The sequence below is a fragment of the Rhamphochromis longiceps genome, linkage group LG20 (assembly GCF_057381845.1).
Source record: "Rhamphochromis longiceps isolate RC_006_pf linkage group LG20, R_longiceps_female_GT1.1, whole genome shotgun sequence".
NCBI lineage: Eukaryota > Metazoa > Chordata > Actinopteri > Cichliformes > Cichlidae > Rhamphochromis > Rhamphochromis longiceps.
Window position 1 is genome coordinate 31,409,275 of NC_140576.1, and position 144,179 is coordinate 31,553,453.

General features: G+C 40.2%; 5 protein-coding genes across 6 annotated transcripts; 3 read left to right on the top strand and 2 right to left on the bottom strand.

Annotated features, from left to right (window-relative positions):
• The first annotated feature begins 8,467 nt into the window (after positions 1–8,467).
• itga5 (integrin, alpha 5 (fibronectin receptor, alpha polypeptide)) lies at positions 8,468–44,915 on the top strand. The gene is made up of 30 exons (XM_085393990.1): positions 8,468–8,928; positions 21,523–21,653; positions 25,458–25,558; positions 26,105–26,228; positions 26,390–26,451; positions 26,549–26,594; positions 26,709–26,834; positions 26,921–26,965; positions 27,204–27,247; positions 27,462–27,518; positions 28,127–28,179; positions 28,267–28,472; positions 29,334–29,525; positions 29,618–29,663; positions 29,933–30,046; positions 31,379–31,434; positions 31,831–31,988; positions 32,179–32,316; positions 34,633–34,700; positions 36,111–36,261; positions 36,367–36,459; positions 37,021–37,100; positions 37,251–37,331; positions 37,434–37,539; positions 37,839–37,997; positions 38,592–38,699; positions 41,324–41,437; positions 42,044–42,145; positions 42,274–42,396; positions 42,524–44,915. Exons 1-30 carry the CDS (start codon positions 8,720–8,722, stop codon positions 42,605–42,607), a joined length of 3,177 nt encoding a protein of 1,058 aa, XP_085250116.1. The 5' UTR covers positions 8,468–8,719; the 3' UTR covers positions 42,608–44,915.
• Positions 44,916–45,034: 119 nt separating this feature from the next.
• Positions 45,035–71,700, bottom strand: rapgef3 (Rap guanine nucleotide exchange factor (GEF) 3). Of its 2 annotated transcripts, XM_085393992.1 has the most exons (28): positions 71,605–71,700; positions 69,370–69,455; positions 64,997–65,041; positions 60,838–60,944; positions 60,637–60,758; positions 56,546–56,723; positions 56,310–56,394; positions 55,925–55,985; positions 55,504–55,580; positions 55,253–55,399; positions 54,979–55,085; positions 53,793–53,881; positions 53,615–53,682; positions 53,244–53,405; positions 53,047–53,126; positions 52,915–52,945; positions 51,536–51,611; positions 50,424–50,561; positions 50,109–50,206; positions 49,240–49,365; positions 48,294–48,475; positions 47,002–47,092; positions 46,843–46,893; positions 46,643–46,730; positions 46,494–46,558; positions 46,335–46,389; positions 46,094–46,165; positions 45,035–45,951 (listed from the first exon to the last, which is right to left on the bottom strand). In XM_085393992.1, the coding sequence occupies exons 2-28, from the start codon at positions 69,430–69,432 to the stop codon at positions 45,833–45,835; spliced, it is 2,583 nt and encodes an 860-aa protein (XP_085250118.1). In that variant the 5' UTR covers positions 69,433–69,455; positions 71,605–71,700; the 3' UTR covers positions 45,035–45,832. The 2 variants fall into 2 exon arrangements, with proteins under 2 accessions (XP_085250118.1, XP_085250117.1); XM_085393991.1 differs by lacking the exons at positions 69,370–69,455; positions 71,605–71,700 and adding an exon at positions 68,195–68,618.
• A 1,525-nt stretch (positions 71,701–73,225) lies between these two features.
• On the top strand, positions 73,226–76,709 carry slc48a1a (solute carrier family 48 member 1a). Its single transcript, XM_085394599.1, has 3 exons — positions 73,226–73,946; positions 74,496–74,663; positions 74,823–76,709. The coding sequence occupies exons 1-3, from the start codon at positions 73,817–73,819 to the stop codon at positions 74,957–74,959; spliced, it is 435 nt and encodes a 144-aa protein (XP_085250725.1). The 5' UTR covers positions 73,226–73,816; the 3' UTR covers positions 74,960–76,709.
• Positions 76,710–79,068: 2,359 nt separating this feature from the next.
• Positions 79,069–84,817, top strand: LOC146645665 (solute carrier family 26 member 9-like). Its single transcript, XM_085392592.1, has 20 exons — positions 79,069–79,193; positions 79,401–79,540; positions 79,666–79,776; positions 79,923–80,098; positions 80,201–80,365; positions 80,452–80,604; positions 80,734–80,816; positions 80,911–81,058; positions 81,144–81,257; positions 81,378–81,455; positions 81,562–81,657; positions 81,749–81,855; positions 81,943–82,012; positions 82,097–82,189; positions 82,280–82,417; positions 82,566–82,817; positions 83,339–83,393; positions 83,756–83,892; positions 84,638–84,697; positions 84,806–84,817. Exons 1-20 carry the CDS (start codon positions 79,069–79,071, stop codon positions 84,815–84,817), a joined length of 2,313 nt encoding a protein of 770 aa, XP_085248718.1.
• A 10,094-nt stretch (positions 84,818–94,911) lies between these two features.
• On the bottom strand, positions 94,912–97,639 carry tmdd1 (transmembrane and death domain 1). Its single transcript, XM_085393863.1, has 5 exons — positions 97,570–97,639; positions 97,007–97,198; positions 96,582–96,701; positions 95,699–95,842; positions 94,912–95,218 (listed from the first exon to the last, which is right to left on the bottom strand). Exons 1-5 carry the CDS (start codon positions 97,637–97,639, stop codon positions 94,983–94,985), a joined length of 762 nt encoding a protein of 253 aa, XP_085249989.1. The 3' UTR covers positions 94,912–94,982.
• Between the last annotated feature and the right edge of the window lie 46,540 nt (positions 97,640–144,179).

The following is a 144,179-nucleotide window of genomic DNA, read 5'->3' on the forward strand; positions in this document are numbered from 1 at the left end:
CCTTGCTCTGACTTGTACATTAGCAAGCTGACAGCATACCCTCTTCATGTTGGTTCAGACCAGCTGATACTAATAATGCACTGATCATAAACCTCAGAGGGCTTCTATATAAGGCTGCACAAGCATTCATGACACCTCGGTGGTCTGCACAGCATTGACATCAACATTGACTTATAAGGAGGAGCCGCACAGATTAAGGGGAGTCAAGGGATACTACATTTTTAATGGGCATTTGTTAGTCACCATACCGAGTAGTGTCTTCTTAAGGTTTCCAAAGGGTGACACGACTGAAATATGGTACATTCTTTTGAGGCCGCCACATAGTTTACGACCTACTGTGTTGTTCATCAGCCCCAGTAAGCAAAGTCTGCACAGGAAATAACACACAATACATCAGGAAGTTGACAGAGATGACAGATAGGGTAGAATTAATGGCATTTTACCCTGGCAAGTGGCAAAACTGTAATGTTGGCCATATTGGAGTAAAAGCTAATCTATTCTAAAGTATCTCAAAGCAGAAATTCATGTTATCCACATGACGGATGTGAATCATCCCCTAGGTTTTCCTCCTGTGTCACCGTGAAATAAGTATTTCTTACTAGTTTGGTGATTACTTAAGTTTCAGAAGAACCTTTAGCAACAATAATAACGGTAATTATTTTTTGTAAGACTTATTCAACTTATTCAATCTTGTGGCTGCAAAACAAGCCTGAATCATCACCCCTTCACCACCATGCTTGACAGTTGGAATGAGGTGTTTGTGGGCGTTTGTTTTGTCAAATGCGGTGCTGCTTTATGGCCACAGTCTGCACTTTGCTCTTGTCCATCCAAAAGGATTGTTCCAGAATTCTTAGAATTCTTGTTGCTTGTTCAGATGCAGCTTTGCGAGTCTTAGGTGTGCTGCCATGTTCGTTTTAGGGAGAAAAGGCTTTCTCCTGGTAACCTCTTCAAAAAAACCCATGCTTGTTCAATCCTATTCTAATTGTACTGTAATGAACTTGAACATTTATCATGCAAACTGAAGCCTGTTTAGTCTGAGTGGAGCTCCTTTTTGCAATTTCACAGGAGTTGCAGTCTGGCGTCGGGGTGAATTTGTTGGGAAGACTGTGGCTTTTTGTTAACACAAACCTGAATGCTCCAGACCAGCAAACTGCCAAAACTTCAGCTTTTATAGAGGTGGTTATTATAGAGGTGCGTTTTTCACAGGATTGCGTAGAAACCTGTGAAAACTTTCTTATCACTCATGATTTAAGACCCGTTTTTCCTTGTCCAATAATTTGATTTATGACCACATATCAACAAAAAACATAAACTTATCATATATGCTTCCATTTTAGTATTTTAAAACATATTTAGTAGGGTATTTTATTCGTGAAGAAATCAAGTGAACATTGCACTTGGGTATATACACAGTAGCCTTTGAAAAAAAATCATTAATCAGCCTTATATCTGCTGAGCCAAAATTTTAAACAAGCACTGCTGTGTCTATGTGAAGCCTCACAGAGCTGCTGAGCTGTAAATTAGTTGCTATGAATCAAAAAGACAACAGTTAAAATGCTATAAGCACAGAGGAGGTTGTTTTAATGATTCTGCACTGCATGGTTCTGTGTAAAGAGAGTGATAAATGTGAGCTTACACTTCAGGAAGGAAGCACCAACCTGAAAGCATTAACCAGAAACATTCAGGAAACTATGAACATATTTTGCCCCTTATATTGGTGTAGATGATGATAGTAAATGTAAAGATCACCCTTGGTGTATTCTTCATCTGTCAAATTAAAAGCAAAACGATGTGAACTTCATTATTTTCATGAGTTGTATTTAGAATTTTTCCATCAGTGAAATAAAATACATGTCTTCATTAAGTTGAAGAAGTGCTGAATGTCACTGCATTAGAGTGTCATGCATAAGAGTTCTGATGTCTCTATTAATGAAGTATCTGAAAGCACGATTATGCACGCGCTTAAACTGGCAGTGGGTGCTCTTAATTTTCCTGATATTGCAACAGTAACATGAGGCTATAAAAAATGAGCATATTTTTTCTTTGTCTGTGAGTAAAAGAAGAAACCGTAGCTCTATATATATATATATATATGTATATATATGTATGTATATATACATATATGTGCAAGATGCTAGCAGGCAAGGCATACATGGAACGCCATAACCAAGTGGCCGGCATAGTGTACAGGAACATCTGTGCCGAGTATAACCTGGAAGTCCCGAGGTCAAAATGGGAGATGCCCCCAAGGGTGGTGGAGAATGACCGAGCTAAGATCCTGTGGGACTTCCAGATACAGACGGACAAAATGGTGGTGGCTAACCAACCGGACATAGTGGTGGTAGATAAACAGAAGAAGACGGCCGTAGTGATCGATGTAGCGGTTCCGAATGACAGCAATATCAGGAAGAAGGAACACGAGAAGCTGGAGAAATACCAAGGGCTCAGAGAAGAGCTCGAGAGGATGTGGAGGGTGAAGGTAACGGTGGTCCCCGTGGTAATCGGAGCACTAGGTGCGGTGACTCCCAAGCTAGGCGAGTGGCTCCAGCAGATCCCGGGAACAACATCGGAGATCTCTGTCCAGAAGAGCGCAGTCCTGGGAACAGCTAAGATACTGCGCAGGACCCTCAAGCTCCCAGGCCTCTGGTAGAGGACCCGAGCTTGAAGGATAAACCGCCCGCAGGGGCGTGCTGGGTGTTTTTTTTTTTTTTTTATATGTATATATATGTATGTATATGAGTGTCAGCACCACAGTCCAGGATGAGACAACGAACATCCAAGAATACATTGGGAAGATGGCCCCAACTGACCGAGTGCTCAGTGAATACCTCAGGCAGCAGAAACCCAAGAAAGAGGAGGGAGACGAGGAACCATCATGGAAGGACAGAGCCCTGCACGGTATGTACCACCGGCAGATAGAGGAGGTGGCTGATATCCAGAAATCCTACCAGTGGCTGGACAAAGCTGGACTGAAAGACAGCACAGAGGCACTAATCATGGCAGCACAAGAACAAGCTCTGAGCACAAGATCCATAGAGGCTGGGGTCTATCACACCAGGCAAGACCCCAGGTGCAGGCTGTGTAAAGATGCCCCAGAGACAATCCAGCACATAACAGCAGGGTGCAAGATGCTAGCAGGCAAGGCATACATGGAACGCCATAACCAAGTGGCCGGCATAGTGTACAGGAACATCTGTGCCGAGTATAACCTGGAAGTCCCGAGGTCAAAATGGGAGATGCCCCCAAGGGTGGTGGAGAATGACCGAGCTAAGATCCTGTGGGACTTCCAGATACAGACGGACAAAATGGTGGTGGCTAACCAACCGGACATAGTGGTGGTAGACAAACAGAAGAAGACGGCCGTAGTGATCGATGTAGCGGTTCCGAATGACAGCAATATCAGGAAGAAGGAACACGAGAAGCTGGAGAAATACCAAGGGCTCAGAGAAGAGCTCGAGAGGATGTGGAGGGTGAAGGTAACGGTGGTCCCCGTGGTAATCGGAGCACTAGGTGCGGTGACTCCCAAGATAGGCGAGTGGCTCCAGCAGATCCCGGGAACAACATCGGAGATCTCTGTCCAGAAGAGCGCAGTCCTGGGAACAGCTAAGATACTGCGCAGGACCCTCAAGCTCCCAGGCCTCTGGTAGAGGACCCGAGCTTGAAGGATAAACCGCCCGCAGGGGCGTGCTGGGTGTTTTTATATATATATATATATATATATATATATATATATATATATATATATATATATATATATATATATATATATATATATATATATAGAGAGAGAGAGAGATAGAGGGAGATAGAGAGAGAGATAGATAGATTTTTACTCTAGTGCAGTTTGTTTTTGTTCCCGCAAAGCCGGGTGCGTCTGTTTCCATATGAGCTCTATCAAACATATTTAGCCGAGGGAGTGGGTGTGGGAAGCAAATCGGAGGGAATGTGTGAATGGTTATGTGTGTGTGTGTGTGTGTGTGTGTGTTAAACAATACCCTGAGGCTCTCTCAGTGCTCACACTGATTCAGTGCCCTCTCCTGCTGTACCCCCAGATCCACACATTTTAACAGTCGCATTCCTTCGCACAGGGGCCTGGCGGCAGCCCTGTAGTGCGCCTGCCCCAATAGCAAAACACAGAAGGGGGTCAGGGGGCATATCATTACTCTGTGAGACAAATAGACCATCCAAACAAAACATGACACCCTGAACGTGAATGCAAAATTGTCCAAAGGGCAGTGCACACATTTTTTTTTGTTCAATATTGTGTTTTAATTCAAATTCTGCAGTTTTGAGACCTCAACAGTCAGTGTCTTCTTCTTTTTAATGTAATAACATATAAATGTTGCTTCCTGAGTCCAGCTTGAAGTATTTAAGCACTATTAAGCTTCACTGCTGATACCAGTATTAAAGTGCGTTTTCACTCTCTTGCCAGTCTTGTTCAATGCTCCATAGCCAGGTGCTGGCATTTTGTCTCACTTTATCAGCCTGGACACTCTGAATCAGTGACCTTTCTCTAAAGGATGTCAAGTATTTTATGCAGCCTCTTAAAAAGTTGTGTATTTAGGCAAACATGTCAATTGAGGGACCACAGAGACTAAACACTCCATGAAGCGCAGTGAGCTGTAAATGCAGGCAGGTTAGAGAGGCTTTGTGTGTGTGTGTTATGGATCGTAGAACAAGGCTGGTGGAGTTGATAGTGGGGTCGTTTCCCCGCTTTAGTACCCTGCTTCCTTAAACTGATTTGCAGATGCACATAAAAACCAAAATTGCTCATTTTCAGCCATTTTATGACTCTTTTAAAAAAGGCAACAAAACAACGGACACTGTTTGAGTTATCTTACTACCCACACAAGTTGTCTCAATTTGTTTGTATTGACAGTAAAAGCTCATAAGAGGAAACCATAATGCACCAGGGTGGGTAAACTTTCCCTTGTAAGGAGCCTCCGGAAAGATTTCAACATCTGAAACAATCATATGATTCAGCCACTGTGTTGCTAAGAGCTTGTGTTGAAAACAATAGACGGGCTTCTCAGCAACACGGGCCGGCTCAGGACTTCCACCCCATCATGACAAATCTGTCATCCAGTATGAAGTGTCTCATACTAGTGGGAGATATCAGCAACACTCACCACCCTTCTATTATAAACATGGGGAATGTTACAGAGTGCAGATGGGAAAGCAAAGCTGATAGGAACTGACTGCGCATATATTCAAGGTGTGTTTGCGAGTGAAGTGTAACAGAGTGAACAGTATGAACCCAGTGAAACAGGAAAACCAGGCAGGCTTTTACACTAGAGGAATTTCCTGCCTGTAAGATGTGTGTCATTGTGTTTCTCCTGCTTAGGAGAAACAGACAGACAGCTTTTAGGCTTACCATTTACATTAGCTGAAGAATCTAATTTCAGTGTCCTATTCCTCTCAAAGTCTTTGTTAGGTTTTACACAATAATATAGCCCTCTATTCAAAAACCACATTCTCCATCATTGGCATCATTTTTCTTGATTAGAAAAACTTTTTATTCTGAGCAAAATTCCACTAAATGTTAAAAACACAAGAAACAAACAGAAGTTAAACTTCTTAATCATTGTCACTCGTGACCTGTCTGGGTCTGAACTACTGAGTTATCTGTTGTGGCCTTTATTTACTGTCTGTTTCCCGGTGGTAAAATGGTGTTTACTCTGTGACTTAAAAGCAAAACAGTTACCGTCAGGGTGTCTCTCCAGCCCCGTGGAGCCTATCAGTATCATCTCACAGTTGGTGACACAAAGAGAAATGAGATCAGGAGGTGGGATGGAGGTCGGTGTCTTCTGGAACAAAGATTAATAGCTGGTAATGACTGTTTGCTGAATTAGAGCTGGAGATTACCTTTATTTTGAAACTTCGAGTATTTTACAAAACTGTCTTCTTTGCCACAGTACACCTACAGTACAACCTAATTTCGGTTGGGGATTTGAGTGTTTGTGGTATTAGAAACTAATGTAGTGTTAAGCTGGTAGACACAAACTGCTTAGGAGGTCTGGGAAGCCTGATTCCTTCTCACTTCACACTCCAACATTTTTCATCTTTAAATGTAAAGTTTAGTCTTTGCATCCCAAAGCACTCTTCACAGAGCTCCCTCTATTTAACAAAGCTTAAATGATTTTATTCACTGTGAATATATTTTTTACAGTTGAAGTGCACTGCTCTATTGCAGATCCACTTTAAAAGGGAGAACAAAAGAAATAACTGTTATTTATTAGTAACAGTCTTATATCTAAGCTGGGGCCACCACACCCTTAGCTTAAGACAGTGGTTTTCAAACTGGGGGATGAGCCCACCTGGAGGGTCACATAGTCTTTGCAGGGGGTCATTGAATACCAAGGAGTGAAAATAACCAGAACAAATGTGATTTATTTAAGGAGAATAAAAAGTGAGAGTTTTCTGATGCTATTAGACTAACCTTTCATCAGAAATTTCTTTGGATTTATTTTAACTTAATCATTAATTGAAAACGATGTCTGTTCTTTCTTTGCCTTTGGGGGGAGACCTCGACCTTGTTGCACTGTGTAAACCAACCGAGAAACAGAACTTACCCATGTGAAAGCATGATTTCACACCTTCACATCTTGATATAGCTGTCCTAACATGTGATAGATGCTTGTTTGTTGTAAAGCATATCCTCAGTTATTACAGAGAAAGAGTCAAGAGACACTATACGTGTGTATGCATGGGTTCGCATACACGTACGTACTGCATAGAGGCTATACCACAGTGCCAATATGTCAGTTCTATATTTAAAATAGTTGACCAGCTGTGTTGAGTCCTGTGAAGTGTGCTATAAGTGTTTTGCAGCACTTCAAATCTGTTGCCATAGAGGCTGAGTGATGATGTCAAAGTCCAGGCATTGGAATAAAACCACACCCCCTTTTCAACCGAAAAGACAAGATGGAAAATACTGTTCAGTTAGCCAGACCCAATTACACATCACCGAAAGCAAAAGAGACTCTGGTTTTAGGCACAGAACATACTTAATAACGGAGCACGCTTTGTGCACTGGCTTGTTCCTGCTTGATGGCGTACATGCAGGTATGCATGAAAAGAAGTAGAGGAGGAATTACTTCAAAGGAAAATGTAACCAATACTCTGATGCTTTAACAGGTCACACAGATAAATGTGTGTGCACAGATAGCACGAAACCTATGGCTGTCAGTAAGTAGACAAAAAAGAAGCCCGTGATGACTAAGAGCTGATTATCATTTGCTGATACTATTATACCCTGTGTCTAACCTCATGCATGAGGTCATAGGACTCTGATTGCACCACCATGACTACCTCCAACTGCTTCAGATTTCAGAACATCCAGAAGCATCATTATAAAACAGCAGTGCACCTTTGGAAGATGCACTATCTTGTTATTTGAGAGCCATCGTGTGTTGGGGTTTCTGAATAACAGACCATGACCTCAGCTGAAAACTTTCAACAACAAATGTTTTTTATGGGTACAGCTCGTTTGTCTATTAACCACACCTTGTGCTTTGGCTCAAAATGAACCAGCACTCTCATCTTAGGGACTTAAAAACAGAGTAAGAGAATGAGACCTCTCTGGGATTAAGGCTTTGAACCATCGAGCACCCCCGACAGCTGTGAACTGCCCCCCCCGACCCTCTGGATTACTCCCATCAGTTTCTGCTCTGTGTGTCAGAGCACTTAGAAGAGTTATAAATATGAGCAGCACTTGACAGAGAGTTCATGTTGCTACTGCCACACAGCCAAATTTGGCCCCTGTGTTCAATTCCTGAGGCCTCAGATGAATCAGCTAAACCAACAGTCACTAATTCCAGTCGGCCTGGATTGGTTTATTAAAGGTCTCATTGCAGTGAGTAGATGCTTTTCACAGCCTAACCACTTTCCTTGCTCCTCTCTCGTGTGACTCAGACAGAAATACATAATCTTCCTACACCCCCCCTTAAGCTCCCCAGAAGACATCATATGCCCAAATCAGATCCACACTGTAATTAGATAGAAATACATATGGATCACACATTGAGATCCAAGAGTGGCTGATGGACGTATAATTAGTACAGATTTATGCAAATAGGTCATAAGGGAAGGGGAAAAGGCACATGGGAGTCTTGCATTTGGAAAGCGAAGCAGTTATATTTATAGTTTTAAAAAAAGCGTGAAGTGACGTTTCATTGACCTTTCAATCACCTAGCAGCCTACCTTCTCTGCCAACAAATTTGGTCTCAAAGGGTCACGATAAGTGTGAGATAAAATCAGAAAGAGGCTTTAAGGTCCATTGTTAACAGTCTTAGTGTGAGTGATAAAAGTATTTCTATCACATTAGTAAACATATGGGTTAGTGGATTAGAAGATCCCTCTTCGAAGTTTTTTTTTTTCTTCTCCCCTCTCTCTCTTCGTTTTTTTAGGGAATCACAAACTCCTCCTCTTCTAAACTCTGTTACGGGTCTGGGAACTCCCTGCTGTATGTATCCTGATTAGGTGAGCAGAGAAGGCGTGGGTCTGAAGAGGGGCAGAGAGAGAGAAGCCGCAAGAAGAGCGGGGACGCCGAGAGGAGCTGACGGAGCATTAATGAGATATTGGCCGCTTAGAGTTACAGGGATGCAACTGTAGTTTTACTCCCCACTGTTTACAGGCTTCATCTACGGACTAGAAAACAAAACATTTGGCCAATTTCGCCATTCAAAACTAACTTTAGTGGATTAATTTATTGTCAAAAATGGGCTTGGTGAGATTTCTCACAAAGACGCCGGGGATAGTAGCCTTTCTCGCACGCTCATTCCTTTGTATTATCGGGCTATTACTGACTTTTTCTAAGCCTGCCTGCAAGGCTTTCAACTTGGATGTGGAGAATCCAGCTGTTTACAGCGGACCCAATGGGAGCTACTTCGGATATGCAGTTGACTTTTATTTGTCTGATTCTGGCAGGTAAGTGTGCTTAATATAGAAAACAGAAAATGTAACTGCAGAGCGTTATGTAGTAAAAAAATAAAAAAATAAAAAAAATAACATAGTTTCCGTATAAGGTCTGAAACATTTGAGGTTTATCTGGGCAATTCAAGTTTCCCAGTTGTACGCAAATATTGCGCACAGATTGCAGTGTTCATTGAAGTATTTCGGAACTTCTGGCCAAACTTCAGCCATCTACAGCTCACCCGTTAAAGTCAGAAGTTTCCAATAGGAAACACATTTCATTTGTGGGATGTTGTTTTGGCTCGGAAAATCGGGGTTTTGTGTGTATACTGTGCTTCCTGGACGCATGCCTTGCGCACAGAGCGCACACGGTCAGTCTGCCTACAACTTACTGCAATTGAATTTATCCAGAAAATTTGATTTTTTGTTGTAAGTGTTTTCTGAAATAAAGCCCACATAACTCCAATATAAAAGACTGAAAGCTTCAGTCTTTTATATTGAGATGAAGATCAAAGATCGGAACATTCGGAAATCTTCCTCAAAGCTTAATCTCATTGTCCCACCAAATTACAAAATTAAGATGACCTTTTAATCCGCCCTTGCCTCGAAACCCCAGAACATGCTACCTCACTGCAACCTTTAGCGATCAAATCTCGGTATTAAATGCTGTGGCTGATTTTGATGCTTCCTGGTTCATCTGGGATGTGATCCCAGTGACTCTTAGCATGCAGTGACCGTCTCAGTATTCTTCCCGAGGGGTTTTTGGCATCAGTCACTTTTGGAAGTAAAACTTTGGCAGGCATGGCTGTGACCAGGACTTATACTCCAGTATTCTGTGGGGAATATAAATAAGGGGTGGGGTGGGGGATGCTCTGTCCCAGGATCATATAGTCTTTCTACCAGCTGGAATGCAGGAAAAGATAAGACATAGATTACATTAGTTCCTGACAGTTCTGCATTTGTGTTTGTTTTTTGTGTTGCTGACCATTCACTATATTTTGGTGAGTCCACTCAAACCTGTAATTGCAGTAATCATTAACAAAAGGTTATACAGCTGGAGTCAGGACTTCACTCCAATGTAATCACACTCTCTGGCTGACGATGTGTCTGCTGAACAGTTTCTCAGACCACTGTTCAAGCAGCCAGCATGCAGCGATTTGAGAACGGGCTTTGTGCCGAGTGGGCTGCGAGCATCAGCTTTAGTTCCCCTGTTTCTCCTCCCCACTTCCCTGGACGGCAGACTCTCAGACATGAACAGATTTCCTCCTCTTCTATGGCCCTGACTGTCTCTTTAAACTCCTTCTGCTATTGGTTTTTATTTCCCTGCCTGGGAAGCAGGGGTTTTAGGAGAGCTGTATGATTTAGAATGTGAAGCTTGCATGCACAGAACCCTCTCCCCCTCTCCGGCTTTCCCCTCCTTATTTCCTCCTATGCTGATGTCATTCTGCAGGCTTTTTAATTCACCCATCGCCTAAACCTTCCCCCACTGTCTAGCCTTTCTCCCCATCATAACTCCTAGTCTCATTAAGTATCAGACACTGTAGACGTCATCTTACCGATGACTTAATCTGAACTTTTTTACAGTTGAGTCGCTCTGCTCTTGGAAGCGGACGTGAGACAATGGTTTATATGTCCAGGACAAGGATATTGCTTAAATGTAGTTTCCTAAAACACACTGCCCTGTAATTTTCCTCCTGGTGATCTGTGTTCAAAAGGCAGACATCAAATAAAACGAAAGTCTGAGAGAGCACATTTAAAACCATTACTCATCGCTTTATCTGCAAACCACATTCATCTGCCACATTTCATCCACACTTTCTTAGAAGTGTACACATCAAACATTATCAGCAGTGACATGAAATGAGTTCCTATTATCTCTTGTTTTGCCATCACATCATCATCGTCCACAATTTTTGGAGCCATAAGATGTGGGGGAGTATCTGGAACCACTGTGAGGTCAGTTGAGGGTTGCACAAAGAGATTCTTCTTGTCAGGATGAACTGCTGTGAGCCTGGCTCCAACCTTTAGGTAAAATTATTGCTGCTTTTCATCCATGCAGATTGCAGATGTGGATTCAGAGACTGAGACTTTCTCCTATCAATAAAGCTGCTGTCAAGTCAACAAAGAAGTGGGCTGCTTTCACCCAGTTTGATGATCCTTGACAGCTAGTTTATATATGTGGGTCTGCCATGCCCTTTGGCATGACATAATAAAGTTAAATTTAGACATTTGTGGATGGCCCCCCATGGAAGGACGCCTGAGGATAGAACTATGTGTGACAGCTCTTGTCAGAACAGGGCAGGAAGAGCAAGAGGATATATGGTTCCCTGTTGTGTGAGCATGTTTCTCCATGTTAAGTGAAGATGGACATTTCACAGGCTTGCTGTTTTCTGTGTACATCAGTCCCCTTGTGTACCCTCCTCTACATGGACTTTGGAGGGCCTACTCTTTCCTCAACCACTTAATCACAACCACTAACTGACTGCTCTTTCACTTTCTCTGGTGTCTGGCATGGATAAGGGAGTGGATCATACCGAGATAGAAAAGGTTAAAGATCAGGAGCTGTAAACAATAACATACCTTGCCTGGAGTGTATGAGCAGAAGAGACAGGTTGACGTGTTTCAGTGATGTGTTTGGTGATATGGATTAGCTTAGCCCTGTGCCTGTCCTGGTTTGGCCGTGACAAACACATGGCAAGGTCAGCCAGTCCATGTTGGTAACTCTCCTACAGTTTAATCTCTCAAACAGTGTTAGAGTTAAACTAATATTGACACTGGACTGGCTGCTAATGCAGCAGTGTTTTTTCTGTGCCTATGCAGGGGTCGCTCTCCATATATGATCAGTCTTATTTCTGTTATTGTTTTCATTGGTGTCCTGTTCTATAGACCTGGTTCTAAATCAAACCAGTAAGTGTTTGAGCTGCAGCACAGCACAGCTTGTATATTTGGGTTGCCAAGCTTTTCTTCATCCAGGTTCTCGTTGTTACGTGCAGACAAAGGGGCCCTTTGTCTAATGGCAGAATTTGTTTACCATTTTCCACTGGAGGAGCTTTCACTGTGACTCATTTCTTTTTTTTAATTTATTAGCCTTAAAAAGCAGCTTTAATCTTCTGTTGTCAAATGTTGTTTTCACCTACTGGCCAGTAGGTGGGAAATATTCATGCAGGTTTTTGTGAAGTCAGGCGGGAATAGTTAGCGAGGTTACACTGTAGTCTCTTTCTAAGTTTTGCTGTTTTTCTTTTAGTTAAAGATACTTTTTTATACTGAGTCTCTGTGTGTTGCAGTGGAAACAGATGTCAACGTGGATGGTGATGATGGCTTTAAAGGGCCACTGGACCCCACTGTAATGTCTATTCTATTAGCAATGTCCCGAGGATGTCAGGTTTACTTTGGTTTTGGAATGGTCAGGGCTGGCCGGACTGATACTTCAGATTTAATGTCTCACTGCCAGCAAGCCTGGTTTGTTTTACCTTGAATCATGAAATGACTCACTTCTATAGTAATCTGATATGGGCTGTCCTTTATATGGCAATAAGCACATGACGCCATTGTCCTCTTGTGAAATTCAAATTGGAATCAGTTTTATTATTTAGGAATATTTAGGTAACATTTAGCCTTTCTTGCCTATGAATGTGAGCTTCTGTATATGCATGTGTGGGTGCAGCAGGGGTCAGAGGGGTGGAGAGGCAAAGTGCTCCAACAGCTGCAATCCCCCATGTTTAATACAACAGCTTCTCTATTCTGAGGTGAGAGCATTAGACCCCCTGATGTGGCCATTGTGGAGAGGTGTGAACCAGCAGCAGTAAAATCCCTGCAGAGGACTGTGAAAGAGGAAGAGACTGTGATCGTGGTTGGGGATGGGCAACAGTTTGGTATGAGCAAATGCAAAGATGAAAATCTGAGTCATTTTGGATGTTTTTCTTAGTAGCTGGGTGTTTTAAATGTCTTGCTTGCCACTTGTGAAACAACTTGACACATCGACGGTTTTAACAAAACAGCTGATGCTTTCCCCACATTCACTCTAGTGAGTTCAAACTGATTGCTGCTTGTTGAAAAGTTGGAAGGAAAGGCAATGATCGCTGAATGAACTTGTTGTCAAGTTGCTGATCCGCGTAACAGCTCCTGGTTGAGAGCTGTGAAGAGAGTCAGCTGCTGAATAGCATAAAGTATTGAAGCCTTAGCTGTTATTTCTGGTTGTGACATCTGCTTGGATGCGCACACATTTTGCCTGTGTGACAATAAACAACATTATTTGGCTACCTTAGCTAGCAGTGCCTCAATTTCCAGGCCACCTGTTGCCCGGCTATATTATCCTTCTGAGGATACAGAGGAAATGGTTTTGCTGTGATATGGGATCAGATCCTTGAGAGACTGGGCTGTTTATCTTATCATCACTGGTGGGTGCTTTTTCAGATCTTAATGACTTCTTTTCAAGTCAGTGCTGGGATCTGGAAATGTCTGTAAATTGTTAAAAAAAAGGACATAACTTGCTCTAGGCTTTTAGAGCTACATATAGATCTTTTCCCCGTCCTGCAACTTACAGTAGCATCTGACTGTTAAGAAAAAGGTGGCCTCTGCTCAGCGTAGTAGACTCACTGTAGTCAGCACGCGCCAACCAAACACTGCTACTCTCATCATATTCAGGCTCTTGGACAGCAGCACTGACAACATGTGTGTATGTGGTGTGTGTGTGACTAGACGAGCGTCCATATGGCAGCTGTAAGGACTCAAACAGCTTCTGTCTGGCCTTGACTTTGAGAGTACTATCCTATTTGTATGGGTCCATGTGATCTGCAATAAATCATCAGACACTACTGCCTCTCATTTCTGTCATTCAGCTGATCTCACTTCTCAAGTGTCAGTCACGCTACAGTTGGAAATCATTCAGCTTTTCTTATACGTGTTCCACATTTGAACTTGATTTCGAAATTTTGTCTCTGCTCCCACTGATCCAGGTTTCATTCAAACTGTTCATGAGAGGGACGTTTAAATCTCTTTTTTTCACTGAAGGAATGAGAGCAGCGAAGGTCATGAGCTGTCTCTGGCTTAGATCAGATCACTGCATACGAGATCCTTTTTCTGATATGGAACCACTCCAGTGTTTAACCATATCCTAATAGGTTAGTGCAAACTCTGGGGCACATGTGTTTTACTTAGGTGTTGCTAAGGTTCAAGGGACGCTGGTTCTTTTCTCCGGCCCTCTTTGTGCACAAGAACCGTAGCATTTGTTGAGCCGTGTTTATGACTGCAGATGGTGACTGCAGCCGGCACTGGAGGCTTAAAATGTGATTGTAATTTTTCCCTTTTCGAGCTTAAATCCTTTTTTTTTTTTTTTTTAATAGTGTTCAAGTGACATCAGCCTTGCAGCTGGGTGGAAGACAATTAAATGTGGAATGGGGGGAAAAAATGCTGTGCTGAACAGGAGGGGGGTAACAGAGGAATTTGACTGCTGACAACTTCCCTCTGTAACCTCATCATAAAGCGTATTAGTTACGGCTACGCACTGTTGTGTCACATCAGCAAGTTCCAGCACTCTGTATCACCCTTAATTTCTCAACCCCACATAAAATAGTGGTTGCAGTCTGGCAATTATGGCGTGGTGAAATGTTTTTTTGTCGAATGTCCCCTGATTTCTGACCTTCTAATGAGACAAACCCAGTACTTGGTTACAGTGAAGCTGTTGTTTACACATTCCTTACTTGCAGCCTAAATCGTTTAAACTAGTTTAATTAATGCTTAATTGTCAGCTGGGTGGTGCGCATCATTAGTGGCTGCTGTAAGGCAGTTGGTGGGACATGAAGAAGCCGCTAATGCTTTTCATCTGCCCTGACTTTCCCATTAAAACATTGCTCAAATCTCTTTGTGTGCTGTGAAATTGGCTTGCCATTTGTTCATAGCAGCATGACCAAATGAGCAGACCGATCGGTTTGAGATGATCACATTTGACCTTTTTATTGCCTGTCAGATGGATACTGTACTGCTGTTTTCACGGCACTACAGGAATTATTTGCCTAGTCTCCACTTTAGCCATTGAAGCATTAATACAGCCCATCTCAGGAGTATCTCTGTCCTGAACAGCTGAGAAATCTTGTGCCTGCCTCTAATTACGTGTCTTTTCTATGGGCAGAAATCTGTGCCATCAGAAACTGAATTTGAATAAGTTAAATTTGAATTTGAATTGCTCAGATTGAATCTGAATTGTAACTTGAATAAATGCTTTTGAAAACTGAATTTGAATTAGTCTAATTTGAAATTGAATTTATGGTTTGAAAATGATCATCACTAAATTGAAATTGAATTTTATATTTTGAAAATGAATTGATTTGCTTTGAAACGGCATTTTATCCTTTAAAAATTCAGCTCTCGAATACTTTCAGTTTCACTTCTCACCATTCAGTTTCAGTTCTACAATTCAATTTCAGTTCCAAAATTCAGTTTTTTGGAACTTACATCCGGTTCCGGTTCAAGCGCAGATTAATAGAACTACGTTTTACTAGCGGACCGAAAGTGTTACTGACGGGAATCTACAGCGTCTTGAGCTGAATTAAGACTTCAGAAGTCATTCGTCATGTCGAATGACCAGCGGATAAACTCTCAGGTTGGTAATAAATGTATTACATGTATAAGAACAAGCGTCATGTTAACAAAAGATAGCCGTACGGTAACTGTTATGCTTATTGTAGCTGCTAGCTAAAAACGCTAATTTAGCGTAGTTTGCCCTGAATTCAGCTTTGACAACAAATATGATCGACTGTTTCTAGTAGAATTCCAAAGTTGTCATCTTGGACCCTCTCAGAGTACCCCCTCTGTATGCTTGCAGAGACCCCTACAGTAGGGAAACATGCAAAACGGTGTCCAAACCTTTGCATTTTAGCTTTATTTATGTCTTACACAGCATCCCAACTCTTTAGCTAACTTAATAACTTTAGCTAAAGTGAATAGTTAGTCTAATTCATTAGTGCAGCATTACTGGATCACCTCTGTTTGAAGTGATATAATGTGATATACAACTATCACTGAAACAGCAAACTTTGTAAATAAGCAAACAACACTTCTCATTCTCTAAACGTTTGGCCACAGCTGTAGATTACACTATCAGTGCTTGTTCACTCTTAACAATAATTACATTTCTAAATTTACTTTGTGCATTTACAGGTAAACAATATCTAATATTTTATCTAAATGACTTCTTTGTCTTTGAAAAGGGTGAAGAGCCTGAGGCCGGTGACAGTCCAGTTCTACTCTAAGTACATCCTTACAGTGGCTCACAGGACAAGGCCACATTCCTGTCCTGCCAGAAGAGAAGAGAAGCTTCAGAGTCTTCATGCAGTTCAACCACACCTGTCATATTCCATATGACAGGGGTCTCAAACTCCAGTCCTCGAGGGCCAGTGTCATGCAACTTTTCCATGCCCTCGAGGACTGGAGTTTGAGACCCCTGCCGTATGGTGTTTATGCTGTTTTCTACCCCACCGTTACAGCATGTCTGACTGCCTGTTCAGCATATGCAAAAATATGAGTTTAAGCATGTGATGACTAAGGCCTTCCATTATGGTGTTTGTCATCACATGTCACAGACATCTGGATGATCATTTGGAATAAACAAAAAACTAAAAACTTGTTACTTCATCTTATCTTTATTATTGTTCTTATTTTACATTGTTAGGCATTAGGTTTATTTGTAGTAGTCCTTTCCAACTTCTTTCCCTCTTCCATGTTACTGTGGCAGCTTGTCAGCATCTATTTGGGGTTGGGAGTGGAACAGAAAGTAAGGAAATCCAAAGTGCCATTAAAACCAGGAGAGGTTCTTATATTTCAGAAGAAGGGATTAATTCAAAAGACCTCAATGCCATATTTTATTTAGGAACCCTAGAGAGCACTTTGCAAAATAACACATTCTTATAATTTCACCCTCAGATGAGCCAAGCTACGACTGTCAGGGAAGGTGATGTAGGTACAGAGCATATGAGAGTGGTTAAGTTTGTCTCTTGTCTAGATGAAGGCACAAGAGGGATGGATGGCAAGGCGAAGAGATTCAGTATCTTCAGTCTTCAGTGGACACTCCATTTCTGGCACAAAACACCTGTAAAAGATGGTCGATTTAGGAGGTGACCCGACAACTTCAGCCTGTCAAACATAGTAATGGAGCAGTATGTTTAAAAAAAAAAAAAAAAAAAAAAATCTAATTAAGTAGAATTATTATGGTAGTTAAACACAGTGATAGTTGTATATCATATTATATCACTTCAAACAGAGGTGATCCAGTAATGCTGCACTAATGAATTAGACTAACTATTCACTTTAGCTAAAGTTATTAAGTTAGCTAAAGAGTTGGGATGCTGTGTAAGACATAAATAAAGCTAAAATACAAAGGTTTGGACACCGTTTTGCATGTTTCCCTACTGTAGGGGTCTCTGCAAGCATACAGAGGGGGTACTCTGAGAGGGTCCAAGATGACAACTTTGGAATTCTACTAGAAACAGTCGATCATATTTGTTGTCAAAGCTGAATTCAGGGCAAACTATGCTAAATTAGCGTTTTTAGCTAGCAGCTACAATAAGCATAAAAGTTACCGTACGGCTATCATTTGTTAACATGACGCTTGTTCTTATACATGTAATACATTTATCACCAACCTGAGAGTTTATCCGCTGGTCATTCGACATGACGAATGACTTCTGAAGTCTTAATTCAGCTCAAGACGCTGTAGATTCCCGTCAGTAACACTTTCGGTCCGCTAGTAAAACGTAGTTCTATTAATCTGCGCTTGAACCGGAACCGGATGTAAGTTCCAAAAAACTGAATTTTGGAACTGAAATTGAATTGTAGAACTGAAACTGAATGGTGAGAAGTGAAACTGAAATTATCCGAGAGCTGAATTTTTAAAGGATAAAATGCCGTTTCAAAGCAAATCAATTCATTTTCAAAATATAAAATTCAATTTCAATTTAGTGATGATCATTTTCAAACCATAAATTCAATTTCAAATTAGACTAATTCAAATTCAATTTTCAAAAGCATTTATTCAAGTTACAATTCAGATTCAATCTGAGCAATTCAAATTCAAATTTAACTTATTCAAATTCAGTTTCTGATGGCACAGATTTCTGCCCATACTTTTCATGCCCCTACTTTTACCAAGGAATTTGATGAGTCGCACTCAGCAGACTGACGTTTGAGCCTCATTAAATGCTAATTATGCAAAAGCTCTTTCTTTTGAGCATGCAGCTATAAGATAAGGGTGGGGAAATGCCAACGAGAAGTTGACAGATCATCCAAAGATAAAGACCCATTAAATACTAATTCTTCCTGCTTTACAGTGCAGAACTTAGTGTGTGCGCGTCTTTGCACATCTGCATGTATCAGTGTAAAGTAGTCAAAAAAACTGCCTTCAACTGCCAGCTTGCTGATTAAAGCATGATGTGCTTGTTTGGTTATTTCCTGATTTTTTTTTTCCTCCTCTCTTTGAAAAGCTGCCATGGCCAACTGTGGCTGGACTCTGTTCAGATCTGATTCAACAAAAGATGCTGGAGCTTTGTTTCCTCTGCCTTGTTATTGTGTACATGTTCCTCCAGCTGTGTCATTTATTGCATGCATGTGCTTGCAGATTAATTCTTAAATTATTTTGCCAAAAAATCATTTGCTCATCCTGGTTGTCCGAGAGCATTTGGCTGAAACAAAGGAAACTGTGCTCAATGAACTTTTCTCGCATAGGTTTGGAGGACTTGTAAGAGGCACACATGAAGTGTGTGGTCTGCTGGTGAGAAACTTCTGCTACTTCTAAACTCAGATCTGAATTTAAAGATAGCAAAAGCAAGCTCTCCATCTGTCTTATTGTGAGAATTCATAACTAGGAAATCCTGCTGTGATTTACAATACCGAACATGCAGGTCTTTGCTGCTTTACTGGGATATCCCTGAGTCTGCATATACAATCAAAAATAAAAGGGTGGGGGGACACAGGTTCTTCCTCTCCAAATTGAATTGGTTTGCTTCTTTGTTCCTCTTCCAACGGGAGTTTCTGCTCTGGATTTGGAACTGGCATTGCACATTCTTATGAGGTACAGGCTACAGTAACAGTGTGACCGTGACCTTCTCTATGTTCTCCCACATATGTGTTTTCATAACCATAGATGCTGAGAGGATTTCAAAGCTTTGTGCTGACCATCAGTAGACCCTGCCCCACCGCTGTTAGAGGTTTTTTCTCTGTGGTTTTCTGCATCTTAGCATCTACAGTCATGTTCCAGGAGGATTAATTACAGTGGATTACACCATCCTTGGAATATTCCACCGTTTAACTGCTGTTTGACTCATACTGATTCTCCTGTCTTTTTCTGGACCCTACTGAGTAGTTACCCTTCGGGCCATGATACTAAGTTTAGCCCCAATGTAAACCTTCATGCACTATTGGTAGATCTAGGGCAGGAAAGGGTGTATTCTTCCTGTTTTTAAGCTCCCTGGACACTGTCTGGTCTCATTGGTCCCATACCTCCTCTACCCACATCAATCCCAAATTGCAGCACGTGAGGCTGGGGAAGAATGTCTCGGACTCCCGGACCATCAGCACCGGCTCCCCTCAGGGCTGTGTTCTTTCTCCTCTACTCTTCTCCCTGTACACCAACTGCTGCACCTCCACCCACCAGTCTGTCAAGCTAATCAAGTTCGCAGATGACACCACCGTCATTGGGCTCATCTCTGACGGGGATGAGTCTGCCTACAGGAGGGAGGTTGAACGTCTGGTGTCTTGGTGCAGCCACAACAACCTGGTGCTGAATGCCCAGAAGACAGTGGAGATTATTGTGGACTTCAGGAAGCACACAGCCCCACTCCCCCCCATCATCCTGACTGACACCCCCATCACCTCTGTGGACTCATTCCGCTTCCTGGGTACCACCATCACCCAGGACCTGAAGTGGGAGCCCACCATCACCTCCGTCATCAAGAAAGCCCAGCAGAGGATGTACTTCCTGAGGCAGCTGAAGAAATTCAACCTGCCAACACGGACGATGATGCAGTTCTACACTGCAATCATCGAGTCCATCCTCACCTCCTCCATCACCGTGTGGTACGCTGGAGCCACTATCAGGGACAAACAGAGACTGCAGCGTGTTGTGCGCTCTGCTGAGAAGGTGATTGGCTGCAGACTCCCATCTCTGCAGGACCTGTACACCTCCAGGACACTGCGGCGTGCAGCCCGGATCTCAGCTGACCCTTCTCACCCTGGACACAGTCTGTTTGACCTGCTCCCCTCAGGCAGGAGGCTCCGGTCCATTCGCACCAGAACCTCTCGCCACAAGAACAGTTTCTTCCCCTCTGCTGTTGGACACATGAACAATAACCACATGACTGTCCCCGCCACTAACACATGACCCTACGCTGTGTCACTGCATCATTTCATGTCTGGCACTGATCACCACCTGCACTCATGTATATATCTTTCTACGTAGCACTCATAATTCTTATTCTCATGTATATATCTCATGTATATCTCATGCACATATCTTTCTTTCTACATAGCACTTTAATTCTTATTGTCTGCACTGAAGCACCGCAGCAATTTCCTAATGTTGTAAACCTCAACATCTGGCAATAAACCCATTCTGATTCTGATTCTGATTCTGATTCTGAAATACGTCTGTGATGCTTGTCAGGTCAAGTGGCTCAGGAATGAGGTAATGGCTAAACCCTTAGGCACATTATCTAGCCCCCCCCCCCCCCCCCCCCCCCCCCAAATCTTGCCTAAGGCTTGATTGTCTCAATTTACATAGCACCCCCTTACTGCTTTTATTCTTTTATTTCTGTTTGGAACTCACCTATAACCTCACTATTCTTTCCGTGTCTACTGGTTGTGCCTCTTCACGGGTGACTTGCCTTTCTGTAGTTGTACAGTGTAGCTCCAAGGACACTGATGTTTAGTATCACAGCTGTAGAAACAAGAGAGTGACTCTACTTAGCCTGTCTGCTTTTTTGTTTTCCTTGTGAATCTGGCCCACAGGGGAGCGTGTGTGACCATGCAATTGTTTCCCCTTGTATGTGTCTTACTGTAAACAAAGGGAGTGAATGTGCCTGTCAACATTGCTGCAGCTTGCAGTGGTTGTAGGGGATTATGTAAAACAGTGCTGCAACCTGTTAGGATGTTTAAAAAAACGTGCGCCGGATCATGCTTAAAGCTGTTCAGGTGGGAGGTCTGGAATGCAGTTTTTAATTGAAGTCAGGCTGGAGATGTTTTCACACATGAACTCCCAAAAATGTTGGAAAAAATTAGGTTGGGACAGTGTCCGAAAGTTTTCCTTTCTCACATGTAGCTCACAGCAGGAGATGGCTGGCATTTAGCTGTGTTGGAAATATTCTCTTTACTTTAGGTTTGACACCTTAACCTAAAGCAAAGTACCCATGCTGTTCTCATATCGGTGCAACTTCAAATAACAGAAACATTGTATCTGTGTGGTACATTTGCACTCTCACATGCACCTCTGATTGATTAAAAAAGGGTGTAGCATATGTGTGAAATGACTTTTGAGCTACAAACTGTGGTTTGATTAAAAAAATGTACGTTTAAAAATGCTTGGTTATCTGTTAGTCACCCACCCTGTCTGTCTTTTCTTTGCAGTGCAAGTGTGCTGGTTGGAGCCCCCAAGGCTAGAACAAAGCAGTTCAACGTTACAGAGGGAGGGTCTGTATTCTACTGTCCATGGAGCTCCAGCCAAACCGACTGCCACGCCATCAAATTTGACCTTGAAGGTAAGTCTTATGACTGATATTTACACTCTGGGCTTCATTAGCGCCAAAGAAGTTTTATGCTCTTTTCTAGCTTTGCAATTCAAAAGAAATCCTTCTCCACGGGGCCTTGATGCTGCAAATCAGTTCATCCACTCTCTGAAACAAACAATTTTCTTCTGCCTTCTCCCTCCCTTTATGTCAAATTTCTTCTGTTCAACCATGAGGTTTGATCAGAAGATGTGCTGTGTTTTCAGGCTTAAAGCTGGAGCTGTTTCTCACTGACATAATGCAGAGTTAGAAATGAAAGAAAAAAAGGAGCTTTTTACTTCATAGAAGGTTATTTGCACAATCCTGCCTGTTATCTGTGCAATGCAACTACACTCTCTTTTTCCTTTAACCTGTTTGTTGGGACATATTGTTTGCTCTTAAACTATTCAGTATTGTTGTTTCTCTGCCCATTTTTTGGAGGCAATCAGAGCATTTTCTTTCTGTAAAAGGAATCATTGTTTTACTCCATTGAGTGGTTGTTGGCTACATTAGTTCCTGGACTTTGGGTGTTCCTTTTTTCCTGTTTGTCTTCTCTTCAGGGATAAAAAGATAATGAGGTGTCAAAGAGTTCTTGAAGGGTACTACTTCCTTCCTCCAGATCATGTTCGTGTTGCCTGGCCTCGGGAGGTATACGGAGATAAGCAACCAATAAACAAATAGGTCGGACAAAGAAATATCCTGTTTGTATGACAGGTGAGGTAGACACTACTAGTCTTAACAAAGAGGCTCCAGTTGAGTCAAAATCAAGTAAAGTGGTTTAGAAGAACACGAGGAAGCGTGTGAGGTTGTCTTAAGAGTGGATTCATGTTTCAGTATGTTGACAGAGTGCCCACAAGCCCTGTTTTGCACAATGGATCCACGGCGAAGTGAAGAATGAGCAGGTCAAATTATAAATGATGTAGCAAAGACATACTCCTATACAAACACACAAACAGTATGACTCATACATGTAGGAGGATCCCATCACTTCTGGCTTCTTTCCTGGGAAATCCAACTTAAATTTATTCTCCCTAATTGACAAAGTGGAGAAATATTCCACTGCATGTTTCACAAGCCCCTTTCCCCCCTATTGGACGCCACTGCTTGGTACCCTTTGCTCCACTATTTTAGCACTGCTTTTCTTGCAACATAAAATGTGTCGTGCAGCCATGGATGCTGGCTAAAGGCCACGCGGAGTGATATCATGCACATTCAATGAGCCCTCACGGTCAAGGTTAGTCTCCTGGGCTGCCAGAGTCCTTCATATTTTGAAAATGCTTTGAAAGAGCAGATTAGAGTGCCAGTGCCAGCTCTCACATCTGGATCAGAGTAAAACTGCAGTGCTGTGGAGGAACGCTTAGTCCATGAACATCTGCATGCAAATATGGCTATGACAAGCAGCTGTTACATGAATGACATTTACTGCTGCAATTCATTTACTGCAGCTTTGCCTGTATTTTCTTTGCCAATCATGATAGTAAAGACTAGTGCAATAAAAAAAGACATTTAGTGATTTTTTTTTCTTTTCCCCCAATTTATTCAGTATGAATAATAAAGAAAATGGCTCTAGAGTGTCTTGTATATTCTTGAAACAAAGTGGTGTCAGAGGTCGCCTGTTTCTTGGTGTTTTTGAGCTCTGACCCAGAGGCCACAGAACCTCTTAATTAGCCTAACTAATTGGGTCAAAGTGGCCAGAGACTCCCTCCTATCCACATCCTCTGCCACTGAGATAAGAGCCTGTCTATTTGAGAGGACACATACAGGATGGGAGGCAGGGAACGAGAGAAAAGAGGAAAGGCCAAGAAACCAGAGACCAGCTCTCTTCTGTCCCCCTCTCGTCTCCTGCTGTCAGTACTCCCACAGGGGCAGCTGATGTGATGAGTGAATTTGGCCATTTGTCTTCTACCTCACTGACACACAGCAAAACACTTACACACTTAAAACGAGAGGGTCTGACCACACTAATGGCTCTCCACTCACCCACAGTTCAAAGTAGACAGTGAGTCTGTATGCACTCCAGACCTTCACTGCCCCTCTGCTCCCTGGAGAGACTGGCACCACATCACATCAGCACACCGTGCTATCAAGCCTCCCAGGGGGACTTTGGTCGGATCACATCTTGTTGTGGGTCCTTCTCTGGATTTCCCTTTATCTCCCCTGTGAATCTCCTCTATTTTCATCTTAAAGGAATTCCACATGATTACAGCTGGCTGCCTTCCGTCGCCTCACAGACAACAAAAAGAGCTTTTCATCATTCATTATAGTGACACAGAGCCATGGCTACCACATAAAGACTTTGCTAACCTTGTTTGGGTCCTTACTATGAGGTGCTTCCTTTCTGTCACCCTGCAAGATAACCTGAGCATAGTTAGACAGTATGAATTACAAGACCACCTTTTTGAATGCTACTCTTGGTTATCTTGGGAAGTTAACGCAAACCAACACAGATGTTGGTCAGTCTTAAACTTCACCTGGCCGATTAGCATTTGCCTTGACCAAACAAACCCTTCTGTTATGAAAATGTTAAAAAAAACAAACATACCATGCAGCTAAGGCAGATTAGTTAAAGCAACAAGGAGCTGTTTGAAGTACTGGTTGGGGTTTTGCCCATGCAGCAAAAGCACTTCTTATCACTCTTTTGAACACTTGAATCATAGCAGCCTGCTGCTCGCCCATGATGAATACTGTTAGCACGAAAGCCCCAGAGATGGAGATTAAACAGAAATATATTTGGGTTATTATAAAACTATATTCTCTCTGCTTACTGCTTGGGTGATGGGAGGCATCACTCCCTGGAAACAGATGGGAGAAGGGGCTGTGCAGTTGAGGAGCCTTGTGGTGAGATAGTGAAAGAAAAATGAATAGGAAAATAGTGATAATGTTGAAACTGACAACAGAGAAGGGGAGAGTGAAGTGGGTGCCTAAATAGAGATGAGTGAGAAGCTGCTGTGAAGAAGTGAGGCCAGAGTGTGTTTTCCTTGGACCCCAGCCCCTTTGCTGTTTCCACAAAGACATGGTGCAGGCCTTCATCCTCAGCTCCAGGCTGCCTAGTTGGCTTGAAAGAAAGACTAGAGGAAGACAGGCATGGACAGAGTGAATATAATACACAATTCCTTCCTCACATCCACATGGGTCTTGATCTTTTCCGGTATCTCCCAGTTCTGTCTGACAGACACTAGCTCTGTTCTTTAGAAAGACACCTGTGGTTGCAGAAGTCTGAGTGAATGGGGATTATGAGTGAAGGACTCGTGGAATGGCTGATCTTATACGCACTTCCCCTTACAGATGTCAGCTCCTACACTCATATGAGCGGTATGTGTCTTCCTTGCATAATCAATTAGTTCAGATTTCGTTCTTTATTGCAGCACAGATGTAGCATCTGTTTTCCAATAAAGTTGTGTTTAAACTGGACTCCCCAGACCATCTGTCGCATCACCTGCTGCTGTCAGAGCACTAAAGTGGGAGATCAGTGATACTGTCCAGGTGGTCAAACAGGGCAAAGGGTCAGCAGGGTTAAGCCACACCAGTCCAGTCCAAACCTGGCAAAAGCTAACACAACTACTATCTGTAGAACAGTGGCCTAGTAGGAAATAACATTCTTTTCAAGTCTAACCATCTCTGTATGAAGAAAGTGTAACATAATGCATGTTGTCTGCCAGTTTTTACAGATGTTTCCAAGAATCTGGAAGGGAGGGGCAGGCAGCGTTATGATGCTTGAGGTCCAGCTGAAGGAATGCATGTGTTATCATGCTGCTATAACTCAAATTCTTTTCTCTCTCTCTTCCTTTATTTCCCCAGGGGATCGCAATGTCTTGCTCAATGACACAAATTACCAAGCTGATTTCAAATCCCACCAATGGTTTGGTGCCACTGTCCGGTCTCATGGTGACACAATTCTGGTAAGGTAGCCTTCAAAGAGATGCATTTAAAATGATAGAATCTTCCTTAAGGGATGAAAACCTCAGCTGTTGCTTTCTGCTGTTAAGATCAGGAATTTCAGACTAGCCTGATATACGACTGTGAGAAACTTTTTACTTGAGTGATGACTCACTCTCTTGGCTGGGTGATTGCACATATCCTGTGTTAGTTAGAAGTTAGGAGAAGTGGCTAGATTATTGCCCATTAAGTTGTTGTCATTCAGGTCCACTTTTCACCCCTAGTCTCAACTCACTGTACTCACAGCCACACACATACACCATGTGACATCAAAGTTTAGCTGCCTGTTGTTTGGTCTGATTGTACGGCTTGTGACCTGGGTTGAGTTACATGGTTACCCCCACACAAGACACTCCACTGACCTCAGCTTGAGACCCATTCTGAGTTCAACGGGGGGGGGGGGTTCACAACTGGAAAAACATCTCCCACCTAATGGCTCACCCTGTTCATCAACACACTGTTAATCCTCCACTTTTCTTACTTGTCATTCCCACTCCTGTGAACTGCAGGCTTGTGCCCCACTTTACTCATGGAGAACTAAGGAGGATATTCCCCATTCTGATGCTACAGGAAGCTGCTACCTCTCTGTCGAAAACTTCACCAACTTTGTGGAGTATGCTCCTTGTCGTACAGGTAATCATCACCTCTCTTCAAATCTTATCGGCATGGATGCTTTAATATATCAGGATAACACCAATGGTTGTTTCCTGGATGGTTTCTGGATATCATTTGTTGATGCTTCACTTATTCTGACAGTAAGTCCTTCATGATACACCGCTCCTTTTGTCCTTCAGAAATCAGTGGTCCATCAGGACAAGGTTACTGCCAGGGAGGATTCAGTGCCGAATTTACAAAGGTAAATGTGCATTTTCTGTCAGTGAACCAACACGGGTTTCTTGAATAGTTGTATTTTTTCCCACTGAGGTAATTCACAGGTGTTATTTTTCTTTTAGGATGGCAAAGTGGTGCTGGGAGGACCAGGCAGTTATTTCTGGCAAGGTATGTAGGACCTGCATCAATCAAAAGTCAAAAACAAAAAACACAAACGCACACACAGAAATCTCAGTATGTCCTTCCAAGTTTCTTTCTTATCATTATCTTATCGTATTTTAGGTCAAGTGATCTCTGCAGCTAAGGAGGACATTATCAGAGCATACTATCCAGGCTATTTTATTCAGGCGGTGAGTGGCCAGATCCAGACCAAACAGGCCCATTCTTTGAAAGATGACAGCTATCAAGGTAAGCTAATTAAAACTTTATAAATTTTGCTAAATCACATGTCGTCATGTACCTGCCACGAAAGCTAATTTTTCTGTTTCCTACAGGCTACTCTGTTGCAGCTGGGGAATTTAGTGGTGATGGGGTAGAAGGTAAGTCAACAAATCAGGTAGCAGACACTGCCAGCATTAGGTGAGGTTGACAAATAGTGAAACACTTAAAGACATTTACAGAGCAACATGAATGTTATAGTTGTAGTAAGATAAACATAAATCATTTACAATATTTTACATAATTATTGAGCTGGAAATGTCTTTAGTAAATTCTGTTATCCTCTGACTGGGCTTTAACCGTATTTTTCCCACTTTAAATCTTTGCTTTGTCTCACAGATTTTGTTGCTGGGGTTCCAAAAGGACACATGCTTTATGGTTCGGTAAGATCGCTTAATCATCACTCTCATTTTGGCTTTCATTTAAGCGCTTTTAGAATGGGAAGCCTGGGATTTATACTTGGGAATGATACAAGAAAGAAAACAACTTTAGCGATATTGTCACAGTGGGGATTATTTTTGCAGTGAATTCCTTTCCATGGATCGTGCTTATATTAGACCCTATAAAAGTTCCCCATATGTGCTTGCTGTGTTGCAGGTGTCTATTCTGAACGGTACAGATCTGACAAACATGACTGAGTACACTGGAGAGCAGGTGAGTCCAAAAACTCCCACCTGAGCCAACTACAGAAAGTTCTGTAATGCTCCACTTCCTCTGTGTTTTTATTGCTCAGCTCCCCATGAGAGCTCTTAATTTGCTGATTCATAGTAAGCATAAATAATTTCCTCTACTGCAAACCACAATAGAGACAAAAATCTAGCAAACACAATACTGCAAATCTCAGTTCTTGGGGGGGAAAGTGCAGTCGCAATTTGTGCAAATGGTTCTAGGAATAGAAAAGCAATCAACTTATTTCAACACTGGTGATTGACTCAGCTGAACAAATATAATCACAAGCGAATTTGCATACACTACGGCGAGACTGCTTTTGCAGTGCTTTGTAGACTGAAAATCGTGACAGAAACTGAACGAGAAATGGAACCGACAGGCCTTCACTGGACCCAACCTGTAAAACCCATCAAGCCTTTGTGATTTCTTGAGTCTTTATGATTTTTTTTTGTTCTAGTAACAGAGAAAACACGCCTGAAGTTTAGTTTAACAGTGTGAGGGTTTGGGATTTTGGACTGCTTAAATTGTAATCATGTCTTCTGTTGATGTGATGTTTAAAGTCATGGAAACACCTTTTCTTTTTTTTTTAATAGATGGGCTCATATTTTGGGTATGCAGTGGCCACAACTGACATTAACAGTGATGGGTGAGTAGTAGCTGTCTGTCTTTCTTTATTTTATTTTTCAGTGCATCTTTTTTTTTCTTTTTTGTGATGTTCCTGTTTTGTCTGCAGGATGGTTGACCTGCTGGTGGGAGCTCCCATGCTCATGGTCCGAAGCTCTCATGGACGCCTGGAAGAGATGGGCCAAGTCTACGTTTATCTCCAGCGTAGCCCCTTGAAACTAGAGTCCCGCCTACCTCTAACAGGCACTCAGGTGTTTGGGAGATTTGGCAGCACCATTGCACCCTTGGGAGATCTGAACTTGGATGGTTTCAATGGTAAGAATAGGGAATTATAATATGGTAGGACAGAAATTGGTAATGTGGGGAAATGATATATAAGGCGACAATTTAAAAGAAAGAAATTTAGTAACAATCTATTATGATGCTACTTTTTTCTCATTACACTTTGAGAATGCTTGTATGCTTTGTTATAATATCGAAGATTACGCTATAACACAATGACGCTCTGTAGAAATGTGCTTGCTTGAACCACTTATGGTCTCTAAAGAATGAAGCCGAATAGCTTTGGTGACTTCAACAATATTTATAGCCTACAATACATTTCACTTTATGAATGAACCAAACTAGAAGACTAATAATGCTAAACCTAAAGACTGTTATGGATGGTAACTAAGTGTTTAGCTTAAAAGATAAAACAGTTATTGGTTATGAACTTTAAGTGTTGCTGCTTATGTCACAATGTAAGGCATATAGTCAATAAATGATATAGTATATACAATGATGAGTATGTTAAGTGATCTTGGTATAAGAGGATGAACATGAGAGCTTATCAGCTAGGATTCAGTTTTAGCTTTAATCACAGAAATGGACCGGAAGTTTCATTCCTACATAACTGGGGATTATGTAGATCACACAGAGCATCATCACATAGGTTGACTTCTAAATACCCCTGTGTCCTTATGTCAAAGAAAAAAAGTTTTGCTTCTTTGTGCAATTTCAAAACATTAGCAACACTTTGTAGAGCAAGGAAACCTACATACTGTAGGCTATTTAAGTAAATCATGCATATTAATTTTGTAGTGAAAAACAGCTGAAACTGTAAATAAAGTGCTCTGGGATTTTAGTTTCTTTCTCTAAATCTCAACGGTAATATAAGTTAATTTCCCCCCCTGCAAGATGTGGCTATCAGCTGTCCATTTGGAGGAGAAGATCAGCAGGGACTGGTTTATATTTACAATGGATACTCAGAAGGACTCAGACAAAAGCCATCTCAGGTGATTAGGGGGCAGTGGGCTGCAGGGACTATTCCTGCTAGCTTTGGATTTGCTCTCAGAGGTGCTAAGGACCTGGACATGAACGGATACCCAGGTAAGTGAGGATGAAATTTGTAATGAGCATCATTAACGGTTTATTTATTTATTTTTTGTGTGTGTTTAATTTATCTTTCTTAATTTCCTCAGATCTCATTGTTGGAGCTTTTGGTATTAATAAGGCTATTCTATATAGGTATGTTTTATTTTTATGTATGTTTTTGCTTGATCGAAAAGTCAAATTCCAAAATTAAGTCTGGGGGAAAAAGCATGGCTGTGTTCGTCTGCCTGGTGTGCCAAGATAAATGTTTGGTCACTCTACAGATATAGTGTAAGAACAAAACAAAAGGAAAGACATAGAAATAGAGTTTCCAAAATCTGAAGCTAATCTATGAAGCACTTAAAGTGGAAACTGTAATATCTGATGACTGTGTCTTCAATCAGCATTCTTGTTGTTGCCTACAGATCCCGGCCGATAGTCAACACCAGTGCCTCGCTGACAGTTTCCCCCACCATGATTAATCCTGAGGAGAAGAACTGCATTCTCACCACTGGAAACTCCAGCATTCCCGTTTCCTGGTGAGTATTCAGACGGTCCAGAATTACAGAACACTCTGTTTCCTGCAGCTCTTCACTTTTGGTATTTATTTGACCCAACTGCAGAGACATGGGCTTCCCCATTTCCCCCATGCATAAACATTTCTATCATAATAGGAAGTTTTGATAAAGAATATCCTTTACACAGTGATGGTATTCTGAGGACTGCTCTTATCTGACCTATTTTCAGAGTGTCTTCATATAACACACTTTATTTTGTGGAGTGGAGAGAGAAAAAAAGTTGAATAGAAGCATTGTTTGCAGTTTTCAGCCTGATCTAACTGTGCAAAGTATCCAGCTCCAAAAAAAAAGAAAAACCCTAGAGGAAGGAGACCACGGTAGCTTGCTGCTCGACACGGTTGACACTGTGCTCCTGTTTCAGCTTCCCCCCCCTTCTCTACATGCTGATCCATAAAGGAAACTGTTGTATACACATATGTCTTGATTGTGCTACGTTGCCTGGTGATGGGGAGATTTTGGTGATCGGGGGGAGGAGAGCAGAGGAAATAATGGGAGGGGAGGGGCTGGAAGGTTTTTGCAGTTGCTTTGAATGAGATATTGTTTGGTGGTGGAACACAGCTGGGAAACATCAGGACACGTAGACTCCCGTGAGCGTGCGCACACAGTTGTGCCGAAAAGGGCAGACACAGGAGCATTCATATGAAGTTACTGCTACTCTTCAAAAGGAGGCTTTGCACTTTCTCTGTCTTTTGCTCTCATTTTTCACCTCTCTTCCTGTTACTTTGCTTTTTTTCGGTAAAGCCCATCCATCTTTCTTTTCTCTTTTGCATTATTTTTTTTTCTGTGACTCTTTCAAGGGGTTACTAGTGATAGGGGTTGGGGGTTTTGGGGTTGCAGACTTGGACAGCGGCGGCATGTTGTGTGGCTGATGTCATGGGAGAGAGCTACAGGCTTATATAGACAGCCACTCACTGGTCAGCACTGAAACCTGAGTCGTTGCTCAATTTCACCCTTCTTAACTCTGCTATTTCTTTGTGTGTGGGGAGGGCTGCGGGTGGAAAGCGGAGACACACTGATTTATCAGCCTGGCCGGCAAAAGTAGTTTTATGCCAGCCTATCTCCAAACATGTGTGGTTTTTGTCATAATATTCACTGAAAGCTCAGTGTGCTCCACGCCTTGTAATGTGAACCATGTAATGAGCTGACACACACAAAAAAAGTCACCCATGAGAAAAGGCGAGAGAACAAGGGAGGGCATCTGAGGTGTCTTATGTGTACAGTATTTACACAGAGTCTCTGCCATTAATGGATATGCTTCTCTCATCATGTCCTTGTCCTTTCTTCCCAAAACAGTGTCAACCTGAGTTTCTGCATATCTGCTGATGGGAAACACCTTCCAAAGAACTTAGGTGAGCCAATTTTCCACATCTGCATTTTATTACAAACTGTCAAATAGCCACCAGTGGTAATGTTTTAAATCCATAACAGTCTGTAGGTTAAAGTGTTTTGGCAGCTAATGCAGATTTTCAGACTTTGTTATGACAAAAAGGGAGTGCAGCATGCCAAATGTCCTTTGTGATCCACCTTGAGTGATCTAACCTCTTCTGTCCTCAACATTTTTCCTCGTTACCTCTTAGTTATCATCTCTTATTAGTCCCCCTCAGTACACAACAGCTCTATGTGCCATTGACTATGTTGTGTGTATTTCAGAGTATTTACGGAGGTCCTTTTCAGACCTGTCACTTTGTGACTCTAGAACATTCATCACACCATGAATGGTCATTTGTGTGTGTTATGCGTTCCAGATTTCCAGGTGGAGGTGCAGCTTGATAGTCATAAGCACAAGCAGAAAGGTGCAGTGAAGAGGGCTCTGTTCTTGGATTCCCAGCAGCCTTTGCTCCCGATGACTGTGAGGCTGAACCACGGACAGCGAGTGTGCCAGCATAAAAGAATCTACCTAAGAGTAAGTCCTCTCTTTCTCTAACAAAAAATGACATTTAAGCCTGTGCAATGCTTAGAATCATTATTGAAAAACTGCATATAAGTGAAGTGTAACTAATAGCTGTAGTCATTTTATAGTTGTGTTTCTGTGTCACTTTTGAACAGCCAAATTGCACGGTGGTATGACACAAAATGTGTTTTTCTCACTGTAGGATGAGAAGGAGTTCAGAGATAAACTCTCCTCTATTTATGTGGCCTTGAACTTCAGCTTGGACCCAAAAGCTGCAGCTGACTCCCACGGCCTGCGGCCCATCCTCAACTATCAGACCACACACGTAATTGAGCAAAAGGTAATTTGACGTGAACTACACTTCTATCAGCTAGGTTAATTAACCCGGGTATCTACAGAGCTGTTTAAATTATTATATAGTAAGTTCACTAATAATCTGCATGTGCGACTGAGATTCCTTCAACTCATTCTCTCTGATCTCTCGATTGCACTTTCCGCCATCATTCAGTAATCACTGGCCAACTCCTTACTGACTCTTCCGTTCATGATGAAAGTGTGAATCTTTTCTTTGTCGGCTGGGAAGAGATCCAGGGTGTCTGGAAAGTTGTTTTCAAAATGAAAATGTGAGACACATGTACAGTGGCGTGTTTCCTTGTCCCAGCAGGAGTAGCTCTTGGCCTGCTTAGCTACTGAGGTGAGTGTTTTCAGAGCTGCAGGCACAGAAGGATGGTCAATATTTCAGGGAGGGGCACGGACAGAATGTTGGCCCCTCTGGTTGAAGTGTCTCAGCATTTCTACATGAAGGCATCTTTTCAGCTGTGGCACAGCACGCACCATATGTTTAATTCAGCAACAGCCACCAGATTGGAGCATTAGGGGAATAGCAATCAGTCTAGTTTGATCTCCATCTCTTTCTTTTTCGTTCTCTACCCTTGTGTGTTTCTCTTTTTTCCTTTTGGACCTTGTCACTGCTGTTTTTCTTTCCTAAATATCAAAGCTTTTGGGCCTCCAACAGATGTGGTCTACTGCTGTACCAAGACCTTGAGACAAGCCTGAGAGAAAGAATTAGCCATAAACCTGAATCCGTTCTTTGAATGTATAAAAGCAGAGTAGGAGTGGTGTCAGACTGCCAACAAATTTAATTAATTTTGCTTTACTCTGTATGAATATAACGGTATACAAACAGAGTATGGTGACTATTATACCACAGCCTTGGCCTAGAATAGATACATGATGCCCTCTTGATTTCCACACATGCTTTGAGAATGTGTGGAAGGCGATATAACAGTTCATAGACTCTGCCAAGTTCGTACTCTCTCAAAGCTGGAGTGCGAATGAAAGGCAGCTTTTGCGCCGAGCGCAGTCTCACTCTCTCACCCTAACATTTTCCACATGTATCTGTGAAGATTTGTGGCATTATGATGGATCTATTAATTGCTATCGCATCGCTCGTCTTGCACATAGCATGCATTTGTATGCATGCCAGTAAAGATTCAAGTTGCAGCCACCTTTGGAGAACTTGGAACCGGCTGAAATTGTGAATCAATGCCCTCCTTGTTCTTAAAACAAAGTCGTCTGACCAATTGAATATGATTCTGATGAATGTGCTCCAGTCATATTGCCAAGGTTGTGTTTTGTTTTTGCCAAATGATACTTGGACTCATTATGTCACATGCTGATGTCAGTGTTGATGTTGTTTAAGTACAGTAATGGTGGTACGAATGTTGTTTTCCTGCCCCAAACAGACATATGAGCTGGGGTGCACATGTGGCCAAGTTAGCATGGTGGTTACCATGGTGTGCATAATTAGAGCTCCTAGATGGTGTAATGACAAGGGGGGTTCTTGGCTCTCTTTAATCTTCTTCTCTATTTCTATTTATTGTCTTTATCATCATGAACATCATCACACTGTCATAGTCGCGGCGAGATGCAATTTAGCAATCCACAGGGCTTTCCCTGCCACACGTTCAGCGGTCATCCACTTATCCGGCAGTGTTTCTGCTCCTTTCTTGTCTTTCCCTCCACTGTAATCTCTGAACCATCCCTCCTGCTGTCAGGTCACCAGAGATATCTTATGTCTCAGCAAGTTCCTTTAGGCTGTAGGCCTCCACAGTGGTGTAGTGTGTGGTGAAGGCGCGGTTTACCACATAGCGCTGTGATGTGGGACACTGGTTAAAGTTGGGAGCTGGCTGCTTTGTGCTCAGTTCCATAGGAGTATCTTCTTTTGTACAGGCTCTGATCTGCACCCTGTTTATAATCTCCCCCAGTTTTACATTGCAAACAGAAAGCACGTGCGTGCCGGGACAGCTGGCTCATCAGGCTGTCTGTTGCTGTCATGACCTCACTGAGGCAGTTATTGTCTCTGTGTTTTTAGCTGTCTGATGTGTAGTGATGATGTCTTGTAAATAAGAGGGGTTGCAGTCCAGGTGTGTGTGCATCTTGGGTGGTGGTCCAGAGACAGGTGGTGGAATATATTAGTCATACTGCATGTTGCATCTTGCTACACTCATCTTGTTCTCTTCCTTAAACAGAGCTTGTGATTTATCTTGTGTACCTTATTCTCTTCACGTGTAGAATAAGTGTCACAACCTACTGTGTGATGTTGGCCTGCACCCCTATATTCAGACTTTTATCATCTTCAATTTGTATCTTCTAGGCACAGATTCTGTTGGACTGTGGAGAGGACAACATCTGTGTTCCTGACTTGAAGCTGGCAGTTAGCGGGTGAGTCTTTTTCCTTAGCTGTTGCTAAAAATCCCAGAGCATATAGGTTTTAGAAAATAGAATAAAGTTCAATGGATATTACACAGTGAACCCTGAACAGGATTACAAACACTGAAATTTTCACCTCCGCTATGCAAAAAGAGACCCTAAAGCATAAAAACAGCTGTTATTGTTGTTCTCTACTTTCTGTTTAGTTTAACAAACCACAGTGTGAGTGTTAATAGCTACAATTTTGAAGTACAGTAGGGGCACCATTCGTTAAAAACAAAACAAAGCAGGAAATAGCTCAGCTCCACAGGTGCTGTGACAAACGCTAAAGGGGGAAAGACAGAAAAGATGAAAGGAATCTGTTTGCAAGAGGCCCAACCCTGTCTTCATCGCCATCCCCGCTACACTTTGATTCGAGAAATCTGTTAGCAGTTTTCTCAAAAATAACTGCCTCCCTGATACTCCCTGCTCTGCTCTGTCATTTTGATTTCACATTCCTATATTTATCTACCATCTGACCCCATTTTTCCCAATGTATAACTTATCTATTACATATGGAACAACCTGCTGGGATTCTGCTGCGCCCCATCCGATAGAAACCCAGACGCAGAAAGTGTGATTAGTGCAATTAAAATTATACTTTGTTGATTTTCGTCTGCTCTGCAGTAAATTATGGCAGCCTAATAGTTGTTGGAGGGGGTGATCAGATGGTCATGATTTAGTGGAATTTCAGAGAAAAATGTATCCAACATTTGTACGATGTTTTTTTTTCTATTCCGCTGCCAAATCACATACCCTGTTAGACCAAGGGTCCCTCAGGGAAGTCTTAGGGTTTTGTGGTGTTTTCTAATTTTGAGGCTTTGTTTGCTTTAAAAAGTGCCATGTCAGTTAAAATCAGGCCCCAGCTGAATCTTTGGCCAACAGAGCATCGGCTTTATAACTCGTCTCCCTTTTGCTGTCTCTTGCTTTTATGAGAATAGACTTTAATTAAAAGTGCCCTTGTAGCCCTTCTTGTGGAATTTCTCTTTGTGCCTAGCTTTGGAGGAAGGTGTAGGGAGTGAGAAAAAGCAATAATTGGGAGATGCTTTATAATTCTGCGCCTTTTGTATGTCTTTAATATCACATGGGGAAAAAAATTATGTAAAGTGGGCTATTTTGAGATTAATCTAATTGTTGCATTTTTGCAGCCAGGTTCTAAATAAAATAGATCTTATAAGCACAGAGCATGCAGTTATATTAGTTTTATTAGAGCAATTTGCAATTTATTGCCTGTTCCACTGCCAGCAAATGGGAACAAAGAATGCCCTTGTTTACTTGGAAAACAACTTAATCCATGTTTATTTATGGAGGTATTTATCTAGTGACCCAACTAATCATTTGGGGGTTTCTTTGTTTTGTATTTCTTTTTCCTTGGGTCCTCAGTGACAGGAAGGAAGTCTACCTTGGTGATGACAACTCACTGACCTTGACATTCAATGCCAGGAATGAGGGTGAGGGAGGGGCGTATGAAGCAGACCTGTATGTGGTGCTGCCCCCTGAAGCTGACTACATTGGCATTGCCCGCAATAATGAGGTGAATAGAAACAATCAAACTGACACCCTGATTTTGGGACTATTGGGACTTTAATCTTGATGATTTTCTTTCGATGTGGTTTGACCAGTCTGTCCTCTTTTCCAGACCTTGACCCAGTTGACTTGCAGCTATGAGACGGAGAACCAGACCCGATACCTCAGCTGTGATTTGGGGAACCCAATGAAGTCGGGCACCAATGTAGGAGCAATGTTGTCTTTTGGCTGTCTTTCTCTTTTAGCTCAGTGCTTAAGAAGTTTAAGTGTTGTGACACAAACAAGGTTGTTTGTTTGCTTGTTTTGTTTACATAGGACATATAAATAGTATCTGAAATTTAATGTATCAGTTATTAGTTCATAGAAACTAAAAAAGGAAGTGATGCGATCTTCATTTTGGGTGTGGACAGCACAGGAAAAGTCAACGTGTGTCAGGAAATGGTGTGGCAGGAAGTACAGGCTACATTTGTTCTATTGGTTCCCTTTTTTATTGATTGAGTCACAAGTCAGCATGTTTTTAATAGGTTTGCAGTGCAAGACAGTTGGCTACATGTTAACTCAAAGCGACAAAAAGACTTCTTTATTGTAAATGGATCTGACTGAATGACCCCTTAATAATGTGCAGCACAGGAACAAGAAGTCACATTTTTGTGCTGCAACATGCTCAAGCAGTCAGTCAGTAATTTTAGGTCCTTTCCTTTTCTCTGTTACTTGTAATGAGAAAAAATTCAGAGGATGTTAATATGTCTGAACTTCCTTTCCTTAGCTCTGGGCAGGCCTACGTTTCACAGTGCCGCGGCTGAAGGACACACACAAAACGATTCAGTTCGAGGCGCAAATCCGCAGGTACAATTTCATGTGATCACCAACACAGGAAAAAATAGCAAAAGTGTACACAATATCAACTACTTCTGATTTAATAGTACTGATTTTCACAACTCTCAAATGACATCAGCTAATCAGATCTTCTTTTTTTTCCATTCTCTGTTTCCACAGCAAAAATGAGAATAATTCCCATAGTGAGGTTGTAGCCTCCAAGCTGGAGGTGATTGTTAAGGCTGATGTCATTCTACAGGGGTGAGCTGAGTGTTAGAATTCCCCCATTCGTGCTTTTGTGACTTCATTAAATCCCTAGTGCCTCCCTACACATACTCTCATACCCCTCCTTCCCATTTTAAGTGTGTCTCGACCAGATAAGGTCTTCTTTCCGCCGGCCAACTGGAAACTGACCAAAAATTACAACGTGGAGGTGGACGTTGGGCCTGCCGTGGAACACATCTATGAGGTAATCGATGTTAGCTGTGCATGCTCAGTGGGGTTGAGCAGATTGGTTTGGAAAGCAGATATTATAGTTTAAAAAAAAAAGAAGGAGGAGGAAGACAGAGGAGGAAAACCAGATCACACGGTGGGATTTGCGCCAGTGCAGATCCATGGATTTGTGGATTAAAAAAAGTACACCAGATATTAATATTTCAACATGGGAAAGAAACTGCTTGGAGAAACAAATGAAAAACTTAAGGGGACTCTTACAGTTTTTTTAATGTTTGATATAGTAAAATGTTTCTTTTTCACTCCTTTTTCCAGCTTGTGAACAATGGCCCTAGTAGGATCAGCCACACCCTACTTGAGCTGCGCTGCCCTTTCCGTGTCCAAGGTCAAACTCTCCTTTACCCTCTGGAGTTCTCCACTGAAGGCCCCATTAACTGCACAGCTGACAAAAACATGAACCACCGAAACCTTAAAGTGAGTGACATTCAGATGAACACCTCTCAGGGTCAAATGAGGCAAAGTCAGAGAGTGAAGATCTCCCATCATTTCCCTGTGTGATTCCCAACGGTTGGCCCACACCCACCTTCTCCACCCTGAATCTCGACTCCACCCAGGACACTTTCCCCACCACTGCTTTGAAGTTCAAACTCTTCCCTATGCTCAGCACAGCTTGATGAACCACCTCACCCAGCAACACACTCATTCATCTACAACACCCCCTCATACTAAGTTGTAACTTGGGGATTTTGTGGGCAAAACATTTTAGTGTGGTTGTTTGTGTTTACATGTGACGTTTGACAGATGTTGAGCAGAGCTGTGAGTGGTCATCTGTCTTAGCTGTGATCTAATGTTTTTCCCACCCCCTAGTGAATTGCTAAGTATGGTGTATTTCCATGGGAATCCATAAGGAGTAGAGCTCACATGCTTCTGATTAATGACAAAAAGCCTCAGGGTCATGCTAACATTAGGTCTTATATTGACAGAAAGGGTGGTGCACTTTTTTTGCCTAGTGAGGTCAGTATCTGTGTTGTTCTAATGGGTGGCTGGTGTGTTTCTGTTTTCCTTTAGCTCCAGCGCTCATCCACGGAGTCACCTATTCTGGCGCTAAAGGGCCATGAGCATCGCCTCGAGAGGAGGGACGTCCACAAGAATCAGCTTGCTCATTTGACTAACCTGGTAAGGCACTTAGCGGGAAATTGTCACATTCTGTAAGAGCAACATGTTTTATGCATGAATGAACCCTGTCGGACAAAAGGGTGGAGTCTAGCAGTCGGGGACTGATTGTGATAGTGTCTTTAAAGCAAAGGAATGACAAGCTTTAGTTTGTAGTTTGGAATAAGTATGATGATGGAAGTAAATTCATTTTTGCACCACATATAAACTTATATTTGAAACTATAGATTTGATGCTTTTCTGTGCGACCCTGTTTTGGTGACACTGGCCCTGCTCCTACATGAAGCTCTGGGGACGGGAAATTAGGTTATGATGTCGTCAAAAGGGAGGGGTCAGAGGTTACAGGCTTGTCCCATTGTGGTGATTAACATTAAAGAGCCTTTAGTAGTGGTGGGGAAAAAGGCATGGGAGGCTTTTTGACTGTGATGCACTGCTTAGTTCACAGACTTGTCTCTAATTTTTGGCTCTGGGTGTTATAAGCCTGCTCAGCCCCCACACACTGGTCCTATTGATCCACCCAGCTGTAGGTAGCTGCTCTATCTCCCTCTGTCTGTGGATACCTGCCTCTACCAAAGAAGTCTTTGTCTCTGTGCCCGTCTCTCCTAACTGTGGTCGTTTATCAAGCATGTCCAATGACACTCTAGTATGAAGCAGCCCTTTCTCCTGTTTCTCTTGTGTCTGCACTTTTTCCTTATGCCTGAGAGAATAGACATCTCCATTCAGCACGAGTCTTGATCAGAATGCATTACTGTTTTGTGGTCAGAGAAGGTGAGATGGTGAGAATTGTAGATGACCTGTTTAGTTTTTGAAGGACTGGGATTAACTGCACCAAAACTCAAAAGACTTCCAAATTACTTTGATTTAAAATGGCCTCACTTTCATTGTGTTGTGGGACATGCAACATTCAGTGGCACTGAATGGGGAGCTCTTTGAAGATAATAGTGGTATATCTTATTGTTCTAGCACATGTAATACATTTGAAACCACTTTACAGACTTTTCTGCTTGCTAAAAGCAGGACTTCTTGGTTCAAAGATACCAGACGACTGGGGTGTTTCTGTGCATGTCCTCTTTGTGCTTGTGTGGGCTCTCTCTGGGCACTCCAGCTTCCTCCCACAGTCCAAAGACCTGCATGTTAGGTTAATTGGTGACTCTAAATTGTCCGTAGATGTGAATGCCTGTTTCTCTGTGTTAGCCTTTCAAAGGACTGCAAGCCTGTCCAGGGTGTACCCCGGCTCTCGTCTTATGACAGCTGGGATAGGCTCCAGCCACCTCGCTACCCTGAATTGGACAAGCTGCTAAGAAAATGGAAGGATGGAAAAATTTGTAGGCTAATAATGGCCGAGTGCTTTACACGTATGTTTAAAGCCTTTAAAACCTCATGGGTTTACCAAGTTGGGATACCTGGCAGATGTTTATCTTTATCAGGGGCTGAACCAAAGTCCTCTTTATTAACAATCTATTAACATACTGACTGTAGACGCGTATTAGTCTTAATTCTGTCCTTATTAATGTTGAATGACTGCCATATTTATGAACCAGCAACGGTAACTGTCAGCTTCAAGATTAACTAATTATAAATCTAACATCAAGCATGTCATATATGAAAAAGGGCTTCCACGTATTTGATAGTTCTGTTATGTTTTACCTTACCAAATGCTCTCATTATCTTACTTGAAATATGGCTGCAGTTAACAGTAGTTTTACCTGATCAACACTCTGATTCAAAACCACCTAATTTATTATTAGCACCATTGAAGCGTAATTGTAAAACTTTACAGACCGCTTCCGTACAGTAGCTGTGTTTTCAAGCTCAACTGTCATTTTATTAAGGATCCATGCCTCCATGATCCAGCTCTTGACCACATAATCCTGCCAGTGAGGATATATGTGGGAACTGGGTCTGAGGCATCTTTGGCATTCGACCATGTGCATGTCATTTTCACAAACCTTTGAGGCCCTGCTGCCCTTGGGCATCAAGCATGACTACCGAATGGAAACAGACTGATATGCTCTCTGTCTGTCTGAATAATTATTAAGACTGTCTAAGACTGAGCCTAAAGGAACTAGGCGGGTACCCTCTTCTCCTACTTTTGCCTTTCTCTGTGTAATAAGTAAACTAATGGGTTCCCGCAGGAAACCCGCCGAAACCTCTCAGTCTAGGGGTGGTCTGGCTACAGTACCTTTAAAACAGAGTGTGCACATGTTTTAAAATGTTAAATGTATCAAGCTGCACTATGGGGATCTAATTAAGATTGTGTACTCTACAGTCTTGAGAAAAATGGGCTGGTTTTAGTGGTTGGGCAATAATGTGGCGAGTGGTGCATGCTGCATTTTTACAGTCTCATGACATTCCTTCAATCTAATTCGAAGCAGGCGTGCAATAGGGATCATAACATTGGGTTCTTTGTTATATTTGTATATTTGTTCCACCGGCTTTTATTTATCTGTTCTGCTAGTTTTTAGATTTGCTTTAATAACTTCCACTTGAATTTAGGCTTTGTCATATTATTTAAGTTTAGTGGGAATAAATTTTTTTTTCAGATGGTATTCTCGCACAAAATGGCTTGACATGTATTTAACATCGCTAACCGCATCATAATGATGGCATTCTCTCTGTTTGCACAGAACTGCTCTACTGTGGACTGCTGGAAAGTTGAATGCAATGTGGGTCTTCTGCAGAAGGGGACTACAGCTATCCTTAAAATGCGATCCCGTGTCTGGGCTGAGACCTTCACTGAGGTTTGTGGGGGAAGAACCTTGCCATACAAACTCCCCACACACATACTGTACATTTTACATATCTTCCAAACATAAGACAAAATACAGTAATAAATTGATCTTCCCCTACCAGTGGCTGTATATTTTCTCATGTCAGGCTCTGGGAGGAAGTAAGAAGCCATTTTTATTAAAGCGTTATTAAAACAACACTGAGACTCGACCTCAAATGTGCTGCTAGGAAAGGCAAATAGTTGGAGTTGTCAGTAAGACATGTTTGGTTGTGATCAATTTGTACTCAGCAGCAGCTCTGAATCAGTTAACAGTATTACCAGTTACGCATATTTGCCTAAACAAATGAGACAACAGTTGCTTTCTGAGGATGCAGTTTGCTCCACACTGGTGTTCATACTGCAGCTTCTACCAGTGTTTGTCATGTCTAAAATACACAGATTATTTCCCATCTATGTGGTATGTACTGAAAATTTAATATTTGGTTATCACAGCTTCTCATAGGGTAGGAATGCTAAAGGGTGTTTCGCAGGGAGATGCACATGGTCAATGTCGCCACCTAGTGTATAACTAGTATATTATATGCATTTTGAATGTAATTTCTTTTTTCTTCTTCAGAGAGCTTATAAGCAATATGTGCTGGAGTGCCTGGCAGAATACCATGTGAAGAAGATGCCATATGCAATCCAGCCTAAACTTTTTCCCAGTGGAAACAAAAAGGTATTTAATGTGTTTATTAAGTTATTCAATTTATTAGAACTTGTTCATTTCACACAAATCTATATTTTTAGTACATATTTTTGTATTGTTGTAGTTTGGAAGAAGACATCTTGTCTTGTCATCCTCAGGTGGTGACTCCAGTGGTTTGGAACAAGCCGGATATTGAGAACTCAGTTCCACTGTGGATCATCATCTTGGCTATTCTGGCTGGTTTACTGCTTCTGGCTCTTCTCATATACATCTTATACAGAGTGAGTACTGCTGTGATATAAAAAGAATCATAGCATGCTTTTGATCTGAAAGATCAATTAATGGGCTGGTTTTCTGTTCTCATTTATGTTTCCTGCATTTCTGAAATGTTTTTTTTTCTTCTTGCAGTTGGGCTTCTTCAAACGATCTGACCCTTACGGCACTGCCATGGAGAAAGCGGAACTCAAACCGCAGGCTGCCTCTGAGGCCTAAAAGACCACCAAAGCTACCAAAACCACAGTACCTGGCCATATGATTGCAACGGAGAATTGTGGTGGAATATGTAGAGTGGATTTTAAAAAAAGAAAGAAAGACAGAAGCAGTTGAAGAGTTACAAGAAAGAAAGACTACTGGAACTCCACTGTGCTGCACTAGAGGAAGACAAAACTCCAAAGATCTCAAAGCCAAATGAATGTTTTCTTTTTCTATTTTTAATTTATGTCTTTTTTGCTGGCAGGGTTGGACTGTTATCAAATGGAACTTGTGTCAATGCATAAGGCTAACATTGGACTGTACAACAAAAAACGACTGCAGAAGAAATGCAGGCTACCGTCAACCTGCAGATGCAGGAAGATGGGTTTAATTTTATGGATTCTTGGTATGGATCATTTTGTTATTTCCCTGTAACTGCCTTATATTGGTGCTAATGATCTGATATGATTGCTGCCTCTAACAGGATATGGCCACATGTTGCTTGTGGCATCTAGGAGCTGTGAATTATGCTGCCTGCTGAGGCCTGAAAGTATTCTGATATCTCCTAAACACATTTAATTGACAAAAAATAAGAAAACTGTTTATCTGCCTTTAGTAAAGGCTACATTACATCGACAAATATTTAACAACAAAACCTGTTTTAAAGCTCAGATTTCATAGCTAATTGTAATTCAATTCCTTTGCTAAAATTTAAGTAATTTTAAATCCCAACTATTCAGAGGTGCTGATTCTTGCCCAGTGCATGCTGGGATATGCTCCACCACTCCACCACTCCGGAAATTTAAAAAAATGCATAGATGGACATTTCTCACCCGACCATGGAACTGATCTCTCTCTGCCTCAGGTTGGTGGACAGTGCCGGGTTAAGTTGTTTTTGCACTCAAAGGAAATCTACTGATATTATTCCAAAGACACCAAAGACTGACTGACCTTCCTTTGAGTTCTGAATTTGACTCCTACTGATCACTTTGTTTAAATCCTGTATGTTTGAGTCGAGAGTTACCAGTGCTGGCAATGTCATTGTTGTGTAGTCGACTGGGATGGGACTGGAACCACCACAGACCTGTGAAACCTCATGTAAGGCCTGAAGCAGTGTGGTGCTTCTGTCAAAACGCAGTGTTCTCAAGATTTAGTTTTAATGTCATTACTCCTGCTTTGTTTGGATTGGGTTCATTCAAGATGGAAGCCTAAATGAAGCAAATTGTGCTTACGGTGGAGGAAATAAGCATATAATGATATATATATTTTTTAAACTGAAGACATGACAATCAGCAATCCTGTAGCCTCGACAGTAGGCTGAAGGCAGAATGATTCTTTTTCAGCATAAAATGTGTGTTGCTGTGAGATACTGTATTTTTCTATTCTTTTTTTTTTCTCTTTTTTTGTGTAAATGCTGCCCATGCTTAAAATGAGAAGTAGCTGAAGCCATCCCACACCCAGAGGCTGCAGGGACGCAACATTAAAATGCCTCGTGTTGGTTTCTTTTGACATATGCATAAGTTTAATGTGTCCTTAATGTAAATACTTAGTGCTTGTCAGTTACCGTTCCAGTTGTGTGTGTTTACATGTATACATGCGAGATTTCATGAATACATGCATTTGTGTGGATGGTATATTTATGAATGTTTGTTTTTGCCTTATTACCTTTCCCACTGCCTAGTCCTTTTTATGCCAATCACATCAGTAGCTTGAGATAATTGAGCTTAACCAGTTCTGCGTTACTTTTAAAATTGATAGCATAAATACCTCTAACAAAGGGATGACAGCTAGGCACTGGGAACTACATGTTGTTTGGAAGTGCAATATTTATATTCACTTGTTTTAATATTACAGTGCTTTCTTTTGATTTATGTTTTGTTTGTGATTGATTTGTGATAAATCAGACCTTTACGTGTGAAGGTGATGAACATGTAGCCAAATCCTTTGTTGGTGGTTCACTTGCTTTTTCTCACTAAGCATTATTTCAGGTGTGAAAGTTTTTGTTTTTCAAGGATTTTTCCCACTTCATATGTACTCACCACTGCAGGACCTTTCTGATCTCACTTTTTGTAGCATAGATTTTCATAAAAATACAAGCACATTTCTGGTATGTTGAATTAGTTTGGTGATTTATGTGCTCTGGTGTTGCACCTGTCCAAACAGCATCATACTGACCGTCTGCAATGCATTTGTTTGCTTCATTAAATTCTCTTCATAAATCCCCTTGTAGTTGATAGATACAATTTTCCAGATAGTCCACAAAATTTGCGTTTGGAAAATTATTTTTATCCTAAAATGTAGTCAGTAGACATTGTTTTTTTTTTTTTTTTTAAACGAAACACAGAAAATCATTATTTATAATGATGGGATAATTTTACTTCTTCCTCCTCAGTTACATCAGGAGAAAGCACTGGTTTCTTCATTTTGTTATTTACATGTCTTAGCCAGGACTTTCAAAAAGGTGTTGTAAATATTAATAAGATGGAGAATTGTGAATATCCTCACCCCATATTGGGGAGACCCTTTAATGTCAGGTGGAATGGGGGCTCTTTGAAGGTCAATTTTTACCTGTTACGGTTTGTACTTTAAATAAAATGATTCCTTTTTAAACATGTTTGTACTGTCATTAAATACACATTAGTGGGAAAATAATTTATTTAGAAAATAATATACGAAATTATGCATGTCAGTTAGTGCCAAACATGATCTGATACAATATATTTAATGTGAAAACACTTGTGCACTGACCTAAAGTGGTTAATTGTGGCACAGGTCTGTGTTCTTATGGCAGTTTTGTGGAAAAAACAATGTGATTCTTCCACAGACAGCAGTATAAAAAAACTTCACAAAATGAATTTTGACACCAAAGACAAGAATACTTCACTGTACATCATGTTGTAACATTTCCTTTTGAAGGGATCACTTGAAATGTTTAGACACCAGTGTGACATAAGGCTTTCTGAATAACCACAAGTCCTGTCAACACAGAGTCAGGGCCACTGGAGCTCATTTCTGTGCACAGAGCCCATTTTGACTGTCAATGTTTTGCTGTGCAGAAAGCTTCTCCAGTAATGTCCAAACTCCTTAAGTAACAATGAATTTCCATGGGATGCTACATCTCCAAAGGTCCAGTTCCCACCTCTAATTGAGATGAGTTTGGAGGTTTTATTCCGTTATACAGAGTTAATTTTTCGGCTGTGATTTTGCTTCAGTTTCACAGTCCTTGCACATTTTCAGTCATATTTCCTAGCAATCGATTGTTCTCGATAGCTGCGTAAGCTTGCGCTGGTTGTCAATCACCTTCAGGTTTTGGATATAGTGCCGGATGTTTGTGGAAGTCCGCAGAGGAAAGGCGTGATCTGAATCTAGAAAAGATTAAAATCATGCCTGAATCTGCATATGTTTAAGTTTTTGTACTTTTGTAGAAACAAGGTTAAACTGAACCTTCTATAGATCTTATGAAGAAAATATTAAAAACTGTCGAATGGCATTAGAGATGTGGCTTACATGTAGACAAGCGAGTAGCAGCGCCTTCCAGAAACATACGATCTGCCAGGCCTCTCTGTGGAGATGAAGGCACTGCAGAGGGAAAATAAAACATTATCTTACCCGATTTATGCACAAAACTGCATTGTATGTGTTTACTCCAACATGCTTGTGAATTACTTCCAACTTTTCCTGAATGCATACAGTCTCAAAGGTATGAAGTCAGTGGGCCCGATCATTTTGCTGCCAAACTATCACTTACCATAAGGTTGGCTTCTGCATCCTCGAACGATTTTCACTGTTTTGGCAAGCATTCGCTACGACAAGGTGAGAAAGGAAACTCTTCAAGTCAGTCTATACTGAGGATATGATTTGTAAGGAAACAATTACATAACAACATTTGAAAATAACTTTTCCATACCATTTTCTCAAAATTGACCAGTTTGTCTACGTAGTTTGCGTTTCCCTCATGGATAAACGTCATATCTAGATATAGGAAGGGACAGAAGTAATTAGTATCTTAATAATAAGGACTTGCCAGTGGATTTGCGATTTACTGGTGTCTGTTACCTTTCAGCAGCAGAGGCATGAAGGGAATGTAAGGAGGACTGAGTTTAGCTATAGCCAGTCTGTATGCCCTGTGGTTGCGTGAAGGGTCCTAAAAGAATAAGCGAGCATAGCACAATCAGACCATTAGAAACCTTAAAGAAAATCTATTGTTTAGGACATTTATAAAACTTATTCAAAGCTGAGTACATAGTATAATTTACCATGAGTCTCTCAAGAGAACAGTAAATCCTTTTTGTCTTGCTGGGTATTCTCTGTAACAGACCAGCAAAAGATTGCAAAGTCAATTTTAAAGTATTTGTTTAATAAGTGTGGCAGAACATTTATTATTATCATGCCTGCTGCCTCAAGGGGGCTCTCACCTCCCAGGTCTTGTAAAGCCTCTGAATTGCACTGTTGCTTAAGCCAAACATCACAGCAAAGAATGAATTTAGATTCTTCTGCTCCTTTAATCTGTGATGGAGAGGACACATGACTGTAAATAAAGTGCAGTCCTTGAAGTGGATGGATAAAGTTTAAGATGGGGGGACAAAAGTAAGTACAAAGGTCCTGCCCGGATACTCACAGTGAAAATACCTGTATGATTACAATATATGATATTAAGCAGGATATTAATGTTTACTGTATCAATTTCTTTTTTTGGTATAAGACCATGCTAATTCTTCTAAATGTATACTATATACAAAAAAAGTATTGGGCCGCACCTCAGTGGATAAAAAATGAGTTGGCCTGGATCTTTTAGTTTCAAAGAATGAAAACCTTAATGCTTCTGCTTTTCAATGGTTCGAATGTTGTGGTAACAGTTTGGTGAAAACCTGTTTCTGTTCCTGCACGACTGTGCTCCACTGCACAAAGCAATGTGCACATATTTCACACATTTCTCTGTGAACCATAAATAATAATAATAATGGATTGGATTTATATAGCGCTTTTCAAGGCACCCAAAGCGCTTTACAATGCCACTATTCATTCACTCTCACATTCATACACTGGTGGAGGCAAGCTACAGTTGTAGCCACAGCTGCCCTGGGGCAGACTGACAGAAGCGAGGCTGCCATATCGCGCCATCGGCCCCTCTGGCCAACACCAGTAGGCAAGTAGGGTAAAGTGTCTTGCCCAGGGACACAACGACCAGGACAGAGAGCCCGGGGATCGAACCGGCGACCTTCCGGTTACAGATGCGATTCCCAACCCCCTGAGCCACGGTCGCCCGTGGCCAAACGTTTGCACCAAACCATCTGAGGTTTCAATCAACAAGTCTAAACTATGAGTTGCTTACTGGTAAAGTAGATGCACCTATGGTATGACTCTGAAAGTCGTAGATGACTTCCTTGTTGTGTCATTACATTAAAATGTGACATTGACCTTGAAGCTGACGTCACTGAGATTTAAACTGAGATTTGATTTATAGTAGATGCACCTATGGCATGAATCTCAAAATCCTACATTGCGTCATTCTTGAGTTATCGCAACCATAAACTTGACTGTCCACACCGCCCACCCGGTAAGGTGATGACAACACCCCATCGGCCTTTTAGGGCCGGGAAAAAGGCAAGACATGCGTGAGGTCAGTAGGTTTCACTGTTGAGATGCTTATTTGTTCAGTGGCCAACCTGCTTTGGCTAAATGTATGGTTTATGCAATTAATTCTTACACTGAAGCGATCTTGATAAACTTCTTGAGCAGCATAGCACGTTTCACGAGGTCTTCACATAGGCACAGCTCAGTCAGTACCCAGTGCTGCACCTCATTAAAGCGACGCACAAACCGCTCTAGGTTAGCCGTGATGGCTCCAGGGAATTTGTGGCGCCCAAAAATGTAGTAGACCAGCTCCACCTGGAGAGACACAGACAATGAGTCACAACCACTGGCATAATTTAAACACACCGTGAAACAAGCAGACAGGAAGTCTTTTGCAGGTATCTTTTGTTTCTTTAGAAATGTGAGGCATGCAGGAAATGACCCAAATAATCTGATGGCAGAGATGATACTGGTAGATAAAAGGCGGTAAAGTTTGAGAGTCATGCAAAGTTCTTTGTTGCACGAATGCTACTTTGAGCTTTGGTTATGTATGTCAGTGAGCAAATAAACAGCTATGGGCGTAGTGGCCATGAGATACAAAACACAACTACAAAGGGAAATCCACAACATTTAGAAAATGCAACAAAAACAACAATTCAGAGAAAAACAAAAACAAATGCAGAACACTTCAGAACATGCATAAAGAATGTACAACAGGCAAATACACTGTTGAGAAACAAAAAGGCTTCAAAACCAAAAAGGAAATGCTGTTATAGGTTCCCTCGCCACCAAAACAGTCTTCTCCTTCCTGCATGGTTCTTTCTTCTTTCTCACTCCCGTCAGGCTGTGTTTGCTCAAAGGGGATTACCAGATCATTGTGTATCACTCTCTAATGTTGTAGGGCTTTTATCTTACAATATAAAGTACACAGAAATAGCAATTTTTGTAAAATATGCTATATAAATCAAATTCAATACAATTAAAGTTAATTACTAGTTAATACTCTAGTGTTCTGAAGCAGTTTTGAAGCAGTTGATTGGTAAAATCAAACGAAACATCAATCATAGCCGCCAAGTTACCTCGTGCATGGCAGTGAACAACTCCCAGTCATAATTGGTGAGCTCACTGGCAATGTCTTTAGAAGACATCTGTTCAAGGACGTCAGCGCTTCCTTGCTCTGGACCCTGCTGCTCCTTTAGAGGTGTCTGACAGAGAGAGAGACGGCGCAGTGGCAGAGAGAATGAAAATCATCAGGAACAATGTTGTTCAGGTGAACATTTAATGACTCGCCTTATAGTTGGGGATGCTGCTTTCAACAAAACCATAATATGAAAAACCATAATAAACAACAAACATATTTAGAATATATCCCGTGAGTTAAATCCCCTCCTCATTTTCTATGAAATAGAATAGGATGATATTAATCGTTACTAGTTCATGACCATGCTACAGTACTTTATGGTGAAACTTGGCTGTGAGATGAAAATGACATGAGGCTTTTATTAGGTGTTGCAGGTACATAAATGCAAAATATAGGTTGTTTTAGGTTTGGCTGCTAGGTAGTTGCTATGAAACATAATAATATTGTGTATGATTCAGCTTTTGTGGCTATAAATGAGATGTTACTGTTACAAAATTAAATGATAGGATGTTTTCATAGGTGCTGTACATGCGTAAATGCAGAAAACAGATCCTTTTAGCCTGTTGATAGTTGGTTGCTAGGCAACATCATAATGTCTGCCATAGATAACAACCGGCAGCAATATCTGATGTAGATAAAGGACATAGGATGTACCTGTCTTCCAAGTCTGGTTGCTCAACCCCTGATTGTGTAGGAGGAGTTGGTGGACAGACAGACAACGAGTTCATGTATTTTAATAAGTGTGTTTTAATAAACTAAATAGACCAAAAAATGGTAAAGAAGTTATGGAAGAAAACAAATCCTCACCAGTTGTTCCACTTCGCTGATTGTGCAGATGAACAGTCTCTCGTTGAGTCCCAGGGCGGTGTAGACTGCAGTAGCATCCAGCTTTAGCTGAGCTCTTTCTGTGCGCAGTCATAGGAAACAGAGTAATTTTCACCGTAATTAAAAAAAAAGGAGAGCATTTGAAATTCTGTGAACACGACATAGGTTTGATGACAAACAGAATTACTCATCTGTTAGTACATTAGTCTAGCAATCTACAAAAAACTGATTATTTTAATGAAAAATAAGTGTTGGTTCTAGAAAACAAAACAAAAACATATGACTAATGCCTCCCACCTCCTGTGGAGTTCATTTTGATGAGGACATGATCTTCTCCAGCTTTTCCTAATGCTGACATTATCTCCTGTACAGATGTATTCACCGGCAGCATCGGAGTGAGAGGTTTGTTGTCTGGCCTGTAGATCTCATACAACACTAAATCAGAAGAGGACAGAAAATAAAATGTCACATCATGCTAATTTGGTGATTCATTTAAAGACTAATGGTGCCTGTTAAGTTACTGGATACTGAGATTGTTGTCCTTTATTGACATATTGCGTGACACACACGTCACAAGCACTGATTCTAAACCCTTTTCCCAACATCTGTCATCATGGCCATTCACGTGTTCATTTAAACTAACTCTAACCTGGATATGGACTTCAGCTTAGCATTTAAAACATTTTTGACTAGTTTTACTATTCCATCAATCAATCAATTTTCCTGTAGACTCCTGGTGGAGCATAGGGCTGCAACAACACCACGCCAACGGACTGTTCTGGGGCGTTCTCTTCAGCTGGGTTCACGTCATTCAGGCGGCCAGTCCAGTGCTTGCCTTGTGAAGTTGTCGGACGGTTTTCGGAGTGTGTGACCTATCCAGCCCCATTTTCTCTACTTGATGCCTTGACCGACCAGATTCTGGCTGCTTCTCTTCCACAGGTCTGTGTTCGAGATCTTCTCAGGCCATCTGATGTTAAGGATGTGTCGCAAGCACTTGCTGATGAAAATCTGTATCTGTATCTCGGACCCATACAGGAGGACTGCTTTCACATTGGTGCTGAAGATGCGGATCTTGCCACGCTTTCTATTCCATACTGCTATTTAATGCATATAGTGACCAAGTTGAACTTTATATTCAGTATTTTTAGTGAACATTAAACATGAACATCTAGCAAAACTGTTTATACTGTTTAGCTATATTTCAGACACAAATTTGGCCAGGTTTGATTTTGAAGTTGTTGGTAAAGATAGATGTAAAAGTTTATGTATGATGTTTGTATGATTTGCCATCAATTTCAGGTCGTTTCCTTTTTTCATTTATTTAAATATCCCCCACTAGACTTCTATCCTTATTATGGGGATTTGGTTTTCTTGATTATTATCAGCTGTAGTGTTTGAGCTTTACTCACCTTTATCATGTGCTCTGATTGGTTGAACCCTCCCAACTGACTCCTCAAAGTTTGAAAACCAATCAAACTGGTGGTTCTGCCAATAATATAAAAGGCGACTCAGTGACACTTCAGCGACATTAAACTCTCTAATGGCAGTAGAAAGACATTTCTTACACTCTGTCACACTTTTTGGCAAACATCCCAAAGGGTTTAAGCTCCAGTAGGACTTGTAGTATAAAGAAAAACTTTCATTTTGGCCTTTAGCCTCTGTCAGGGTTATCAAAAATATACTGCAGATACAACTTTAAATAGAACACATTTTAAGTAGAGAGTTTAAGTAGAAAAGACAAGCTGTGATATATGTCTGGTATACATATCCATCAATCCACTCAAATGTGTATTTTTGGGGAGGAAATTTTATTTTTAGTAGAAAATTATTCAGCATACATATTCACCAATAGATATAAGGCCAACTGGGCCTTATACCTTATGAGCCCCCCCTCAAAATAAATTAAATATGTCATGGCTGTGTCCAGGCAGGGATAGAGGACCCAAATGTAGACTCGAAAAGGGCAGATGTGAGCTTTAACAGCTTTATTGCTGGACACAAACTGAACTAAACCGAGAGATACAAACATAAGCTAAACCGGTAAGGGAGACAGAACACACAGCTAGAGTGAGGGTACCATGCGACGACGAGCAGTAGAAGACACGGACACTAAATACACACACTTGGTAACAAGGAAGTGGTGCACAGGAGGGCGACACACCTGAATCTAATTGCTCAAGGGAAGCAAGACAGAATACACTAACCTGAGACACGGACCCTCAAAGTAAAACAGGAAACACACAGACAGACCCTCCAGACACAGACTCAGACACACGATACTGACTAGACAGGAAAGGTGGGACCGCGGCAGGTAAACAGAGGGTGCACTGAGTACAGGGACATGAGGAGCACAGGAACCAAAACCTAAAGAACTTGAAATGCAAAACAGAAATCAAACCCTGATATATATGAACCAAGATGAAACCAAAGACTAATAAAAAATAACAATACAAAATCCAAAACACTGGGTCACTGACCCAGGACTGTGACAAAATATGGTAAAGGATAAAAAACTGGTTTAAAACCATAGAAAACATACTATTTAAAAAGTGCTCAAATATGATCCAGTTAAGGAATACCTTAAGGAGTTGCTACTGTAAGAGAATTTTCTTGGACATGATATCTCTGAAAAAGGGCCAATTTTCTTTACTTAATGGGTTGTTCCTCATACTACAAGAGTTGCTGGAGCTTCAGCCTCTTAAGACATCTGCTCTTCTCCATGCACCTTTGAAGTAGGCGAAGTTGTGCCAGAAACCTGTACTTTGTGTCCACACACTCAATAACTTACCCTGCTCAGTGACTGATAGCCATTCTCCAACCTGAAAAAGTATAGAAGAATTAAAGTGTTAAATAGTATGCGAAGAATATCTATGACTTGTGAATTGTTAAGAAATATGAAACATGATCTGATAGTGCGTACACTTTTGTCCTCCTCCTTTCTCTGAAGTCCTTCAGCACGTTGAACAGTTGTGAATTCGGTGCCATATCTTTCTTTAATCTCTGTTTCAACCCAACAACATTAAAATAAAATGATTGATGAAAAAAACATACTGACACAAAAATCACACAGTGATATGTTTAAAATTTTAATTTATGACTTTGGGGCTGAGATCTCACCTCCAGAAAGTCCAAGGCAATAGGGTCTTCTTTCAGGTGAAGGCCAAACAGTGCCACCCACTGGCCAACCAACTTTACTACTTTCTGCTTAATGTTGAGAACATAGGCAGTCTTCTCCTGCTCTGAGCCCTCAGCAAGCTGTGCCTGGTAAGTGCAATGTTGGTTAAGGGTATAACACATAAGACCTTAATTACAAAATAAAAACAACATTAACTATAACAATTTATTCTGGTAATAAAATGCACTGAGAATTCCATTATATTACAAAAATACACTATAATACAGCTTTGTTTGACTACAGTAATTCTCATAAACAACACTAGCTTCACTGTTGTCAGTATAAATGACACTGTAGGATATTGGTGCTGTAGTGCAGGACAGAGCTGGCTGGAGGGCATGAAGACTTTGTGGGTGAGCAGGAAGTCACTCACACAAGAAGCTGCAGGGACACAATCATCACCATAATACAGTGATTACAAAGTAACTGACTTGGTCTGAACATTTTTTTCAACAACAGAAAACAGGTATCTGTAATCTTAACAGTGTCACCTATAGCATCATTTCCATTACACTCCAACTTTATTGTTTCCAGTAGGTGTTCCAAGATTTTCTCAGGTGTTCCTGACATAACTGTGTACCTGCAAAAAGCAAGACAGAAAAAAAAACAAAGAATAACTTTCAAAACCTTGTGTTTGCCTTACATTGATCCACATAAATAAAGCAATAAATTAATTAAAAAGTATTTGTTGTGTAAATGTTGACTTGTTATCTCCTCAAAAAGAAGAAGCACAAAAAGTCTCTTGACGTAATCATTGCATAGTTTGTCTAGCAGACTGTGTTTACAACACTTTGAAAGTTCTTAGCTGTATATCACAGCCGCGTAGACAATAGCGCTCTGTCTGTTTCAGATCATAGCTTTACTGTGTTTGCTTAAAACACTTCACCTTCCAGCACATCTCTAATTTCCACACCCCTCTTTCGCTCATGATGCTTTTACATGACGCTACCTCATGTTATTAACTTTTGTGTACTCTCTCACATACTTTGTTATGTTCTTGTCTATTTATGCTCTCCTCTTTTCCTCTTTTCTTTCCCTCACCCCTCCACAGCCAGCTGATTGCTGCCCCTCCCTGAGCATAGTTCTGCTGGAGGTCTGTTTCTGTTAAAACTAAGTTATTCTTCTCCATAATCACAAAGTGCTTGCTCATGGGGGATCGTCTGATTGCTGGGTTTTCTCTCCAACATCAAAGGATCTCTACAATGCAATATAAAGTGCCTTGAACTGTTTTGAATTGATTGCTATATTAATCAAATTCAATTCAAAACTTTGAGAACACAAAAAGGGACTGAATGTTCAGAGAATAAATGTTCTTTTCAATTGTGTAGATTTACAAGTAAAGAGAAGAAAGTGGTTTAAACGTAATCTAAATAAGAGTCCTGCATCAACTTAATTGACCTTCATACTTGATAAAGTGGTTCAAGACTGATAACACGTCACTCAGAAAGGCAGGGTTAAAGTCCGCCTATTATGTGAGTGTTAGGTAATACTCCATTAATAAACGGTTAACCACATCTTTAAAAAAAATTTATGTAATCATCACTTATTGTGATGCAGTGTTTGTATTAGAGCCATGCATTATCAGCCCACACCCAGGCAAAGCGTCTTCATGATCATAAACCTACTTGTAAATTAACTGCAGTATTTTATAGAAGTTAGTAGGTCAGAGTCGCTTACTTGCTGCTGTTCCCTGCTCCTCCTTGTTCAGTCGAGTCTGCACTCTTTTCCAACACCAGCACAGTCTTTCCGTGCTCTTCCAGTCGCACTGTATTAGCCTCCACGTCCTGAAGGACAGAGAAGGATGACAACCAGTTTGAAAAGTTATTTGAAAATTTGCGTGAATCTCACATCTCTTAAATTGTCACATGGGGCTACATGTGTTCAGTAAGCACCCGATGTCTGACAGACAACTTCTGGTGATAAAAATGCAGTAAGAGGAAATCCAACAAACCTTGAGGATCCTTATGAAGTCCTGTTTATCAACACGAAGGAAATGACAATTGTCCTCTCGCAAGATGATGGTGGCGGCTCGAGGTTGCTCATTTAGCAAAGCTAGTTGCCCAAAATCCTCACCTTCATGTAGAGTAGTCACCAGACCCTATATGCACACAATACTCTGAGCTATACAGCATACTTGAAATCAATTGCAACGTGTTTTATTAGAGACAGTGGGTTTTATTAATTTGGAACCACTGGCTTTACCTTGCCGTGCGTGATCACATTTACAGAGCCTTTCCAGATGATGTACCAAGAGGTTCCTTTATCCCCTTGACTGAACACTATATTGAAAAACAAGCAGAAAGAAACCACATCAGTCAGTCATATGTCTTTCTAACCATTACAACTCCTAGAAGATCACACCTTGAGAGCACCTTCCTTAAAAGTACTTTGTTAAATATGGCTTTAACATTAAAGAAATGGGTAGGATTGAAGAGAAAAAAGACCTGATGATCTTCTTATCCACAGTAAACAAAGAAATTAATTATAACATTAGACGGTCTGAATAGTCTTAATCTTATTTTCTGGAAACAATGAATGTTTCACAGAAAAAGATGCTATTTTCTGTGCATAAGAACCGTATTATCGTGTGATTCAGCAACACAATGAAGCTGTGTAAACTCACAGACTGTTCCAGCTTTGGCATGTGATTCAAAGACCAGCACTGCTGCCAGCTCCTTACGCACCTACAGGCACAGCAGGACAAGAACAGACAGAAGCGCACTGATACCTTTTGCTATCATTGTTGTAAATGGGTTTTTCTTGATTTTCACTTTCATATTTCCAGTGTATTTTTAACATTTCTTTCATGTGGCATAAAATACAAAAGAAAAATATTATGGTTGATGTATGCAAGTAGAATAGTGTCTTTTAAAAAAAATATATTTTAATAAAATATATCAGATCAAATCCATGGTTAACTATCACGAAAACTTGATAACAGTTCACATTAAAAAAAAAATCAATATGTAGAGCCTTTAAAAATGTTAGGGGAGTTTATAGAGACTGACTGAAGAGGAGAGATGAGCGGCAGCTTTGACGTGGAGCAGCTCCTCGTAGATAACCTCCAAGTCCTCGGGACTCCTCTGACTGGGGCTGTAAAAAAAAAAGGAAAGAAGAAGAACATAATAAGCCAAACAAAACAAAATACAGTAACTTTGCTAGCACCTTGAACTTGTTGTAAGAAGCTTTCTGACAATACAGGTTATCATGAGGAAATGCTCATGTAACAACTAAACAAACTGACCATTTACGTAGAATCATAGTGAGCAGAGCATCAGGACCAAGCTGAGACAGCAGAGACAGAGCTTCCCCTAGTTCATCCTCTGAATCCTTCTCATTCAATATGTGGTTAAGTCCAAACTGGGAGTCTTGGAAGCGATAGAACTGTGTGTCCTTGTCGAGGAAATTCAACTCGTGTTTCACTTTGATTGAGACAAAACACAGAAGAGAAAATAAAACCCTTAAAATGAAATGCAAGAATGCGGTTAGACAACTCCAACACACACGTTGCTTTAGAAACAACAACGAGGCAGATGAGTAAATTTTTAGATAAGTTTTATGCCGGTCATTTATAAAACTTTAGATATATGGAAATAAATGCAAATGCTTTCTGAGTGAGTTCCTTCATTTGATGATGAAGCATTTCTGTCCTGATTGGAGTGGTCTCTTCCAGGAAGACAGTGTCTCATCCAAAGAGCTTAAGTGGTTAGTGAACACTTGACTGACTGAAATAACAACGCAAAACAAATGTCATGGTAGACTCGGTCACCAGATTTCAAGATACTCGAGCATGTCTGGGACATTTCTAAGTGCTACCAAAAGCATTATCATCAGAATACATGAAAAGTAATTTGTTTGGACATTATTCCACATTCATCTACAGTTCACAAGAAGCCCTAAATTCACCCAACACATGACAAGTATCCTTCCTATTTTTCATCAAAATACTAAATTCTTCCCCTCCTTGAATCGCTACCTTATCGTGGTGGAGGGGTTTGTGTGTCACAGGGATCCCAGGGGCTATGTTGTCTGGGGGCTTTTGCCCCCTGGTAGGGTCTCCCATGGCAAATTGGCCCTGGGTGAGGGACCAGACAAAGAGCGATTCATAAGACCCTTATGAAAAGGACATCGAGGGAACAGTTTACCCTGCCCGGGATAGGGTTACCGGGGCCCCGCCCTGGAGCCAGGCCCGGGGAGGGTGCCCGAGGGCGAGCGTCTGGTGGCCGGGCCTTAGTCCATGGGGCCCGGCCGGGCACAGCCCGAAGAGGAGACATGGGCCCATCCTCCCGCAGGCCCACCACCCGCAGGAGGCGCCATAGGGGTCGGGTGCATTGTGTGCCGGGTGGCGGCCAGGAGCGGAGGCCCTGGCGGACTGACCCCCGGCTGCCAAGACTGGCAATAGGGACATGGAATGTCACCTCTCTGGTGGGGAAGGAGCCTGAGTTAGTGCGTGAGGTTGAGAGGTACCGGCTAGATATAGTCGGGCTCACCTCTACACATGGCTTGGGCTCTGGAACCAGTCTCCTGGAGAGGGGCTGGACTCTGTCTCAGTCTGGAGTTGCCCCTGGTGAGAGGCGGCGGGCTGGGGTGGGTATCCTAATATCCCCTCGGCTTGCTGCCGGTACGTTGGGGTTTTTCCCGGTGGACGAGAGGGTTTGTTCCCTGTGCCTTAGGGTCGGGGAACGGGTCCTGACTGTCATCTGCGCTTATGCGCCGAGTGGCAGTTCAGAGTACCCAGCCTTCTTAGAGTCCCTGGGGGGGGTGCTGGAGGGTGCTCCACCTGGAGACTCTGTTGTCCTGCTGGGAGACTTCAATGCTCACGTGGGTAACGACAGCGAGACCTGGAGGGGCGTGATTGGGAGGAACGGCCTCCCTGATCTGAACCCGAGCGGTGCTCTGTTATTGGACTTCTGTGCTAATCACAGTTTGGCCATAACGAACACCCTGTTCGAACATAAGAGTGTCCATAAGTGCACGTGGCACCAGGATGCTCTAGGCCGTAGGTCGATGATCGATTTTGTAATCGTATCAGCAGACCTGCGACCATATGTTCTGGACACTCGGGTAAAGAGAGGGGCTGAGCTGTCAACTGATCACCACCTGGTGGTGAGTTGGATCAGGTGGCGGGGGAAGACGCTGGACAGACCTGGTGCACCTAAACGCGTAGTGAGGGTGTGCTGGGAACGTCTAGCAGAGGCCCCAGTCCGCGAGATCTTCAACGCACACCTCCGGCAGAGCTTCAACAGCATTCCGAGGGAGACTGGGGACATTGAGTCCGAATGGACCATGTTCAGCGTCTCCATTGCCGAAGCTGCTGCATTGAGCTGCGGCCGCAAGGTGGTTGGTGCCTGCCGTGGTGGTAATCCCCGAACCAAATGGTGGACACCAGAGGTGAAGGGAGCCACCAGGCTGAAGAAGGAGTCCTATCGGGCTTGGTTAGCCTGTGGGACTCCGGAGGCAGCCGACAGGTATCGACAGGCCAAGCGGAATGCGGCTCGGGCAGTGGCTGAAGCAAAAACTCGGGTGTGGGAGGAGTTCGGAGAGGCCATGGAAAAAGACTTTCGGGCTGCCTCGAAGAGATTCTGGCAAACCGTCAGACGTCTCAGGAGGGGAAAGCGGTGCTCTACCTGCACTGTGTATAGTGCTGGCGGAGCGCTGCTGACGTCGACTGAGAAAATTGTCAGGCGGTGGAAGGAATACTTCGAGGACCTCCTTAATCCCACTGACACGTCTTCCGAGGAGGAAGCAGAGTCTGGGGATGAGGGGAATGACCCGCCAATTTCCGGGGGCGAGGTCACTGAGGCAGTTAAACAACTCCTTGGTGGCAGAGCCCCTGGTGTTAATGAGGTCCGCCCCGAGTTCCTGAAGGCTCTGGACGTTGTAGGGCTGTCCTGGTTGACACGCCTCTGCAATGTTGCGTGGAGATCAGGGGCAGTACCTGTGGACTGGCAGACCGGGGTGGTGGTCCCCATCTTCAAGAAAGGGGACCGGAGGGTGTGTTCCAACTACAGGGGGATCACACTCCTCAGCCTCCCTGGGAAAGTCTATGCCAGGGTGCTGGAAAGGAGAGTTCGTCCGTTAGTCGAACCTCGGATACAGGAGGAACAATGCGGTTTTCGTCCTGGTCGCGGAACACTGGACCAGCTCTTTATCCTCTCCAGGATACTTGAGGGTGCATGGGAGTTTGCCCAACCAGTCTACATGTGTTTTGTGGACTTGGAGAAGGCATTCGACCGTGTCCCTCGGGGTGTCCTGTGGGAGGTGTTGCGAGAATATGGGGTGTCTGGCCCATTGCTACGGGCCATTCGATCCCTATACAACCGTCGCAAGAGCTTGGTTCGCATTGCCGGCAATAAGTCGGACTCGTTCCCGGTGGGTGATGGGCTCCGCCAGGGCTGCCCTTTGTCTCCGGTTCTGTTCATAATTTTTATGGACAGGATTTCTAGGCGCAGCCAAGTGGCGGAGGGCTTTCGCTTTGGTGGCCTCAGAATCTCATCTCTGATTTTTGCAGATGATGTGGTTCTGTTGGCTTCATCGGGTGAGGGCCTCCAGCTCGCACTGGAGCGGTTCGCAGCCGAGTGTGAAGCAGCGGGAATGAGGATCAGCACCTCCAAATCTGAGGCCATGGTTCTCAGCCAGAAAAGGGTGGAGTGCCCACTCCGGGTCGGGGATGAGTTCCTGCCCCAAGTGGAGGAGTTCAAGTATCTCGGGGTCTTGTTCGCGAGTGATGGGAGAAGGGAGCCGGAGATCGACAGACGGATTGGGGCTGCAGCTGCAGTAATGCGGACGCTGCACCGGTCCGTCGTGGTGAAGAGGGAGCTGAATGTAAAAGCGAAGCTCTCAATTTACCGGTCGATCTACGTCCCTACCCTCACCTATGGCCACGAGCTGTGGGTAGTGACCGAAAGAACGAGATCGCGGATACAAGCGGCCTCTCCCTTAGAGATAGGGTGAGAAGTTCGGCCATCCGGGAGGGGCTCAGAGTAGAGCAGCTGCTGCTCCACATCGAAAGGAGCCAGCTGAGGTGGTTCGGGCATCTGACAAGGATGCCCCCTGGGCGCCTCCTGGGTGAGGTGTTCCAGGCATGTCCCACCGGGAGGAGGACCCGGGGCAGACCCAGGACACGCTGGAGAGATTATATCTCTCGGCTGGCCTGGGAACGCCTTGGTATTCCCCCGGATAAGCTGGAGGAGGTGGCTGGGGAGAGGGAGGTCTGGGCCTCTTTGCTTAGGCTGCTGCCCCCGCGACCCGGCCCCGGACAAAGCGGATGAAAATGGATGGATGGATGGATGGATGGATACTAAATTCTTCAAAAGTTAGCTCTTCAGTTCTTACCATGGAGAAGTATTCCCTCATCCACTAAGACCTGCCATATTCCCACTGCCTGACTTCTTGATTGGAGGCCTTCATTTTGGGTCATCAGCCAGTCAACAAGGTCCTTACCGGAGCAACATTGCCTATGAGAGAAATTTGCATGTAATTAAGAGACACTGTTACTTTTAATCATGAACTAAAGCACATCGCCAGAATAGGTACCTGTATGTTTTGAGGTGATGCTTTCTATCTCGGATCAGACCAGGGTTCTTCTCAATCATGACACTATATACTGATCTGGCTGCCTTCACCACGCGATCTGAGAGAAACTTGATAAACATGAAAGATAGGTGAAGTTAGCAAATACAGCAAAGTTACTGTATTAGGTGAAGTGTTTTTTATAAACACAATTTCTGCCAATTTTTGGGTTGGTGAAAGGCCGAAGTCAGCAAAAGAAACGAGTGTTTGTGAAAGTGAGGAAGACAATTTCCCCCTCAGTTTTGAACAATGTTGTGTGTGGAGACTTCTGTAGGTGTTGGAGTGTAATGGAGAGTTTGTGGGGGTTGCACAGAGGTGAAAAGGTGTTAAAGATGCAAACTTAAATGCTCTGAAACTTCACTGACTTTCCAGCTTCTGACTCTGGCCAGCACAGAGCAACAACAAACTGTATGACAACTCTGAACTAGTTTCCCTTTAACCTGCTTTGATGTCCCCACCACTCATTCTCAACAGCACACCTACACACACACACACACACACACACACACACACACACACACACACACACACACACACACACACAGTCCTGTTTTCATATCTTAGTGGGGACATCCCATTGACATAATGCTTTCCATAGCCGCCTACCCTAACCCTAACCATCAAAAATGAATGGCTGAACCTAACCATAACCTAATTGTAACTCTGACACTAAAACCACATTTTGAGTCTCAAAAATGCCTTTAAACTCATGGGGACAGGCATTTTGTCCCTATAAGGGTTGTTATGGGGACAAACAGACCACACACACACAAACACACACCCAGACACACACACACACACACACACCATAATATAAAGGGTTGCATTAACCTAGACCATAACTTTAACCTAAACCCAAATCTTCAAATTTAGTGAGATTATGGGGGCTTTCTTTTTGTCCCTATAGTCCCAACAATATTGGTAATACAAATACACATAGCTGCACATAACACACTGAGGTCAGGCTTAAACTCACAAAGACCTGCACACAAGGGTGCACAACCTGCCAGCCACTCATGCAGAGGCAAAGCTTACGTAACAAGAATGTACTTTGTTTGTGGCTGAAATTCAGCTCTCCAATTTTAGACCTTCTCATGCTTTATGCTTTGTATTTTGAACATAAAAGAATTGATTTAAACTACCACCCAACGATATTTACTGTCTCAATGACTGACAGTCGCACAAACTTTAATTCTGCGCCTCCCTGGTTGACTCCCACAGGTCTTGTGATTACATGCTTGACACAGGCTGTGGATTTTCCCCTAGACACTGTTGTTTGTCTAAGGTGGTGACCTGGAGATTCACACAAAATCCAACACGGATTACTTCCTATATTCTTTTCTTAAGAATGCAATGCAAAGAAGCCAGCAACAGAAACTACTTTCTGTCTCCTGTAGGTTTCTGCAATTCATTCAGGATGTAAAAACACCTACTGTTTGACTTATCTGCTGACATCATGCCTCGATGACTCCAACACAGCCCCTGGTTTTCCCTATTTAAAGTGGGCCATAACACATCCTTGGTAAATCCAAGTTCACACAAAGTTGTTAATTCAAATTTAAAATTGCAATTAACAGCTGCGGGCACAGTGTACACTTTAACCTATCGCCCTGACACTGGACTCTTCCCAGACCTGACATCAACAGAGTAAATGCGTCCTGAGGCCTCTGCTGTGCCCTGCTGAAGTTAGTGTGTCGTGAGGTCACTTGTATTCCCAGAGGCCCATTTTCCCATGGGGCTCCTGCAGTCACATTCTCATGCCTGTCAACTCCCAACTTATTTTCTTGATGAGGCGACTTTCCATTACCTAACTCATTCCTTACAAAAACAACATCAAAAGCCATACATCACTGTGAGCCCTCTGCTGCTGACTATATGTGGTTGAGTCTGCTTCCTGAACTAGGCCATCTAATCCCATTATCTGAGAACTACAACACACATGTAACTGTTTCTAGTGAGTGAAATTAAAGAGCAAACATTTTTCCCACAGGTGTGCCAGTCAGTGACACAGAGTACAACACACACTCAGCCCGTGCATACACAGCAAAATCTCCAGTGTTAAATTAACACTGGAGAGTGTCTATATGGGTCCACACCTCTGAGTGTTAAATACAACACTGTTGAGTGTTAAATTAACACTTTTGACAGTGTTATATGTTTAAAAGTAACCTAGTCAGTTTTGAAGATTAACAATGGCTAACACTGAGCAGTGCTGATTTTCTAACACTGGAAAATAACTCAAAATGTTAGAAATATTCCAGTGATGTATATGCCATCTATAACAGTTGGACAGGCGGCCATAATATATTCATGACAGGGCACTATACTGTTGTTTAGGTAATTTTAAAGTCAGGAACCTACATTATTAGGTGATTTATGACTGAATATGTATAGTATAATACTCACGTGATCCATACTAGATCATACTCAAATTGTCAAGGAAATGATTCTAATCTGTGATTATAAATTACTACAGCCAATTTTTGCAGGACCAGGCAAAGAACAGCTGTTCTACAGGTTGTACAGTTTACTCAAACATGCTAGATGCTTGAGAAAAGCTTGTAATTGTCTTTATCACAGCTCAATTGGATTATCTTTTCTCTGTCTTATCCTTTTTGACTTAAATCTGATGGTGACTAAAACCATTAGTCATGCTCTTTTAAAATGTTTAATTTCATGCCTTTGTCTCATTCAGTGGAATATTGATGAGTGCAGCATTCACTGCATGTCTCCTTTGTAGGCGAGACATTTCTCTACTTTCTCTTTGACCTCAGTGGGCTGTGTTGTGTGAGAAGCACAGAGTGAGTTGACAAGCAGCTTCATCTTTGGGCTGATTTTTACCCCTCTCTTTCTCTGTGAGAAAAAACAACAACGCCACACTTCTTCAGCAAACATATATACCACAAACATGGGTAAAAATGTACGGTAAAAAAAAAAAAAGCTTTTCAGAGATTACAGACAGATTTCCGTTTCCATTTCATGTTTGAATTGGAAAATGTTGGAGCACAATCAAACCTTGCTTATTAAAAACACCAATCCTGTACAGTGCTATCATAATGTATGATGCTCACTACTGACTTTTAGAATCGGGAGCAAACATTTGCTAAGCAACAATAACAAAAAAAACCCCCAATGAGGTTAGCAACACATGTCTCCTGCAGATTCAGTTGCTCTGTCCTCCCTCTGTGTCTTTACAAACCCGAAAATATTCACAGGGTTGATTATTTACCCACATGGAAAAGATATATATAAATCTTATAAAGTTTGTATCTGTCTTGTGTGAAACTTGTATTAAAAGCAGATATAAGATCCCTTGAAAAATTACATAAATGAAACTTGTATGTTTTGGATACTTATGAAAACAATATATGAAAGTAATGAGAAAGTGGCCACTTTCATGAGTAAATCATATAAGCCTTATATGATTCACTATATGAAGTAGGCCACATCTTATGCAAGTCTTTTATAAGTTTTTACTATTTCTTTTCCATATGGGTAGGAGTTGAAAGATGCACTCTCTGTACTGCTTTCTACCTTTTCTGTCGCAGGGAGACCACTGAACCTAAACAGAAGCCACTTTCCCTGTCAATTCTTCTTATCAGGGTTTTAAAGGTTCACTACTTGGCATGCTGTTGAAGAAGCTGAGATAAAGCAACATGAGGGGCCTGGACTGAGTTAGGTAGGACTCAGGAGAGTGGGGAGGGTCAATTTATTGTGGGCCTTGGAGTGCTCTTTAGACTCCTTATGACTGCTTGCCCCTGCAAGGAATGTGTTTTTTTAAAACTCGGTTGAGTAGTAATGCAGGATATTATAAACAACAAAAGAACAAGTTCAGCAGTTTGAGAGGATGCAAGCTCTGCAACTCTGAATTATACTGGAGGTCAGTAAAACTAAAGCCACCAGTGCAGTGAAACTTGTCAAAGGCTAACTAGAGTTTAATCAGCTAATTAGTGATAACCAACAATAGATCTCACATGTGCTTAAATTATCTTTCAGGACAGGGGTGAAGGTGTTTACACTCTGCTTTAAATCTTACCTCTGCTCTCACATTGTGGTTCTCCTTATGGTCAGAGTGAGAGTCTCAAAGCACCACTGAAATGCTGTTAAATGTTGGCACACATACCTGCTTCATAGTGTCCTTTGAATTCAGAGCCTCTGGCAGTGGAGTCTGGGAGAAACAGAAAGACATACTTTATACCCAGTGAACCGTTTCTCCATATCTAAAACCTCTAAAATAAAGAAAATAAATTGCTCGGGAGCAGCATTCCACAGGAACTAGCTGGGCTGGTTGTTGATGACAATCTTGTTGTAGCTAGTCTGAAAAAAACACAACCAAGCTGGACCATCGAGAAACGGAAAATTGTTTTCTTTTCTTTGGTATGAAGGTCACTACAGATGCATTATCTCAACCTGTGATGTGCCATTGTCTCCAACATGGTGTGGGTGGTTGTCAAGTGTGTGTAATGAAGTGGGAGGAAAGAGTATTTAGACCTCGGCAACAGAAGGTACATGGTTAAACTCTTTGAATTTCATTAAAACAAATATTTGCTTTAAACTACAGACTATCCTTTCATGTAAAAAGTAATTGAACCTGAATATTTAAAGATTAATACTGAAGCAGCTGCCACAGGTAAACAATATTGATGATTTTTCATTACACTCTTGAAATGCTCACTTAAAAGAGTCAAATCATTGCTATCTCTAACGTCCTACCATGTAAAAATATTCAACATTCCCACGTTTGTACTTTGACCCAAGTCAGACTTCCCCTTTGTTGCTTAGATTTTATGTTTTTATGACCATCTTGCGGCTGTTGTTGTCTGTCTGTATTCCCAAGGTAATTGGGTTCAGTGTAACTAATTGAAAATATAAAGGACACACTACGTTTCAACTTGCCTCACAGTTCTAATAATTTACTAGTGTCACTTTAACACAAATCTCTCTCTTTCTACTGAATTGATGGATTGTAAGAGTTGTAACAAAACAAAAAAAGGTAAATATGCAGAGCACTCACGTGACATAGAAGACATGTAAACAAACAGTAGCTGATGTGATTCTTCACATCGGAGATAGACATCGGTTTCTCTGCTTCTACTGCACACACACTTTGTGGCATGTTTTATTTGGCCTGCTGTACAGGCAGCTACATCATGTGATATTAGCCTGAATGGACCACAATTTAGCTTGTAACCCAATTGCCACTGAATGGCAGTAACTCCATGAAACATTATGCATAGCATAGCTAATTTATGAGCCAATCAAAACAAACGTGCCTCGTAAGTTAAAAACATGTGGAGAACATTTCAATATCTGTTCGACAGACACACTTAGGAACCCTTATGTATGTGAGGTATTTTTTCTGCATTGTGTCCATGTGTCAGCACTGGTATGCAGGAGCAAGAAGTCCAGGAGGGATGCTGCAAATGATGACAGAAAAATGAGCTCAGCTGTGCTCTTATCTGCCTCATGTGCTCAGAGAAAGAATTAGCTTAACCTTCAGGGCTTATTACTAATAACACACGACAATGAATAGAAAGATTGGATATCACTCTACTGCCAAACAACTAAACAGCTTTGAGTAAAACCAAATACAGCATACAGGCTTGCTATTACCTGTTACAGAGTCAGATTCCACTAATGTGCTGGCATAGCACAAACAATATTTGAAATGCACAATGCACAATGTGAATGCATGCATTTGTCAATTTTGCATTTAGGATGATTTAGCATGTTTTCAAGTTCTGTAATTTGTCAGCTGTAAGATATCCCTCGGTTTTATCCGGTTCAGCGATACTTCTGACGTTCAAAAAAAGATTGATACTTTTATACTTCTAGATTAATGTGTTGTGCATCATAGTGTTATGGTAAAAAAATCCAAAGCAATTGTTGCTGTTCATGCAGAACTTTTAACTAGTTCACGGAAGTATGACATTGATATTTGGCTGGTAAAAGCAGGTAGTTTGGGACACAGTCTCTGCACGTTATCTTTGGCCCCCTGATAGTTAAAAATCAGGTAAATTTAGGAGACTTTCAGCGCTGTTATGTGTCTTCCTGTGACCTGGCAACCGAAACCTCCCTCATTTTGCATTCTTCTACAAACTCTTCTGTAAACTGAGCAAGGGTGTTTCAGGGAACGTGAACAATAAACAATGCACTATTTATAACCCGAGGTAAATAATAATAATGAAATATGCTTTGTTACCTTCCTGTGTCACCACAGCCAACTGCTACAACAATAGAGGAACCTGCTTCAGTCTACTTGGAAGCGTTCCTGAATATCTACAAAATGCAGAGACTCCAGCTGATTTACATAGTTAAGGCTGAGCTAATTTTATTTATTCTGTATATGACTAAAACAGCTGCTTAAATGGATGACATTCCATCTATTTTCCTGGAATCAACTGATGATAGGTTTTCAAAAACTAAGACAGTGGCAAGAAATGCTACCGCAGTCAGCCACAACCAAAAGAGAAGGGTTCACACTCCTTGGTCTGTTTAATAGCCAAAACATCAACATCAATAACAATGAAAACAAGCTATAATAATAATTCAGAGGGAATTTTGAAAAGTTGGACTCATGAAAATGCTGATGTCAATTAATTTGCTCTAACTAACTAATTTGTAGGCTTGTTAGCTGCAATTGTTTCTGCTGTGGTTTCTATAATGAGGCTAGTATACAGAGAAAGTAAGGCTGGGAAAACTAGTAAATAGAGCAGGAAAGGCAGCATAGTGACATCAAATAAACAGAGAAGTGCCACAAAACTGGGCTGTACTCAGTTACATGCACTGTTCACACAACCACACATTTTGCTCCCAGATCTTCAGAAATGTTCTGTCACTTTTCCATCTTTCCTATTTCAGCACCAAATCTCGAAGCTTACTTGCAACGTAAAGGATACTTTTAGGGCCTTTTAGGCAACATGTGTCAGACATTTAGGAGATACCAATTTGCATACCAAATTATGATTACAGTCTTTTACCCTCGCAGTAGCTCTACCAGCAGTGATTTCATATGAACTAAAGCAAGAAAGCAAATGACATCTTGGAAGCCCTATTTTGTGCCAACACCTCAAATTTATAAGCTTTTTATGTTATTTTATTTTTTCTTAATGAACGCTAAGCCTTTAAGTCACGTTACTTTGGAAATGAACGGATCAATATAAAAAGACAGTGAATTATGATGTCATCGTAGTCATCATTCTCATCTCTTCTTATCCGCATATTGTGACACCATGCAGTAAAAGCAATTCTTGCTTATGTTCCATGAAATATTCCGCAGTCGTTTCGCTTAAGTAAATGTATAAATATTAAAGAGGCATACCCAGCTGATGCCCCGTATTGTCTGTTTTTCCACCGAGCAGCGGTCCGGGAACACTTGGTAATTGTGAGTCCGAAAGAGATGCATCTTGTTTCGGATCAAAACAACCGACAAACAAGTTTCCCAGTCAGAAGATCTGCAGCTCGGCAGCTCTACACATTATTCACGGCACAGTAATCTGGATAGCCCCGTCTCACACTCATTACTGCACAGCGGCGACTCAACACGGCGACAATGTGAACTCATAACTCCGCATTTTGTCCTCCTAGTAATTCCAGGCAGGTCCTGCATCAAACTCAGATCTTGCTGCCTCATTGAGGTCGAGTCGTGTACTGTTCAGCCATCCCTCGCGGCACAGGCGCACTGTTGCTGCGTTGCGTGTGTGCGCTCTTTGGCTTTTCACAAGAAACTGCATCAGAGAGACTGCCTCTTCTGGCAGTTTTACCACCTAATTAAAAACGGCGTTTGACGTATTTAGCTTGACCTCGTGTGCATGTAGAACCTTAACAATTTGTCCTTCTGTTAAAACACGTCAGCGAGTAGACAAATATGATGTGTATATTTCAACTCAAATTCATTCTTGAATGCTAGAGATGAAATTTTCAAAGATGTCAAACCTTACTCAAGTCTTAGTCAAACAAGTAATTTGCTAAAAATGTGCACCCTTTCTGTAAAATAACTGGCTTATTTGTTACAAATTTGCATCATTTCTTGGCTGAACTGTTAAAAAAAAATGGGTGAATCCACACAAACATTGGGGTCAGGGGTATTAAAGGAGGTATAATGTTGCATGAAGGTACTATATAATAAAGTTTGTTTAGTACAGTAGTTCAGGAAAACACACAAGCTGCAGCACGTTGTATAGACCACACACTTATCAGGTTATCCAGCTGCCTGGCTCAACTGGGCCTGTAGGCAGAGATAAACTGCTTCAAGGGCAGAAAGTAATTTAGGTTTGAGGACAACACTTAATGCGTTTATGCAGTTCTAGTTCACAGGTGTTTTTCCTTTGGTGTTGAAGTGTTATGTACCCATTAAAGCTTTATGAAATCATAAAATTCATAACAGGTGTTCAGTTTTGAATGGATTTTTCAATATTTCTTCCTGTGATTCAAACCTTACACCTGTAGTTCACACTTTTGGCTTTTTGTGTTCGTTTATAGATGCAGGTGACTTACGTCCCCCAACTCTGGTGTACGCCGCCTTGGTGGAAAACTGCTGTTTCTGACGTAGTTCTCCATCAAGAAAACAGCTTGAACAAAATCTGTGTGAAGAAAAAACAGCACAATGATTTTATTCTTTAACAGTCGAGAAAGTAAAATGGGAAGGTAGCGTTTTCCCTTGTCAGTTAATAGCAAAACAAGCAGATGTAAATTTGCAACGTCTTACATAAGGACAAGGAGACCCTTCTAAAAACTTAATTTCCCATGTTCTGTTATAACAGGATCATGTCTGTGTGCTGCAGGCTGGAAAAGTTATGCAAGAATTGTTTAAATCCCAGCTATTGTTCTAGTGCAGGGCAGCCCTTCCTGTACTGACCTCAGTGTCTGAGTCACTTTGCCAAACCTTTCCACAACACACACTGACCAGAGCATCCATGTTTTCCATGCTTGGCTGCAATTTGAGCTGTGTGTTCAAACCGCCTCTTTTGTATGTTTTTATTAAAAGCTCAGCACCTGTTGCTGACCTTTACTGTAGACATTACTGCTTCCATCTTGGAACCCTGTTACATAATCGTGTGGTAAGTGAACGGTGGCTCTTGGAGTACAGAAAACTGTACTTTAAAAGGTACCGTGAGGCACATTTGCTGCAAATGTTCAAAAGAATAATGATTTCTTACCATGTTTAGACCTCCTTCGAGTCATGACAACAGTCACAATTGTCTCAAAATCCAATCTTAAAAGTAGCCAAGCAATCAAACCCAACCAAACAGAAATTACCGCTGAAGTTTAGTCGATAAATTTTGTGTTCTCTGACTAAACTGTGTGTTTCTCTGTGTCTTGAAAATGGCTCACAGGGGCTCTCTGATGCCACATAAAGAATGTTCACAACCAAGGAATCCGGTTTTCCTTCTTATGACCTCCTGGGGGAATTTAAATACAATAGTTTAGCTGATAAGGAAGAGCATATTGCTACAGTCTGGTTGATAGCATCTGAAAAAGTGACTGTCTTGATTGTCTTCTGTAAATAGCAACATATTACTGGGAAAACATTCTTTCAGGGGATTGATGTTTTGCACCAAATATCAAAAGACCTAAGCTGCACTTAGACTATGATCAGCTTTCACCCTGAAAATCCTAAAAATTCAGCAGTGGCGATTGCTTTCTGGCCCAGGGATTGAAATCAAATCTTATTAACTCGTTTGGAGATTTAGGTGACCTTGTTTTAGCTCCAGAGAATATAACCAGCAAAAAGCTCCAAGTTTCAAGGTAGACTGAATTTAGACTGTTGACACCTTGAACTCTTATGGACCCAGGTCTGCATTGCGTATCACATTCCAGGCTGGCACTTTGAAAATAAATGCTGCCCCCTATTGATGATGCACATGCCCTGCAAAGCAATTCACAGGGTATTTAGAAATTGAGCAACTCGCTGATCAGTTTCTTATAAAGAATGCTCAAAATGAAACAAAAAAAAAAAAAATGCAAGCATTAGTTATAGAATGTTATAGACTTAATTTTATTACAGCATCAAACTATAATGGATTGTTTTATGTGCAGCGCTTCTCTCTGTGTTTCTATCTCTAAAGTTGTATTTATTTGTGTGCGTGTGTTTCTATTTAGATCCTTCGGGAATGGGAGTGGGATTTCCTGCAACACACCCATGGAATGTACTTTGCCAGTAGTCTTTGTTGTGACTGTCTAGTGTCTCTCCATACACACACACACACATAAACACACACATGTCCGTGCACATACACACATTTTCCTTCCTTTATCCAAGCCAGTTAGCAGTGACAGGGAAATACGTGTTTGATCTGTTTGACCTTATGGTCTATTGAGGGCTGAAGCAGAAAGCAGAGCACACATAAGCAAAGACATTAAAGCAGTTGGAGACAATATTTCTGCACCCACTGCAACACTTTCACATTTGTCAACCACGTTCTTTCACTTCTAATCCCCGCTGTGCAGTCACATGTTGACATTTACATTACCGACTTAGTTTCAAATACTAAAAAGTAACAATTTAAATATATTATTTGGAGAAAAACTAGAATTTGAACACCTGTGATGGAAAAGTGCCTTTATAGACTGAAATTATCCTTAAAACCCTGTCAGACAAATCAGCAGGGGCTTTGTAAAGCACAAGATATTATGATTAAAATAGACATATAATATTCATTAATTAGCACAACAAACCAAATGGTCTGCCACAATTCCACACAATCCTTTCCTCTGCAATCAGTAACTCACCAATGTCGCAGTCTTATAAGATTCTTCAGTTTGATTACTTCAGTTCTTTAATTTGTCTGCTTTCCTTTTCTAGCCTTCGCTTCTATCATATGTCTCTCAGTCAGGGTACTTTATGTGAGTTACGGGGAGTGCTACTGGACACAGCTTCCTGTGTCTTTCTGATTGGTCCTGAAAAGAGTGCCCGGGGGCATGGGCTTAGTACAGCACTGATACATGGCAATGTATGTGAGAATATGAAGACAGAATTTGAATCTAAGCAATGTGAATTGCAGTTCATCAGAACTAGGTTATGTGGTTTTCTTGTTTAACAGTCTCGACTGTAGACGAGCTGCAGACAACCACAGGAAATCTATGAGGCTCAGCTTCTGAGAAAAAAAGTCAGTACGCTTTACTATACATCCTTATCACTGTTCCATTCATAGTGAGATTATAAATACATTATGTTTTTCCATGGGAAAACTGCTTCATGCCTGCCACTGTTAGCCAGGAGCCATGATTTACTTTGAATACAGTCTTTGGTGTTATTCTTTTCTGTGTGCAGCTGCATTAACACATGTCCATTTGTGCAGGAAAATACTGTGATATATTTGTCTGACCTTATGACCACATAAACATTTGACATTTTACTCATAAACTTCTAATGCATTAAACAGAAAGAAAAGAGACAAACTAAAAATTCATCTCAGGTCAGTTAGTTTTTTGTGTGTGACCAAAATGCAAATGTATGAACAGCACTACAGCACTGTATAAGTTATAGGGATTTTAGATGCTTACATTCTTATTTATCAAAAGTACATCTGATCAAGCATCATGCATTCAAGCATCAAGCATTCAACATAAAATTGTCTTCAGAGACCTGATCAAGTAATCATGACACTTCTTCTTTCGGAGCTCCCTTCAGGGGTCCCCACGGTGGATTATCTTCCCCTATTCCTAGCATTCTCTTCTGATAACCCAGCCCCCTGTATGTACTTTTTCAATACACCCATTAACCTTCTCTGCAGTCTTCATCTTTTCATCCTACTTACCAGCTTCATATTCAAATATCCCTATATTCCTCCTCTGCACATGTCCAACCCAGCCTTGCCTCTCTAACTTTGTCCACAAACTGTTGAACCTAAACTTTCCCGCTGATATCCTCATTTCTTATCCTCTCCATCCAGGTGACTCCCAGTGAAAATCTTAGCATCTTAAGCTCTGCACCCTCCAGCTTGGCCTCCTGTCTTTTTTGTTAGTGTCACCGTCTCCAAACCATACATCATTGCAGGTCTCACTGTCATCTTGTAAACCCTCCCTTTCACTCTTGGTTTTGTCCTTCTTTCACAAATCACCTCTGACATTTGTTAAATTATAATACATTAAAGCTGTTCAAATTTGCAGAATAGTTGCGCAAAGGTCTTTAAGGTGCTCAAAACAAAAGTCCCAGAGAGTGCAGCGCACACAAACACTAAAGGCAATGGGTTGAAGTTAATAAACAAATTAAAAATTTATAAATTCCTATTTTGTTTTCAGTGCCTACAACTTTGCACAACACATTTAATTCTACAAAGCTCCATTAGAGAAGTCTAAGTGAAATGCTGTTTCTCTTTGCTCCACTAGGGGCGGTGTGTCGATAAGAAGGGGGTTTCCTCTGTACAAAGATATTTAAAGGGGAGGTGATAGTATGGCAAATTTTTGTAAACAGAGCATAGAAATTCGTTTTTTCCCTGAACTAGCAATGCTAGTTCATTTGTTTGTCCTTTGTCGTGTAACAGCGAGTGGCAGGTAAAGACCAATAACGAAAGCTTTTTACTGAAATAAATATTTCCTCTGCGGATGAAGAGGCAGCTCTCCGGGGTGGTTTTGTTTTCTCGATGATAGCCTAACATCTTTGCGGCGTACATCGGATAAGCTCGTCTGTTGTTATTTTGATGTTGCTTGCTAGCTGGAATCTTAACGCCATTTTCGTCTTTGTATTACGTACAAGGCACATGAAGTGACTGATCTCTATTTCGAAATATAGTTTTGCTAGCAGGGATAGCTGTCGGTCTCTCCCTGGGTCCTCTTTAGCGGAGGGGAAATTCATTTCGTCCTTTTCCTGTAGCTTAGGGTATTGCATAATGTGGCAGTAAGCTGTGGTTTAACCTAATAATAGTTTGTTTTGAGGGAAAAAAAATACTCCTTTATCTTCGACGACGGTGCTAACGTTGGCTAACAGTAGCAATATTCCAACATGGGAGTCACCAACATATACATTAAAATAGGATATGCTACTGTTGGTACTGTGTTTGGACTGTCGGCTTTCTTGGTCTGGAATATCGCATATAAACAACCATGGACGGCGGCTATGGGAGGCCTGTCAGGTATGTTGAAACACATAGCATTAACTAAAAACACTGCAAACAGTTAATGACTTTATCACGGGATATCGGCGCATTTAGCCATGTCAGGCATCCTAATCGCGATGTAGGCCTGGACAGTTAAGCGCCATAATCATATAACGACTCTTAAAATTTAGTCCGTCACTGAAATCTTTATAAGATACAATGCATTATTGGTACATTATGATTTTTTAAAAAAAATTTGTAATGATATTTTTAATGCTAAATTATAATTATTTATCTTTCAAGTAGAAAAACCGTATTGTTCTTTTTTAATTAACTTCAATAATTGAGTAATTTAAGTGATTTACTTGCATTTCTGAGTATCATGTAAATTTTGTTTTAAAACACATTTTTTTGCAGAAAATTTCTAAAATAGTAGTCTTTTCTTGTTTTGTATGGGAGTAGTCTATTACATTCTATTACAACACTGTAATTTCCATAAATTACTGTCACGTGGTGGTTTTCTGTAGTCTTCAGGCTGCAGTGTTATCATACTCAATCGAAATCTGTGTTTTTCTGTCTTGACAGGAGTTTTAGCGCTCTGGGCTCTCATCACACACATCATGTACCGTCAGGACTACTGGCGAACCTGGCTCAAGGGTCTTAGATTCTTCATCGCTGTTGGAGTATTCTTCTCAGTTTTGGCTGTGGCTGCCTTTATTATCTTCCTAACTATGGCCATCGCACAGAAGCAATGTAATCTTGTCTTTTCTGTTCCTGTTTTTTTTTTTTTTTTAATGAATTTTGTATTGTTGTTCATTTATGTTAAAATAAGTGACTGACAATTCAAATACTCAGAGAGGTGAGGATTGTTGTAACTCTAGTAGTAACCACCTTGTTTTTTCTGTCCCACAGCTTTCACTGACCCGAAGAGCTTCTACCTCTCCTGTGTGTGGAGCTTTCTGACCCTCAAATGGTCTTCCCTCTTGGCCTACTACTCATACAATTATCGCCAGGAGTTTGCGGACATCAGCATCCTCAGTGATTTTTAGTCAGTACTCATTTTAAAGACTTTGGTGGACTTAAGGGGTTTTAGGCTGCCAGCGGGAGATGGACAATGAGCTTTTATAATAAAGAAGAGGAAAAGCAGACATGGCTAGATTAAAAAAAAAAAAAAATCATCAGACTTTTATCACATGGTGCTGCATTTGCTGCACTTGCTTAACAAGCTCTGTATTTGCATAGTAACCTGTTCTCCCACTTTTAATGGCCTACGTGCTACAGTCCTGTAGAAATTGTAAACCTCTGAAAACGTCAGCTGCTTTTGAATGAATTTGTGGAGGACATTTGAGACGTGCAGGTGGTTTTAAACAGCTACATCTTTGGATTGTTTCATTTTTAAACAGTCAGAAAATCCCCTCCATAACAGGCTTTTAATCCAGTGATTAGTGTTTCAAATGAAAGTTAAAATACTCAACCATAAAATCGAAACCAAAATTAAAACCATTTACCTTAAAAGTTATACTAGCTTGACAGCGAGTGATTGTTTTCATCCAAATTAGCTCTCAAACAGTCAGCACTCAACTGCAGAATACTCATATCTCCTGATAGTCACTGACTTAATGTTTGAGAAGTGTTTTATAGTTATTATAGTCCAGGATTTGCTAGACAATACCAATACCACTGTTCAATACCAAGTTCTTTATTCTGCTGCACTACTCTGCTATTGCTATTGGCGCTTGTTATTTTAGTATCACGACTAAACATTATGTGTGAAGCATTACTACAAAGATCAAGCTGTTGCAGTGCACTAACAAAAATGGCAACATTATCGAGAACGTTTTGTTTATATAAACTTAACTGAAACTTGTTCACCTTCACTTCTGTGTACAGATACAAATGTCTGTCTTAGATGAGTTAAATATGTTTTATGTGCATCCTACTTTTTGATGAAAATCCTCTGCGGCATTGGTTTTATACAGACTCATGAAAAAATGTATACACTCACTTCTTTATATTTTTTCCCCTACAAGTCCATGTACATGTTGCTACATGTAGCCACGTATCACCAGTACTTGCAGCATTTTACTACTGTTGGCACCATTCACAAACAGTACTCTCAGCTTTTCACAGTTTTTGTTTGGAAAATGACTGGTTCTCATAACATTTCTGTCATTGTCAATTTATTCGTTGAACTATGTTTTTGGAAATTTAGCTGCAGATATAAAGTTTTGTGTTCTCATCGAAAGCTTTCTGTCATGTGAAATGTTAAGAGCATTCATGCTTCTGTAAGAAAGGAAGAAGTGCTCTATTGTTCTCTCATTCTTGAAGGCGATGCCTTCATGTGAAGTTTGTGCTTTTCTTTTTGTTCCACCAGAGGGAGACTTTCATTTTATGTCGAGAGGTTATCTGAAGTCTGGCATTCCTCTTTTAGAGAAAACACAAATGGAACTACTATATAATTGCACTTTAGTCTATGATATTGATGCCATTGTTTTGCACACAAATTCTAATACAATGGGACAAAATCATGTGTTACACATTGTCATGTCTGTCTCACCCTTTTTTTGTGAAAAGAAGGTGTTTGTATGTATCATTTTGTTGCAGTTAGCAGGATTACTTGTATTCGCCAAATTAAACTGGTTTGTAATTGGTTTAGTTCCAGCTCTATCTTATGTCTACCCTTTTCCCATAAAATATGTAAAGTTGTATTTTTGTTTGTGTGTTTCTGTTGATAAGTATGAATATCAGGATGCTACATGTATATAGAAACTGAACCTATTAAAATACATTTATTGGTAATTACATCTTGTGTCCTTGCTCGGTAGCACACTGATGAAACGGCACATTCGGCAATCAGAAGTTTAACCAATTTAACTACACTGCTCAATAAATTAAAGGAACACTTCAGTCAGAGTATACCATCAAGTCAGTTAAATTTCTAGGACATTGATGTGGTCAGTTAAGTAGCAGAGGGATTGTTAATCAGTTTTATTTAATTTGTTTTAGTGAAATTCAACAATGAGACAAGCCTTCAAACAGGAATGTTTTTATAGATGGAAGCTGACATTTTTCCTTCCTCATCTCTTCTGATGACTTTTTTCACTGGTTTTGCATTTTGCTAGAGTCAGCATCATTACTGGTATCATGAGTCGGCACAGGTAGTCCAACTCTCCCAGGACAGCACATCAGTGTGTGACATTGCTAGAACGCTTTGTCAGGGAAGTCTCCAAAGCATGGAGGAGAATGTAAGCTCTAGGAGAGCTGGACTGGGCAATAGAAGGCCTTTAACTCATTAGCAAGACCAGTATCTGATTCTTTGTACAAGGAGAAACAGGATGAGCACTGCTGCAGCCCTATGAAATTGCCTCCGGCAGGTCACTGGTGTGTATGTTTCAGACCAAACAATGAGGCACAGTCTTCATGAGGGTGGCTTGAAGGCCCAACGCCCTCTAGTGGTCCCTGTGCTCACTGCCTGACACTGTGGAGCCTGATTAGTATATTGCCAAATATTACCGGAATTGGGAGTCCAGCACTGGTTCCTGTACTTTTAATAGATGAGACCAGATGTTAAAAGGTCAGGAGATGCCATGGAGAACATTATTTTTCTGGTAACATTGTTCAGCATGACTGGTTTGATTGTGGATGGACGGACAGACCTCTACTGGCTAGGCAGTGCTTGGCCTCATGTGGCAGGAGTATGCAAGCAGTTCCTGAAAGATAAAGGAACTGAAACAGCTAACTGCCCCTCACACTCGCCTGGCTGAAACCCAGTAAAACAGCTCTGGGACATTATGTTTTGGTCCATTCGATGCTACCTCAGACTGCCCAGTAGCTTAGTCATCTGGTCCAGATATGGGAGGAGATCCCCAGAAGACACCATCCATGGTCTCGCTAGGAGCATCCCCTGACGTTGTCACGTATGCATATCTTGGGCCTTCACATACATCTGAATACAATTTTGAGTTGCTACAATGAAAATTCAGCATAATGGACTTGCATGCTGTATTATTTTTTCACTTTGATTTTTTTGTTGTCTTTGAATTCAGCCATCTATGGTTTGATAATGATAATTTTCATTAAATGATGTGGCATCCTTATGATTTCATTATGTGTTTGAAAGTGTTTCTTTAAATTTTTGAGCAGTGTATTTCACAGTAAGCGTGCATGCACCAGGCTTTATCCTTTTAAGCTCCACCCAGCAGGTGTAGAAGGTCTTTAGCATTACTTCAAAAGTAATCAAACAAGTCTCATTTGAGTCAAACATCTGCAGACGTGCTTCAAGAGTAAGCAAGGCAAAAGTAAGTACAGTGTCTTAAAATTTCTGTTTTTTATTTAACATTGTACAACAAAATTTCTTTTTTTATGTTGAGCTTTAACATCTGTCTAATTGTGTTTGCCTTTACACACGGCATTTTAGTCAGCTGCAATCAGTCACACTACAGGCATACACCAGTTGTTAGGAATCGCTTATTTACATTAACAGGTTATATGTAAGAGATGTAATGTAATATCCCTAGGTTGTGATATTGATAAGATATATTATTCACACAGTATTTCCATATTGGAGATTTATTTATTAGACAAAAAGGCTAAATCTAATTTCATTTTCTTAATGCAGTTATATCTCTTTTTAGCTTTATTTCTTTAAAATCTTCTTTTCCTGTTTAGTGTTTAACAGTTTATAAAAATATAACAACAATTACAACTGACAGCTGTTGGATCATCTGTTCAATATAAAAAGTAAAAATATCTGTGTATTCATAATGTATTGTATTGTCATTCTGGTGAAAAATAACATAAGTTTTTCTCCTGCATGGAGAAAAGGATTACCGAGGACTGAATAAACTTGTGCATGATCTTTTATTTACCCAGTGTAGATCAAACATTTTATTAGTCCTGTGAAGTTTTGGCTGATCTTTCATTCATCAAGGTTAGATAAGGACCTTACACTTAAAATATGGGCCAGGTTTAGTATCGGGAAAGGTGAAGTATAAAGTTCCAGGTATGCTGTTGAGTTTTTATGGATACTTTCATGAATTAATGACAAATTTAAACAAAAAAGACACCAAATGACTTACTATATTAATGTGTTAAATTTCACTTTGAAGACATTGCATAAAATATCTGCCTGCTTAATATATTTTGCTATGTTGTAGCCATGCAACAGGAAAGCCCACGTTATGTGATTGACAGGCCGGCATATAACCTCCCTGACTTTGACAGAGAATTTGACAAAAAGAGTCGACAGTTCCCTGTTGGAGAAAAAGTAAAGAAACTCTTCAGGTACCGAACTGCAATCTTACTGCACAGTCAACATGAACAACGTGCTTTTCTCTCACACAAACTCTTCTGATAAGCCTCTGTATTATATTCAAAAGCACGGGGATACATAACTAGAACTCAAGTTTACATGTGTGTTATTGACTTTTATAAATGAACAAGCAGAAAACCAGAGATCTTCTAAGACAGTTTTTTGTTTTTTTGTGTTAGATGTTCTGTACCCAGGCTCAAAGGATTGTTACTTAAACACCTGCCGGTTCTAAGCTGGCTTCCCAAGTACAAAGTAAAAGAAAACCTGCTGTGTGATGTCATTAGTGGGGTCAGCGCCGGCACCATTCAGGTTCCCCAAGGTCAGTCAATCTTCTACTCTCAGATAACTCTGTATAACAGCCTTTGACTGATGCTAGCTGGTGGAGTGGATAACAGTTTTTGTGTTATTTTTTATTATTTATTTGACAGCTTCTTTTCTTTCCAGGCATGGCTTTTGCTCTCCTTGCAAATCTTCCTCCTGTCAATGGTCTCTATTCCTCTTTCTTCCCCCTCATCCCATATTTCTTCATGGGCACTGCTCACCAGATGGTCCCAGGTAAATCAGAATGATTTATCTACAGCAATTTTGTGTGATGACAGTGATAAGTTACCAGAGCTGCATGGTGCTGCACTGAGCCTGACTTTGCCCGCTTTGCAATATGGCAAGGAAAATAGATGTGACACCCTACTTTCTATGTCTAGGTACTTTTGCTGTTCTCAGCATTATGGTGGGAATCGTGTGTCTTAGGCTAGCCCCTGAGTCGGATTTCAGTCATTTCAATGCCACTCTTAATGCCACAGTAGTGGACACTGACAGGATGAATGAAGTTCGTCTGGCTATATCTGGTACTCTGGCCTGTCTCACTGCAATCATACAGGTACTTATACCACTAAAAGCTCAGTCCTTTAAGGTAAAATCTGAAAGGAATATGGGATATAGTTTAAAGGTGGCACACTGAGTATGATTTATGTCTGTGCAGATTGGTCTTGGCTTCATGCAGTTTGGGTTTGTAGCCATCTATCTGTCAGAGTCGTTTGTCAGAGGCTTCATGACTGCTGCAGGACTGCAAATCTTAATTTCAGTGCTCAAGTACATCTTTGGCATCACAGTGCCATCTTACAGTGGTCCGCTGGCTGTTATATATGTAAGTTACCCATTCATTATTAAAGAAAATATGATCGGATACTTTGCAAAATTATGATTTGCTGAAAATGATTTCTTTCCAAACAGACTCTCAAGGATATAATATTGGGCCTTCCTGATACCAATATAGCCTCCTTAGTCTTTGCTTTGGTCAGCAGTGCAGTTTTGATTGTGGTGAAAGAACTAGGTTTCCACTTTCGTCATAAACTTCCTTTCCCTATTCCTATTGAGATCATCGTCGTAAGTAGTTAAAATTTTTTCTTTTAGATATTTGAGATAGCTGTTGCACAGATGTTTTTCTGGGTGCACATAAGAGAATTAACAGTATATAATAGAATGTAGCGTGATTTCTGTTCCTGTTTTACACAGGTGGTGGTGGCCACAGCCATCTCAGGTCCGCTGCATCTTCCTGAGATCTACCACATGGACATTGTGGGCAATATTCCTCTGGGGTAAAGCAGACATCAGCTTTTTTGTCCTACTGTTATTCATGAAAGTCATTAAAGAATGTTTAACTCTGATTTGTTTCTTGTCTCTGTTTTCTAGATTTCCTGCACCGATCCTCCCAACAGTGAGTCAGTGGGAAGACATGTTGAGCACAGCTTTCTCTCTGGCTATTGTCGGATACGTCATCAACTTAGCTATGGGCAGGACACTGGCAGCTAAGCATGGCTATGATGTGAATCCCAACCAGGTTTGAAAAACTGCATCTCTCTTAAAAATGTAAGAAGTGTATTTTATTTCACTTTTGTCAACACTGAAATGGTCTTTTTGAATAGGAAATGTTGGCTCTAGGCTGCAGCAATTTCCTTGGGTCTTTCTTTAAGATCCATGTGATCTGCTGTGCTCTGTCTGTAACGCTGGCTGTTGACAGTGCTGGAGGAACTTCACAAGTGAGTGCAGATCATACTCAAATTATAACTAAGAACCTACTGAGGAAGATTTAGTATGGACTATAAATACAGCAAATGTTTACCAAAGCCCCTAACTACTGCACTACTGCTCTCTTGTAGTTTGCCAGTCTGTGTGTAATGCTAGTAGTAATGGTCACCATGCTCGCCCTGGGAATCTATCTAAAGCCACTCCCAAAAGTAAGTGGACATAACAGTGTGAACCTGAAATATCATACAAAACATACAGACGTAAGAGAACAACTGAGACATATTAAGTAACTTCAGTTATCTTTGTTTCTCCAAGTCAGTGCTTGGAGCGTTGATTGCAGTAAACCTGAAGAACACGCTCCTACAGCTCTCTGATCCCTTTTACTTATGGAAGAAGAGCAAACTGGACTGTGTAATTTAAATTATTTGATATGATATTGAAGCATAATGCAGTGGGGTTTTTTTTACTATATTTTTTTCATGTCTTATTGTCTCTTTTTTAGTGTGTGTGGGTTGTGTCATTCTTGGCCACATTCTTTCTAAGCTTGCCTTATGGTGTTGCTATCGGAGTGAGTTTTTCCATCCTGGTAGTTATATTCAAGACACAGTTGTGAGTAAACTGTATGAACATGTAGTACATTTGAACCAAAAATGAGCTCTACTGTTTTAGTTTTTCATAACTACGTTTTCCTTACAGTCGCAATGGTTCAACAATTGTTCAAATTAAGGATACAGATATCTACAGAAATCCAAAGACGTACAGCAAGGTATATTAATATATATCTTTTTTTTTTACCATAAGAAATTACTTGGGGTGAATTGCATCTCATTTTTTTGTAACAACTCCACAGGTCATGTCAGTAACAGGTGTGAAAATAGTTAACTATTGCTCACCAATCTACTTTGCAAATGTGGAAATATTTCGCCAGAGAGTCATCAAAAAGGTAAGACAAAATGGCCACTTTTCCCGTCAGGCAAGGTTGGCCATGTGTTCATGTGACATGTAGATGTTTATATAGTATTTGTATACCTAGACTGGGCTGGACCCTGGCAAACTTATCCTGGCCAGGCAGAAGTTCTTGGACAAAGAACAGAAGGAAAAAGTGAAACAAGATAAGGACAAAACGTCAAGAAGGCGGAAACTCAGCTCTTTGGTTAACATGAAAGCTCAGGTAGGATCAAGTTCATATGACATCAGACTCATGTAATTTACGGGCCATCCAACTGTTGATATATATCCCACTGAGTTAAAGGTGATTCACTGAAAGTACAACTTGTGACCTTTCTGTACCTTTCTGTATTTGTTTCCTGTAAATCTAGACCATATCTCAGCTTGAACTGCAAAATGACTTTGATATGAACGATGGCAGTGCCAACAATGCTGAACTTCCTACAAGCTATGTCAACTTCCACTGTAATGACATTGAACTTGGTGAGCAGTTGCCTGACCAAGAGCCATCCAGTCCCCCTGTTCTCACCCTGGAGCCTCAGCCAGTGCCCTTCCACACCCTAATCCTCGACATGGCGGGGGTCTGCTTCATAGACCTGATGGGCATAAAAGCATTGATAAAGGTTATAAAGTTCTCTCCTGTGCTAACAGAGTCAGGATTAATACAATATAGGATTAATGTAATGTAATATAAGTACACTAAATGTTTTAAATTTTTTTTATGGTGCAGAAAGTAACCATAAAAGATTAAAGATGCAGTTATTTTAGATTGGAAAATAGTTTAAATTGGCAGCAAAAGTTTTTTGAAAGGGGTTTTATTATGTTTAATAATATAAAATGGATGTCTAACAGCTAAGTTAATTAACACAAATTATAATTTCAGAGAATTTCTCATTTTGATATTCCCATATCAAAGAGACTGAGGCAGTTATGTCCAAATAGAAAAAGAGAGCTTCTAACCTGCGTTGAACACATTTTTGAATCATGAAAGGATGCCTTACTTTTTTCTCAAATATTTCATTTTCAGTTAGCCAGATGCTGTTCAGCCGAGCCTTTTTATGAGAGCATTAATAATTGGATTTCGTTGTAAGTTCATGTATGTGCATGTCCATGACAGGTTTTCTTTCTTTCATTTTCCACGCAGATGAACTCGGGCTACACGATGCTGGGCATTAAACTGTACCTGGCTAACGTTCAAGGTAAAATCTTAAACTACCTGCATTTGTTCACACCTGTTGGCTACTCTGTACAGTTGGCATGGCAACAAAGACCTAATCATTCATAAAGCACTGAGTCCATTAGCTCTGTGAAGTGCTCTGTCAGAGGAAAACAAGTTAGACATTGCTTAACATTTTGTGCAGGTAATCTCAATTTCCCAGCGAGATAAAGGGAAGATCCACAGTGACTGTAGTTTATCATGCTTGATTACTTTAAAGCTGCAAATTTTCTCTTGTTTCCTGCCTTAGAGAATTGTAATTACAATACTACAGGCGCGTTAGGCAAAATCACTACGTTTAACAATGTCTTTGTCCCTGTATAATATTAGTTGCCTTACTTTCAGCCCAGGTGTATGAAGAACTGGAGGCCGGGGGAGCGTTTGAAGATGGCAATATTGCCCGCAGTAATCTCTTTCTTTCTGTTCATGATGCCATTCTGTTTGCTCAGCAGACCTCTGGAGAGAGGGAAGTCTACTCAAAGGTAGGCCTCTCTGCATAAAATAACCTTATCAGACAAATCCTTTTCAAAACATCACATACAAACACATGCTGTTTAAAGCCTCTAAGGTTAGGGATATGGGGACAGATTAAACAGAGGAGAAAAATATATTTTTTTCTTAAGTGAAAAATTCCTCTTCTTAGTACAGCTTTTGTCACCTTATCTGGTTCAGCAAAGGTAAACAGAAATATCACAGGGTTTTGTGACAGAGTAAGCGCCACAACAAACAAAGCTGTACGTTACACCAAGGTCATGGCACATGCTGTATGCTCTGTATCTGATTTAGTCTCTCATATTGTTTCTCATTGTCACATGAGCTAGAGCAGCCTTTTTATTAATCTAACATGACATACACACCATGGAAGACAATAGCAAATTATTATAGGTGAAAAGGTAGAAAATTGTTAATATTTTTTTAATTCAGAAGATTAATAAAATAGATTATGTTGTACATTTCTAAATAGAAAGTAAAATAGCTCTGTAAAAATTGGTTACTGATAAAAAAAATATTACTTAGCATGGATAACAAATGATTTTAAAGTATACTTTAGTTCTGTAATGCAAAAGTCTAGGTCTTTGAAGAGCACTTTGGAGTAACTGCTTTCACACAGTTAAAGGAGATTTCATTGTATGCCAACTGTCTTACTGCATGTCGTGTCAGTATTAATAGAATCACATTGTGTACAAGCCTATTTAACTAAAATATGTGAAATTTTGTTGGCTGCAGGCCCAGGGAGCAAAACACGGACTTGATTTTAACATTAATGAGGAGAAGGATCTGGAACAGGTACACTGACGTTTGTTTGCACAACCTGATACAAAATGACAGGTTCACCTACTTATTATTAATTCTGTAGCGAACATTCTGTGTCTAAGAGTCACTTTACTTTTGCAGGAAATGTTTTGAAGTGAACAAGAGCAGAAGAAACATACTGAAGATATTGTCAATAATCTTGACATTATTCTGCAATTTATGAAATGCGTTCTTGCCAAAATCCGTCCTCTGCTTAAACTTTCATCTTTTATCCGACTATCTAAAATTTTCCTATGTTCTACCTTGATCAGTAATCAGGGGCAGTATCCAGTACTTCACGTCACTGGCAGGGGGTGGCACGTACTAGCGCAAGAGACACTAGCAACAAGCAAGTGCTAATGAAGGGAACTCTGGGGCTCAGTTTGCCTACCTTTTACAATAACCGAGGAGTGAACTGCTGACTGCGCAGTCATACAGAAGTGCTCCTTTAATTAAATGAGAGTGTGCATGGCCACAGCTGTGAGCTACAACTAGCTGAGCAGTCTGGCTAAGCCCCTGTGGAGGTAAGGAACTGCAAAAGGCTAAACATAAGTGAAAGGAAGATTACATAGTATCAGCAGTTTCATGGCTTTGTTGTTGCAAACTCTGTTAAGCATCAGAGTCTTCATAACTGTCCATAAGGCAGAATTGAGCTACAACAACCAAATAACACTCTTAATTGTTGCCTCTTGCGCCAGTATAAACTGTAAGAAAGAGAAATGTGTGGGCCAGATAACTTGTGTTTGTGTAGCAGGTGCTTAAAGGCCTGTGGTGTCTAGTCTAACAGCAGGCTGTCAGTGGTGTTGGTATGCCTGTGATGCATGAATGGATTTATAACGCTATTAAGAAATCATCCTAAGGTATTCTGGCACACATCTGCTCCTCTGCTCCCCTTCGTCTCTGCAGCAAATTGGCACCACAAGTGATTACAAGGTTTCTATGGCCATCAGCTTTAATTTGGAGCCTTGGGAAAGTCTTTCATCGCTTAATGCATGTAAGTGTCTGTGTGTGTTTGTGTTTAATTCATCACCTGCAGCTTACACTTCTCTTTCTTCTCTGCCTCATTGTTTTCAGGCTGCCTGTGTGGACTTGATTTGATTTAAATTAAGGGATATTTTGATTGAAAGAATTAGTTTGACTATTGTTTGACATATGGTTATGAGCTATTATTGTCCTACTTTTCTTGACTATAAATGTTTCAATGTACTGTGTAAGAAAAGGCAATCTCTCTGTCATTTTTCATTTTCCATACACAACACTAGCAAAAGCTAATAGACCACTATATTCATTTGTTGTACTAACTTTAGCCAGTATAGCAGTTTTTATTATGTACATGTGATAACTCATTAGAAAAAAGTTTTCAAAGGAGTCTGTGCAGTCCTTTGAAATGCAGAGGAGTTCAGCTCAGTGACAGCAAGGCGCCCAAATCATCACCCCTCCACCCCCCTTGACAGTTGGTATGGGTTGTTTGGCTGTGGGTTGTTTGGGGTGGTAGAACAGGTCAGCTACTAACCAGAAGGTTGATGGTTCGATCTCAGGCTCCTCCAGTCTGCATGCCAAAAATATCCTTGGGCAAGATACTAACCCCATGTTGCTCTCCGATGCATCCATCAGAGTGTGAATGTGTGTGAATATTAGATAGTGAGCACTTAACAGCTTATAAAAAGTGTTTGTGTGACTGGGCGAATTAATTAGCTGTATAAAGTGCTATGAGTGCTCAGATAGAGTAGAAAAGCCCTATATAAGAACCAGTCCATTTACCATTTGTGCTGATATACTATGTTTGGTTTACCAGACGTGGTTCTCTGGTTCTCTCTGCATTGTGGTCAAACATATCTACTCAAGTCTTATCTGTCAACCTTTCCAAAACATACATGCTCAGTTTTTTTTTCTAATGGTGCTGTCATTAACTTCAACATTTAACATGCTCACTGAGGTCTTGGTATGTTATTTTTCATTTTCTTTGAACATTGAATGGTTTGACTTTGAATTTGCTGGGACATGCAGACTGTGGCAATGTGTTAACGTACACCTGAATAAACCAATAAACAGCCAAAATGTATTCTTTTATAGAGGCAGTCACACTTACTGACCATCAGTTAATCAGATGCATTTGATTAGCAGTACCTGGCTGTTCCTCTTAATTCCTATAGCTCCAGTATTGGTGAGGACTTCATAAAGTCATTTGAAAATGATATTTTTCAAATTACTGTAGTATTTAATTTCAATCACTTTCAATTAATTTCCAGTTTTTAATGTTTTTTTTAATTTTATTATTTTTTATAAATGTTATGTTTTTGAGTTTCAGTTATATTATGAAAGTTATTAGTTATTGGTATGCAATACAAAAACAACACTCTGTTAAGACAAGTCCCTCACATTCATGTAGAAATCCCAAACTTAGTAAGCATCTACATTACTTACTCTTCCCTGTGCTAAGAAATTTTGATAATATTGATTGTTGGCCTAAATCAATTTTCTTTGTATTTTTAGTTAAATATGTTACTTCATTTGTGTTGTTTTTATTTTTATCTCAAAAAGAAATGATTGAACGATGAAATTAAACGAGTTATTTGCAGTAACATTGTGAAATTTCAGTGGTCATTACTGAGCATTAAATTACTTTACAGTAACAATACTGTAGGCCTATGCACATGTTTGTGTGTAAAGCAGGCCTAGCTTAAAAACACCAGGTGACTTAATACACAGTAGTTTCTTGCACTTTAGGAGAATCTTTTAATTTGCTTCCATACTGTAAAAAACAAAAGTAACGGAATACAGTAAATAATGTATGCAATAAATATATGGATCACAGAAACATGTCAGTCATAGCTTTTGAAATCGTGTGGTTGCAGCTTTTTGTGAATTGTTCAGAGTGAAAGGGATTAAAATACTGTAACACCCCCAAGCCACTGGTTCACATCGTCTATGCACCCACCCATGAATTCTGGGCAACTGTTTATTCTTATTTGGTGTTGTTACAACTTTACAGTTACCATCATATTTTATTCCTTTCTAACGTATTCAAATTGAACAACAGACTTTGGACTACTTCTGTTTTCAATCGGACCCCCTTGATACTTTGACATTACTCCATAATTACTCTTTATCAATGAAGCAATAGGTAGAAAAAAACCAAACCTTTCTGGAGGTCAAACGATGATTACACTGAACTATGAAATACCTCCAGCTAAATCCCTTTTCAAATGAGATGCTGTTATAATGGACTAGCTTCTTAATCCTATAATAGCAAGTTCACATAAAAATTAATTTTACACCCCTTGCACATTCATTGACCATGATGGTTTAATTAACAAGGTTCCTTTTAGAAATCTGAGACCAAGAGATTTATGTATTAAATTTGTTTACACGCCCAGTGGTTTCATACTATTGAGACTAATTGCATGGTGTCAGAGGGTATCTTCTCATTGAGTTATGGGACCTTGTCATTTAGCGCTCGTGTACTTTTATGAAGCGCCTTCCCTGAGAAAATATTTAGTTCTGACCTTTCAAAATCAGATTTAAAATTGGAGCGCTTGGATAAAGACCCAGGAAGCCAAAGACTGTTGTGCAAATTGGATGTGGGCTTGTGAGCCTCATCTGAGGAAATGAGGATGATGGAGAAAAAACATATCACTTCTGTAAATTTAAATAATTGTTGTCTGACATTGATCAATTGACAGCAGTTGGTGCTTTGCATATGCATTTTACAGGCCTGTGTTTGGGGATCTGTTCTGCATCATTAACAAACTAGTTTTAAGCTGGGGCATCATAAATCTTGATTGTGTAATGTCAGCAAATTGTCTTTGGACAGGGTTTGTTTCCAGAGTTGCAAAGAGCAAATGTGACCAGTGATATCTGGTATTAATTAATGCTGCCTATTGTCTCATTCCAGTAGTTCAGCAGCAACTAAATGCACCAACAATGGAACGTTCTCTTGTGATTAATTAAGGCATAAAATCATTAAGTCTGCGTGTCTAACTGAAAGATGGTTAATTATTTATAGTTGAATTAAGCCAGAACCCCACATCTGATTGAAGATGCTGTTCAACCTTCTTGCCATTTTTGTTTTCCTCCTATATCAACTTGTAGATGTACTGAATTTACACGCTACCATTATTGCATTAAAAGCAAAAGCAATGCTAACTAATTATTTCAAAAGCCACTGACCTTCATTAAATGATTGAAACTACAAACAGCAGAATTTTTCTGTTGAAAACTCAGAGTTGGCTTTATTTTTTGTTTTTAACAACTTAATTGTGTGATTTCAATTTCATAAACAGTATCATAAACAAACTTGCAACAAGAAGATAACTCTTTAGAGAGATACACAAATTTGACCTTGCTAATCAAGACAGATTTGCAGCTATTGTGTTGGACAGGTATGCAAGTGAGGTGTTTTATCATCCTATCAAGTCATTAAACAGAGTGGGGGTGCTGTTTGCGTTCCTGTCTCTTACTAGATTAAAAACAACAACAACGCAACAAAAACCAACCCCCTCCCCCCGCCAAAAAACAAGTGATGACTATAGATTCTGGCTCCTTACTGAGCCCTTCAGTATCAGTGGGGAAATTAGACAAGACAATGCAAAACAACGCAGTGTGGTGCAATGCTGGGAGAAGTCATTAGAAGACTACACAGAGTGTAGAACAGAGCCACATGATGCTTTGCAGCATGTCATCAGGGGTGTTATGAGTGTTATTACACAATGATAATTTAATCGCTGCTGTACAATTATTTCATTTATTTTGAGAATTGAATGATAAGCTCACAGCCCAATTTAGAAGATCTCCATCAGCACTGATGGAGTGTTTGTATGTTCAGACTTTTAGAACCGAACTGTTCAGCACAACAGACACTTGACTTTAGAGACCATCACTAGGCATAACTGGGTGCCTACAAATGCCTGTCACATGGAGTATGCTGAGACCATTAACCGCATAAGCATTAGTGAAATTGCCACTTGCTTCAGCTGCATAATATAGCAGAATCATTAACACAAACATATTAGCATCCCAGTGAGTTCTACATGAAAGTGATCCATAAAATTTTCCATAAATGCAAGTCTGAAAGCTGAAAAAAGGGGGAAAATAGGAAAAATAGGAATAGGAATAGGAATGGGCTTCAATACCAGACCAGTTGAGACCAGTTTGGCTTGCTCTCTTTATGCCTGATGTCTCATGGGTAAATCTGCCTTTCTCTGGCTCAGAGGAAACACACCTGTCAGAAACACACAGGAGAAATCTTCTGCTTTTATCTCCACAAGTAGACAAGCCAAGCAGCCATTACTGAAAACCCTTTACCAGATGTTACCATGACTTTGCTGTTGCTCACCTCTTGGTTATTCATAACCTTTCTTTGGGGGAATTCAACCTACCTTTGGGATGACTTTTTCTAAAGTCTTAAATTAGAGCTAAAATAACTTAATCTGTTGTAAAATGTATTAACATTCCCTGATTTGAAAGCATCATGCTTATCTTAACATGTAAACTGCTGCACACAATGCACTATTCTATACAGTAGAATAGTGCAACCAGATATTTTTTATTCTTTAACACCCCCCCCCCCCCCAAAATAAATAAATAAATAAATAAATAAATAAATAAATAAAATAAAGGGAGATTTATGGTGGAAGTTGAAGTTTCAGCATTGGCCATTTACTATGTTTAGGCATATGAGGCGTTTTATTGTGACAACAGTACACAGTACTGCTTAGTGATTCAGAGTGCCTGACTCACTAAAACTCTAACTGCATCACATTATGACCATCTGTTCACCTTTCTCTTGCATTTTATTAGATGACAACTGCAGGTGAAACTGCTTTTCTATGGCTGCTCTCGGAGTTAAAGCAATAAACGCAATATACAAACTCACTTTAAAACGATAAATGACAATATGCATTATTTTCTGCTTTTATAACATGGACATTTATTATAGCCATTAAAAATTGCTCATAAGTAGGGTTCAACCCCATTCACAAACGCAATCAAATGATCATGCAGAATCCTGTATTGACGTGCCATAACCACAGGATGGCACTGTGGCTATATCTGTCAACCCAGAAAATCCTCCTGTCTGATCAGCACTAAGAAACTTTGAAGAAGTCTCAGACACCCCCCCCCCCCCCCCCCCCCCCCAAGGAAACCATGAAAGGTAAAGTTGTGAAAGCTGAAGTCGAGGCGATTAAAAAAAGTATGACTTTAAAAGAGCTGGTGTTGTGATCTTGTTTCCTGTGATCCATATATATTGAGCAAAGGCAGAGTGATGGTTGAGTGGGGACTGCAGCACCTCAGTGGCCCTGCAGATGAATGAAGATGCAAATGGAGGGAGGGGGAAGTTAAAGCCTTTAGTGACACTACGCACACCCCAGAGGCCCTGGTGCAGAACGCTCAGCCTCAGCACATCAAGGACGCAGCCCTCTGTCTGAGCGTCCCCTTGGCACGCGCTACATCCAGTCCGTCTACATTTTCATCCAGACAAACACTTGACTCCTTATGCCAAGCTGAGCCAATGACAAGAGACAGATGTGTCCTCCTCAGAGAATCCAGTTTGATAAGCTGGTCCACAAATTATTAAATAACCCAAAGAAACCACAGGAAAAAAACCCTCCTTCTGTTTAACATGAGAATGGATATGCCTGGAAACCGTACCTTCAGACGCTGGCATCGTCTTGGCTGCAAATGTCAATTTCATGTCACATTCTCTCTCTATTCAGCCATGCTATCTGTGATTGCTACATCCTTTGCATGAGAATGGCTTGAAATGAACGCTGGCCTATTCTTCGGATCTCTGGAAATGACATGAATCTTAAAGGATGGGGTTGAATCCAATCACATGATCAGGCTTTACTTTATAGAATCTAAAATGGTGCACCACATTGTATCCTTTTACAGTTATGAAGGATGCCTCAACAAGATCATGGTGTGCTCATAGCTTTCTTTGTCAACCTTAGTTGACAAAGTAACTAGAAACTAAGCTTTCTGGTGGGACCTTCTCTATGCTAAAGAGTGTCACAGTTATGATGCAGGCCCCCTTGTGACATGTTGTTTCTGTGAGTCATTCAGGCATACAGAACTCTGGCTTTCCTCTCCACTGGTTACAGAAATACGGGTGAGCCCACAGCAGGTGAACCTGTCATACTCAGCACCTGCAAGATCCTAACAGCCAGCAGGGGAAAACTGAAGGACAGAGGAAGTTTTGTCATGAAGAGTTTTACTGTGCCACCTGGGAAGCTAAGCGACGAAGGTGAAACACAATGTTGTTTAAAGACACATGGCGAGAAAGACAAACTGTTACAAAATGTCATTACTGCATGCTACAGGGTTAAGGCTACATTCTGGCAATGTAAGGCATCTTTATTTTCAAAATCAAAGTCAAAGAAGTGTGAATTGCCTTATGCATTTGAATATTATGGCAAACCAAGAAGATTCGAATTCAAATGACATCACTGTAAAGGGAACCCTTACGATGTTCTAGGATTTTAGGCCAGTGCTTCGGTAATACAACAAAACTCCGCACACACTTTTGGTCTTAGAGCTTTGCTCATACAGCTTTGCTTGGCACTATAATTTGTTTAAATGTTGATTTATGAACTAATAGTCGGTAATTGCTACTTAGTGCCACTGTTAATCCAAGCTGTCTGACTCCTGAAGCACATTAGGCCAGATTTGTATAATGAAGTAATTAGTTCAATTATGACGAAGAAAGTAGTGTTAGAGTAAGAAACAAGAAGCTCGAAAGTACTCCAGCGCCGTGAGCTTGTTTTCTATCTTGCAATTATGAAACTGTTTGTCTCAGCAGAGTACGGTAAGTAAAAAAAATATTCTGAGAAAATGCTTTTCTTAATTAAAACTTGCACATGTCAACAAAGTAAATTTGAAATTAGACATTTTTATTTTGTTGGTCTTCCGATACAAATTCTGGACTGACTTACTGCCAGAGGTGTGGACTCGAGTCACATGACTTGGACTCGAGTCAGACTCGAGTCATTAATTTTATGACTTTAGACTTGACTTGAAAAAATGTTCTAAGACTTGTGACTTGACTTGGACTTTTACACCAATGACTTGGGACTTGAATTGGACTTGAACCGGTTTACTTGAAAAGACTTGATATTTCACCCCAAATATAAAATTTAACACGCATATTATATAGAGATTGAAAATGTGACGTCATTCACGGGTAGAACCGCAAAGGATTCTGGGAACTCGTGGCAAGAAGTACTAGCGCACGCAGGCTTTCAATTAAAATCAGTTACACAGAGATAAAAAGAAACACAAAAATGTCAAGAAGCTGTTGTATTATTAACTGCAATAGCCGGTCGCATGACAGCCACGGGAAGCCGACGGGTAAAGAGATCGGTTGTTATCGGATTACGACGTTTAAGAGAAATTGTTCGAGCCATGTTTCCGAAGTGACAAACAGGCGACGGATGGCCTGGATTGCAGCCATTCAAAGATCAAATATAACGTCCCAGAACACTCCAGCTCACAGGTTAGTCTGCTCCAAGCATTTCCACAAAGGTCAGTCTGCTGTTGTAGTTAATACGTCACTTTCATAACATAACTGGTGATATAGGTTACAAGCAAGTCTGGCGCTGAACAGAAATTGTCGTGCTATGCTCCTTTGTTTATTGTGCATAAATAGTGAATTGTCCTGACACAATATTGCGTTTCGCTTCTGTTATTATGGTACATTGACAAAAACATATACTTTTATTCACAGGATAAAACAGGTTTTTTGTATCACTAATTGCCCAGTACGATTACAGCATACAGTATTATTGTCACTGCTACATTTCTGTGATGCGTACCAGAAATTATTTCCACTACTAATTAATTACCGTTGAGCTCAAAGGTCCTATTAATAAACGGTTAACGAATGTGTATTTATGAAGACGATTTGTGAGACTGGTAAACTTATATGATACGTACGATGGTCTTTCGTTCTACACGGTGCATTTCAAGGTCCTGCACCCATCCGGCGGTAAACTGTACCTGGGCTTGTTGCAGTGACCTGAAGTTACTAAACTTCATGAGTGTATGCACTCACTCCAAGAACCGTATGCTTATAAATATGCATATAAATATGAGATAGCTGACTTCATCTAACTAGCAAATGTTTTCCAGGCTACGTTGGTGATGCAGTTTTTTTTAAATGTGTGTGATATTTTTGTCATGCGATTTTAAAGCCGGTCCTACAACCGCATCCAAGAATAACATGCAGCTTATCTCAGAACTGTCGGTGAAAATTATTCTTGGAGCTAGGTTTAATTGAGCTGCATTCTAAAGAGGTGCAATTTCACAATTTGTGTATATTTTCTAAGTTCACTATTTTGTCATGTGTTGAGAAAAACACAGATTTAAAAATTACATGGTCTAATATTTACATTTAGCATAACTGCAACATGCTTTTTTTCGTTTTTTTTAATGACTCGAAAGGACTTGAAATTCAAAATTTCAGACTTGTGACTTGACTCGGACTTTTACACCAGTGACTTGAGACTCGACTCTGACTTGCCTGACATTACTTGAGACTTGACTTGAGACTTGAGGATAAAGACTTGAGACTTACTTGAGACTTGCAAAACAATGACTTGGTCCCACCTCTGCTTACTGCATCTCAAATATCAAGTTATTTCAGCTTGCTAAGAGTCCTTCCCACTTTACACTTTCAAAAAATATAGCCCTGTGTTTTCTGTTTGGCTTTGTCACCCGCTGGAAGCTGCCATCACAATGAGTGCTCCATTGTCTGCTAGCATTGTCATTGTTATTAGTCTTTTGGATTGCCTGTGGAGGTATCGGCAGGCTCCGGGGAAGCAGGCGCCAGGCTGGATAATTAGTTGTTCTTCGATGCCAGACGGGCACGTTGCCGTCACTTGGAGGGGAAATGGAAGGTGGCATCACTATCACAGTAACACTGGAACAACCTTTGGTGTAAGGGCTGGGTTCCAGCGCATCTGTCACAGTACCAGTCATCTACCCACTGGCAAGACAATAACACTTACCAGTCTAGCAATACACACAAGGATAATTATTTGATCTCAAACTACATTATGCTTGTCACATTTATCATAATTAGCAGTAGTGATTTAGAATCGATATTTAGGTCCTGCATTGGTTCTGGTGATGATTGAATGTTTCAGGCATATTTCTCTGCAGGACTTACCAGAACAGCAAAACCAAAGAAGACAAAATATGTTCAGCTTTTATTTTTGTACACTTATTTCATTTTTGATAATTGGAATGTTTACATCTGACATTCCAGAAGCTCCCCAAACTACATGGCTTTATTGCTGGAACTGCTGGTGGCTCTGGAGTGACAGTTCTGAAGCCTTCCATGAGAAATGTGGACAATGACGAGGAGTAAAGCTGTGCCTATGAGCAAGGTGCCCCCGAAGCCCAACAGAAGACCGTACAATACTGGCATAGCTACATCCAAAGGCCCCTTCTGGTACGGAGGGACGCGAACCTGCTCCACAATCAGATCCAGGTCACGCCATGTCAGATCGCTAACTAACACACACACAGACACACACACAGCACAAACAGGACAGACACACTTACCATCTCAAAGGATTATGGGAGCATTTCTGTCAAGTTTTAACTTGAATGAAGCACCCAGGAGACTGACGAAATGGACAGGTGATAATTACATTTTGGGTTTCCTAACTGTCCTGGGAAATATTACTTGTATAGCGAGAGTGTTGATACTGAGAAGTAATGAGCTGGAAGCATGCCCACGACCACCAAATCTAATCTGTCATCTCATCTAAACACTTAATAGATTCAGGGTTCAGTGAAACATTATACCATTTGTCATTCATGGAGTCTCCAGAGGAATAACCCAGAAATCTCCTTTGGACATCTGTAGTCACAGATCTGGGCTTAGCATGGACACAGTTGCTAAGACTTAGTTGTCTATCATGTTTTCCTGTTTTATGATCTACCAAGCTCAAAAGTGAAAAATTCAAGCTTTGAGTTAAGTGATCATACCCGTTCTTTTTCTGACCCTCTGGTGTCCGCGCTTTTGGTGTTTTGTGTCTGAAACAAAGTTTAAAGAGTTGACATATTTGTGATAATCTTCAACATAGCGCTTCAGGCTCAGGGCTTTGTCCTGGTTGATGTTCTTCCCCACTTCTGTGAAGACAAAATAACACAAGCGATCATTATTTCTCTGCATCTCAAGGTATAAATGTGTTTACGTATCCTATAAAAGATTGTAAAATTGGATTTGATTGTTGTTTTTTTGCAATGACCATAATTACTTCTAGCAGGAGAGCTCCTGCTGTCCTTCAGAATAAAACAAAATGAATCTCTCAGGTTTTGATGTATGAGTAGAGCTCTTCAGAAATGCAATCAAGTGTAAGATAATTGCTACATTTTGCATCCAGGCTTTTCCATCAAGGCCCCCACTCCACCCCACCCCAAACTCCAGCTCATCTCTTCCTATCCTTTCCTTGTCTTTTTTTCACTCCAAAGCTGCTGATGAAAGGAGCAGATGGTTTGTTCTGTGGCTGGTGTCAGCTCCACTGAGTCCTCTGTCAGATCATTTACACCTCCCTCTACCCAACGCCACTCGGCTGTGGACTTGTGTGCACACTGGACTGCAACACATGCCAACGACTGGCATTCTGCAAAATATGCCACTTTTGAAGTTCCAATTAAAATAAATCTCAGAGTAATGAAGCAATTATACAGCAATTATATGCTGTGATGTCTGCTCATAGGGATTTGTTCCTATCAACAACACTGTACTGTGTATAAAAAGTCAGCCATTTTAATTTGAAAACCACTACATTAGTAGCACAACACAGTTGTTCTGTTTAAAAATAAATGATTCCATGCTACAGGAGGCAGGAGTCACCATTATTCTCACCAGTGGCGATGTCTGTTCTGCCGATGTGATGCAAGGCACGTGAAAGCCTGTCATAGTAGGTCTCCTTGCCGTACCTCAGCAGCCAGTCTGTCAGGGCCGTTTGGCACTGGGCTTCACTATCTAGTAAACACAAAACATATGGCCCTCAGAAAGACTTTTCTTTGACTGTCAGTTTGCTGCCAGAAACTCTCTAAGCTGAGCTGGCTGTGTGAGAAACAGACAGGTTTCAAGGTGCGCTTTGTCTTTATACCTTATTACAGCTCATAGCGTCTTTTCATCTCTCGCTAAAAAGTTAACTTTGCATTATTTGTTCTATAACTTATTTTTGCATTGAAATGAAGAGTGACACTTAATGTTTAATGTATAAATAAGAAGCTTGTGACTTATGTGTTGCTGTCATCCTCAGATGTAGAAGTTTAGCTAACCTAGAGCAGAAGGCGTCTCTCTCTTGGCTCGAGGCTGGAGACCTAGGAGATTTTTTTCTGGCGAGAGGCGCTGAAGGTGCTCAAATATGTTTTCCTCTGGGTGAGAGAGGGCAGACAGGAGGTCCTCACACTCCCTAGGTGTCAGCATCTCCACTAAACGTTCCAGTTGTTGGACATCAATGTCTTCCGCCACTAAACAGCCATGACACAAACTACTAAAAGCGGTGCATAAACTCAAGGAAGACCACCAGTCTAACCAACAACATGGCAACGTGACCCTACACTGAAATCAGCTGCTGTCACATTAAATGTCATGCTTAATGAAGCATGGTGCAGACACAACAGAACATTTCTGCAGCACGGCTGTGCTTTCAATTAACAAGTGCCGCTTTTATGGCGTGAAACTGTCATTTTATCCTTCTCATCTGCAGTGCATAGAAACTCAATAATTCATACTTTATAACAGAGAACAGGAAAATCACAAATTTCATACTTCCTGTGTCAGCTCCAGTATTGCTGTCTGCTAATGGATACGAACCCAGCATAAGAACATTTTCTCTCACCTGTGTCCTCTCCGACTGTTGAACTGTGTAGCAGAAAGAAGAAAGAGAAACAAAATTTCAAAATGTCCATGTCAGCTGTGTAGACCGATTTAATGCTGCTAACAATCAAGGATGTTTATTTCCAAAAAGTCTAAATGATCTAGAATTCAAATGTAAACAATGTAGCTGAGTCAGTTTTGTTTTGAATATGACTGGAATCTATTTTTTGTTAATCATTCATTAATATCTTTGGATTAGTAATATATCTATTGTATGTCAAGGGTTATAGTTAACAACTTTTTAAAAAAAATCTTTATTTAAACAGCAAAAATATCCATTGAGTTTACAAAATCTATTTTACAAAGATGTCCTGGCAACCATAACAATAGTAAAAACAACTTATCATTTTGGGAAATGGAAAATTCTAACAAGAAAAAAAGAGTATTAAAAAATACTTTAGATTTATTAGAAGATTTATTAGGCATGATTTTCAGGTGTTTTGCAGCTACAGGTCATTTATTTTGTTTCCCATTTGGGACAGACAATAAACATACCCCCCACTTCTTAAAAACCATCTTAGTTTATTTCCAAACTTCAACAGGAATAATACAAAAACAAACTTAAAACTTATTACAATGGCTACAAATGAATGACAACCTTGATCATGCAACATCCTCAAACTCAGGGCTACAACTTTTGATTGGAAGACAGTCGCACAAGTTGGCTTGTTGGAAGCAAGAGCCTGTGGACAGCCCTATCACAAGCACTGTGCTGAAAAAAGATACAATGACTAAATGACTATCACCCAGTGGCTCTGACCTCACTTGTTATGAAGTGATTTGAGGAGTTGGTCCTAGCACTGAACAGAAAAGGTGTCCCTCCTCTCTACATTAATACTTCTTTTCTTACTGGTAAAAAGGTCAACAGAGGATGACATTTCACTGGCCCTTCACATCGTCCTGTTACAGCTGTATCTATGGATGTTGTCACTTATTATAGCTCCAACTTGAACACCTCCTATCAAGCTGGCTATGAAGCCTACACCCTCCCCCAACCCCAAATGTGTTTTTGGTAATCACACATTTTTTGTTAACTTAATAATCCTATCTTATAAGTAAATGTCCTGCATTTATCACAACCCAAATTGCTTGAAATGTATTTGAAAAATGTAGCGCATTATGATGATTTTAACTGTCAGTTGGCCACTCTCTTTTATAAGCGTGCATAAGGAGATGCCACTTCCCTGTAGCAACATAGTGGATGGATTGACTCACAAGATTTCACAGGATTTAACTCTGATGTAGGGGAGATGTAGGAGCCATGTGAGTATTGTTAGTTTGTTCTTTGGTTTACTGTTTTGAGCTGTGTTTGTTACCATAGTGACATGAATTCTGCATGCTTCACACAAGGGGTGTGTTTTCACATTACTTACCTGTTGACTCGGGCAACATCAGTATGGAGAGCATGGTGTAACATGTCGTTCGTGCCTTCGTGCATAGGCAAAAGATTCAGCCACTGCATTATTGCCATTTTCATACACATCAAACATTTTAGAGACTGCTTGTGTCCTGTTTACAAGGACATTGTCATCCTGGAGTGGACCACTCCCATTAGTATAAAAATAATTATTCAAAGGAAAATAGGATTTGACTCAAAACTAATTTGCATTGATTTAGGTGTGAATGCTTCTTCTAAAGGAAAATACTGAAACCAAAAAAATCCCAGTGAGATGCGCCCCCAAACCAAAACACAGGGAACCGGATCCCCTCACTGTAAAGGTCAAGAGTTCATGAATTTCCTTTGATTTGTTATTCGTCTGTGTCTGGGGGCATTTCATCAGGGCTTGCACATTTTTTTATTGTCCCAATTGTGTTTGTTTGCTGTCTGAAAACCCCCCCACATTGCTTGTAGCAATGCACTTAAAAGCCTGGTAGTGCAAATGTCTAAAACCTTTTAGAGGCCACTTGGAAAAAATCTTAATATTTTTCAAGCCACTGTGAAAAGCTTCAGCCACTGTTGAGTTTATATTCACATGCATGTACCCACATGCATAACCATGAGCCAAGAACATGCTGCTTAGCTCTGTTTTGTTATTATTATTTCAGACAGACCCCTGCCATAAAGACAGATGAGCACAAACCTTGAGATGCAATGCTTTATTTTAAATGACACAGTTCTTAAAATCTCCAAGTCTGGTTTAAAAAAAGAGAGAGAAGAAAACCCTGTAGTTATAGACTTTATAAAAGCTGCAAAGCATAGCCCACACATGGAATCTGCATCACAAAATGCTGAAATCTTGCACAGAGTAACACTCAGGAATGGAAAAGTAAAGCAGCAAAGACTATTATCTTTGCCTTTCCCTTTAATGTGCGCTACTGGAGAGAAGTGTGATGGGAGTAGTGGAGAGGCATCTCTCTAGCACCAAGAAACATGTTTAATGTGTGGGCTACAGTGAGGGCATGTTTTAAATTGTTAATAAGCTTCATTTGCCAAACAGTAAAGGTTGTTTGTGTGGGCTGAGTCTTAAATTCTCCATGTTGGCTAATGAAAAAAAATCATGCTTTGGGGCTGAGAACCACGGAAACTCGGGTGTGGGTGGTATAATAGCTCTGTAATGATTTGAGATGTTGCACTTTTAGAAAAAAAAGAAACACTGGGCACAAGGTTTGGAAAATTTATTCATATTAAACAGTTTTTCAATGCAGTATATATTGATTGAAAAGTATGCATAGCTTATTTCACACAAAAAGTACATAAACTATACTATACAACAGTGAATAAATGGAAGCACCTTGTGAAGAAATTAATAGTTTCCAACATTGAAAATGCAAACCATAAAACAGCAGGTAGAAACTGAGAAACTTCAAATTGCCACGTTTATAACCTATGACTCAGTTGCCTTCTGCTGTTGTGACTGAAGTCGTATTTCCATGTCTCTTACACTTCACACCACTGAAATCTGGTCAAATACAGATACAGACTCCGGTGGAATGAAGGATAGAACACATGGAATATTCTGGCAGCGTCTGAAATTAAAGATAAAAATGTACATTGCCAAAACACTGCGCAGTTTTCTTCAACCTTCTTCTCTGAATTTCTTTCTGGCTCCGAGTCATCCGTTTCCCCAAAGTAATATACCAAAATCAGTGTGTTTTTGCAGGAACATTGATTCCTAAGTTACATTAAGGAAAGCCTTGAGCTTTACTTTCACTGTTAAGCTTCAAGATAGAGGCAGAACCTGGAAGTTGGTGCAGAGCATGCAATTGGGACTGTGAGATTTATGAGGAAGCCTCCGAGGTTGAGGGGGTGGCAATGAGTGCGGCAGGAATTGGATGTTGGCCTCTCCCTTAGTTTAAGTTTGAGCCTGAGCCTGAGCGAGACCAGGCCTGCCCTTCTTTGTGGCTCGAGGGTTTCAGGCTGCTGTTAAAATCCTTAGCTCTGGCACGTTATCACAGGCCTGAGCTGAATGACGGTTTAGTCATCATTGATGCAACTGCAGCACAGGTCTCCTCGAGCCCACTGTGGCCAGCCGTGCTATCTGTATACCTCAGAGTCCTGCTCTTGGGGAAACAGAGTGTTCACTCTCCACACCTGAAGCTTTCTGATAGTACTTTTTTTTCTCTTTTATGCACTTAGTCTTGCACACTTTTATTACTACTTCTTATATTCAAAAATCTCTGCTGATTATGCTGGACCTTAACACAAATGATGTCTCCAGGTTAATTCCACAAGCACGTAAAAGCGACTAGCTATGATATGCAGTAGTAGAAGCTAAATTCATATGAAATGAATTTAAAATGCTTTTTCATTGAATAAAATAATACTGTACCTTGCCTTAAACTCATCACTCACCCTTTTGCTCCTTCATTTCCTTGGTGACTCAGTGAATGGAAAGCAAATCAAACAAAAATGCTCAAAGAAGTCTTCAGGAAGGAGTGAAGGTGCAGCTGACAAAGAGCTACTAGGCTTCCCTCTGACTTTTTTCTCTACCTGATCCAGGTATTGGTGTTTTAGAGGACTGTCCCAACCAATAACATTCAAGCACCTGAGTAGGACCACCTATTCCTCAGTCATAAAAAATCTGCCACACCCTGCCATGTGCTACAATGTATTACCAAGAGTTAAGAAGCAGAACAGAAAAAAAGAAACCAAATAAAAATAATAACACAGAATCAAAAGTAAAGTTCCCAAATCCAAAATGTGAACACCATTACAACAGTATTAGTAAAATCATCATATTTTAGATCCGTTATTAACATAATAGACATAACATCTTATTCACTTCAAAGGCTTTAAAGGAAGCCCCCAAGGGAGGCAAAAAAACTTACAAATGAAAGACTGGATTTCATGTAATATTAAGGGCTTTGATGAGTCTCTGCTGTAATTTGCTCATTTTCATCTCACCCTCTAGAGTAAACCACATTCTTCATTAAACCAGAGCATCTCTGAGCCATTATAGTAAAGTATTTGAATTATAATATGCAACTATGGCAAGAAAGAAAAACAGCCTTTGGAATTAGTTAAATGTGTATATCTTTACAGTCACGTTCCTGATGATCAGTCCCTTCTAAGATCATTGTGAACCACAAAACAGTAGATGATTAAAACAACTGTATGCTATGCATACTTTAGTTAATTTTTGAATAGCATGCATGCATTTCTTAGCAAGAGATTCCTAGCTTGGTGTACGTACCCTACGTTTAGCCTTAGATGAAAACGGGGCGACACCAGCCATCCGTCACTGTGAACTTTTTGAAAAGCATTCCTTCCCTCAACTCACAATGGCAGAGTTGTGGGGGATGGGTGAGGAAACACAGCACTGAGACATTCCTGAGGTAGAGAGCTGCACCATGCCTCACCTGACAAGATATTCCTCTGGAGAGTACATTCATTTGAGCCCAATCTTCTTTATGTGTGATTTTATTGACAAGGACACCAATATCTTTGAGTTATGAGCTGTTGTTCTCCAGAGACAGGCCGTGTTTTACCTTTGTGTTCGGTGTGGGCCAGATAGCTCTGGACAGAGTGACTCGTTCAGGGTAATCTTTTGGACCACTGGAAGGTGACAGCTGAAAAACGAGCCTCTAAAAACATACCGTTTGAAAGAGACCCTGTGGCTGGCTTACTAAACACGCAGACAAAGACTTTGCAGGAGGATTTCTTAGCTCTGTTGGTTATATCAGAGCAAATGGTCAATTGTTAGAAGGGATAATGCTGTTTAGTTAAAAATGTTGACGCGCATAAACAAAAGAGAGAAAAAGACAAAGAAACAAAAAAACTATTCCTTCTGTTTGCACAGTCAAACTTTACCAGACTGGCAGCATGTATCAGCATGCATCAAACACATCAACTGATGTCTCCTTGAAGTCTCTGATAAAAGAGGGTGCTGTTTTTGGGCAAGCTGCCTCAGAAGAAATCAAAAGCCCTGATGTTAAACAACACCTCCTATCCACGAAAATCCACTTTCACAACACATATTTGTCCTATGAAGTATTCTAAGAAGTGTACTGCCTGCTGAGTTGATTTGACTGCTCCTAAGTAATGTGGCGCTTCATAGCACATCTGCTCTTACATAATTTTAGTTTACCAAGTTTTATTGTCTCATGGTTTGTTAAGCATATTGATGCTATGATATCCCAAAATATCCCAAGTCTTTTCATTGCAAAGAACATGATTGAAATGCTGTTCTTTTGACCTTAAACTGGTATTTTATGTCCCAGTGTGTGGCATACCTCGAACTTAACAAGTTGGTCAACGGCGCATTCACTCCAGAGGATTCAAAAATGCTGCACCTCCACCGAACAAGCAAGGTTACTGGCAACAAAACACTGTCATTCAGAGATGTTGTTGGGTGAGCATTGACCCTTATGACAGAGATTTGTTGAATGAAAAGGTGCTGTATTTCAGTGCACTGCAGTCCCTGGAGGCACAACAAAGAGCGATGGCTCCATTGTAACACGTCACTGTGAGGAATGTGAGAGCATCAGCACAGTATTTAGAAAGTCTCTGCAATGCCACATGGGCATGCCAGTGTATAATATCTATCTATCTGTCTATCTGTCTATCTGTCTATCTGTCTGTCTGTCTATCTATCTATCTATCTGTCTATCCGTCCGTCCGTCCGTCGGGCAAAAAAGTATTTAGTCAGCCACCGATTGTGCAAGTTCCCCCACTTAAAATGATGACAGAGGTCAGTAGTTTGCACCAGAGGTACACTTCAACTGTGAGAGACAGAATGTGAAAAAAAAATCCATGAATTCACATGGTAGGATTTGTAAAGAATTTATTCGTAAATTAGGGTGGAAAATAAGTATTTGGTCACCTCAAACAAGGAAAATCTCTGGCTCTCACAGACCTGTAACGTCTTCTGTAAGAAGCTTTTCTGTCCCCCACTCGTTACCTGTATGAATGGCACCTGTTTGAACTCATCATCTGTATAAAAGACACCTGTCCACAGCCTCAAACAGTCAGACTCCAAACTCCGCCATGGCCAAGACCAAAGAGCTTTCGAAGGACACCAGGAAAAGTATTGTAGACCTGCACCAGACTGGGAAGAGTGAATCTACAATAGGCAAGCAGCTTGGTGTGAAAAAATCAACTGTGGGAGCAATCATCAGAAAATGGAAGACATACAAGACCACTGATAATCTCCCTCGATCTGGGGCTCCACGCAAGATCTCATCCCGTGGGGTCAAAATGATCATGAGAACGGTGAGCAAAGATCCCAGAACCACACGGGGGGACCTGGTGAATGAGCTGCAGAGAGCTGGGACCAAAGTAACAAAGGTCACCATCAGTAACACACTACAACGGCAGGGAATCAAATCCCGCAGTGCCAGACGTGTTCCGCTGCTGAAGCCAGTGCATGTCCAGGCCCGTCTGAAGTTTGCCAGAGAGCACATGGATGATACAGCAGAGGATTGGGAGAATGTCATGTGGTCAGATGAAACCAAAGTAGAACTTTTTGGTGTAAACTCAACTCGTCGTGTTTGGAGGACGAAGAATACTGAGTTGCATCCCAAGAACACCATACCTACTGTGAAGCATGGGGGTGGAAACATCATGCTATGGGGCTGTTTTTCTGCCAAGGGGACAGGACGACTGATCCGTGTTAAGGACAGAATGAATGGGGCCATGTATCGTGAGATTTTGAGCCAAAACCTCCTTCCATCAGTGAGAACTGTGAAGATGAAACGAGGCTGGGTCTTCCAACATGACAATGATCCAAAACACACCGCCCGGGCAACAAAGGAGTGGCTCCGTAAGAAGCATTTGAAAGTCCTAGAGTGGCCTAGCCAGTCTCCAGACCTCAACCCCATAGAAAATCTGTGGCGGGAGTTGAAAGTCCGTGTTGCTCGGCGACAGCCCCAAAACATCACTGCTCTCGAGAAGATCTGCATGGAGGAATGGGCCAAAATACCAGCTACTGTGTGTGCAAACCTGGTAAAGACCTATAGTAAACGTTTGACCTCTGTTATTGCCAACAAAGGTTATGTTACAAAGTATTGAGTTGTATTTTTGTTATTGACCAAATACTTATTTTCCACCCTGATTTATGAATGAATTCTTTACAAATCCTACCATGTGGATTCATGGATTTTTTTTTTTTTCACATTCTGCCTCTCACAGTTGAAGTGTACCTCTGGTGCAAATTACTGACCTCTGTCATCATTTTAAGTGGGGGAACTATCTATCTGCAGTAAAATGCAATGATGCAATGTATGACATGTATAACAATCTAGAAATGTGTTGACTGATGACATATGGAAATGTTACATATTGTAGACATATCACATCTGGTGCAGATGCTTAATATTTATTTATGAATGTAGTATCAAAAACATTGCATTATGAATTTGCTTTATTGCATGTGCCACCATTTTTACTCACACCGCGATAAACCTAAATAATATTTGCATAAAAAAACAAAAACACTATTAATTTTTAAGTATTGGTGCTCGCTTTAGAGGCCTTTGACACATGTTGCAGTTTGAATGTATTTGCGTGAGATTCCTGGGTGTTGGCTGTGTCTGCAGGCTCTATAGCCTGTGGCTGCCCAGAGGTTGTCTCCTTCTACCTTGATACTCCCCTCTGTCCTTCTCTCTTCGATGCCTCATTGGCTGATTCTGTTCTGATTTGCCTGGGCAAGAATGCACCCACCTTCTAATGCACTTTTATGTTCAAGCAAATTGACAATGAAGAGTGCCATCATTTTGCAGCATAAATATTTCATTCCCCGTTTGGATGCAGATTCGAAATGTCACACCCAGAATACAAATGGGCTGTGTGAATGGGCTGAAAATAACAAAGGCTCTCAGTGAATATGATTTGTGTGAGCGCTAGACAAATATGGTGCAATGTGATTAGGTCTTATTGAGAATCACTGTCACTGTAAACTAAATAAATAAAGTCTGAATAATAATCAAATTTGTAATTTAAGCTATCCCCGGCAGCCAAGACATGCAATTACCTTGAATGTCCAACACTTTAAGATTTTAAAAATTGCTGAAAAATAACATTGATGAGAGGCCAAATGGAAACAGTTTCAGGCAAATTCAGTACTCTCTGATGCCAGCTGCCTACAAGAGGTGAGATTTTTACTTAGTGAGTCTTTTTTCATATCTAGATATGTATAGTTCTGAGGCTTCCTGGGTCATGGCATTTTATAACAAGTACATAACGTGAATGAGCGAACAATATCAGCAAGCAGCTGAGCACAGCTTTTGCTAAGCAATGAAACCTGTGTTACTGAAGACAAGTAAAAAGGAAGAAAATAAGTACTTGTGCTCCCCCCGAGTTTTTTTTATTTTATTTTATGTTACTGATACGCTTTTGCTTCCACTTCCACTACATTTTAGAAGGATATCTGGTATTGTAGTTTTTACAACACTCATAATATTATTAGGGGAGTGCAAAGTGCCACTGAGTGTCTCCTTCCAGCTGACTGCATATGCTTGTAAATGGTTCAAAATAATTCTTAATTGGAGCACTGTGTGCTACATGCAAAAACTTGTGTCCCAAAATGAATCTCTTGGGGTAGGTGGAAGCTGGATAATTCTTCCATTCATGTGTGAGACAGGGGGTCTGTCAGCACCCCGTGTTTATGCACTTCTCTCACTGACATGGAACGCGCTCTAATAACTGTGGAGGGATGGCATCGCAGCGGGAATCGTTAAAATGCTTCTCTTTTGCTGCAACATTGTGACTTATCCAAATATTACTGGAGCATAAATGGCCAGTCGTTGCCATAACCGCAGTATAGTACAAGACACCACAGACGCTAAGCAACTCCTAAGTGTGGAAAATTGTTTCAATTCTTCTTGTAATAAAGGCATTATTTCATTATTTCTGTGAGTGCATTTTTCTGTCAAATGTGCTTACTTACGTTGAGGCCACAAATAAAAAAGCTTCTCAAGCACTCCCAGTTTTTACACTGCACCGCAGCCTCACCAGCGAATTAGTCTGGGCTTGTTTTCTTGTCAGCGTACCTGTCTGTTTTTTCACTAAGCCTCTCTATAGAAATTGGGAACATTCCAGTAGGCTGAAGGTGCTGATTACTCCTGCTTTGTTTTGAATGAGAGCGTATAGAGCTTCCGTGTGTTGTGGGAGGAGATTGGGGGCAGGCATAGTTGAGAGGTCAACACTCATTTATTGACAAAAGGTGAGACTGACGTGACCAACACCCTTTGATTATCTAGTCCATTAGTTAAACTGGTCACACAACAGACATGGAGCTTTTGGGTCAAATAGCACTGCCAGAACTTTGTCTTCCAAAAGGGGGTTTCATTGTTTGTTTGTTACTGTGAGTCTGTCTGTGTATCATGTATATAATTGTGCTCTATATCCACAGCTTAACTTTGCTGTCTGACTAATGTGGAGATAAAATTCATGTGAAGCTTCATTCTTCATTTTAGATGTAACTTGAGACCTAAATTCCCAACTCAGATAAATAAAGTAGAGGTTATTCAAGCTGTATTTCCTGAATCCTTGTTTTCAGATGCACAGATTCACCCTTAAATTGATTTTGTCTTTTCCTGCTAACCTTAGGGCACTGGGTTTGGTTACCTTGGCGTAAAAAGTCAATACACTGTCTAAGGGGACTCAAAGAGGTCACTGAGAGCCAATTTAGATTTCTCATTCTCTAAAGTCAGAAGTTAATCCAGAGACAAAAGAATCCGTAGAAAAAGTGAGAAAGGTGTGACTGATTGTACCGATTTCCTCTTTGTAAAAAAAAACACAAACAGAAATGGACCGAAAGTGTTTTCTCCAACAAACACACTAACAACATATTTGTGATTTTCTCAAAATAACAGTAAACAAGTTTTTTACTTTGACATGTGGAGAAAAAAAAGGAGAATGTAATGTGATATATACAACAAAAAAGCAGTTCCACAGAACAAAATGAATATTAGCAGAGGGACTAAAAACTGTGGAAAACAAAGGTCCCAAAAGGGTCCCAAACTTAACAAAAACATAACAAGATTTTTATTTCACTAGTTAAAAAAAAGTCGTATTGCTCGTATTGCTCAGATTTCTCAAAAGTATAATGTGCAGACTGATATGTGACATTTGATATATTTTAGATGCTGAATTTTTTTCCTGCAACAATAGCTACTAGTCACCCTGCTGTGATCAAAACTACTTGCACAGTATTATGAAAATTTCAAACATTTGATTATGTTGGCAGGTTTTGACTGGCACAGTGCTAGTATAGACTTCAACACTCGTTTGTGATTAAAAAAAAGCACAAGTGATGCCATTGTAGCTACTAATTTCTCAATGGCATATTTCACACTATTTCTGTGAAATATGGAGGAGGTGTGATTGTAAAGCAATACAAAAAAATTCCAGCAGAACTGACCTGAATATAATGTGAGACGGCAAGTAACGCCAGGCAGTTCCCAAAACTCACTGTGTATTGTCAGCTGAGGGTATTTATAGCTTCCCCATAAACAGCGGGATAATATGTGAGAAAATGTTCCTGTGAATTATTATAAAGACACATATGGGAAAATGGCAAAATTACAGTAACTTCTGTAGTCTTTTACATAGAATCTCAAGCTGCATTATCCCCACCAACTACCTGCCATTGCCCTTGTATATTTATTGGTTTTATTATGGTCCTTTATTTTTCTAGTTTTCACTCCCTCCTGCCTTCTGTGTCTTGTCTCTGTCGTCATGTGAGGTGTTATAGTATGGCTTTATGATTCAGTCTTCTCTGTATTTTGGTTACTTCCTGTTTTACTTTTAGGTTGATTTTCGTATATGTCTTGTTGTGAACTGTGCATGTGCAAACGGACATACGTGATGGTTTAGAGAATTAAAAGAGTTAGTATAGGATTGCCTTGGGTCGCAATGATAGGTTTCTAGACTACTTTAGGAAACAAGGTGGTTAGTCAGACATATCTCATGTCTTTACTATCTTTTGAACTTGACACTGTTACAGTGTGTAGGTCTGGTCTTTAAACTCTGACTGTATTGAGAGCAATCAGTTACTGTAAAATTAATTTAAAGGAGTATTAGAAAAAAAAATGATAACCAAAGCTGACAACTGAGTAAGATGTTTTTGTAAAGCTCAGGAGCAGTTATAATCCTCACAAAACAACAACACTCCCGCTGCTTTTCTGAAGCACCTAATCTGTCAAAGGATTGGTGGACCTGGGCAGCTTTTAGGCTGTCGAAGCTTAAATCACCTTTCATAGAGTTGTTTTCCTCAAAGTCAAGGAGTTACCAGATAATCCAAGGCAACATCACTGGTAACAGTCAGAAAATAAAAAAGTGATACTGTGGACCAATAATAACTGTCAGAAAGGTGAACAAAAACTCACTTATAATTCTTGGATCTTATTTAATTGGTTACAATTTATTGGTTATTTAAAAATCATGATAGGCTATTTATAGGCTCAGTTAGCACTTTGATATAAGTATAAAACAATCCAGTAGAATTATGAGTATGACTGTTTTTATTATACCATATGGCTACATGTATCGACATGTTTTAGTCTTAACTTGCTCCTAAGAACCTCTTATGGTATGTGATGCATGATGTTGCTGGAAGAGGTTTGTTTGTGTGGGAAGGTGCTGTTATTACTAAGAAAGAAACTCTTCTCTTAGAGATCATTTGTTAATTAAAGCTGGGTTAAAGCTGCTAAGGCATTGGGGGTATTGTGTGGTAAATCAAACCACTGACTTTGATTTACTTAAATGTATAATTGCAAGAGACAAACTAACAAGTCACTATAATCAACATTTTTACCTAGGGATAATTATTTCCGGTCTATATTATAATGCAAATTCATTATCAGTAGACGATCAGCAGGACTATGCTTTTCGTGTCATGTTGTTTCAGCAGAAAAACTTGACTCCTATTTCTCCAGGGCTACCAAATTATTCATTTTTCAGTTGTCTACTGTTTCATCACAGAATGACACATGACTTGAAAAAACTTGTACTTGTATTTAAAAATCAAAGCAATGAAAACTGATCAGGCAAAAATAATGTGTTTGTTGCGTGATGAACAGGTATAATATTTGGTTCCTACGAGAAGAGGCGTGAGTTGTTGTGAATGTGTGACACAAGGTTTTCATTCAGAATGTGTTTCTGGGAAATTACAGCCCATGTAGGCCGAAAGGCTGAACAAAATGTGCCAAGTGCATATGCGAGATGCACATTGCAGGTGTGTTGTGTATCTTTGTGTACTATCTAAGCGTGTGCATATGTTGATTTCACCTTTTATATGTCTATTTACTGTGCTCACACTTATAATTTAGAATACTAAATTTCAATAAATGACCAGCTTTTTGACCAACGTCGTTTTGATGGGTGTAAATATTGTTCTACCTTGAAAAGAACAAATAAAAAGATACTTAAAATATCATCAAGTTAATTTTTCTAACATCAGCGTTGCCCTAAACACAGGGGTTGGTTAATTTCACCCTTAAGTCTATTACCCCATTATTACAGAAGTCAGATGGAAGTAAGCTCAGGGTTTGTAATCTGGTTATTGTTCATTTTTTACCCACTGCTTATCTGAATAGAACATGAGGAGGAGAATGAATTTCTTACTTTTGAAAATAAGATCCACAGCCACTGCCTTTACATATTTATTTGGTGGCAAAGGTTGGATAACACAGCTGAGAAGCTAAATTATGTATCAACATCTAATGCTGATTTCTCTTCATAGGCCAAGCTCTTTAGACGAGAAGAGGGCAACAGCGATGTCAGATGTATAACTCTACACGGACCTGTTTATTCCACTGAAAGTATACACAGCCAGAATATGTCCTGTTTTACATGTAGATAAAAAAAAGTATTCTGGATTTGCGATCAGATTGAAAGCAATTTTTTTTTGCTATAAATATTCATTCTTGGCATTTTTTATTCAGTTGTTGTGAAGCTCAAAATTAATGGGAATTTATCTGGTGATCTCCTATCTGCTATGTAGATTCATGACATTTGGATGTCTCTTCTGGGATAACCCTACTTCCTCGGGACGGGTTTTGTATTCTGTTATGACCTGAAGCAAGTCTACACAGATTTTCTCAGAATAAAGCTGATGTGGATTTATCTAACAATGAAAGATTTATTTTACAGTTAGTCAAGGATTTTAAAAATGCCTTTAGTTTCTCTTGCTGTCTGTTCCGATTCTCCTCCCGCGTTTTTCTTCTGCTTTCTTTTCAGGCAGGAATTTTCCAGAAGAGTTTCTGCAGAACTGTGGAATGCTGACAGGATGGAGCATGTTTCCAGTTCTTGCACTAACTGAAGAATATGTCAGAATATGTGGTGTCTGTGCAAACTAGCCCACTTTAAGAAAAACAAAGGAAGTTGTATCAGGCCATCAACGTGTCAAGAATTAAAGGTCAATTATAGTATTTGGATACCAGGTTTTATAACTTTATTACCTGTAATACATGTGCAAAAATATTGTGTAAAGGAAGTAAAAATACAATTTCTTCTACTAAAAGAACACAATGACGTTTTTTGCTGCTTTGTGAATTAGTATTCTCCAGTCTTTTACATCGGAATTATTCAGGGAAGTGACAGACATGCTTCATGCAATAGCACTGGTATACCAGAGGAAAAAAAGTTTAAAGTGAGGTCTTACCGAGGACTCAGACTGAGCTCTACATGTGCTTTAGGCTGACTCACAAATTAATGTTTTGCTTTCACCTCCTCCTCAACTTTCATTCCTCACAAGCTGAAGTCTCCTACTAAGTTACTGCAGGAATTTGACAGAGTGGAGGATGCCTTTATTTTCTACTGAACGATGCTGACACAGAGCTACATGAGCTGCGGCTTTGTAAAGCTTCTTGTCCTCTGTGATCAAGTCTGGTTAAGTCACTGGACCCGCTTGCCAGTGAAACCTGAGCCAGTAGTGAAATTTTCTTTGAAATGGAAAGGTAATACAGTTTGCCTACCGAAAGTGTGGATAACAATTTAGTGCTTCTTGACTCTCTCCATTATGTGGGAGTACCATCAAAATGCATGAGTGCAACACATCTCTGTGGAGGTAATGGGATCTGACTCCTTGATAATGGTGTACAATTTGAAATCTCATTTTGGTGGAATGGTTAAGCATTAGCACCAGAAATGCTTGACCATTATCTGCCTTGATGCTGTTGACAATTCGAATGATTTTCAAATTAGGCAAACTTAAGCACAATGTTCTTTAATAAGAAAAATACTTGAGGGAAGACTCATCACGTAGTTACCCAATTTATTCCACTGGGTAATGAAACTAAGTAAGTTGCCAAAGAACAATAACAACCTCGGGAGCAGAGCTGACGACCTGCAGGAAGATCATCAAGTATGTGCTTTGCCTGGCCATCCGTGAGACTCAAAGTGACCTTGTGCGCCATCTGCTGAAGCATAGACAAAAGTCTGATTGAGCAAAAGCGTAATTACTAGAGATCACTATGCTTTGAAGCAAATTACAGAAATCTCAGTAAATGTACGGGTTGTTTTTTATTTTATTTCAAAGGAAAAGTGAATGCTTAAATGTTTTAGCGTGATGCCATTATTATCATGCTGTGCTTTCAGTAAGTAAAATTTTTTGAGATTTATTTTGTTTGTTGGGACATGTTGGATACTTTTTCCATGAATAAATAAAAATAATCTGAGATGAAGTTTATAGGTAGATTTGATAAAAAGGAAAACATTTGTTGGCAAAGCATTATATACAAGGTTTTATAACATATTGTTTCTCTGGAAATCTTTCCTTTGAAAGTCATTCAAAGACAGTGGAAGTCATCAGGTTTCTTACTTTCCACAGTTTGCTAGGTCACTGTACTAACATCTCATCTGAAACCTAACATTTGATGGAATTTGTCATTCTGGTCAGTCAGTAGCTCTTATGGACCTTTCTTACCCAGACTGACTGAGAACTTTCAGTTGATTAGAATTCATGGTGGATCCACAGTGTGAGCCTGGAGAAATGTGAAATGAGCACCCTGACCAGCCCCTGTTTAATAGGTTCCAACTATTTCTTCCTATTTTGACATCTAATTTAATTTTGCTCTTTAACTCACCCAATATGCACTTGACACAGAATGTGAACACAGTGAGTCACCCCTGTCATTTCATACCAAGGTCTGACAAAGGTTACTCATTATTGCCATCAAAAAGAGGATTTTACAGCTCCAGATTCTCTCCAGTCAGAGGATGTATATTTGTAAACTTTAAAGCATAGATACTGCAATGCTAAACAATAGATTTTCAGAAATTTTATTTTGTAATGCAATTTTGCGTGGCTTTTTGTGTGGTTATTTATGGTGAGGGCACACCGAATGCTGCACACAGCATATACGCCATCTGTCTCTCTCAGCATGTAGCCTATTTTCACTCTTGAAATATTTCTTTTTCTTTTGGAACTGAGATATGGATATTTTGAGAAATGTGCAGAAACTAGATTTTTGTAACTTTTGAAAGTTACAAATGGTTTGTTTTTTCTCTGTATGAGAGTGGGCGAGGCGTACGGAGGTATTTTCTCCAGCCGGGGGAGACACATAAAAAAGAATGTTGGCAATATTATTTCTGAAACCGAGTTGACGTTATTGCAGTTTTATGTGTCATGGGAAATCATTGTGTCCTGGGTGGCAGCAAATGATTATTGAGAGCTAATAGTGTGTGATGTTTAATATAAGGGAAAGAGCAGACAAAATCACTCATAGCACCGCGGGGAATAAATTAAGGGTGAGGGAAAGTGAGGATATGAGGCATCTCTGCAGAAAGAGAATCTTTATTACCACCCGCCTAGCTTTGTGTTGTGTCATTACTGGGACACAACAAATTTCATACTGTGCAGCTGGTTGAGAACTCTATTCCCAGTCTCTGCTGGAATGAGCACCATGTGTGGACTGCGGTATTTACTGAAACCAATACATCCAGCAAATATTGACTTGTGAAATGTAGTGGGAAGCCACGGACAGCATTCCTTCACTTCTTTGACCATATGTTTGACTTAACAAGTCCAGCGTCCTTTCATTATACATCCCATGTTCTCAAGTGTATCAAGGATAAATTTGCTGTCTGCAAACTAGATCATACATAATTTACTTCTTTAACTTCTGCAGCCCAGTGGTCTGTGGTGTCAGGTCATTGAGTCTCCTACATCCAGATCCCCAGGCAGGCAGAAACAGCTTTCTCTCTCACTGACCTTCTGCAGGGCAAACTATTGCTCGTGTGTTGTGGAGAAAGGCAGTATGGTCTCAAGAGGCCAACCTGTGCCTGGGTGTGCTTATCAGCAAGCAGAAGACAGGCTATTTTCCCATATCCTTCAGTGAAGGGCACCTGGAGAAGCTTCTGCACAAGTAGGTAGGGCTAACTATAAAGTATATTGGATTACCAGACAGAACAAAGAAGGAATATATTAAAATGTATTAAAATGCCTTAATATGCAGAAATGATCAAGAGACAGAATAATTTATCATATTTTTACATGCTGAATAATGAAGTCGTAGTATTAGTAGTAAAACCAACAAACCCAAAAATGACACAAAATCAATGATTTCTTGGTTTTAATTGTTAGCTTGACATCCCAGTTAGAAAGCCAGACCATCCTACACTTAGCTATATACTGGGGGTATAAATGGGCTCTAACTGTAGGTTAGTGTAAAATGCATGAAGAATTGTGACTCACATGGTAAATGGTAAATGGCCTGCATTTGTATAGCGCTTTTCTAGCCCATAGGACCCCAAAGCGCTTTACACTACATTCAGTCATTCACCCATTCACACACACATTCACACACTGGCGATGGCAAGCTACATTGTAGCCACAGCTGCCCTGGGGCGCACTGACAGAGGCGAGGCTGCCGGACACAGGCGCCACCGGGCCCTCTGACCACCACCACATTACAGTTATGCTGTCAAATCAGTGCCTACTTTGCTTCCTGCATTGACCTTTATGTAGCTTTGACTGATTGTACATGAGCAGATGCGTTTACTGGTACATAATTCTCTGGCATGACTGGGTTTTGCTGAGCAGAACAACATACCGGTATGTAAAAGAAAGTCTTGATTGAAGGCGATTTACAAAAATACAATACAATACAATACAGTTTTACTTGTATAGCACATTTAAAAACCAAAGGTACACCAAAGTGCTTCACAATAATATAAACAAGTTAAACATCCTATGCCCTTATGCCATCTAAGGTAACAACTGTAGACACTTGAATTGTAAACAGTAACATGTAACAGTAAACATGCAGATATGCAAACTAAAAATTAAAACAGGGTACAAAAATGGGTACAAAAATGTTTTTGATAAAACAAATATATAACTGTTTGATTGGAGACGTAATATTAGCGGCTAGCCCAGTCCAAGAGGAGTTAAAGCACTTGTGAATGTAATTACAATTAAGACTACATTTTCAGTTTAAATATGGTGATGTGAAGGGAGCAGTGTGGGAAAATGAAACAGGCAGAGAGGCTGGGAATGTATCCAGGAAGATATGAAGGAAGAGATCACAGACTGCAGAGATCACAGACTGTGTATTTGCATTAGAGGTTAACTAAAGCCTAGAGAACTGTGTTAGGGTCTTTCCCACTTAGCTTAGAAACAAGGCCTTACAGCTATGAAAAGTTGAGTGGAGCAGAGGGACTATTCTCTGCTATAGATCACACTATATATACACTAGATAAAAGTTAGAGTGGATGATTTTAATAATTTATATAAATTAACTTATATACAGTAGTCTAGTAGTTAGCAAAGGGGTTTTAGGCATAAAGTTGATACATAAGCTTACAGCCCATGAGGGCAGGGATAGCTCAGTAGGTAGAGTGGTTGCCCCATGATTGGAAGGTCGGGAATTCGACTCTGCTGAACGGCTGCCCTCAGGCTGAAGCTTCTGAGCAAGGTACCGTCCCTACACACTGCTCCCCGGGCACTGCATTGGTGGCTGCCTACTGGGTGAATGGGTTAAATGCAGAGGAGCAATTTCCCTACGGGGACTAACACCTTATTATTATATTAGCTTTTGGGAATTTCAAAAAGTAATACATGTAGGAAAATTACATACACATTGCTTTACAATAGAAAAAAAACCAAAGTAAAAAACACATTTGCTCTCTTAATGTATATTTGAATACCTGTAAGGTTTCTTAGTACAATTATGAGAAAGAAAAGCAATGTATTCTTTTCCGCCTGTCCCGTTTGGTTCTTTTGTCATCAGAATTATTGTCTAAAGGCAAAGAAAGATGCCCAACGGATTTACTTTACCAAATGGACCATCCCAGCTTTGCCGTATTGGTCTATTTGATTCACCTTTGCTTTTATTGTTTATTTTATTTTATTTTCACTTGCTAAACATGGGACAGACTTGACTGGGGAAAACAGTAATCTATGTGAATATCAATACTAAATATTGAATATTATTGTGCAGCACGTAAGATCGACAGCGCACAGTGTGCTTTGAGGTAGGAGCCAAAAAGGGTGTAGTTTGTGTGTGTGAGCACCCGTGTGTACACCTGTGAGCATAAGCGTGCTTGCATTTAAAAGGTTCCTTCATGTAATGATCTGCTAGAGGGTGTATATAAAATAGGCTTATGTGTAAATTGTAAAAGAACATTTAATGTTGTGTGTTATAAATCCCTTCATTTCATCATTAACATTTATTAGTAAATCTTCTCATAATTAAAATTTTAAATGTAAATAGACAGCACTTTTTTGCCAGGTAAGCACTATGTTCATATGAGTAATTGCCATTAACATTTATGCTTTTACATCTTCACAGTTTATTAACATGAAGAGATATTATGGTAAATATACTGCCTTTAAGGTTATTATGATTTTCTTTGGGAAGGAGTCAAGATATGTTTTGTTCAATAACACCTTTCAATAAATCAATATATATCATAAATAGCAACATATCCTTGACAAAGAGCTTAATTTAATGACAATGTATATCCACATAAAGTTCTTATCGATCACTTAGAGTTCAGCATAGTCCAGCTGGGTTCCAGAAAGTCTCGCTCATGTTTCCAGTGCATCTAGCAATATATTGCGGTCAACCATGTGGAATGCAACGACAGCAAGCCTAAGAGTTTTCCACTGTCCATGTCTACATGTGCATGGCATTCAAGACCTTAATATGAGGAGTGGATAAAATTCTGACCGGAAAACAGTAAACATCATGTGTTTAAATGAATCAAAAATGCTTACTGGAGCTTTCTCCAGTGACATTTGGCCCACTAAAGGCCTTGCCCTCTGTAACATCTCACAGTCCTGGAGGTCTCAACAGAGTACCAGTGGAGAGATTGGTGATTAAGTTAGAAGGTCAGGTGGAATTGATTCTTTTCCCAGCGGTACTTTCTTGCAGCACTTAGACTGGAGACGAAAGCCAATTTGTTTTGGGAGCATAGGATTATTTTGGAGACTCTCATTGCTCCCTTCATTTCCAACTCATCTCTTGGGGTTTTCATCTGCTCTTCCTGACCCTGTGGTGGTGCCTTACTGGACAGCTTCAGCTGCTGGCTGGAAGTCAGACAGACAGTGGTCAGACATGGGGAACAAGAAAAGGCAAGCCCTACGGCGATTGGCTTAATTTAGCTCAATTACTTCATGAGATGGCATACACTAACCCGGAATGATCTCTTCTAATGATTCATTAGTACATTAATCACCCATTTAGCTAATAGCTGGTACAAACAAAAATCATTTGCCCTTGGTGTGTAAGACTTTTTCAGTCTTTGTAGGATAACACAGTGATGAGTCAAGCCTTCAGATTTTGACTGGATCACATAGTACAGAAGCAGCATATATTTAACATAGAACAACACAATTGTTAATTAATTTGTCAAACAAAATGTTCTTTCCTTTTATTGTTTTTTTTTATATCAGAATGTGTGGTCTGTATGGCAATTTATGGAGGAGGCAAAGGCAGGCGTCATGTATTTCATGTCATGTAGACAATATCTGAGCTGTGTAAGCTTCAGGCTGACAACTTGTTCTCTTGTCTTAATGCTTCATCAAGCATTGACAGCAGGCAGTAATTGTGGACCAAGCTTATGTTTTGATAGAACTAACTGACACAACGCTGACAGCACATACAGCTGCCATCAGTTATGAAGCCACTGACATTGTCTATGTGCTTATTAAACTGAACTGAATTCAAAGACACCTGAAATGTAGCAAAAAACAAAACCAAAAACCCCCCACATACGCATCTTTAACTGCTGACATGTGAGTCAGATAGGAAGCCACAAACACAAATAGTTTATTGTGTGACAAGTGGAAATTTATGCATTACATAAAATGTATCTTTTGATATAAAAAAACACAAAAAGCCCCACAAAAATCGTTTCCAATTCCACGTATTTCTCCCTGTTAGTGTAAATCCATCCATTATTTGTTTTTACACCTTTCCATGTGTGCCCAATGTGTGTCTGAGAGAGTGAGAGGTCCACTGGGACTGGGATTGTGTGTGTGTGTGTGTGTTTTAACGATTCAACCTTTTTCTCCCGCAAGATTGCTGTGCCATAGCTGCACGTCAGGTGGCTATTCCCCTCATCGCGGGTGGTGGATGGAGGCACTCTGGGTGAAGAGTGGGTGTAAAATGTGCTGCTAAGCGTCTTACCACACATCCCAAGGGAAATGCAGACACTGAACTCTCCCTCACCGATACAGGAAATGGGGGTAGTGGTAGGTTGGTAAGTTTGGGCTGTTGTGTTGCAGGCTTGGCAGAGCAACAAATGCGGTCATGACGTAGGTAGTGGCTGCTTGGAATGGTAATGCTGTTATTATGATTTTGAGGGAATGTCTTCATAAATGTCTGCTCTCTGGGGAGGTGGAGAAGAGATGCAGGGGCCCTTGCACGGATGGACTCTTTTTGCCATGAATAAATTCATGTCCACTCCCGTGTGCTGCTGCAGCCTCTGTTTGCTCATCTCGTATGCAGCTGATTCTGCTGCCCATCCCAAGAGATGAAAGTTTGTAAACATGAATAATAATTAGGAACAGGTCGACGGGCAGGTAATCTGCATGTGAGTTCCAGAGTCGTACTTGCCCAGTATGCAGCCAGCTGGGTGGCTTTCATTAGCATTTTGTTTGCACAGAGATGCAGGTAACGTTTGATCTCTTATCAAGGCAAACAGAGTAGATGTAATTTCTAATTGCTTTTAAGAGAGATTAGGTGTTATATAAAGAGGGGAATGAATAGCAAATAGATTTCATGACTTCTGGGCATCCTTGATTTTTCAATAGACATTTATGCTAGCTACCACACATACCCCTTAGCGAACTGCACCCACACAAATTTTAGGCCTATTTGAGTTTAAATAGCAGACAAACAGTGAGTGTGTCTTATCAGTAGGATGCATATACACAGGAAGTTTATGCAGTAACACTCTGTTTACCAGACAACATAGCCATCTTATTTAGTTTTAATTTTCAAATGTTCTCAGACCTCAGTGTTGGGAATTGCGTACGACTGGCACATGGAACATCTGGCATGGGGCGCCTAAATTGGAACTTATTGGTTTTAAAGATTTGATAGGAAGCCCCTAGTGGCACTAGCTTTCTGACTTATTATTATAATGACAGGATGCTAATGATTAATTAAGAGCCTGATTTTCATTATTACTGTGGCAAGAGAGTGGTTTGATCTTGAAGTGACTTTGGAGCACAAACAGAAATGGAAGCTTTTGCTATTCTGCAGCCGTACCTTTTCCTGGCTCTAGCAAGGCCCTGACAGCAAACAAATCTTTGACAAGTCCCTCTCATTGCCCGGCCCCCTTTTATAGATAGTCTTAAGACTTTAATCCGGATCCGGTGACAGACTCATCCTCAGTCAATAGGGTAAAGAGAAGCGCATGCAAGGGATGTGTGGACTTGTCCAAAGGCTGGTTCAAGTGCTCATGACCTGAATCTTAAACTGGAGCTCACCTCAGATGAAGGGTATTGAAGGAGGAATTGACGTAATGTTTTGTGAATAAGCCCACGCCTTTATTCAATTCTGTAACGTGTTCAGTCTCACTGTTTGACTGTTGTCAAAAATATATCAGGTGAATGTGTAACACATTTAAAAAAGTGTCCGTAAGCTATTGTTTTATTTTCATATAGTGTGAATACCAGAAGAGCTCACATAATGCACACGCTGTCGTCGGCTTTATCCACTTCCACATTTGATTTTTAGAAATATACATTACCTCGTGTGTGTCCACTGTGCTATATGTGTGGTATCTCTGTACTGTCAGCAGTGATCCATGTGCACTCACATTTCAGAGGTTTAAGCAGGACTGTGTGAAAAGATCCACTGGTTATAACGATGTGCCCTGCAGGTTCTAATCTGTCTTTGTTAGGCCTGCTGTGTGTCCTATCGCAACCGCCTTGGCTAAGACTGATTACCACCATCTTCAACAGCATGTGCAGGTGCATCTAATATAACAATGTGTATCCATTTTGTAATTGTCAAAAGAGGCTAAGTAACCCTGTTGTTTCTGCATAGGGACAGTAGTACCTCTTTACAAAATGTGTTAAAATTAAGTTTAAATAGGAGGTTAAAAAGCTTAACTTTATAGGGAATAGTGATATCAGTGATCAAGCATGTTTTTGATATAATGTTATTCTTAATCTTAGTGGATTATTGCAACAGAACTGAGCACAACAGTAATTTAATGACTGCAACCGGTTCAAAATGCTGCTGATGGACAGACACATGCACAGACTCCTTGAGGTGTTCCCACAGCATTTCAACCAGGTTGAGTTCAGAACTTTGACTGAGCCATTGGAATAGCCATTTTTCAGCCGTTCTGTTCTACATTTGCTGCTGCTGTGTGTGTGATCATTGTCCTCTTTAATGACTCAGTTTCGGCTCATCTTGAGCTGTCAGACAGAGCCTCATATTTGACTCTAGAATGCTTTGATATTCAGAGGAGTTTATGGTCAACTCAATGACTGAGAGATGTTCCAGTGACATGATTTGAAAAAAAGATTCCCAATTATCCCCCCACCACAACTGACAGCTGGTATGAGGTGTTTGCTGATATGCTGTAATTGTTTTTCATCAAATTTGGTGCTGTGAATTATAGACAAGCTGTCAAGGTCCAGAGGCAGGTGACTCCGTGGTTAGGTTTTGTTTATTCTTTTTTTTATTCTTTGTCATGGTTTTGGCTTTTGTATTTCCTGTTTTTTAGTTATTCTTTTGCACCTCAGGGATTTTCTAGCCTTTAGGTTTTGTCTTTGTGCCTATGTTGTGTTCCTTGTGTCGTGTTGTGTGTTCGCCTCATTTACTGTTTTATTTGGACAATCCCATGTCAGTGTGTCTAAATTTGCTTCCCCTTGTCTCGTTATGTCTAATTAATCCCGGCTGTGTCTCCTTCCTGTTTCCCATTCCCTCATTACTCCTCCATATATTTAAACCCTGTGTTTTCCTTTGCCCTTTGTCGTGTTGTACCTTCCTATGTGTTTAAGGCTCCCTGCGTTTCTAGTTTCCATTTTTCTAAGTTTAGGTTGTTTTTTGAGCCTATGTTTGTGGAGAATTTTTCCAGCAATAAAGCCTTAAGTTCATCTTTTGTGTTTAAGTTCTGCATTTGGGTCCACCTCCTTTTTGCTGGCCACAGCTTCACATGACACAAGCATCTCCACTTTGATCTCTTCTGTTCACCGGACATTGATCCAGAGGTCTTGTGGCTTGTTTGCATGTAATGTTGAAAATCCAAGCCATACTGAGATGTCCTGAGAGAAAGACTTTCTCCTGGCAGTCCTAAACAAGCCATACTTGTGTTTTGCATTTCCTCTGAGCATTGCACAGTCTATTTACTCCTGGAAAAGACTGGTAACTGTCTTGATTGTTTTCACTTGTGAATAATCTTTCTCACAGTAGAATGATGGATGCCAGCTTGTTTGGAATTAGACTTTTAGCCTTTACCAGATTGATGGCAAGGAATTATTGCATATTTAAGAGTATTGCTGGCATCTATCCTCCTTGGAATTGTGTTTACACACACCTGTCTGCTCCACAGACTCTATGTACAGTATTCAAACCGATGGTCCGATAGATTCCACTCGATAGTGAAATAGACTTCTCTCTCCAACTTGCACGCACAAATCCCCCTTGAGGAAAACAGGGCGGGCTCCTGGACAGAAGAGAGAATTGTAAGAGGCACATACACACAAACACACAAAGACAGAGGAGAGAGAGAGCCAAGTTGGAGAGCGAGAAGAACTTGGAGGGGTACCAGGAGGACTGAAAGACTATGGCAGGTACGCGTGTTTGCTGCTGATCAGTTAACTAACCAGGGCCTGCCAAGAAATTACCCCTCATTTAAAATAAGACAAACACTACAGTCAGCAATCTCTGTTAAAAGCAGCTTTATTAACTATGCAAAAAATATCAATTAATTAAAAATAGATATGTTGGTCTAGCTAAAACTTCACAGCACAGTGTGGAGCACTATTCAGTTAGTATTCACTAATTCTGTGATCACACTCCAAAATCCACTGCAAACGATTCAGGTACCTCACTTGGTGCCACCACAAACCTGACTAGTAAACACAACGGCTGCTACCTGGAAAAACTACAAGGCACAGCAGGGCCAGGTTTAAAATGTCACTGACATAATGTCTAAATGACACAGAAAACAAAACAACAACAACAATCTTTATTTATAGAGCACATTTAAAAACCAGCGGTATACCAAAGTGCTTAACATAAGAGACAGAAGTAACACGAGTATTATAAGGCCTTAGCAAAGTATCAAATATACTCACAGGTCAATGCCACTAATACACAGGGGTAATATAAAATACATATCAAATAAAAACATAATAAAAGCACAAGCCATAAAAAATATTTATAAGGAAAAATAGAGTAAGTCTACGAGTCAGGTGCGACAACAAAAAAATAAAAACAGAAACAGTTAAAAACTCTAGTGGATAATAATCAACAAAGAAACAAAGAACAATTAGAATCACACATAGCATTAACAAACATGAATTGCATTCATGCAACAAATATGTTCAATAATTACCCAACACTTAAATACAGCTTTTCTAAGCCCAAAGGAGCACCCATGATCCCATTTGAGTAACTATTCTTAAATAGAATTGCAACCAGCAAAAATAAATAAATATATATGTGTGTGTGTGTGTGTGTGTGTGTGTGTGTGTGTGTGTGTATATATATTAGGGGTGCAACGATACACAAAATTCACGGTTTGGTTCGGTTCGATACTTTGGTGTCACGGTTCGATATTTTTTCGATACAAAAAAAAAAAGTTCATGCCTTTTTAATTTGTCAGTTTTTAAATTTTATGTTGCTGAAACAAAAGTGTAATAAAAAAAATAAAAAAACCTCAGGGCTCACAAAATTTCAAAATCCCTGGTAGCCCTCCGGGACTGGGACTCTTCAGTTTTTGGTAGCCCAAAATAAATTTAAGTAGCCCGAATAAAAAAGAGAGCAACTTTTTGATTTATGTTTTGTTTCCTGTTTTGTTTCCTTTACAATATTATACATTAAAGTATAATATTGTATAATTATATAATATTAACTTCTTATCTTGTGCGCGTTTTTTATTTTGACAGCGAATGCGCACCTGCGGACCACTTATGTGCACCCCTGGTTATATAGCTCATCATATTGCAGCCACAGAAATTCTTTTGTCCATGAAACCATAAAGCTGCACTTTCTTTTTGCCTTATAGTCTGATTTGTCATAACTTTTCTGTTTTGTGGTCACTTCTTCACCCTGACCTGTCTTATTTGGCTCAGCAGAACTAAAATATATATCCTGCTGCTTTTACACACGCACTCACATAACGCTCAGCGATTCTCTGTGCAATCAACCTCTCACATGTTTAAGCTTGCTGCGGGAGATTTCACTTGTCATGTTTGCATAGTAAGCTAACGATTGATAAGACGATGTCAGAGGAATTGGTGCGCAAATTATCGTCACTCACCAATCAATGCTGACGCTCTCTATACACAGTTCGCGCGATTGCAAAGTGAAAGCAAAAAACAAGCGCAAATTCAAACGCGATTTCAATATGTCACATATTGACAGTGGCTCACTGATGCCAATGACATAATTACCCAGCTACATTTCCGAAAGAATGCAAAAGCATTGACATATATTTTTCCTTCCTATGATAGCCCGACGGGCAGGGCAGAGACAGATTTTGGTAGCCCGACTGGAAAAATCGCTAGCCCCGGGACGTCGGGCTAGCAATTTTGCGAGCCCTGTATCTGATTGAGGAATCACTCATCTTTGGAAAAGAGAGTTTATTACAGAGAAATGGCTCTTTCCAAAATAAAAGCTATACTATACGCTTCTTCTGGGGTTTATTCTCAGCAGCATATTAAACATATTAGGTCCCCATAAGGAGAATCATGTGCTAACGGCTGTCTAAATGACTCAGGTAAAGTTTGTAGCATGCCTGCTTGTTGTTTTTGTCTGCTTCCACTTGTCTTTTGCACTAGGATGATGTCAGAGTAAATGTGCAGTCATATTCGTTGTGTTCCCACTAGTGCTGTCAGCGTTGAGCTCGTTGAAATGACGTTAACGCCACAACACGGCAAATCTCCGTTAACGAGCTACCGCGGATCGCCCCGAGCGTGGGGCTGGACGGCCAACACGTTAACGAGCTAACTGTGCTAACACACTAGTTCCCACCCCATGTAATTGAGCATTGCGTGGCACATCCAACACACTGTTTCACTTTAGTCCATGACGCGCTTACCTTCAGGGTCATTCGTCACATGAAAACCAAAATAGTTCCAAACGCCACATCTGAATGAGGGTGGAGGAGGTTCAATTTGCCATGTTGCAAGGAGAGCTTAACATCTGTCTCGCTAGCTTGCCCTGCGCTCAGTGAATCTGCGTTCGACTACTCCGCCGAGGCTGCACTGTCGAGCGCAGATCCACTGAGCGCTCAACACAGACAGCATCGTCAGAAGGAAAGTTGATAAAATAAATTAAAAATTTTGTATTGTTCGATACATACACTGTATCGAACGGTTCAATTTCGATACGAGTATCGTTGCACCCCTAATATATGTATGTATATATATATATATATGCATATGAAAATGGAGGAGTTGTACTTACATACATTTAAGTTGTCCAAGGTCACAGTTTCCTTCCACTAATTGCTATTATATTAATAGCAATATATATAGTTACTATTGTCCTAATGCGTACATGTTATTAAAATTTGGGATATGATAGTTGTATTCATGTATAGCAACTTGAAATGCTCCAAAAAATGGCAATTTTTGTATGGCTTCTTAGGAAGTGCTTTAACATTGATCTGTATAAAGAAAACACAAAGAGTCAAAAGGTACGTCATTAACACCAGTTTATTTTGTTTTTATTTAATTAATTTTATCCTTAAAGTTTATGACATACCTCCTATGAAAAACATACAGCCCACAAGTTATAAGTTAATCAGCTATAGTCACTCATCGCATTCATCACTGATTAAACCTCAAAGTATCTCTTATATTACGTATAATACATTTACTGCACATGGCTTAGAGGACTGTATTAAATCAACCTTGTTTCCTGAGCAGGACAAGGCCTACCACACCTGGTGCACTTTTGTTACCTAAGCACCTCCCACTAATACACCCACATTTTTTAATGCATTATGTGGTTATTTTTATTCCTCTCGAACTACTTAAATATTTTAACTGTTTATTGATAGTTTAATTTGTTGTCCAACATATACACAGTGTCAGTTGTGTTCAAATGTGCTGTATAAATACACTAATCTGACCGAATCCTTTTCATTTCTTCATTTTTTCCCCTCTTTCCTTTAACGAGCTGTAGTTTCCCAGCTACTGGTGCTTGGCAGTATACTGAAATGCCATGGGGAAAAAAACATTTAGGATTTTATTGGAATGTTCTTTCAAGTTGCAGTCAGTGGCTTACTTTTGGCATTTACATTTGCTGTTAACATTTTATTCTTAAACATTTTAGAGCATTTTATAGAATTTTAAAATGCACCAAAAACTAAAGTCATAAAGCTTTCCAATGTGATGTGTCAAAGACCGTGCTATGTTTCTAAAAGAGTTGACGCTGAATCAGTCAGTTAGATCCGAATGAGTCATACACTACCTGGCCCTCATTGTTTAAACAAAAAGCACCTCTGTATTGACTTGTTGTTAACTTTATAAGGATGTCAATAGTCATTATCGCTTAGCTTGTCTTGATTATCCTTTGAGCTGTAAAATCAATTAGGCATAATCCAATCCCGTTCTGCAGGTCAAAAGTTCGCGTTGTATGATGATTCACTGTAGAACTCGACCTTGTTTTTTCAACTCTCTTACATTTGTTCCTGTTCAGAGAACTGCAGATATTATTTCATTTTCTGGGCACCCCAAGAATAAATGTAATTTGCTAAATAATGGCATCGTTTCACCTGTTTCTCAGTGGGAGAGTACAGGTCATGCAATACTAATCACAAGGCTAATAACGTTGAATACAGTTGTAAGCAGGAGCTACACAGAATGGCAATGACCAATACAGATGAGCCAGTGTAAGCAAATGCAAACTATTCTTTGCAGAGTTTACAGGTTAAAGGTGAACAACGTGACCTAACTTGCTTTAGCAGCTCACATGGGATAATTGTAAATTTCCATATTCAAGGACAGACTTTCCTACTGTTCCACACTCTCCACATACTCAGCTTATACATTACACCAATAGAAACATATTGAGACTGTTATTCTTTAAGCTCTGTGAATGACTCCATCATTCTTTGGCTGATTATGCGATCATACATGAGTGAGACACAAGAGAGTGTACACAAACAGAACACTAAAGTAGCAATAATACTGTATTGTCTGATCAGGTGTTCATCCTTGACTGAATTTGATGGAAAATTTGATGTGGGCATAAATACCTCAGATAATGCAAAGTGACAATTTGATGAGTGGCTTGGTTTTCCACATTTCTCTATGACCCCCTACAGAGTTAGAAATCAAAGTGCTTAAGAAAAAACATAATCTAACAGGTTATAATTATGTGGACAAGTCTGTAAATGAATAGCACATTGAATTCTTTTGACATCGAAAAGCACAAAGTCAAAACAAATGCATGTAAGCTGTTTGAATAATCAACATGTAACTTTCATGGGGGTGGGGTGAAAAAGCTGTAGGTTACTGAGGAATTGTCCCTGCTGCAGCCCTGGCCTAAGACCTCCATGTCTGTGGATCAGAGTACACTAATTTGATTTCACGGCATGCTGTTGAAGATGCATTAATCTTTCCCAGACCATCATATGCCCCTGAGCAGCTGTAGAAAGAGGGAGAGTGAGACACAGAGAGGAAAGTGGGGTCAGAGCGACGTGCTTCCCATGCTAACAATGTTCTCCTGCCAACAGAAGCGCATCCCTCCAGGCAGGCCATGTAAACAGTGCACACCATCTCTAAATCACACTCCCACCCTCAGAGACTTTCTAGACTCTCTGTCCTTTTTCCATACATCCCTCCCCCTGTCTGTAGGTTCAGACAAGAGTTCAGTTGACTTGTTTTGGTGATACCACAAAAGTTTTCTTGTCACCTGTGTTATTTGCTTTTTGTTAACTGGGTTTTTTCTTTAAAAAAAATAAAATCTGGAAAGATTTTATCACCTCCCTAACATTTCACTAATCACTCCACCCATGAGTTTATCTTTTAAAGATGCAAGTTTTTATGGATGTGACAATAGTGCTGATAGTATTAGTATTCCATACAGGACATCTCTATCTCCTTACACAGTCTGGACCCTATAGGTTGGCCCTGAGACAGCTGTGTGCAGTGATAAATTGTGTCACATAATCAAAGCTAATCCATAGCTGCAAGGCAACTCCTATTATCTTATGTTACAGCAAAGTGGAAATAAAAAGCTCTATCAATGAGCAAATGTCCCCAAGTCAATTTTGGTCAACAGAAATCAAAGAAAACAGAGAAAAAAAAACACAGAGAGGGAGGAGATAAAGGGGACCACCACAGAATCTTTCTTGCTGTTAACCTCCACCCACCTCCTGTCCCATTGGCCTACCCAACTGTCATCTCACTCTGGGGAGCAGCACAGCTCTGCCAACAGCTTTCTTGTCTTGTTCTATTGATCCATTTTAACACGCAGTGGTGAGCGTATCAAACGCTGTGTGCCATGCAGGATCCATACCCCCCTCCCTTCACGGTTTTCAAAGGAAATGATGAAGGCATGAAAATATGAAAATGCTCTTCACAGGGGTCTGTGAAGGAGGCAATTTCCATCATGCCCATGTCTATTTCCTATGTAGAGGAAAATAACACATTTCTCTGATGTTTTCTGCACACAGAGCAGCAGTGACTCTACTTCTGCTGAAGCTTACAGAGAGAGTAGAACAGACTGGGGGAGTATTAAATTACTGAGGAGGCTGACATTTTTTTAAACTCTTTATTTGGTTTACACCCCTGGGGTATGTAATCATAGCCACAGCAAATCCTTGGATTGGCTTATTAGCATATTCATATATCATGACTTATTTGTTCACATAAAACTTTGTGGTTGTCCAAGATAAGCATTTTAACTGGTTGTCTGATTACAACAAAATGTTATATACTGTACTATGCTTTGGAAGGTTAGAAAATGCTGTGGAACCACCGCGAGTATTTTATTTTTAGACATTTTCCTTTTTACTTTGTTGTAGAGAAATAAAAATAGCAAGGTGTAAAAAGTAAAATGTGACCCACTGCAGATAAAGCTGACATGTTGAGAAAAAACTTGTTTGAATTCTTTTGACATCGAAAAGCACAAAGGTGCTGTAAGTATTTATATTGAAAGGTTGCTCAATGTTAAACAGCTATTTTCTGTCCCAAGTCACATTTTCCTGTTTCCAGGCTGGTTTTTGATGTCATTCAGCTGTCTCTTTAGAGAGTCTCTGTCCTGTGGACAGAATCCAACTGCTTTGGCTTGGACTGCAGCTGGCCAAGTCTTGTTCTGCTTTGCAGCCACTTTGTAAGAGTGGCCCTTGAGCTTGCCACCAGAACATAAACTATCAGTTCTACATGATAGATGACAAACTCAATTGGGAAGCACTTTAATGACATTTAGAGAATTAAAACAAAGGTTTTCAGGCTTCAGGTAGGGGCACTGAATGAGCTGGCTAGCCAGTTAGCAAAACTTGTATCAAACAAACAAAAAATCAAAAACAAAGAAAAAAAAGCTATTGAAATGACACCTTTTAACCCCATATCTGCTCTGCTAGTGCACTATTAGGATCTAATAATTCCGACAATGGGGACACCTATATTGTTCCCCTCTTGCATATTGCAAGTATATTTATGCAAAAGTACAAAATTGATATTTTTCAATCTATTCCTTTAAAGGAACAATACACTTTGATGGATGGATGAATGGAAAAATGGGTGATTATTTGATACCTTTACATTAAAAAAAATATCACTGTGTGACTTTGGTTTAACGGAATTCTTTCCTAAGTAAAGATTTTAATACATTCTCAAAAACTCACCATTGCTCTTTTTAAATAACCACGATGCCCTGGGGGGATCGTGTTGTTGTCGGGGAAAGTGAAGTATTCACTGGATAAAAGCTATTTGCATGAAGGAAATATACCCATATTAGAATTTGATGAGCTGCACTTGCTTAGTAAATAAATGAATTAAACCTGTCTATTGTCCTTGTGATTTATTCAGCTAGTGTCCTCACTGGAGACTAGAAGTTAATTAAGATCATAGTGAAGGATGCGGTTCTGTCTAGCTACTCATAAAGATATTGTGTGTGGAGCAGCAGTCCTCGGTTTGACTGCAGTTTACACGTACACTTCTTTTATCTAAGATTTTCGTGCTATTTGGAGATAATAGTAATTTGATTGTAATAATTGAATTAATCATCACCAATTGTACATTGGAGCAACAGTAAAAAACAAAACAAAAAAAACCTCCATCCCAGTGTGATCGGTCATATCTGATCTGATATATCTGTGGGAAAACAGTTTTTCAATTATCACCTAAAAATTAGTTTTAATGAAAAATAGCTTTCATTATTTTCACAGATTCAGTTCTCCTGCTCAGGTGAATTGAATCTATGATTTAATAGCAGTGCCTTTGGTAGACAGAAGGTTTTATAGAATAACACCAAAACCACTGGTGTAAATGAAGAGAAACTGCTCTGTTTGCTAACATTTATATTCATGTAGGTGTTCTTTCCTTTACGTAATAAGAAGACTTTTACACTTTGAGATGATAAAATAATAAAAAATATATCCTAATAGTGGGCAACTTGTTTTAATAAAACAATAACTGCATTCTCATTCTCAACAGATATTAGTGAGGTGACTTTTCAAAACATTATTGTAGCAATGATTTGTGTAGTTTGCAGTTGTCGTACAGTGCATACATATTTCACCTTTCAGCTGATAGTTTTCCAAAGCAGGTGTTTTTTTTTTTTTTGCAACAGCAAAAACAAACAAACAGGAAAGCTGTACTTTTAATTTGAATATTTTTTGTCTTTGCATTTATCTTTGAAGGTAGTGCTCATATGAGTGAAATGGTTAAGGTAGAGTTTTAAGAACTGGAGATTTCCACAAGCACTTAAAAGGACTATCAAGAAAAACCCGTGAAATCCGCTTTGCTGACAATTCCATTAGCATACTACACATTGAGATTTTAAGCAATTACGACAAATGAGAAAGCCAATGTAGTTAAAGCTGTGGGGCCCTGTTAAGGCATCTATAACATGACGGCAAGTTGTACTAACATGAATTGACAGCCACATAAAAACGGGAAGAACGTATTTGTTGGTCGAGGATAGTAAAGGTGTATCTGATTTCTTTACTGGGACAGACCATGAAAGAACTCGAGCTCATACTTGGCTTAGATCAGCTATACAGTCCTTTTCTCATTCCCAGCACATGTACTGGTTAATGTATTTTATTTAACTTATACCTTCTACTGCACGTGCGTTTTGCTTTTTCAAGAAAAGAAGAAAAACATGTTTATTTTTTTTATTTAAAATCTTATGACAATATTGTCCTGTCTTCCTCCCGTCACCCCAACCGGATGTGGCAGATCGCCATTTGTCAGGGACCAAGCAGTAAGGCATAAAGCACACAGGTGTTTAATTTAAAAAAAAAAGGGGGGTTTTATTGACCCCAAAATATAAAAAGATACTTAACAAAGACAAAAAACCTAAACAGGCAGCCAATAAAAGAGGTCAACTCAATAAACTAAACTCAAGATAACAATTAACCAAACCTCAAACAACCATAAGACAAACTAACCTGCTGAAATGACACACGAGGGAACTTAAATACTGGCTTAGCTAAACCAAATGTCACACAAAGGGGAAAGCATGGCTGCCATATAACCAACTACTACAAAACAATTAAAGAAACTTGAAACACCCCCCAGGCAATGAAGCATGTGGTTTCATCCAGTGAAGCTGTCAGCAGTACTACAGCTCCCCCAGCCCTTTGCCACACCTTTTGCCAACCAGGAAGGAGAAGCCAAACCCCAGGTAACTCAAGCAAAGAAAGATTGATTAATATAACATAAAACAAAACTTTAACCTTGTAGTGTTAATATGTGTGCACGCCATATAAACATTGGAAGGTGTGATGAAAAAATAAATAAATTTAATAAAGAAATAATATTGGACAATAAGTCAGATATATTTAAAGTTGACTGCAAAGCAAACTAAAGTGAAGCAACTAATGGTGAGGTGTGGCGCTTACTCTGTGTGGCTTGCCATCACACCGCCCCTCCCTGAGCCTGGTTCTGCTGGAGGCTTCTTCCCATTAAAAGGGAGTTTTTCCTTCTCACTGTTGCCAGTGCGCTTGCTCACTGGGGGGGCCACGTGATTGTTGGAGTTTTTTCTGTTTCCTTTGTATTATTTTGGGTCTTGGCCTTACAATATACAGCATCATAAGGCAACTGTTGTTGTGATTTGGCGCTATTTAGATAAAAGTGAAGTGAACTAAACTCATTTATTCAAATCGTTTATATTACTTTGGAAGTAAATCTTAAATAGATTTGTTTGACATTTGGTGGGGGAGAACAGCCTTAGTTGCACTTCCTGAACTTACGGCTGTTTCAGCTCCTGCTCAAAGCAGGTGGACACTTCTTACTAGAGACAATGAATGACTCTATATAACATGATCAGCCCTGCTCATTGTTGGTGCCTCACTGGTAGATGTGTATGTGGATATATATGATTGGTTGTTTTGTAATTTTTCTACTCTAAATCTATCCTATCCTATTTTTAATAATATAATGATGAAAGCCAGCTTAGCAAAGTTGTACTAAAACATTTGACAGATTTTCGAGCGCCGTGTACCACATAAAATTGTTTCAAGGTCAGTTAAAACAACCAGAATTCCTACATAAGGCACACGGGATTATAAGCGGCACTGTCGATTTTCAGAAAAATCAAAGGATTTATTTTAAGTGTGCCGTATTTTCCACACCACTAAAGTTGCAGCATTTTTACAAACCAATTCTGGTTCATCCATTTCATTCAACGATCCGCTTTCGCCCTTCTCATTTTTGCGCCACGTACGTATGAAAACAAAGGTACTGCGCATGCATGTTTTACCCATATTCTATCGCAATATTTAATTTTCTTATCGTTGCCCGACATTATACCGGTATTACTGTGAACGGTATGATATGGCCCAGCCCTACTGCATGGACCATGGAAGTAGGTGAAATTGTGCCAAAAACCACTTTTTTTTTTAAAAGTATTCTAACTCTTTTAGCAAACCTAACCAAGCAGGTCCCAGTCATAATCTGTGATGACCCCAGTGATGTAGCCAAAGAGAAAAACAAAACATGACTTTTGAAATCCATCAATTATACTTTTTGTCTACTCCATAACAGTACTTGGAAGAATAAATTCTAAAAAAGACAAACAAAAAATACTGTTGATGACTTAGCCCTCATGGGGTCAACCAGGCAAAGGGAAGCAAAACCTAACAGTAATTGAAACACCCCGCCTCCCTATGTGGATGTTGGGGCTCTTTCAACCAGGAGTGGCACAGATGCCAAAGGACAGCATTCAGCATCTAAAGCAGCTTTAACAGAATGGCAGTATTTGACTCCCTGAATGATGAAGGGTTGGCTTTTTTGTTGGTGCCAGCTGAGTAAAAGCCCCAAACCTGCTTGATAGTACAACAGCTGCTCCTGGGGGCTACACATGAATATGTCAACAGACTCTTCCAGCCCATTTATTTGATTTATCCTCCTTTTTGCAAATACTGCTTATTTATTTGTCTGTTTGTTTGTATTTATGGAAATTAACTTATAAGGATCTTGTTTATTTGAAAACGTTTTAGCAAGTTGCTCCATGTAAAGGCTGCTTGAGTCAGTAACCCAACAGCAATGGCAATTTCATTTATTTGGCACATTTCATTATGTGTAAACTCAATGTGCTTAACACAGGTGATAAAAAACAGTGTAGCTTTAGAATGCCTTAAGGCAGTGAAAACTGGAGTAAACTGAGTAAAAGGAAACAGTATTATTAGCCTGATTATATGTAACTGCACAAGCCACCATCATGTTGTTTGAATTAACATGTACAGAAAAAAGTCCCGATCACTCTGTGACATGTGGCCTCTAGTGCTTTAAGTTTGTTTTTATAAACTGTTTACCTTTAGAGTGATGCCACTTAGTTGTCATAAAAGATAAAAGATATCTACATCTGTCTCTCTTCCCTTGATTTTTTTTATTTCAAAAAGAGCTTTAGGTAATAAATGCACTCATACTATCTAAAACCTAAAGCTGCATGCTCCCATAGGTCCTCATTACTGCCTGAATTTTGTATGTCTTGTTTTTTGCTGTGCAGAACTCACCAGATCCAATAATAGATGGGCCCCAAGCTGTTTCAGAACATTACAGTATATTTAATTCATTTTTTTTTATTATGAATATCTGTTGGTACCACTGCTGGCCATGTCCCCCAGCAGCTATTTAAACGACTTAATAGCCAGGCACAGCAGCTATATTTCACATATACTTCTTTCCTGTGTACTTACAGAGGCAAGCAGTAGAGGCACAGCAGTGATTGAAGTGAAGCCCTTAGTGGTGACAGTTCCAGCCTTGATATTAATGGAAGCCCACATAATTGCGCAAGCCATTAAGGAAGTACAGATGCTATCAGGGAGTGCACACATCGTTATTTCTCAGTGTAACACCTCATTAATATTTGTTGTTTTTTAATTTTTTTTTCTCCACCTCCCTCCTACTTTGAGAGGATGAAGGGAGGACTGGATGCTGTGCGAGATAGAAAATGACAGCGAGATGAATCTTCCTGACTCCAGGCAGATGTTTCCTGTTAAGCATTCAAATTAGAGGCACACCTTGATGAGAGCTTCAACAGGACACCCAGTAGAAATATTTTGGTAGATCATAAAATAGATGTAGGCATCCTCATCGCATGACTGAAACTTCCCTGAGTATTTCAAAGGTGAGATGGCTAAGAGCGAGGTGTGATCTATTCAGAGCTGGCAGAAACAGCAGCATCCCTCTCTAACCTTTTACTACTCAGGTCATTGTTGGGTTTGTTGTCACCTCCGGTCTTTTTTACAGTCTCTGGAAACATCAAGTGTTGGACCTGAAGTGTTGAACTGGCAAACATGGCCATGCTGTAAATATTTTACTTGCAATGTGTCACTTGTTCAATTTAGCTGATCTTTAGTAATTAAAAAGATGCTCTGATGATACAGATTCTCTCATGCAGATTTGGTTATTGAACTAGAGCAATGATGCTGGAGAAGCGGTTGACCTTCGTGTATACCTGAAGGAAAATGATCTCAAGAATAAAACTAGGTCTGATTTCAATTAAGCACACTGCCACACTTCCTGTATGATTTGTGTGTATATCAGAGTTAGCTAATCACCCCACATCATTTAGGATTTAGGATATTTAACAAATAATATTTAGAACATACCTGTTCAAAATGCCAGATATACAGTAGATGAAAAGCTCTCTTTCCAAGTACTTGCTAAAATTGTACCAAATAGACAATTAGCCATGGTTGCTAATTAACCAAATACATATATTCCTGAATTAATTTAGAATAACGTTAATTGTACATTTTTAATTCCAGAGGTCATGACAACTGATCAAACATAGAACATTAAAATAATTCCAATCTAATCCATTGACAAGGTGTCCAAATATATTTGAATATAATGTTTTCTGTTTTATATCCATGTGGGCATCGATTGATGGATTGACCTCAATCATTCATCTATTCTATTGTTCTATTTTTTGCTCTTTTCTATTTTTTCCCGTCGAGGAAAAAGCCGTTCCATTTACCAATGTTGCAGGTATCTGGATCCAAACTTCGCAGCTGCTCCAGGATGAAAATTTCCAGTTTGGCTGTTGCAGAATTTCAGGGTGGCTCTTGTTGACTTTAATCGCCACGGCTTGGTTGGTTTCTGTGTTACGACATTTGGTTACAAACCAAAGCCCCCTTCTCCAAGGAAAGCCTCTACCTCGTGGTGCTTTCCCAAAATGCTCCCTTCAAATATTTCGGGCTCATTTGAGTTGAAGGATGGGTTCACACTAAATCTGACCCTAATCAACTTAATATGAATCAATCAAAGAAAATTTTGTTTTGGAGAATTTTGAAATGATGAAACTGACAATTATGAAACATTTTGTTAGTGTATTTATTTCTTTTTTCTTTTGCATACCATGTCTAGCTTTTCTGTATATGGTCATGTTGTAGATTTGGGAGCAAACAAGAAATCGATTAAAATGTTCTGTTTTATTTTAACAATCATTAACTTCATATATTCATATTTATACAAGCAGTGCTTTTATACCTGTGTGTGTGTGTGTGTGTGTGTGTGTGTGTGTGTGTGTGTGTGTGTGTGTGTGTGTGTGTGCGCGCGTGCGTGTGTAGGTGTGTCATTAATAACCTTTCTGTGTGGAACTTCAGGAAGCAGTTGCTGGTAAATGTGAGGTGGACATCACATTTCTGACTTTTGGAGTACCATTGAATTCCTGTACTTTCTGCACCCCTTTGTAGTCCTATCTATGTTCCTAACACACACACACACCAACACAGATGTGCACATGCCCTCCTTTACATGCACATACTATTGCTTACCCACACACATTACTTGAGTCTTACCTGAACTGACCCCTGACCTCCTAATTGCACCTCAAAACTGTTTCTGGGTCTATTTCAGTTTAAACATGGATTAAAAAAAAAAGAAGGATTTTACGTTCCTGTTGGGGAACCATCAACATGCTGCTGTGTTGTTACCTACACTTACATAACAAGCACACAAAGAGCTTTGCTTATGTTTTAGACTCCAGCCACCACTTTTATTCTTAATTATGTACAAAATCTTTCACATTAAAATTAACACAGGTTTTAGTCTTTGTAGGATTGATTTATACAAGGCAAATTTTTCCTGTAAAAAGAGAACACATATTGTTAATATAAACAAAACCGTGGTTACCTGATTTAAGATCTAGTTTGCTCTCTCGTTTTTACATTTCTTATTACATAACAAATCCATGCTTCATTATTCTTAATTTGTGTTGTTCTTCCATGAAAATACATGAATTAATCTTATTTTCTACTTTAAAAAAATAATTTCAGTTCAAAACAATAGCTAAATGGGTGATAATTTCCATTTAAATTTAATTCAGAAGTGTCATCAAAGAAGAAGAGATATACAGATACATAAGTGTTTGTGTTTGATAGTTGCAGTTTGGCACATCAACAGTTCGTATAGGCAACAAAAGAGTTAAGCTGCTGTAGTTGGACACTGCAGAGGTAGTTACGTTTGTTGCACTTCCTATGACCCCACAGTTTCCCAAGACACATTACAAACAAAAGTAATAGTAGTAAATACTAAAGTCATAGTGAATGTAAAACTCCTTGAAACCATGAATTCAGGAAAGTAATCACAGGATTCTCAAGAGTACAGAGAGGATTACTGTCATACTTTTATAAGGCATCACCTAAAAAAAATCACATCCATAACAACCAATTAACTCATATGAAAAATAGATGAAATGAGTAAGATTTATGCAAAGATTCCCTACATGTTTCAGCAGTCGTGATGCAATAATTTATTTAAACAGAGAGCTCAAGGAGAAATGATTGAATGTATTAAACATCTAACCCATAATCTGCAAAAGATTAAAAATTACACATAATGCCCAGTATGTAAACCAAATGCTGCAAAAAATTTTTCATTGATTACCGACCATGGTGGAGGATCAATATTCACCCTTTAATAACCTCAACTTGGGCATTCCCACTGCTTGTGTGGCAATCCCACATAGAAACATTACTGTAATATATAGCTTTGTTTACAGTTAGAACCCTTTGTGCCACTACAGTTATTTATCTCCACCACCTTATTACTGTTATTTGCAATGAGGTAACTACTTCAAGGCAGTTTTCCAGCTTCTAACTAGACCAACTGGGAATATGTTTGTTGAGAATGATATGACTGGGACACATCACCATCACTCCTCCCCAAATTACTGTCATGTTATAGTGCTCCAATATAATTACTGTATATGAATAATGCTGTGCAATATCGCTTTCTAAATGAAGCAGGCCTTAAATTGGCCCCTGAAGGAAGTCTAAGTCGTTGAAATTGAGAAAGTATTTGATGAACTGGTCTAAGTTTTATATTGTTTCGACTTGCAAATCCAGTTTTCCTCTGTATATACTACTTGACAACAAACCAACCTAGGCCAAGTGTGGTAATCTATTGGAAGCTGCTTGGGAACACTGTAAAATAACAAAATAGGACTTAAAGTAATCAATAATATGATGCGTATTTTTCTTTTAAGATTAAGGTTCAACATACAATGCATTAGATACAAAATAGTACATTTTTTATTCAAGTCATGTTTATGATTCACTCTCGGAGAAAATAGTTGCTTTGTATTTAATTTCGCCAGTGTCGTCACAGTACCCTTGCTTGCAGATCCCTTCCCAGACGCCTTAACGCCCACTCACATCCTGGGCCAGCTGACCTCAGGAATTCGCATGATAAGGTGGGGCCAGGTTTCACAATGAACACACCCGAAACTCTGGCTGATTGGGACCCACACCCAGTTTCACACCTTGGCTCAGGCGATTAGAGGATCATCAGGGGGTCCTTTTGTCCCTCTGTGGGGGGAAACTCCCACTAGGTTTATATCTGGGACTCTCCACCATTTGACCTTAGAACTGAAGAAGCTTCTCGGATGAGAGGTGAAACGTCTTCAAGCAACTTAAAGAAGTCCAGACGCTTTTCTTTGCAAGCTCCTTTGACTACGATGACCTGGATGACTGAGAACCTTCACAGACACCTTGCTTGCATCCTTTACTTATTCCTCTGAATAGCATTAAGAAAACTTGGATGTCCTCAATGATGGTGGTCTAGATTGATTTCCAGGTCAAGCGGAGAATGGAGGACAAAGAAAAAAATAGAATACGAAAAATGAGATGCACTAATAACTTGGCTGAAGCTGAAAGAAGTCAAACTAAGTTTTAGAAAAAGTTTGTGTCGTCAGGGGCCAAGCTTACATCAGATAGACCTTGTTCTGTTCCTCCTAGTTATTAACTTAATACATGAAGGTAACTTATCTTATCTCGAAATGATGTGAAAGCCTCTGCACATTATCTGTGTGGAGAAAACTGCCTTTAGCTTCTTGTGAGCACAGGCATATTATCCCCAAGGGTTGATTAGACTGACCTAGTGACTTCGGGATGATTATTGGCATAACTATTATAGCCAAAATATTTAAATTGGGCTATTTCAGAATTTGCTGCTCCCTGGGGATATCACACCACCTGTGTCTGCTCCTCAACGCCTCAATCCCTGTGGGGCTGAAACCTTCACCAAACACAGGCCAGCAAAATGCAAACAGACTAATGAGGGATTTATCTTCTTCCCTCCTTTTAACTCATACATCCCAGCTCCACTTCTGCCCTGTATTAGCATGGTTTTGTCCACACTGAGATCATAATCCATTTGTATGTCCTTGAATGTAGCACAGTAAAGTCTTTTCTGTCAACAGCCCTGAAATCACCCCAAGTGCTCAGCAATCTAATTAGAATTATTCTTCCTTTCCCTCGCAGTGCCATCCGACCAGCTTTGTGGGGGGTTGTTAAGCATGTATTACTCCCTGTGGGTGGCTTGCCCCAAAGAGACGGCAACACCCCATCAGAAGAAATATTATACAGTGCCTTCATTACCCTGTGAACCAGCAACATTTCCCACAGCTAATAAGTAGTATAAGAAATACTTTTGGTTTAGCTTAAACAGTGTTTCTTTCTTTTCTGTCTTTCTATTTTTTTCCTTTTTGGTGGCATTTGGACAGATGACATGTATTTCATGTAATTAACGTGCTATATTTTTTGTCACAAACTCAAAGCAATTTGAAGTAGAAGTTCATGTTTCAAGAAAACATCAATTACAGTCTTTTTAATAGGAAACTCATGTGAGCATCCTGAGACAGGGATGAGGAATTCTCTCCACAGTCATCCTAAATATCTTTGCACTCTTTATCCACTTCCATTTCCTCTGTTTCTCTTCCCCTCCCTCTTCATTTTGTTCCCCTTTCAAATATCCATTCTTTCTAATTGGATCTGATGAGGATGGGGACTTCATTACCGGCTTGCAATGAATTATTATGTGGTGTAATTGGCCCTCCAGTCCCATAGGAGGTGCCCTGCTCCAGCTGACTCAACTGGAGGAGGCTCTTCTGGCCCAGGTGGAGGCTTTTGTACAGCTGAGGTCGAACTTTATCTCAGTAGATCAATTTGTCTTTGTGTCAGAATTTCCAACAGATTCTTACTGGAGTTGTTCGAAGATGAAATTTAATGGGTCTTCAACAGATGCTTTAGAATTGCCCATATTTATAGTTTCAGAAAACTAATGATCAAAATCTTTCTGTTCCATAGTCATGAGTTAATTAACATGTGTTAATGACTTCTGAGATGCTAATTGAGAGACAGTGTTTACACCACAATAAGCAATGCATTCAGGTGGCCGAAAAGAGCTCATGACTGATGTATGGCTGGCTAGTGGTGCATGGCCCACATGACTCTCCAAAATATATATTTAATAAATCATGTCATTCTGTCAGAGTGACTGATAATTACCCTAAAGACACTGAAAGATTATCAGATGTTTTCCTGTTTTACTCATTGCAGCTATGGCTGTATCCTTTCTCATTTCAGCAGATTAGCAAACAATGCAAGCAATGTGGTCCTGGAGAAAAAAAAAAAAACCTAATGTTGATTGTTAATTGAAAAATTAGAAAGTCAATCAGAGGCTAGAGATCTAATTAAACTGGAATGGAAATCCTGCTACAGACTCAGTTGCTCTCTCCAATTTATAATCTCCTGAAGGTTCTGATTTGCCTGGTAAGTGAATGCAGCTCTCCTCTGTGTGATGCTAAAATACAATTGGCTTTTCTAGCTTAGCCATCTGACAGGCTGATTTGGATTCACAGTCCCTTCTCTGGCTGTGAAAAAGATGAAAATAATAATCTAAAGTCATTATGCGGATGGGAAGTCTCTAAACAAGGACAGACCTGAGTATCTGCTTCTCCCCTGAGAAGCCCATGTGGAGTCATTTTCTAATTCAGGCCCGAAGCTTACAGGATAGAGTAAGCAGTGGAGTCTGCTCTGAGCTGGCATGCTTGAGCAATGCCTCAAATGTCTTAGTTAAGGACAGCACATTATTCTTTAAGGAACTGATGGCAAAATGAAGATGTCACTTATGACAAACTAGTCTGAGTGCACTGGGTTGCTGCTCATCAGTTATGTTGTCAGAATCTGAGGTAGCTGTGCCTGAAATCTCTTGCAACCTATGAAGACTGTTGCCTCCACTCACATCATTGTTTACCTTACAGTTAGTGTTTCTTGTGGAAAGGGACGGGCAAACCTTGTTAATTATAAATAACAAGAGCCAGATAATGTAAAGAGATTCTGAAACCCAGCAACGCTGTGTCTGTGGGGGAGTTCTTTGACAAACACGTGAAAATGAAAATTCTCTTAGCCACATGTAATCTATATTGGCTGTCTCTAATATGTTATGGGATTTCATGGGTGCTGACTGCAGCAATTTTTATTTCTGCCCAAACACTTTTCTTTCTGCCTCCCGGTGATCATTACAGAGATCCATGGAAATGACTGATTGAGGGTTGTTGAATATGTGAATTGTCAATAATCAAACCCATGCCACAAAAATATTCACCATCCGACTTTGAATTTAATTTGGCAAAAAAAAAAATCCTAATTCTACAGCTGCAACAATAAAAATGTCTTTGCTAAATACCAGCATGAGCATTGCCATTTCAAATAGGGCAACTAGCTAAAAGCACTAAGAAGTACTGTCTCACAAAGCCAGTAATATGGCTGCACACTGCTTTTATGGCTACTGATCGTGATGGCGTCACCAGTGTTGGTAAGGTTACTTTTAAAATGTATTCCATTACAGATTACCCCAAAATGTATTTTGTAACGTATTCCGTTACGTAGTCTGAATACTTTGGATTACCTATTATATTATCATACTTTTTACAACTACATGAATGTTCTATTGCTGTGTGAATTATTACTTTTACTGAAGGTTACTCGCCATACCAATACCGACGAAAAAAGTGTACAGGCGAGTCTTAATAGCTTACTTCAGGCACTCTTTTTGGCTGCAGTGGTTATTATTATGTTTGCATGCTTCCATCTCCCGTTTCTGGTCGGTGACAACTTGTACTTTTCAACTATCCTTTTTTTCCCTCCCTGGCGCTCACAAACACATAACAAGTATGGCAGTCCATTCTCCCTGCAGCACGGACTACACCGCCCATGGGGCTACATTCTTTAGGGCTATGCCTGTAAAACTCTGCCTATTGCCTTCATATTAAATCATTTTTGTGAATAATTTTTTTAATATTTCTTCATGTCGTTATGCGGGTCACAAGTAGGGGTGACATAGGCCGCGAGATTGAGACACAGGCATTAGAGCCTCTTAATACGTGTTTTGTTTGGGGTGTGGAAACCAAAAATAGAGAGGGTGTAGCCGAACATATGAAACAGGAGAATACCGCCGTGTAATCCCTTTATTTCAGCAAAGTAACTGTATTCTGAATATCACCTTTTTAAACGGTAACTGTAACGGAATACAGTTACTCATATTTTGTATTTTAAACAGGTAACGGCGGTACATGTATTCCGTTACTCCCCAACACTGGACGTCACTCATATGAAAAACATGAAAATTAGCATGTGGAGATGTACTGTTTCATAATGAATAGAATTAAACAAAATAAAAATAAAAATATTCAATAAAGTTTGAGGGTATTCTGAAAAGATATCCCCAGATGAATGATATCATTTAAATGCTATCTATTTCACAAAAGGAGCATAGAGCTCCTCTCTGTGCTTTATTATGTAAAAAGCTCTCTGCAAACAAACTGAACAGTCATTTGTTCAGTTTGGAGTTGGCTCCACTAAGCCATTTATCCCCTCTCATTATCTAAGGCGTTCTCTTTCCCTGATGGGGAAGGCAAGGGCAAACGTTCACCTTCGCATCCCTACTTGATCTAGTTCTCCTAGGTTGACAGACAAAGGCTAAAGCAGGACAGACTGGATTTTCTCTGCAGCATGTCTTTATAATCCTACTTTGAAACATTCAGGATGATCTGTCTCTTTGAAAACAAGACTGCAGGTTCATAGAAAAATATATATTTAAATCACAATCTGATTTGAGTGACATTAGTTTTCAGAACCAACCTGCAATTCAGGTTTTGATTGGTGGATTGTTAAGCTTTTTCAGCTTTTTTCTTCAAATACACTTAGACATAAATTATACTTGTGCTGTCCAGACGTACTAGTTTGTAGAAAAAACTTTTAAATTGCTATCAGCAGAAATGGCAAACATTGTGCTTCTGGTGATATTATACAGTACTCAGAGTAGTCCAAGCTACCTTGGCTGTGCCCTTGTCTGACTTGGCACATTTTTACACCAGGTGCCCTTCCTGACCTGATGCAGCCTTCAAGAAATCTGAATCTCTTCCTGGGATCAAACCAGGGCTCTTTTGCTCACTGGACAAACATGTACACCACTTGGCTATGGAAGGGCAGAATACAGCACTAAGGATTTACAATTCATTTAAAAGTACTACTTTAAAAAAACCCCATCTCATATTAAGTAAAATGAGCTTTATCAAGGCATCTCTAAATTCTATTAATTTTCAAGATATACGAGCAATCTCTGTGTTCTTTCCCTGCCTATTTTTCCTTTTCTCTTCTTTGCTGGCTGCATATAGTGTCTACTTCAATTACTGTAATTTTTAAAATAATTTATTGTTTTATTTTTTTTCTATAGTACCGAGTCTTGAATGGATTTCTAAAAATTTTCTTGGCACTCCAGCCTCTTAAGTGGATTGACTTGTGGCTATTATAGAAAAAGAAATTGCTTGTGTAATAGTCCTTTAAGAAGCCATTAGGGAGTCAACAGTAATAAATTATGAACAATACTGTAATGAGCTTCCAAGATAGAAACCTCATAGAACTTATTAATGATGACTGGTCACAGACACTTAATTTGAAGCATTAACTCTCATTCATTTGTTAATATTTATCAGAATTGGGGGGTGTATAAAAAATGACTTTGAGGAGCCGAAATGTTATTAAGCTCAGAGCTGAAATTACTTTTGCTGCCTTGCAGGGCACAGGACTCTTGAGTCTTCAAATGAACTCCCTCGCTTTAGAGTTAGGAGGAGTTCAACCTTATCCACTGTCTAGTACTCTACATGTGCTAGTCTGAACCTTGGAGAGAAAATGAGACCAAAAAAGTGAAACAGAATAAAAATTTCTCCAAGTTTGTACATATTATTTTCACAGCCTTGCTGCTGGGTAGGAGGCTACACAAGCGACCTTTGAACAGCCTGAGGGATGTCAGACACCTCAGCACTCCCAGCAGAGTTCTGGTGCCTAAGAATTAAAATCATTTATAGAGCGTGGAGTAAGGACCAAGGAAGAGAAGGGTGACGGAGATAAACAGTAGGGGTCAGAGTCTTACTTCACTCTCTGGTGGCCTATCTCCCTATGTCTGATTATCCTGTGGGATCACCGGCTTGCCCCCGCTCTTTCTGATGCTTTGTCCAGCAGCTGTGTGTGACAAGGCCTAGAGAGAAGGGCGGGGCAAAGTCACTCCCATCTGGTACAGT

Excerpts from the sequence above, each read along its gene's own strand:
- slc48a1a (XM_085394599.1), top strand. The coding sequence starts at position 73,817 with ATGGGAGTCACCAACATATACATTAAAATAGGATATGCTACTGTTGGT. Across the intron at positions 73,947-74,495 it reads GGCTATGGGAGGCCTGTCAG|GAGTTTTAGCGCTCTGGGCT; the intron begins GTATGTTGAAAC and ends CTGTCTTGACAG. Across the intron at positions 74,664-74,822 it reads GGCCATCGCACAGAAGCAAT|CTTTCACTGACCCGAAGAGC; the intron begins GTAATCTTGTCT and ends TCTGTCCCACAG.
- itga5 (XM_085393990.1), top strand. The coding sequence starts at position 8,720 with ATGGGCTTGGTGAGATTTCTCACAAAGACGCCGGGGATAGTAGCCTTT. Across the intron at positions 27,248-27,461 it reads GACACATGCTTTATGGTTCG|GTGTCTATTCTGAACGGTAC; the intron begins GTAAGATCGCTT and ends GCTGTGTTGCAG. Across the intron at positions 41,438-42,043 it reads GGGCTGAGACCTTCACTGAG|AGAGCTTATAAGCAATATGT; the intron begins GTTTGTGGGGGA and ends TTTCTTCTTCAG.
- tmdd1 (XM_085393863.1), bottom strand. The coding sequence starts at position 97,639 with ATGGACATTTTGAAATTTTGTTTCTCTTTCTTCTTTCTGCTACACAGT. Across the intron at positions 96,702-97,006 it reads AGAGACGCCTTCTGCTCTAG|ATAGTGAAGCCCAGTGCCAA; the intron begins GTTAGCTAAACT and ends TGTGTTTACTAG. Across the intron at positions 95,843-96,581 it reads CAGAACAGACATCGCCACTG|AAGTGGGGAAGAACATCAAC; the intron begins GTGAGAATAATG and ends TTGTCTTCACAG.
- LOC146645665 (XM_085392592.1), top strand. The coding sequence starts at position 79,069 with ATGCAACAGGAAAGCCCACGTTATGTGATTGACAGGCCGGCATATAAC. Across the intron at positions 79,777-79,922 it reads TGCTCACCAGATGGTCCCAG|GTACTTTTGCTGTTCTCAGC; the intron begins GTAAATCAGAAT and ends TTCTATGTCTAG. Across the intron at positions 82,818-83,338 it reads GCATAAAAGCATTGATAAAG|ATGAACTCGGGCTACACGAT; the intron begins GTTATAAAGTTC and ends TTTTCCACGCAG.
- rapgef3 (XM_085393991.1), bottom strand. The coding sequence starts at position 68,278 with ATGCATCTCTTTCGGACTCACAATTACCAAGTGTTCCCGGACCGCTGC. Across the intron at positions 49,366-50,108 it reads TCAGCGAAGTGGAACAACTG|ACACCTCTAAAGGAGCAGCA; the intron begins GTGAGGATTTGT and ends TCTCTCTGTCAG. Across the intron at positions 46,894-47,001 it reads GGCTTTACAAGACCTGGGAG|AGAATACCCAGCAAGACAAA; the intron begins GTGAGAGCCCCC and ends GGTCTGTTACAG.